The following is a 121,652-nucleotide window of genomic DNA, read 5'->3' as shown; positions in this document are numbered from 1 at the left end:
TAACTGTATAATACAGTAGCACTGACCCTGTAATCATTCATTTCTTTTTTATTTAAACATGCTGAGCTACTGAAAGCATTTGCAGTGTGTCACTTTACTGATGGTGGTTTGTACGCTGGTTTGCAGCATTTCCTCTCAGTCATGGTTATTCCACTGCAAAAAAAAAAAGCAAAAAAAAAAAACGCTTTTGTCTGTCACTGGATGTGTAATTCTTTGTACACTGTATTATGTATTTTGTTAATAAATATATCCTAAAGCCATGTTTTAGGTTATTATCATGGTCATAAGTGTTTTTTGGGTTTCGCATTCTACATTTAGTCCCAGTTTGCACTTCTCATTTCCTCAACTATTCTAGAAAGATGTTTCAATAGATTTGGGAGTGTAATTATGGAGATTTGTGTTAGTCACAAGGGTGTTAGTACATTTACATGTACGTCATTTGGCAGATGCCTTTATCCAGAGTGACTTACAACTGAGCAGGGGAGGGTTAAGGGCCTTGCTCAAGGGCCCAGCAGTGGCAGCACGGTGGTGGGATTTAAACCTCTGACTTTCCAAGCCAAAGTCCAATGACTTAACCACTGAGCTACAACCCCGCTGTAACTTCAAATACTCATGTAGGTGAGGTGAGGAGGCCTAGAATGCAGTCATTTATTCCAAATGTGTTCAATAGGTCAGAGCTCTATAGCAGATTAGAGCTCTATAGCAGGCTACTCATGATCTTGCAATGCTGGAACAGGTTTGGGTTTCCAAGTTCAAGTGAATGCAAAATTGTATTATAACCGCATCCAAAGACATCCTATACACTTGTGTCTCCATCTTTGTGAAAAAACCCAGGTATGACAGGAAAGGTCAGGTGTCTCAATACTTTTGTCCATATATATCCTGCATCTCATTTCACAATTAAATTTCAAATGGACCGTTTTTATACAACAAATGCATTTTGTAATATAGATCCAGAGTTTTCCTTATTTGGAAGGGCAGTTTTCCCAGCAGAACTCATTGTTTTACCATCTGGATTTCTCCTCTTTATTTGGCCTTTTGCAGAGAACATGAGGAAAGGAAGCGAAATGAATATCCTTTCAGGATGTAATTGCTATGGTATGCCTCTTCACATGCTTAATTACTGTGATTTCTAGAAGCCCCAAGGTACTAAAAGTGTTATTTGAAGGCAGCAGAATTGAATTTGGCGAATTAAAATGCTCACAAGGCGAATCCCAGGAGGTTGAGCATGTCGCGTCTGGAGGCTTTATACTGAGACGAAAACAATGGAGAGGCCGAGTGATAACAAAATAGGAGGAAATCTGCAGATTCGACACTCCTGCAGCTCATTTTAACACAGTTAGGATTACTGCAGAGAATAATGGAAGGCTTTAGTATTTGTGACGTTGTTCTTGAGTGCTAAGGTTGAATAAGGGGGTAGTTAAGTTAGTCTATGGCTTTTGTTTCAGCCATTATCTTTTTCAAATAGTTACTCAGTTGTCTGCTCTTTTTAAAAACTAAATATGGAACAGTAAGTAATTAGCTGTACCTCCAGTAGCTTCTTCTTCAGATTTTTTGGTACCTTTTTAAAAGTATTTCCTTTTCCTCAGTAGATTAAAGTGAGTTGTTTTTTTGTGATTTAGTAAATTTAATGGTGTAAATGTAATGTTTTGCACAGGGTGTGAATTGAATAAGCACATTCATCCGCACAAATATAAGTGTATAAAGGAGTGTGAAAAGTTTTGCAAAGGTCTCCAACACTTTTACCTGTTATAGTTAAAGGCTTAGATCTGTTTTTGTCTTGTGAGTTCTGCCTTTAATTTGGAAAACAATATAAAATAAACAATTAAAAGAAAAGATATTTAAAACAAACACAAAAAAAAACAACCTCTTATTGCATGGACGCAATCAAAGTTGTCAGTAATTTTAGAGCTGATCGTATATGCATCCAAGGAAGCAATATGAATATTGTGAAAATCGTGGTGAATCAAAGCAACTGGGTTAAAATTATAAAAGCTGTTTCACTCATCTGGGGGATTTCGATCAAATTGAATGGTGTTGAGTGATGGGGAATTCCTCAGTATTTATATCTGCTCTTAACTCCCATGAGGTCATGGAAAATATCACGTGACCCTTGTTTACTCAAAAAGATGTGAAGTCATTAGAATGTAACATGAATGTGTAGCTCGCAGATAATATAGTAACCTGGGTGTCTACATGCTTCAACGAAATACACTAAAGTTCAACTGTGTTTACGCAACTTACCACTTTTTTTTATTATGGTAAGGGTGTGGTCTGTCTGGAGCTTGTCCAGAGAACAAGAGTCTACACAGTGCACCAAACATATACAATCAAATGTAGGGGAAATGTTGAGCAGCCAGTCCATTGGCAGATTTTTGGGAGATGGGCAGAAACTGGAGAACCCAAAGGAACCTATGGAGAACATGCAAAGAAGTGACACATGGACAGTAACCTGAGCTCAGGATTGAACCAGGAGACCTGAAAGCAGTCAGACTACCCTCTCCAACACTGTGATACATTTCATTTATGTAAAGACATACAAATGACTTTGTCAGAATCAGAATGTTGGTGTTCAAATCCCCATACTGCCAAACGGACGCTGCTGAGCCCCTGAGCAATGACCTTTTAAAAACAAATGCTCAGTTAATGTATTAAAAATGAATTAATGTAAATTAGAAAGTGCACTGGTTAAAATTCTGTAAATGAAGAACTTGTTCTTTGAATAATCATCAGTCATTATACCTGGCTACACTAGATGGAAACAATGGGGAGAGGAACAGGTTCCTAGTTCCTTCCCAGAAGCACATAATCACAGACTAACGAGTCTAAAGACGTTTGAGATCGAGTCTAAAGTCTAAGTAAAGAATTCCTTCCCAAACCTTTATTTACACCACTGATGTAAAAGTGGACACCAGACCTTAAGACTCAGGTTTTTTTTTTTTTTACTATCCCATACTGTTTTATTAACCTTTACTCTTCTGGGAAGGTGGCTACCTGGTGGTCTAGTGGTTAGTTCTCACCGCTGCGGCCCAGGTTCGATCCCCGGTCAGGGAACCAACCCCAGCCACTCTTAGTGCTGGTCCCAAGCCCGGATAAATGGGGAGGGTTGCGTTAGGAGGGGCATCCATCTTAAAAACATGTGCCAAATCAAACATCCGGATGATCCGCTGTGGCGACCCCTAATGGGAGAAGCAGAAAGAAAGTTTTTACTCTTCTGGGAAGGTGTTCCACTAGATTATGGAGCGTGGTTGTAGCTCATTTAGCTACAAAGACTTTAGTAAAGTCAGGCACGGATGTAAGTTGAGGATTTCTGGGGTGCAGTCAGCGTTTCAATTTATCCCGAAGGTGTTCAATAGGGTTGAGGTCAGAGCTCTATAGCAGGCCTCCTTAGATCTTCCACTCCAATCCGTGTAAAGCACATCTTCATGTTCGCATTGTGTACAGGGGTGAAGTGATAAGAATATGTACTGCTACCGCATCCGAACTTCCAATACAATTGTGTGCCTCCAACTTTGTGGAAACAGTTGGGAAAGTACCACATATGACTGGAAAAGTCAGGTACGTATCTCAATATTTTTGTCCATACAGTCTATATTCGCCAGAGAAAGAAATGTACCTTATATCTTGATCTTATTTAACGAGACCAGTGGCCAAGACTGAGCCCAAATACAAATGCCAATAAGTACAGAAAATATCTTAAGCCTGAACTCCTACAGCTTTAACATTCACGTTCTTGACTCAGGAGGCTAAATTACTCGAGGACCGACTCAATAAAAATAATTATATGTGCTACACTATCACTTTAGGCGAATTGAAAGCACTAAGCATTGTCTGAATATTTATAGAAAAACAACAATTAAAGGGGGAGCTGTTCTGTGGATGACTCATAATGCGACAACATACTTCTCTGCTCGAATCATTACCCCGTGGTGTTAAACAGACAAAATCACCACCCTGAAAAATTCACACCTTAAATGCACCTCATATAAACGAACAATGAGTGTTTTTAGTGGGTGGTTTTTTTGTGTGTGTGTGTGTGTGTGTGTGTGTGTGTGTGTGTGTGTGTGTGTGTGTGTGTGTGTGTGTGTGTGTAAATGTGAAGAAATGAGTTTTCAGCTGAACTCATGATGCTAAAGGAATGGGTGGGCTGACTCTGGATGAAACTTCGTGCTCACTTTGTAAACACTTGCAGAGAGGAAACAACCCACTTAACCTCAAGAGAGCCTTTTGATGATGTTGCAGTTACTCCATGACACCTTGTCTGGCACCTTTTGTGTCAAATATTTAAAAAAACGTGTCAACAAGGAGTTTTAAAGGCATTTGCATGTAAATTTTTTAAGGTCTGGTTTTACCTAAAATGTATATATATAATTATTCTGATGTCCGTCAAATCAGACATCAGAATGATACAATGAAATTAATAAAAAGTAAAAAAAAATTAAATAAAAAATAAATTCAAATACTTGTAATAGATTATTATTATATATTATTATTATTATATATATTATTATTATAGATGATTTTGAATCTCATTCAAAGACTGTGTTTCTGTAAATAGTTTATTCAACTAGATGCTTCCCAGATAATCAAATCTCTTTTTACACTCAAGACATCCTGATACAATAAATATGCAAATTGGAAACTTCTCTGATCCATTCCATGTGTTTAAATCTCTGTTCCATGGGGTTTAATAATTTAAGTTTTAATAATTGATCAGTGAGCCTTATAACTCCTGATTTTTAATATTCAGGGAGTATATGTGCATTTGAACGAACATAATTGGAACTAATGCCATTATTCAGTCTTAAATTATTACTTCATTCATCATCTGTCATCTGAAGGATATTCAGCAGGATATTCTGCTTCCCTTTCCTATGATGAGAAAAAAAGGGTGAGAAAAAAAAGTAAAGATTTTACTTTGATTTAGCGACAAATGAAACGTTCGAAATGAAACACTGGCGCCCCGAAACATGGATTTCCAAATACAAGGAAATCGGTGTGTTGTGTAAAACCTCTTGCTCGGAAGACGGGAGCTTACAGGATGTAGCAGAGTTAAGGGAATAACAGAGATGCTTGCAGACATGTGTTTTATTATCTTGTTAGAATTTACATTCCGCTGAAGCGCACAAGTCAGTGCTGAAATACCGACATGGAGATAGCAACATGGCAGGAAGTGCTGTTCGGTTCCGCGTGGAAAAATCCGAAACTCTCGAGCAGTATTCAGTCCTAATTATTATTTAAGGTATAAGTCAAAAACATGCAGTATCGTGTCTGAGTGTGAGAGAATGTAGGCCCCTTGGTAAGTAGCCAGATAGAGGAGGAAACAGTCAGTGAGCCCCCCACCCCTTGACCCCAACATGAATGAAGGCCCTTCTGGAACAGGCTTCCTGTGCAGGGCTAAAAAAAACAAACACACAAAAAAAGAGCAAGCAAAGAATCCCTGGCAGTCTCAAATTTCCAAACTTTCAGCCAGGTAAAGCAGACACACTCACGTGCCACCTCACGTGAAAAAAAGCCACTGTTTCACTGTCTCAATCCATGTAACAGAGGCTATAAAATGTGCAAGAGGAAATGTGATCTGATTACAGTATTGGATTAGATATTGTTCTGTGTAAGCAGTTCATGATCTTTGAGTTCTGCAGTCTGGGTGGAACACATTTGGATTCACAAGAGAGTGGGCAGGTCTGGGTAATGGTGCATAACACACTGCTGGGACTACATCATGTGACAGAACTGTTTGCTTATGCTGTGCCTGCTCGAGTGCTGCAAAATCAACACTGCCATTAATGTAATGCTTTCAATGTTCCTTTCTGATTATTTTTGTGTGTGTGTGTGTGTGTGTGTGTGTGTGTGTGTGTGTGTGTGTGTGCATTTGTGTGCTTTTTAAATGTCCCAACCCAAATTTAGACTCCATGTACGCTTATAATAACCTCCATTCTTCTGGGAAGATGTTGTACTAGATTTTGTAGTGTATGGAGACACATTTGTCCAAATACTTTAATCGATAAACAGCCAAAATATCTAGATTCATATTATTAGTCATATATAGAGCAACAAATGATCTGTACTCAGATTGTATTGCTATGTAAATAAAAGTCAATACTAACTAAATATAGAGGCAGAAATAAAGGACAGATGCTCCGCCTCAGCTACATCAATTTGATAGAAAAAAAAGATAGAAAGATATTGTTCGAAAATAAGATAATACATTTGATGTTAATTTGAAATCAAATAAAAAACAAACAAACGGACAACTGATGAGTAAAAGTAATACTTATTTGGAAGCTGATGTGTACACAGGCCAGAAACACTAAATATAAATACACAGTAGGTTTGACCCTAAAAAAGTCGAAAATTTCACATAGAACTATCGTTTTGTTCTCAGAGAAATTGAATATATGGTCTATTATATATGGTAATAATATTATTATGGTAATGTAAATACAAATGTGAAAATACAGAAGCTTTTAATAAATCTTTTTAACACGTGTGAATAAATCCAACCATCCCTGAGACAGATTTAAGTTTTAATAACTGAACAGTGACTGGCACAGGAGCATCTTGGCAATGTTTAATTAAATATATAAATAAATTAAACATTTAACACTCAATTAGGTATTCTGTAAAGGTATATTTTGCTCTAATGCAATTCCGTCAAATAATTTGTGATCATTTTTCAGTGTATCGATATTGCGCTGTACTTAAAACAAGCTCAAGTTCACCCCCCCCCGCCCCCCGAAGCCCCCACAAACCTCCTCCCACACACGCACACACAAGATAACACTATCAGTAGACTATAGGCAAGATGTAAATTAATAGTCGAGAACACTCCTAATACTCAATTTATTAATAATAATTATAACAACAATAATAATAAAGCATGAGGTTTACAAAGAAGCATTGCATTGTGTACCTTTCTTGCCAGCCAAAAAAAAAAAAAAAAAAAAAGCTTACATCTATTTGTATCTGTTTAGAACATGTTATCTGCTTTCAATCCAAATAAAGTATTCGTCCGTTACATCACTCTGATCACATGACCGATGACCCTCGGTGCTCGCACTTGCTTGTGTTACTTGGCACTTTACTGTGACTGACTTGTCCTCGACTTGTACTTCTTCAATGTACTGCCTGGCTGTGTCACAACAGTCATCTGACACACAAACCTCCAGACCTAGGAGATTCAGGAAACAGGAAACTCCACATTTTAAGACAAAAGTGGAACCAAATGATTCAGAGTGTTAATGCATTAAGCTCACACAACCTCATGACCTTTTTTTTTTTATATATATATTTTTTTATTTGCTGCTCTTGTCCCTTAAATCTCTTTTTTTCCGCTCTTCATGTTTGCCTCAGGGAGTCATTTGCCACTGTGGCTTCTGATTAGCTAATTAAGGATCTAATTCTGGATCTTGAATCAGCTTTATGATGACGGCAGTGAATATGTAATGTGTACTTTGGTTTGACGACGTTTTTGAAGTGATTCAGTTACCCCTGCTTGAGGGCATTTCTGTAGCAAAAGTAGGACAAATGCAATAACTACAAATCAAGCTAATGTCAAAGACAGAACATCTGGGTTTTCACCATGAAGAAATGTGTTGACTCATCGTTTTAGGCTCAGCATCTGGTCTGACACACGTTCCACCCACCATCCACCTTAAAAAAAAAATAAAAATGCAGTAATGAAAAACAGAAGATCAGGTAACAAACTTTTAGATTGCCTTCAAACCTGGGAATAGTTTTTTTGTGCTTTAAAATAATAAATAATATTCACCTCACACAAAATTGTATTGACTATAATATATCCTGATGTCTGTTTCATAAAGAGGATATCGATCTGTAATCAGCAACACAAGAGCTGAGAGTTTTACAGTTTCACAGTACAAAGGCTAACAGTGACTCAGACCTGACGTGATGTGCTGACGTGACTCTCGGGAAGCGGCCACTGAAAGATTAAATTACGCCAGTCTGCAACCATATACTCATCCTAACCTTTACTATCTAAACATAAAGCCTAAATGACTCAGCTTAAACAGATTGAGACATTTCACATGGAAAATATTTCTTCTGACCCAAGTTTCACACTTGGAAATTCCATTACATATATACATACACAAAACAAAAGTATTGGACACTTGACTTTTCTGGCCATATGTGGTTCTTCACTTGAACAAGGAGACCCAAACCTGCTCACAGCATGACAATGCTCCTGTGCACAAAGTCAGCTCATCATACCAATCTTATTGTCAGGTGTATATCAGAAGGATTAGACCATTTTTATCCACACAGGCTGTTTTGGAGCTTGTTCAGTCTCATGTCATTTTGAGAGTGGACTACTGAAACTCTCTGCTGGCAGGTGATGATCCAAAAACGCTGGACTGAATGAACCAGTGTTGATTAATTCATTGATAAGAGACCCAAAGCACTTTTGAACATCGCTCTGCATGCGGAAGTCTGCTAAATGCCGTAAAAGTCAGGGTATAATCTGATTGGTCAGATGATGTTAATTCAGCTAAAGTAGCATGGCTGGTTCACCCTCAGATCATCCTGCTGTTGATCAGCATGTCTGGTCATGTGTTTATTTCTTACTTTATGACACGTCCCAGGAATTTTACATCATAATTTCATGAATCCAAGTCAAAATTGAACATGATGATCAGACCAGCAGTCAAAAAACTGGCTGAATTTATTTGTATATTTTAGAAGACACAATGTGACAGAGGAAGTCAGGAAGAAAGGAGAAGTTAATGTGCGACCACAAGCCTAAAATAATAGCTTTCCTATTAAAGCAAAGGCGAAAAGTATGGACGTCAATCAAACGCAGCACCGTTTCAATTAGAAACTTTAAACTTTGACTCTTAAAGTGACAAATTGAAATTTGTCTAAACCATCAGCAGGTCTTTAATGCTGATTTGTTAATCTGCATCGTCCCTACTAAAGAAGCAGATGTTTCAACTCATAGATCCAGATCACTCCAGATCAGTGTAATTAATATAATACACATAGTACATAATTCTGCGTTTTCTTTTCTCTCTTGCTGTCTCTGATGAGCCACACATGCTACTCCTGATATACCAGATCATGAATTTTGTCTCGCTCTTCAAACCTGCCTGATCATCACATGGAAAGCACTCATAGCTGTTGAGGTGATCCAAATAAACAGTCTAAAGATACACAAGATTATGGTTTTAAGTGTTACCATACATGTTAAAGTTCATCTCTCAAGTGATAACTACAGCAATGATGAAACTATAATGAATGGAAATCCGGTGTCACCCGGATGAGAATGAGTTTCCTCCAATTGTCTCAAGGAGTTTGTCCTTGCTATTATTGTGTCTGGCTCATTAGAGATAAACTTATAGGAATACACCTAAGGAATTTGAAATACGTTGTTAAATGCGCTATACAAAATGATCAATCGAATTTGATTGAAGTGGATGGAGCACACAGAGTAACCATGAAAATGACTATAGACTGCAGTTGATACAAACAGTCTCAATAAGGGGAGTTAATAACGTCAACACAAAAGACTTCAAGTTAAAACAAAAAGGTTTTCCTGTTTACGCAGTTACGTTTATTTGACCAGATGGTACACAATTAAAAAGGTGAATTATTTATAACTGCTCAGTCTGTTGGTTGATGAGAAATCTGCTTCATCTCAAGTTTTCTTTCTCAGAATGTCTCGGGGAGTTTTTTCTTTACCGCTGTCAATTCTGGCTTCCTCATTTGGGATAAATTTAGAAATTCTAAAAAATTCATATCCTGTATGTAAACATTTCTGTAAACCTGCTTTGTGACGTATGTGTGGTGCGACACAAATGAAACTGAATTGAATGATCTTTCGTATAGTTCCGAGTCAAAGAGTTTATATTTATATCTAATTGTAGGACATGGAGTTGCATTGTTAGTACAAAATTGTCTGCGAAGATACGTTTTTTTTTCTGCATTTATGGAAAGAATCTCCAATGTCAGCACTGGGTAACAGTCAGTTACAAGGGTTACAAGCAGAAAATAAGCAAATAAGGAGTTTTTTCCCTAAAAAAAAGATTCTTCCGGGAAAAAAAAACAATGTGGGTGAGAAAATAAATATTCATAGCTGTAATAGTAACGATAACCAGAACTACCTTGTTTGATTGCCAGTCCATAACATTCAGTGTAACCTCACTATATATGCTCCAGAACATCTGATCACATGGACATTATCAACTTGTGCTGTTAATATCATGAACAGCAGCTACGCTAATTTCTCTCCACTGCTTCTCTTTCTCTACCCATCCCGAGGCATCCTGAGGTTTGGCCAGCTCCAGTCACGTCTCACCTCATGAAGATTATGGACCTTTAAAGAAGTAGATGCCAAACTCCCAAACATCCCGAACCATCTAGAGACGTACCAGTGCCAATTGGATCCCACTGCATGTGTGGAGTTTTGACATTGGACCTCCTGGAGTGTTTAAAGGCTCTGGCATGGAGAAGCTGGTGTTGGGTCTGTGATGATCACAAATGCTGAGCTATTTTATGAGTTGCTCAGGAGCTCCTAGTTTTTTAACCATAAAGACTGTATCAGACTGTAGAGAGATCATTCCTTATAATCACACACTTCAGTGCTCATGTCAGTTTTCACTCTCCAGTGTTCTGTATTGTTGAAAGATTTATGATCAAACTCTTGATGTCACCCAAATGAGGATGGGTTCTCCTTTTGATTCTGGTTCCTCTCAACATCTAAGGGAGTTTTTCCTTGCCACAGTCACCACGGCTGCTCATCAGGGATAAATACACACTATTCACCTTAACTGTTGATTTCTGTAAAGCTGCTTTGAGACAATGTCTGTTGTGAAAAGCGCTATAGAAATAAACTTGACTACATAGACAAAAGTTTGTGGATACTTGACCATAAGATACATAAGTGCTTGTTGAATATCCCATTCCACATTAAATCCCCATTTGGTCTTAAAATAATCTCCGATCTTCTGGGAATATGTTCCACTGGAGTTTGGAATGCACTTGTGGAGATTTGTGCTCATTCAGTCACAAGGGGGTTATTAGAGATGTGAGGAGGCCTGGGGTGCAGTCAGCATTCTAATTCACCCCAAAGGTGTTCAGTAGGTTTAAGGTCAGAGATTTATTGCAGGCCACTCAAGATCTTCCACACCAACCCTTTTAAACCATATGTTCTTGTTGCTGGTTTTGTGCACAGGGACATTGCGATGCTGGAACCGGTTTATGTCTCCTAGTTCAAGTGAAGGGAAAATGTATTGCTGCCACTTCAAAAAGCATCCTATATAATTGCGTTCCACCAATTTGGTCCATGAAGATCATGAAGATGCAAACTCACCAAACTGAGATTGTACAGAAAATAATTTCACAGTACTCTATTCTCAGTCATTCTTTTCTTTTGAATATTCAAGATTTTTATTCAATATTTATGGGATAAGCGTGACTTAAAGCACAGTGCATGCACACTGAAGTCTAGTACAGATGTTAGGTGGAATTGGAATTGTGTTTTTTTTCCTATTATACCCTTTTTGCTCTGAGTCATGGCTGCAGTATTTAATACGAGGGTGGAACAGGAATCAGGCTTAATCTGAGCGAGAAATCTTGGCACTCCAGTTCGAAAAGCAAAAACAGAACGTCCTCACATGGGAAGTTCTGCAGTTTTACTGCATGCAGCATGAAAAAGCACGGTTACACCATATGTATATACAGTGTACAGTATGTGTGTCACATAATTGTTATTCCTTATATTAGATATACTACATGCACAAAAGTATTGGGACACCTGACTTTTTTCAGCCATATGTGGTTCTTCCCCAAACTCTTACCTGTTGGAGGCACACAAGTGTATAGGATGTCTGTGGAGACCCAATGAGACCCAAACCTGTTCCAGTATAACAATGTTCCTGTGAACAAAACCAGCTTCATAAAGATATGGTTTACATGGGCTTAAGTGACAGTTCTTGAGTGGGATGCTATAGAGCTTAACCCTGAATTGGAACACTGACTGTTCATCTGACTGAAGGCATCATCCTACATCAGTTCCTGACTTCACTAACACACATGCAGCTGAATGAGCACAAATCTCCACAAGCACACGCCAACATTTAGAGGAACATCTTCCCAGAAGAGTGGAGGTTATTATAGCAGCAAATGGGGACTAAGTTAAACATTGGCAAAAAAAAAAAAAAAAAAAAAAGAATGTAATGAAATGACAAATATATATTTTTAAATATACTGTGGTGTGAAAAAGTGTTTGCCCCCATCCTCATTTCTTATTTTTTTGCATGTTTGTCACACATTAATGTTTCAAATCATCAAACTAATTTAAATATCAGTAAAAGATAACACAAGTGAACACAACATGCAGTTGTTTAAATGAACGTTTTTATTATTGAGGAAAAAAACAAAATCCAAAACTACATGGCCCTGTGTGAAAAAGTGTTTGCCCCCTATTAAAACTGTGGTTTATCGCACCAGAGTTAAATTTCTCTCGCCACACCCAGGCTTGATTACTGCCACACCTGTTCATGATCAATAAAATCTCTTAAATAGGACCTGCCTGACAAAATGAAGTAAACCAAAAGATCCTCAAAAGCTATAATGCCAAGATCCAAATAAATCCAGAAACAAATGAGAGAGAAAGTAATTGAGATCTATCAGTGTCAACAATCGGGAAGGGTGCAAACACTTTTTCACACCACTGTATACCAAACAAATTCCACTATGTTTTTTTTTACTCTTTAACGACAATTTTTGGTGGTAGAATTTGAACATAATCCAGACGGAACTATAATCTGCCACATGACCTTTTTTCTTTTTTCGTTTAAATGACACCTATACAAGTAATATGTAACTGACAATAATAATAATATTAAACTCAACAGTTATAAAACTGAAATGAGAACGCGAATTAATATTTGATTGTATAATAAGCAGGCAGATGCACTCATTATTACAAAATAAATAAATCATTTTGATCATTTATTAACATCTCATTGCTGGTTTCTGTTGCGTTGTGTTTAAGCCTGTAGCTGTCACAGATGGTCTTTGATCAGCTGGAAATGAAACTGGTCCTGTCTGTATTTCCATGTTCCTGAAAATGTGTTGCTTAAAAAAAAAAAAAAAAAAAAGGCTTTTCATTATCTAGACCAGCAAAAAAAAAAAAAAAAAAAAAGCAAGACCCTCAAGTAGCAGCAGGTTCGCTTGGCATGGAGCCCTGATGTCCATCGTGCTGAAAGCAGAGTGTGTTTCTGTGTTTACAGGGAGAGCTGAGGACTGCAGAAACCCTGGCAGGGCCAAAAGAGACAAAGAGCCAAGCCTGGCACACAGGCCATATTCCCACGCCATGGCCCTCAGGCAGCAAGTACTCTCAGTACCGTAACACTCGCAACACGAGCTCACAGCTTTCTCTCTAGTCTACTGGAGTGCAACTTACAGACTTTACACTGATAAGTGGAAACACTATTTCCATCTTGGAGGCAACACTTTCAGGCATTAAGGTGTTAAGGAAAAAAAACACCTCAGCTGGTTTTCACTGCAGCCGTTCGACATTGTTTCATATAATCCGTTTATCATTAACTAGAAAACCATGTGCTCCTTAAAACAAAGGACAAAAACAGTGGAATACACACACACACACACACACACACACACACACACACACACACACACACACACGCACACACACACACACACACGCACACGCACACGCACACGCACACACACACACTGCAATAAAACTAAGGCTACCAAAGATCACAATCATCCAATACAGATTCGCATCCTCCTCCCTTGAGCACAGAGATTTCTCCGGCTAATTCAAATCCTTTAATTGTATTGCAGATTATGAGAGTTTAAAAAATCTGACGAGGAACATTATTCTAAAATTCTCACAATTTGTAGATGAAGTCTTTCACAGATTGGTAAACCTCTGCTCATCTTTTCTTCCGAGAGACTCTGCATCTCTAAGATACGCCATTTATATCCAAATCATGTTACTGTTGCCAATTAACCTCCAGCTGTTTCTTTTTAGTAACACTTACTTTCCAGTCTTTTTTGAGACGTGCTACAGCCAACAAACGTAAACATTTGATGTTTTCTGTGTTCTACTGTGAATAAAATATGGGTTTATGAGAATTGCAAATCATTGCATTTTGTTTTTATTGACAATTACATTTTTTTTTGCCCCAGCTTTTATTTTTGGTTGTAAAAATGACAATCTGGGTGTTTTGAGAGAGCGCGAGAGAGAGAGCGCGAGCGAGAGAGAGAGAGAGAGAGAGAGAGAGAGAGAGAGAGAGAGAGAGAGAGAGAGAGAGAGCGCGAGAGAGAAGGTCATTGGAAAGAGAAGTGCTTTGTAGTGATATAAGGCAAGTGATAATGGGATCTGCCTCGTGGCACATTTTAATCATCACTCATCATTCATTAAGAAAGAAATGACACATCGCTGTAGTACAAGCAGGAGAACACACTCCTGCCATGCTGCTTTATACAAATAATCCACATGACACCATAACTGCATCCAAAGACGTCCTATACAAATGTGTGCCTCCAACGATTTGAGTAAGAATCACATACGACTGCAAAAGTCAGGTGTCCTGATACATTTGTCCATATAATGTATATATCTGTTTACATTTTAATATAAAAAATATATCCATTTATAAAAGAGATTAGAGTTTATTACATCTGTACTACTAATAATAAAGGCATATATTTCTTGGAGTTTTTTTTCAACAGTTTTATTTTCCCCACATATCCACCAGTCTCTATAACGGAGGATGAAGTACATCCCATGCATCATAAATAGCGTTTTAGTCTTCTGATATAAACACACACGTGCTGTTTACTTAGGTGTCCTCTATGGAAAGCAGGAAGTCACTAAAGCTGATGTTAAAAACACGGAAAACTGGAAAGGCATGCTTTTGGATTGTTATTAATAAATGCAACTTCCCAAAACACTGACTTGTTTTCCCAAACCTCGACTTGACTCAACCCTCAGTGTATCTGAGAGCTTCGAAAATGTCTGGGCTAAAAACAACAATAGGCATGTGACCACATATGTATCAATGAGAATGTAGTCAACAAGTAACGGTGCTCTGGAACAAGCTGGGATTTTCAATAAGATATTCAGAGAAATGAGGCAGGTTTCGAGTGAATGTGCAGTGGAGTCAACAAAACCCATCTGCAGTTCCTTCAGAGACAGGAAAAAACAATCGAGGAGAAGTCTCGCTCAGCATCTGAGAGAGAAATCTGGCGTGACAAACGCCGTTGTTTTGTGTAGCAAAAAGGCAAACGTTATTAGGTGTCCAGGGGATGTGAAAAAGGCAGGAGAAAATGTGTATCATATTTAGAAAAGGAAGTGCACTTGTATTGTGTTTCTCCTCGCTATAATGACACCAAATAAATGTCTGTATAAACGTGTAGGCAAAAATGTTTGTAGTACGCTGTGGGTGTCATCATCCCAGATGACTACTAAAGCCAAATCTGATGAGTCTTTTGAGAACACAGCAGTTAAAAACAGCAGTGAACTCATTTCCTGGAGTAATCAGTTCAACCTACTGAAAAACAAACACATTTCAGAAAGAAGAGACTTTATAGTTGCGACTGAGTCACGGTGCGGGGTTTTATTTTTGGGTAAAAAGGAAATATTTCTGAACAAACACAGTGATTTCTCAACTGCAATGTTAAATTAAAACATTTATTATGAAATAAATGAAATTGTCAGTCCTCTCTGGATGTTGATGTCCGGTTTATTTGATGCATCCAAGATGAAATGGAAGAGAAGTGGAGCTGGATGTTTTAGTCTGTTATCTCGTGGTTTATTTCGATCCCTGCACGCCGTCTCTGATCCGTGTGTCAGGGGAATATTTTTATATAGTGATTGGATAATCAACCCAGGGCCCTGGGTTTTGTGTTTAATCCTGTTTCCGGAACTGATACTGAAAATATCGTGGGAAAAAATCAGTCCGAGAGCCGAATAAGGGCAGAATTTCCTTTTAAGTTCCCATGTCTTGATGGAAAACTCACAGGAACTTTAGCAGCCAGGGTCCAAAAAAAAGCCTATAAAACATCTTAGTAAAATAAAGTAAAATATATCCTGTATATTTAACAATAATTAAACCAAATAATACAAAATATCAGTATAGGCAGGGTTGAAAGGCACGGCAATGTGAAGACAGCTATTCATCAGATCTCTGTAAACATGTCTAATGAGATCGTCTAGCATGGAAGCGCTCGAGCGTTCTGAAGGTTGGCACCGAACAGAGCTGGAGGTCCTGGCGTGATTAATGATCAGATGTCTGTAAGTGAACTACGTTAGTAAAGCGGAAATTGTGCTTTCCGATGGAATGCTTGTCATCCTGAGCGCTATTAGTTCCACAGATCTGTAAAGCAACATTCTCCTAGCTGTCACAAGCGTCTGCCCTCGCCCTTTTACCTGGAAATGACTCTCTCATAGAGAGGGTCAATGCTATCTTGTCACATACTCCCCCCACCCCCCCATGTTTTTTTTAGCCCCACTTAGCAGTGCCAAGACGTTTATCTTGTTGCTAAGGAACTTGCAGAATAATCAGAGAGGAAGGTTCTTTCGAGTTTAGCGTATTGCCAAAATAGAGTCTGGCTAAAGTTCACCTTGCTCCTGGATAAAGAATGAAGGGCGTGTGGTAGGTCTAGGCATTGTCGTACTGCCTGAGCGTCTCCTCCAGCTTGCCTGTGACTTTCTGAAAGAAGCTGATCTGCTGCTGCAGGTAGTGCTGCATCTGGGCCTTGAAGTCACGCACGCGGATCTGGTGAAAGTGCTGGATCTCGGCTTGCGTGGCGAATGAGATGATGCTGCAGCGCTCGGCGATGCCTTCCGCCTGCTGCCGCTCCATCTTGCCCTCCTCCACGTGTTTCTGGCTCTCCTTTACCTTGGTCAGAGCACCTGCAGGAACACAGTGGCGTTAGATGTTAGAACAATACGAACATGTTTAGAGCAAAGAGAGGAGCGTGAGACGGCTTTCCGATTTTTTTCATTCACGCCCACTGTAATAAGACTGGCACCATCTGATTATATGTTTGGATTTTATACCCTCTGGTGAATAATAACTGCTGCCGTATGTTCCACATATAAAGTTAGTAAACTCGCAGGAGTTTAAACAACATGATAAACACAAAAGATTTTGAATAAATACACAAAATAAACTCAAGCATTCGTTTGGTTGGATGTTTCATTACACGTATTCCCAGAAACAAATCAAGTCTATTAATTCATTTATGTACATGTATAACCTGCATATATATAAAAATACAGTAATCCCCCGCTTTACCGCGGTTTGAATTATCGCGGAATTGCATTTGCCACATAACAAATTTGTTTGGCTGATTTTCCCCGTCTCTCTCGGATAGCACGATAGACCAAAAACTTGAAAAATTAATTGTTTTTATGGAGTTTAATGTTGAATTATAAAAATTTATGAATAAACATGATTCTTAATTATAAAATACAGTAAAATACAGTACAGTACTGTATACATAACATTTTGGAACGTAAACACCAATATAAACAGGGGATTACTATGTGTGTGTGTGTGTGTGTGTGTGTGTGTGTGTGTGTGTGTGTGTGTGTGTGACAGAAAAGCCTGAGATCCAATAAAAATGGTATAAAATCCTACACTGAGAAGCATTTGTGAAGTCAGCACAGTGATGTTTGGTTTTTCACAACTGCTTACACACACTGTTACTTTACACCGGCACATTTCTTAATAACCGACACGTTTGGAAATGACAACAGCCCTTAGAAAACATTAAAGCACAAGCTCTATACGTCAGTATAAATTACTTAAGTAAAAATGTCGAAGACAAAATTATGGGGAAAAAGGCTCTTATGTAATAACTCACAGTAACTGATTTTTGCTTGGAAATTTTTTTGTTTTTTTTAAATGTCTACTATAATACTACATTGATAATGATTATAATATGGACTCTACATGTTTTTAGGCTGCTACAAAAGCTTGTAATGAATCTGGAAGTCAACACACACACACACGATGCTGCACAACGTATTTTAGTAAACACTATTTAATCAAAGGTTTGCAGACGCCTGACTATAAGATATGGATGTGTTTTTTTTTTTTTTATGAGCATCCCATTCCACAGTAAGTCCTCATTTGCTGTTCTAAGAAGATGTTGCACTACATTTTGGAGATTTGTGCTCATTCAGGATATGGTTTACTTGGGTTGGAGTGGAAGATCTTGAGTGGCCTTCTAAAAAGCTCTTACCTCAACACTAATGAACATCTTAGGAATACATTGGAATGCTGATTAGACCCCAGACCACTTAATTCTTATTAAAGCTCTTTTGCCCTCTGTGACCACACAGCAAAATGGAGAGGAAATTTTTCCCAGAAAAATGGAGGTTATTCTTACAGACTAAATGTGGATTGAGATGATATGGTCAGGTGTCCATAAATCTTTGTCCATACAGTGTATTTTATTTATTTTGTATTATCGAAGAAGTGACTGTTAAATGTTAACACACCGCTGCCTTATTTTTTATGAAATAAATGAACAAACTTTAGACACCCAACCTAGTCAGTACATAGCAACACATCCACTGGAAGATATTACCCCTTGTAACCCCCCCCCCATGTTTAACATCTATTTATGTACCAACTGAAAGTATGATGTATTCATGCATGACCATTTTACACAAAAGTTACATACTATTGGAGAGTTAAAAAGCTGGTGTTGTTTTTGCATTTTTTTAAAAATATGTTGTGTGGTTCATTTGAGAACAAAAAGCAACTAAACGCAAACCAAACGTTTTTGTTCGACGGTGCAGAGCAGCCTTGACCTGAGCATTTTTACTGTTCAGCTATTAACCCCTCGCAGAATTTTAAATGCAAGTGAGAAGTGCAACTGAGAAGCATTAGAAGGTGAAGAGCCACAGGAAGAATAAACCCTGTTCAGGATGCCTTAATGGTTCTTACAACTAAAGACTATATCTTCAGGTCTATTAATAGCTTTGATAAAGCTGTGTGTGAATTAAATGTGATAAAGAACAACAACATTGCACGCAGAATAACTGCATGTCAGACATCGAAACTGTTCACATAAGAACATGAGCAAGATTTTACTAATCCATGGGCAGCTGGCAAACACTGAAATATTAACATATGCCCTCGAGTTCAGAATCGCAATCACACATGATTTACGCATACAGTACATGATCTTATTAGAACAAAAAAAACGTCCTGGTGAAAAAACAAAACAAAACAATGTAAACAACTAAACACACATACTAACATGTAAAGGCTGGACAGTCACTTAAAAACTGAATTTAATGGCAGATCTTTTGTGTCTCAGAGGTTTAACCTTGCGTTAGTGTTTTCGAGTTCCTGGCAGGAACAGAAAGTGAAGCAATGCGATATTCTCAGCTCTTACGGTGTAGATAAGTTCTAACTAAAACGTCACAATCGAACTTGTCAACAATGTAGTAAACCTCTAAATTCTTCCCATTGAACAGCACCACCATAACAGCGTCAGTGTGTATAAACATCTAGTGTGCGCAATTAACTCATTCAGACTTTACATTTACAGCGCTTGGAAGAAGAACTTATCCAGAGCGACTTACAATTATCTCCTCATACAACTGAGTAGTTGGGGGTTAAGGGCCTTGCTCAAGGGCCCAGCAGTTGCAACTTAGTGCTGCTGGGACTTGAACACACAACTTTCTGAACAGATGTCCAACATCCTAAACACAGAGCCATCACTTTCCTTCCACATGTGAAATGTACTGTTTATAAAAAGGATTTTGCAGCATCGGAAACAATATCTATCCAGAAAAAATTTACTTCTTTAAGGTTTAAATTTTTTGATCATGTGCAGTAAACCACCAGTGAGTGATACGAGTACTGCATGTTGCACACGCAGGCACTGGTCAAATAATAAGACGGCATGACGTGTGTTCAAAAGATGCAAAACAGGGAACAGGAAAAGGAAACACAAATTACAAGGTACAGCACACGTTCATTTGACTTTAAGCTGCAGACCCTGTTTTTTCTGACAGTCCTATGCAACAACTAAAGCGATAGATGGACTCCATCTGCAATTCGTGATATTGTCATCAATTATCTCAGGCCTAGCTTGCATATACAAGTTGCACAACTTGTCTTTGGTTATGAATTGCTCTGTCTGGTTCAAATCTTTGCTATTGCTGGTCCGTATGTTTACATGTGAGCTTAGAGCATGCTTTAGTACCGCTAGTATTTAACCTGTAACAGTGCTAGATGCATGTGCTCCTGTGTTATGGGATTTTTGCATGGGAGGTGACGTTGAAATTAGCAAGAGAGCTCGACACGAGAGACGAGTACACACCTGCCTTTCTCTAAGCTGAGGTCATGACGCAAAATACTGCGTCAGCTCTGGAAAACAAATTGGTTAACAAATTTGCTATGGAAGCAAGAATATAAGTATAAGAAGTATATAATATGTGTAATGATATAATAATATATTCTCAGAGAAAAATCACTATTTAATAAGTAAAATAATTTGTATTTATTTAGTATAGTCTTCCTTCGGCTTCTCCCATCAGGGGTTGCCACAGCAGCTCATCCGTCACCCCCCCCCCCCTTCTTCTTTAATTCTGCCTCCATCAACCCAACTACCAGCATGTCTTCCCTCACCACATCCATAAATAAACCTTTTCCTTGGCCTTCCTCTTTTCCTCCTTTCTGGTGGCTCCATCCTCAGCATTCTCCTACCGATATACCCCATTTACCTCCTCTGCACATGTCCAAACCATCTCAATCTCGCCTCCCTCACCTTGTCTCCAAAACGTCCTACATGCACTGTCCCTCTAATAAACTCATTTCCAAATATAAACTTAGTATAGTAATAATCCTAAAACCGGATTCTTCTTTAAAACTAAACTAAAAAAGATATTAAGAGTTATTTTGAGTGTAACACATTTACTGAAAACCCTGTGGCAGGATCAGGCACATCTCCTACCCATCAACACCATCTCTGCAAATCATACAGAAAAAACGCCAGCACTGAGAAGCTAATAATAGTTATACCAGGTTCATTTTAGCCACCTGCCAGTGTCTGAGAACTCCAGACCAGGCCTGAATCACTAAAATAAAATCCTACAAGAATGGATTAGATAGAGTGAGCAAATCAAGTGTGCACTGACTTTATCCAGCTGCGTAACTCTGTCTCAGGAGCTCCTGGCCGTGAGGTTAGAGCACAGTGGTCAGACAGAGACTGAGCTTCGTGGACTAAGTTCAACTTAAGCAGCACACAGAGTCCTCATGACACACTGACAGGCAGTAAACAAAGCAGCGATTTAGCACACAAAAAGTCCGAACCAAGTGACATATCCTCTTGCAGCAACACTCGAACAGAATCTCCAGCAGCTGTGCGTCAACAGCTAATGGACACTTTTACATAACCACTTGGGGGTGAATACAAAATGAGTGAATTCTTGAAATCATAGGAGCTGATCATGACTTTATTAATTATGTTAACAGCCTGGAAGTCAGTGAGTAGCACCGCTTTCATAAACACTTTAAACCAGATGTGTGGAAAGAGCTATTGCAATTCATGTGTCGTCCATTCAGTTCAATCCCAGTTCGAAATCAACACGCAGGAAACAGGTTTCTGTTTCCTTTCGCAATACAAGGATGGGTGGTTTCATGTTAGGCTTGAATAAGAAATTCTGAATTCTCAGTTTGTTTTTCTGCATGTTCCCAGTACGAGTTAACAAAAAAAACAGACATCAAAATGAATTCAGGAGAAATGGCTAAATAACTACTACAAACACATGCAAAGTGATTATAAATAAACGTATAGTTTACAAAATAGATGAACACTTTCTAAAAGGATCCATTTTTGTTGTTAATATTATAAGGCATATATGTAAATATATATGGCAAGTACAATATACATACATTATATATATACCAACAAGGCATTCAATACATTTTTAAAAAGTTCCATCATTGATCTCTCACTACAGTGGAATTGTAGAATATTTGCATCACATATCCACACAAATATGTCTGTTGCATTGTGTGTAAGCAATAAAAGGTCTGGAGTTGTATGGTATGGCATTTGCATTAATAATCCATATAAAGTCTAGTTAAAACAAGCAATCGTTAGGCTGAAATAATGCTAAAAAATTAACCCAAACCAACAGCAAAACCATAAGGTATGACTTAATTAAATATCTGCTACATCCTTAAAAGAAATGAGGCCCTGATGACCTCAAAAACGACAAAAGGCTTAGAAAATCTACTGTAGTGAATGAGAGAGAAAAAAGGAAAACAAGAAACCTTTACAACTCTTGATCAAGATCTGTGTCAAAGTAAACAATCATGAGAGGATTTCACCATTAAATACAGATGCCAAAAGATGTATAAAATTGAAAGGCTTTAGACAGACTGGAATGAAGGGACGAGCAGAGCATGGAAAGGGGAAGGAACTGTTTATGATCCAAAGCATAAAACATCATTTTATGATGTGGGCACATGTGGCTGCTAATAAAACTGGTAATTCTTGTATTTATTGATGATATGACTGTTGAAAAAAGGAAGAATTGTGACAAAAGAATGAATTCTACAGCATATAGAAGCTTATACTAATACTAATGGATTGTTCTACAATAGGAAATGAGACACATATAATCAGAATATGAGTTTAAGATCAGAATACTGCTTAAGACCAAGTTTTGTTACATCAGCCATGGATGAAAATGCAATAAAACTAAAACTAACTGGCTCCGTGAGTCAATCAGGTCAGCACGAGCGCAGAAGCAGACCTTTGTGAGTAAAATAATACACTGATTTTAACAAATCACACAGCATTGATAAAAATGTGTCATCATGCGTTCTCTTTCACTCGTTATCGCAAAAGGTCGTAACTGATAACATGTTTCAGGCTTGTAGCTTGGATAGAGTTATCTATGTCCACTCTACACAGAGCTCCAACGCAAATACCATCATAGTACTAGAGATTCTGGATATTTTAAAGCTGGAATTTTATCCCTACAAGTTGAACACTGTGCATCATGAGACCCTGCAAATGTCACATTAATAACCTAAGTAACATCAATTATTATACACAGTAGATTTGTTAATGTTAAGCATATGCATGCCACTGGGGCAATTTAAATCCAATAGTGAGATTTTTGTTTCAGAAAAATTCTTCTTACATCAAATCCAATGGCACATTACTGTAAATCTTTATTCAGAAGTTGTACTTTTTAATCGTTTATAGTCATGTTATGGTTCGAGTTACAGACGTCACCATATCAAATGTCTGAAATGTTAATATATTAGCACAAACTCATGAATATTAACTTCTGACCGATCAAAGAGTAAAGTATAACAGTTATTTTACCACGGTATATTTAAATCTGTCTTATAGACATACGTTTTATTTTGTGCAGCGTCACGTAGCACCAAAAGAATTCAGCGACCCAGATGTTTGACTTCCTTTCTCACTGAAGGGAAACATGCAGGACATTCCTAAATCACCCATCCCCCCTAAAAAAAACACTGCACATACAGACGTCTGGCAACAGCAGTCTGTTCATTAGAGACACACGACGTAAATAACCAACATCTGGAAGTCAGATTTTATTTTTCTGTTTTAATTTGGTTCATTCAGTGTAAATGCTTCTAAATCTGCACTTAGATAAAGCCTTCTCATAAAAAAAAAATAAAAAGAAAAAAAAACGAGAAAGAAAAAAGTTTTAAAGAGCAGGTGACAGACGCCTCTCATCACTACTTTTGACCATCGTCACGGCAACATTTTAAATTCCAATTTTATTTGTCACATACACATTCATACAGAGTACGACATACAGTGAAATGCTTTTATAACTGTCCAACTTGTAAACATGAAAGAAATACAATATAAGATAAAAAGAATAAAAGACTAAAGTAACGTAAAAATAAATAAAATATAAACGTATATTAAAAAATTAATCTGACTATAAGTATGAAAAAACAAAAACACACACACAAAAAAACACACACACACACACATATATATATATACATACATATATACATACATATATACATATACATACACATGCAGTGGAACCTCGATACTTGTGGCCTTGACACACGCAACCTCGACAGTTTGTGACTTTTCATTTGAAACCAGACTAAGAGTAACTCAAAAGCTTAAAAGTTTGGAGTAACATTTCAAAACAAAGTTTGTACTAATAAATTAGAACATTTTGGGGAAAAAAACACAAATTTAAATAATTGAAATTAAAATTTTGAAAACCTATTTTATTATTGTATTATTAATTTAAAATATGAAATAAAACATTTATGACAAGTAATTCATTATTGAAAAAGTTAATTCACAATTCTTGTTGAGTTTACAGTAAATGTACAATTCCCCTTAAAGAAGGAACCAGCAAAGGAGTCAAAACCTCGCAATCTTTTGTTACTTGCAAAAGATAATAGAACATATCCCTTGCGAGGATCGAAGTTGCACACTGTATATTTTATATATATATATATATATATATATATATATATATATATATATATATATATATATACACACACACACACACACACACACACACACACACACACACACACACACACACACACACATAGCAGAAGTACAGATTAAAGTGATGTGATTGTCATTAAATCCTCTACTTAGAAAGAGAGCCGTGAATCTGAGCGAGCAAAATCTACCACATCCTGCCGAAGGTATAGAAAATTGAAATAACAAGTTTGATGCCACGTGTTCAATTAAAATAAAAGCAACAGCTGCTTTTCATACTGAATCTGATACCCTACTGATATAAGCAACTCGACTATAGACTCATTACATGGGGGGAAAAAACATTCTACAATGAAAAGAAGCCTAAAGACAAATGTTGCAGATTGTGTTCACTATTGTAGGTTTTACACTACAGTTCACTCTAAAGGCCAAAAATCAAGATAAGAAATTAATCTCAAGTGTACATTAGTGCACATAAGAAACTAAAGATAAACTAAGGTAGGATTAGGTAAAAGAATTGGAGAACATTTTAACTCAAGGGTAAAAGATACTAAAATGTTTGCCCAACACAGACAAACAAAATATCATATAGCCTTCAATTCTCTAAAGCTGTAATAGTTAATTATTATAATATCTTTCAACAAAATTGACTTACAGTACAGACCAAAAGTTTGGACACACCTTCTCATTCAAAGAGTTTTCTTTATTTTCATGACTATGAAAATTGTAGAGTCACATTGAAGGCATCAAGGGCTATATGACCAAGAAGGAGAGTGATGGGGTGCTGCACCAGATGACCTGGCCTCCACAGTCACCGGACCTGAACCCAATCGAGATGGTTTAGGGGTGAGCTGGACCGCAGAGTGAAGGCAAAAGGGCCAACAAGTGCCAAGCATCTCTTGGGGAACTCCTTCAAGACTGTTGGAAGACCATTTCAGGTGACTACCTCTTGAAGCTCATCAAGAGAATGCCAAGAGTGTGCAAAGCAGTAATCAAAGCAAAAGGTGGCTACTTTGAAGAACCTAGAATATGACATTTTTCAGTTGTTTCACACTTTTTTGTTATGTATATAATTCCATATATAATTCCACGTGTTAATTTATAGTTTTGATGCCTTCAGTGTGAATCTACAATTTTCATAGTCATGAAAATAAAGAAAACTCTTTGAATGAGAAGGTGTGTCCAAACTTTTGGTCTGTACTGTACATCAATGTAAATGTGGCATTCTATAATAAAACACTGCTCCTAGGGGGACTTCTATCACTGTGCAAATGACTCCACAACCAAACACACATCAACCAAGGCTACGGTGATTACAATCGAGGCATGCTCAAGCCGCGTCATTCCAAAGTTTTGTATTGATTTCACTATACAGTGTATTCAGATCTCTTCATTTTTAACATTCTGTTATGGCCACACTGGTTAAGCTCCACTGATCATGTGTGGAAATGGAAGAAACTTGCAGAAGGTCGACCATCTCTGCATTATTCCATTGAAGACGGTTACACTGCTCTTAAGCCGAGGTTGGTGAAGTGTTGCAGTGAGGTTGACCTTCAGCAAGTTTCTCCCAGCTCCTGCACATGGTCTCTAGAGCTCAACCAGACTGACAATTGGCTTTGTTGGTCAAAATCTGCTTTTTGCTCTGCCAGTATGTGATATGGAGTTATGACTGCTGTGGATTGAAGCCTTTTAGTTTAAGCCTGCAACTTAACAAAACGTGGAAAAAAGAAATATATAAATAAAATCAAGGCGCCTGAATTCTTTCTGAATGCACTGCACTTATCTTCCGTTTTTCTTGCACTTCTAATGTGTGTTCGTGTCCTTCAAAAGTTCATGCTGCTGGCACTGTGCACTTCCTGCAGTTGTGCAAACTGTAAGATGTAAAATCACCACCTGCAGCTGTGCACTTGAAAGGGGCAGCTGATCTAAAACCGCAGAGAGGATGCAAGATTGTGAAGGTGGTTTTGTCTTCACGAAGATATTGTCCCCGATGTCTTTAGTCTGCGCCTATTGAACTTCTTCCGCCTACTCGTTTAACTTAGCGGGGTGCGAGAGCAAATGTGTCTGCTCTTGGGCATTGTTTCCTGAGGCTGATAAATGCTGTTACAATTCAGACTATTAATACCTTGCGATGATGAAGGTTGTTCATGGGCCGGCTACACAAACTTTTGCATGTGTGCGGATACAGATTTATTTCGTTTTAGACAGAAAAAAAATTTCCGTTGTATGTGATGTTTTCATTACATTTTTCCTTAAAAAAATATACCGAGAATTGAAATGAAACAAATAATCAAAACAAAGAGTCTCTACACTGTAAAATACAGTTCTATCCAAAACTGGTAATGGATTTAATTACTGTCCCAGAGTCTAAATACAATTTTGAAGTCACCTATATAGAACATAACCACTTGTGCACTGAGTCAATACCAAACTAAAGAGAAGGTTAAAGCCACCATATGAAAGAGTTTAATAGAGACCTTTAACAGACTAGTGGATCAGAGTAGAGAGGAAACACGTGTTCCCCACTCAGCACATTCGTCCACAGCTGGAAAATCTGTTGATGTAGACAGTTTTCCTGAAAATGTAGAATGAACTGTGGTCCCATGCTGGACCATTTCCTTATATCGACATAAGTTTTAAGCAGAACATAATTTTCTTTAGAATTTTGAACCTCTCGTTAATGGGAACAGAGGAAATTGCATTCCTGAAAGTTGAGGATGTGCACTAAAGGCCAGTAATGATTTATAGTGACAAAGATCAATATGTTATATGCATACACACGCACAGTTCATGTTTTAATTACCCTTTGTTCTTATGCAAGTTTATTGCCATACCAGCTTCAATAGCTGTTCCATGCAATATAATTAAAATAATTAAAAAAATCTAACAATTCTGTATGACATGGCAACTATATAAAGGATTCTTATTCTTATTACCGTATTTTCCGGACTATAAGTCGCTACTTTTTCCCCACGCTTTGAACCCCGCGGCTTAAACAATGAAGCGGCTAATTTATGGATTTTTCCTGTTTTTTTTCCCGATTTCACAAACTTCATGCCAAAAAACTGAGCCCTATAACATTAGACCAATGAAATTGCGGAACGGGTTCAGGTGAACCAATGAAACTCTTTATATTAAATCAGATGCGCTCCCACTGAATCGGGCCGCACCACATCATAAATATGGATGATGTTCCTCTGACGTTTGACCTGCCGCTCACTCGGACTGTCTACAGGAAATGTGAATCATTCGTCACGCTGAAAACAACCGGGCATGAAAAAACACTTCACCTGTGTTCTGAGCTGCACGGCATCGGGAGAAAAGATTCACCGATGGTGATTTTTAAACGCACGACGATGCCAAAAGATAAACTCCCGATAGAAATAGTTGTGAAAGGAAGGAGGAAGACAGTGAACAATGACTTTCTTGGTAGGCTTATAGACAGGTGCGGCGTATTTATGTTCAAAATAAAAATCTTTGTAAAGCTTAGTGGGTGCGGCTTATATTTGGGTGCGTTTAATAGTCCGGAAATTACAATAATAACTAATATAAAAATAAAAATAGCAAAACCCCTAATCTAAGCAATCCAAAAAAATTAAACAAATGACACAATCCACCAAAAAGGGCATCTGTATGTAGGCTAATGAAGACTGATATAGTGATCAAAAATTTAATTTTGATCTAAAGACGTTTAAATATTTAGTCTATGGCCTCAAATTAATTTGTAGTGGTAGACACAGAAAATCTATAACTGCGCATCATGGAAACGTGCGATAACTCTGCACCTAATGCATTTGCACCGTTTGAACCGCTAAGGTACCAGTCTGCATTACTTATAGAGTTCACATATACAGAGCAGAATCTGGTCGCATGGTCACACTGATCCCTTCTGCACCTTAACCTGCAATCATCGGGACTTGTGAATTTATCGACTCGCATTATACGGTACATTTACGCTCACACTGCCCCTGTATAAGGGTTCAAGCGAGATCTTCAGGACCTTTCAAATGACATCAGCCCTGGACCACTGTGATCTATAATGCAGAAGAAAGGGATTGCAAAGTTCCAAAGAATCATGAGTCAAATCAAACTGTGTTTGTAACTACACTTCAATAATTTGTGATTGTGTCGAAACGTTGCTCAGAATCAGTTACTTCCCGAAAGCAAAAGAAATGACTGAGCTTCTTCATCTCATACAAAATGACATGACCCAAATCCCAACCCAGGTTCTTCCTATTCTTTTGAAAAGATGGCTTCAATTGAAGAAAAAAAAAAAGCAAATCTTCAGAACAACACTGGTCTGCTTTTACTAGCTCGCCTCGTTACTGTTAATAGACACGCTGTGGTTTCCTTTGGGTGTTGTGTTCAATGTCACTGGTGCTAAATGTGAAATTGTGGGTGGGGCACAGAATGATTTACAACTCGAATTGTTCATCAGCAAAAGCAGAATACAAAATACAGAACAGGCTCAAAACATTATACAATAGGGCACTTGTGCAAAAGTTTAAACACACACAAACAAACTCTGCTGTTCAATTAGGATTTTTTTTCCATACACAGTAATTACCAGGTAGTTAGAAACAATTATACTATTTTTACATGAACATTAATGGCATTTGGCCGACATGTTTAATTTACACACTGAGCAGTTGAGGGTTAAAAACCTTGCTCAAGAGCCCAGGAATGGCAGCTTGGTGTACTGGGATTTGCACTAATGACCAACGTCTTAGCCACTGAGCTACCACCACCCAGTACTAGATAATATTTCTATGTTACATAATATACCCCTTGAAATATTGGCTTTCTAACCAGCCACAAAATCACACTGAAGGCTGTTCTAAAGTTGTTGTCATCCTCTTTCAGCTGCTCCCAGTAGGGGTCGCCACAGCAGATCATCCTTCTCCACACACACCCCCGTCCTCTACATCTGCCTCCTTCAACCCATTCTGATTCGTGATCCGCGTATTTGATTGCACATGTTTTACGCTCGATGCCCTTCCTAACGCAACCCTCCCCATTTATCCGGGATTGGGACCGGCACTAAGAGTGCACTGGATTGTGGGACCTTAATGTGACTCGAGATATGTGGATTCTCTGTGCTACGCGTGATGTCGAAATAAATGTTCTTGTAGGATTACTATGTAGAGAAACAGGCTGAGTTGTTTAGCTCATTATCCTCTTGAAAAGCTAAAACCTAATGAGCGGCTGTGAGTAAACAAATGTCACATGTGAGAGGAGAACTGATTACAGGGAACCACTCCTGTATTGTTAAACTGAAACAATCATATGCCAAAAAACTAAACAAAAAAAAAAAGTCGGAAAATTGAAATTCTGGCATTTTGCTACAAACTGGCAGGATTTTTAGCCTAGAAGATTTTTAGCCTAGAAGTCTTTTAGACTTAAAGAGTAAACAATCGAAGTGACAAACTCAAGAGTCAGCACGGTGTCTTGCCACCAGACCACCTCTCAGAAGTTATGTCTCTGTACTTCCGTTTAATCAAAACATCCGATTGTGTTTATAGGAGTTTGTCTACGAACCATCCCTTGCCCGTCATAGCGGAAGCACCATGATCTGATATTTTGTTATTCAAAACAACCAAAATCCAAATCGCCACCTAAATTTCCTCAAAAACAAACACAGAACCAGACAGGGGCTCTGTGACCTTACACACAATTAAACCCTTTATTCAGATTGAACAAATACAGATACGTACACAAAGCATGGTACTCTAGACCCTTTTTTTTTTCCCCCTAGTAAAAAATGAGACTGGGATCCCAAAGAAGAAAAGGTGAGCAATCACATATCAGTCTGTGACACATTCCTCGATATCAACATGAGTCACTGAATGGTGCATTTATAGTGTCCGTGGTGCACTGATCTTTAGAAACTCCCTTCAGGAAGCTCAGGGATGAAGTGGTTTAAAGCAGACCACGAGATATTTTACATCTGGGAAATAGTACTAACTACGTTGGCTTAAAAATATCATGGGCAAATCCTATGCATAGCTGTTTGAGACCAAGTTATGAGCTGAAGTGATGAGGATAAGTTTCCAGAATAATATGCAAGTTCATATGAGAGTTCAGTTCAAGTTTAGGTCAGGATTACTTCGGCTGACACGAACAGTTGAAGCACTAATCAGGAGCATTGTGTTCACCCCTGTTCTCTAGTAACAGAGTATGGGGTGAGTCAGTCGGTGGATCCGAGTCAGGTTTTTAATCAGCTTTTATGCTACTAGACAAAGCATAAGAGTCCATACGGGCTACAGTTTTTCAAGTCAGTATAAGGAAAATGTTATTTCACTGTGATGTAATGATCCAACAAACTGTTGACACGGTCGTGATATAGATATACAGTTTGCCGTTTTGCTTATTATACTGAGCAACAATCGATAAATCGATTAGTACAATAATCGTTAGCCCTACAGTCGGCATATCAAAATCTTATTAGGCTCTTCTTACACGTCTTGAACAAACAGCTCTTGTGAATTTGTTCTATAGTTTGAAATGACTGAACATATGACTTACTCTGAATCTGGCACACTGTTAATTACCCAGACTCCGAAGCCTGCTGCTACAGTGGTTCTATCAGCAACACTATGTAAACAGTGGATTATGTTCCACAAAGAAACCTCCCTGTCAGTAGGTCCCCAATGGAAAAACACACGTCACGTCAGCAGAGACACAGTCCATGTGACCTGGCAGTGAAACGAAACCAGGAGCAGGACTTGTGGGTTTCAAGCAAACAAATGGGTTCATGCAAACACCCGCTGTGGCTTAGACGAGCGCAACTAACTGAGTCCCTCTGGTTACAAAAAATATGAGCATGTGCTACATACCTTTCTGGACATGAATGATGTCTGGATAGTTGGTGAGGTGTCCTTGGTACAGTGCGAGGAGATCCAACACCGGGTCCACGTCTTGTCTCGGTTGCTCTGCAAAGTAGTCTCCGATGGCTTCGTAAGCCTCACCAGTGTATGCGATCGCGTGGTTTAGACCGGCCGAGTACGCCTGCTGATCAAGTTCGAAAGCTTGGCTCAAACACTTAAACGCCTGGCCGACTTTCTGATATTCCTTCTTGAATCCAGTGATCTGTTTCCTTGCAAACTCATTAAGCGTGGCATTCACCTGGATCACGCTATCGTCCATTTTTTTGGTGAAGCCCTTAAACCCGTCTATTTTGCTCTCCACTTCTTGGAAGTCGAGCGACGTGGCCGGCGTGCTGATGGTCAGGAAGAAATTCGCTCCGACCATCTCGTCCTTTTCCGCCTTCCTCTTTCCCTGCTTCCAGCTCTTCTCGTCGGTGCTGCTGCAGGTGAGAAAGTGTTGGAAAACATCACACCTGGCCAGCACCGGGTGACTCGTCATGTGGTTCATCCACCATAACAGACCTTTCCTCCTCTTCGAAATGAAATCCTCCTCAAACCGGCCTGTCGCCTGCTTCTCTGGGATGTGAGGAACTGAGATGACGGGGAACTTCTCAACCAACCGAGCGTACAGCCAGTCGAAATGCTTATATCTTCGATTCACCGGGTTCTGCGTGTGCGTCGGGGTTAGTTTATACGAGATGTAGCTTTTCATGCCCTTAAATTTCGTCTGCTTGGTCGGATCGTCTATGGTACACTGGAAAGGGTATGGGTTTTCCTGCCACTCTGGACCATACTGACTCATCACCACGCAGATCTTGTCGCCGTCCTTCACAAAGCCGGATGCTTCCCCGAGCACGAACGCCTCACCGCCTGATTTCACAAAAGTCGAGAACCTGTTGAGGTTCCTGCCGACCGTAGCTGAACTCTTGGCTTGCTGAGCGTTGCCGCCCCGCGCCATGGACGCCGTGGACACCCTGTAGGTGTTGACTCCGTTGTTTTCCAAATCGTGGAAACCCGCACACGTAACACCAGGTTCATCAGCCACTGTGGAGCTATCGTCCCAGTCATCATCCCAGTCATCATCACTCCCCTGGCTGGCTGGGTAACTCTGCTGGGGCTGCTGTAGTGGTGGTGGTGCTGGGAAACCACTTGTTAAAGTTGATGGATAGTTTCCCATGGAGATGTTGTTGGGCCTTTGAGTGAGCTGGTGTGCATCCACAGCGGTGTTGTTGTTATAAGAAGAGGATTTCTCGCCCTTCACGATCTCTACATAGGACGCAGGGATGAGTCCTCTCTGGCCGCTCGCGTTCAGCGCCTCCAGCCAGCCCTCAATGTCCTGCTCACTGTACAGACTCACCACCTCATTCTCCTTCACCGATATCTCTCCAGGGTTCTCCGAAGCAAAGTCGTACAACACTCTCGCCCGTAGGTCCGCCATTGCAAAACTCAATATAATACGCTCACCTATAGAATGTCCACTCTTTAGCTAGCTGTGCTAACCGTGCCAAAGGAACCCAACGCGAACACACTCGCGCGCGCCGCTCAACTTTTATTTTTCTGCCTCGCCGCAATCCGAATCGTCCGCTTTCTCCGTCTATCCAAAGAGAGAAAACTGCCACCTCTTATTCCGAGCCTGTGAACAACGGACGGCTTTCTAATACTTATTATGACGCTACACGAGGAAGAGGAGGAGAAAAACACATCCAACGCGCGACTTTCCGCTCACAGTGAGACGGGAGGTTTACACGCGCGGTCGTCTCTTCACCACGGCGCCTGACGTCATAGTGGGTGGAAACCCACCACCAATCAGACCGCTGAGCACCATTGAGTGGGCGGGGCTAACACTGAACTCAGCAGGACCCCAGTTTCATGGCAACTTTCTTAGTAATAAGAATAGAATAGAATAGAATAGAATAGAATAGAATAGAATAGAATAGAATAGAATAGAATATGATAGAATAGAATGTGAATTCTTGCCTTCTTCATGTGCTTTAGACGGTCAGGTGTCTTGTGCAGTGAAGTCAAAAGCCCTGTTAGCGTTCCTAATGCAACTACTGAACAAATCCATAATAGGGCAAGAAAACACTTAGTTGAGTATAGAGGAAAGACAGACCATCATTACTATAAGAAATGAAGATCAGTCAGTCTGAAAAATCACAAGAACTTTAAAAGTATCCTCTAAGTGCAGTCACCAAAACCATCAAACACTATGATGAACAGGCTCTCATAAGGAGCGTCCCAGAAAAAGAAAAACAAGAGCTACATCTGCTACAGAAGATACGTTTATTAAAATGATCAACCTCAGAAACCGCTGGTTTACATAAATGCTTCTCAGAGTTCAAGTGACACATATTTCAACATCAACTGTATGTGTGTGTGTGTGTGTGTGTGTGTGTGTGTGTGTGTGTGTGTGTGTGTGTGTGTGTGTGTGTGTGTGTGTGTGTGTGTGTGTGTGTGTGAGTGAAGTTATGCCTCCTGAATGAACAAATGAAAAATACTTTTGCCTCTATTTTATAATTGAGGCCAAAATCAACATAATAATAAACATAATAATAAAAAAATAAATAAAATAAAATAAAAAACAAGAAGTCATGTTATTTTCTCAAGTCTCTCTGTCTCCAGATGTGATCGGAACAAGGCAGAGCGTGAAGTTCATGACCTAGAAAAACATGGAGGAAAAATGGAAGCATGCTTATAGTATATCAGGTTATAAAGGCAAAATGTTTGGCATACCACAAGTTATTAGAGAGTATTTTTATGTTTTTTTTAACATTTCACTGTGTGCAGAAATGACATTATTTTTTGGTAATCGCAATACATATTAAATAATGTTAAACATGTTAAAAAACACATACATTTACATACAAAACGAGAATATTGACCGCTATGCTACAGGCAAACTTTCTGTTGCCATTCAGAAAAACCTGCACAATCATAAAATTACATCAAAAATCATTACACAATTGCACATGTGGTGAAAACCCAGAAAGCTTTGCCAAATGCTAATCAGATGCTGCCCACCATCTTTCTTTGGTTTCCACCACCAATATTCCATCATGACTCAGCATGGCTGTCAGATCACCTGATTGCATCTGATGATCAGGTAGCTGATACTGTCTGGTGAAGCTTCGTGACACAAAGCCATGCTCATCCATGCGTGTACCGTGTTGCCCTCGGACCAACAGCCACCCCTCAAACACCTGGATAAGAATGTCTTCAGGTTTAAACTGAGTCACATCCAGGAGGATTCGGAACAGGGGATCTTCTAAATCCTTGTCACTGCCTGCAATTCCAGTACTGCTTTTAGAGTCCAATTTAAGTTTCCCGATTCCAGGTCCTGGCAAGGCAAACAAGTGATGGGTTTCTTTACACTTTTCGGGGTCCGTTTTATCAAAATGCACCTTGTGTCGTACTGGGCATGAGATTCCATGAGAAATGGTCACTCCTTGTCCTGCCATGGCACCCGAAGGTGAAAATCTGATGTGTTAGAATCAGACCAAGTCACTTAGGTTGAAGTAGATCTATTAAAAGACCAGCTTGATGTTTCTGGACCACGTGGGCAGTGTGTTGGTGCTGACGCAGTTCTTTATTTAGAGTGAGAGAGAATGTGGTCACATGTTGAAACCTGGTCTAAGATTTTATGGCAGTGGGATGAGAAAATCAACCTGCAACCAAATGGTATTCATGTTTACAAGTCATGCATCAAATGTCCCAAAATAAATAAATGCAGATCCCCTACTTTCCATATACAAACAACTTCTTTCATTTTATTATCAGTAAAGGGAGCAAAACGGGGAACATGTGTGTGAAGAAATTGAGGATTACTGTGTCCCAATCAATCAATCAAGGAACTAATTGGTGTAGTGTATGTACACATTGTTACAGGTGTGTAAATTATCTGGAAATAGATCATATAATATATGGACTGAACACACACTAGTAGATTTGTGTTACATGCTTTGTTTTAGTTTAGCAACTCAATCAAATTTAAATGCAACGTTTTGGCACGTCTCTATTGCCACCTTGTGGTTTTATTTAATACTACAGACCAGAAAAATCAAGATAATCACAATTTGTGCTTTTTATTTATTTATTTAGTTGTATGTATGTGTATGTACCTGTATTCTAATACAGTCACCGTTGCTACCATCAAGTGGAAGAAATTAAACAAAACAAATGAAAAAAAAAACCCAATCTGTTTCACATTTTCACACCTTGTTATTTTCTTAAGAATTATACAACCAAAACAATGTGGTTGTATGCAGTGGCTTCATATGTTGGACAAGTCACTCTATTTGTTTATAATAGCTTTGTTTAGGGGTTTTCAGAAAACAGAAAATAGCCTAGATTTACATATTTCTTATCAGTAATTCCCAACTATTTGCCTCGAGACTTGTTCGGCTAACATTGGATGTCAACTTTTGGCAAAATTAGCAAAAAAAACAAATAGCCAGACTTTGATAGGCAGTAGACTTTGAATCCACCTTATCAAATTTAGGCCAACATTAAGTCAAAGTCAGTCAACATTGATCCTGTATCAGCCAAAGTTGGATGAATGTTGAACCAAATAGTAAACCATTGTCTTTTTTCACTGTTGGTCCATGTAACTATTAGACGCCTGTAAAGACACTTCGCCAGCCTTAAGCCAACGTTTGAACTCATTTGTCCAGCAACCAAGTGTGTTTTCAATCCTGTATTGTCAAAGACATGTAATTGGAATGACTGATTCTCTTTATTGTTTTTAATAGCAGCCAGAAGTTATAACTGCACCTTCTCGGACATAAAAATATCGTTCAGCATGACTCAGGTGGATGTTAAGTGGCCCTGAGACAGTGTCATTAGATCATGTTTTCATTCATCGTATGTGTAAAAGACTTCATAATCCAATTAGCAAGGCTTATTTTGGAGGATGGCTGTTGCTCAGTTGATAATCTCTGGAGGGAAGCTGTACACTAATCTAATGCTCTTCTCTGTGTTGTGCTTCTCTCTCTCTCTCTCTCTCTCTCTCTCTCTCTCTCTCTCTCTCGCTCTCTCTCCCTTACTCTCTCTCTCTCTCTCTCTCTCTCTCTCTCTCTCTCTCTCTCTCTCTCTCTCTCTCTCTCTCTCTTTCTCTCTCTCCATCTCTCTCCCTCGCTGTTTGTTTTTAGAGTCGAAAAATAAAGTAAATGGTCTCCACCTATTCTGCATGTAGATACAAGCAAAGCACGGACCACCTCTCCTGCATGTTGACTTGCAGCTCTTCAGGGCTTGGTCTCATAACGACACAGAGGTCTTCATTCACTTCCCCCAGCTCCAGAGTGTTTGGTTTTCGTCGGTGACGCTGTTGCTAGGCACCGTAGATGGCTGAACACATTCAGCTCTCCATAGCGCTGTGCAGGATTGCTGTTTACACGGTAAGAGCTGTCCAAATGTGATTAATGTCAGCTTGGTGTTCGTCGTTTCCATTTCCTTTCATTTAATCACTATGAAAAATTGGCCCACTGGGACATAATGAGATTCAGATTGATAGGATTGAACGGCACCTGAAACTGCACCTCGTACAATCATTTACTTTTCAATGGCTCCATTTAACCTCCTTTTAATGGTGCTTTAAATGGAACTTCCATGCAACTATAACTTGCCTAATTATATCAGTTCAGTGTAGATTATTGCAGAACAGTAATCGAATCTGTTCTACTTTGTATTTATTTTTTCGATTTACACCGAAGTGAACTCCACAAACAGTTTAGAAGTGAAAAGAAGGAAAAAACCCATATATGCTGCACTCAGTGTTTGCAGAAATTCATCTTATATTTACATTGCACCTAAAAAGCACATTTTTAGCTCATGACTTTCACCACATCATTGTACACGGTTCATGTTAAGCTCAGTTTATCATCCTGTTCTTTTTCTTAAAGTATGGAAAAAATATAATCCTATAAGAATGTAAAATTTCCAACATGCCCTAGTAGTTTAAAGGAATAATAAACATGGTTGTCTGACTGTGGCAAATATTATTTCAGTCAATTAGTAGACAAGGCCGTTTAGTTTCCTTTAGAAAACAATAATCATTACACCATAGTGGGTGAACATTAGCTCATCTCGTGGTCAATGGGAATCTTTAAAAGTCTAGCTGGTGTACATGAACGTTTAAACTTCAAGCTAGATATTTCACCAGCTGTGATTTTTTTTTTCCAATACTAAAAAATGAAATGCAAATAAATACATGAAATAAATATCCTGAAGGGTTTTTATAGATCCCCTTTTTCCCCTTATATCACATGATCTGCTAAGTATTTTCATCCCTGAAGGTCTTCTTTAGAATGGAATGAATTCTGGATCACTTGACTGTTACTGTAAACTAATCAAGTTAATGATCTAGTCACTAAAACGAAAAAAAAAAAAAAAGAAGCTGGACTGTTGTCTTTATAACACTGAAGCAACACAACAACCCATGTGAGTACAGATCTAGAGAGAACATCTGGCGTGCGCTGCATTGTATCGTGATTCGAAGCAGCTGTCGGAATGATCTTCGTTGCAACATTACATTAAATTCCACTGGTCGATTATCATTCTGGTCAGGCACAAAACAGAAAATCATGTTACCCTCTGACAATATGCAGCCCTGCGCTAAGTAGTTTCAAGTGCTGTGACACGTGTAAGATGTCCAAAGTACTCATGCAAAACTGCGTACAATGTGGAAAAAGTGTGGCCTGGCTAAACAATGACTATGGTGTGTCCAGGCAACTGCTGCGACTCTGAGGCTGGATTCCTTAAAGCTCCTCATTAAGACCCTGAAGTGGTTTCATTAAGACACAATCGGTTTGCTGAACCGCAGGAGTTGTAGTCATGGTCTTAGAGTCTAGACACATGCTTACAGCCATACCACTCTGAGAACGACCGATCTCGTCTGATCTCAGAAGCTTTAACATACGTAAACAGTGCCAAGAGTTACCTTTTTATTCACAATGCATTGCCCCCATTCTTAAACATGGTTATTGCAGCAACACATGATGATCTTTTTCAGTTTTGGGTCCATTATATTTTTTAGTGTTTTAACACTCCCAGTAACTCATATAGGTTTAGGATTGGTGGGGCTCAATGGAGGGTGAACTCAAGGGTTGTTCTTCACTAATGCAGGACCAGGTTAGAAAATAGAAAGTGACACATTGCAAAGTAGCTGAATAGAAAGCAAGGAGCACTTTTTATTAATTCTGTCTCTTTTTTTTTAAATGTGATCTTTTATCATTGTATGGATTGATTGATTTTTTTCAATACACCTACAAAATCCAGATAAAACGGTTTTGTATTTCACCACTGTGTGGCACTGTTTCCTCAGACATAATCCTAACTCACGCATATGTACCTATTTGTAGGGCAGCGTGCCATGAACATGGTCCTGTCTAATAAAGAAAAAAAAATATATTTTTAAATAATACACTACCACCAAAAAACCCCTCAATACTGCCTTTTTTGTTGTAGAAAATGTTATTATATCATCTAGTGCGTAAGGCTGTACTGCTCTTTAAATACATTATCTGAATAATCAACCAGTAAACAAATCTTGAAGAATGTTTGAAAAAGATTATTATAGAAAACAAATAGCTCAAAGACTTTTCTGTGGTGGGAAATTACTGACTATAAAACTGTTAAATAAACCCCTTACAGAGAACCTTAACAATTCAATGATTCTAAGTTCATATTCATTAAAATGCATTTTTTAATCCATTGTCTCTGCCATACGAGTCACAATGAATAAGCTGTTACAAACTCTAGAGTATTCAAAAGGTTTCATGAATACAACCTGTTTTTTTGCCTTGCGGTCAATTTTACTTACTTTTATATCAAATTAATCAACGCATTTTGACCACTTACATTTAAGAATTTGTCAGTACTATGATACTGAACCACTGTGATAATAAAAACAGCCTACATCTACATGAAGAACCGCAACAAAACAACTTTTCCAGCCCATACATTTGACAAAAAAGATTTATGCTATGCACGTGGCGTGTAATTATGTATTTGGGAATTTTTGGCACAACTAAAGTAAGTCATGGCTCCTCTTTGTATGCTGCCAAACTAATAACATTACCAGTAGCCACATTACCACTCAGGCTGAAAGTGATTAAACCCATAATACAGTCTGTACCTCTGAATGACGTACTAATGAATTGGCCTTTGTCTTCTGGATTCATGTCTCCTACGACAGTTTGTGTTTGGTCTGGTTTGAATGTACTATTTCGTAAGCAATGAGATTGTTTTTTTAAGCTTTTGGATATGAAAGGAATACAAGAAATATGAAAAACAAATAATGCAAATTCAAATCTGGTGTTTAAACACCTGAGAGACCAGCAATTATATTTTTCTGAGAAAGACACAAGATTCCAGGGTCATTTATTGATAAAGTCTTGGATGTAGACAGCCGGTGTCCTGCCAGAGGAACAGAACATTGGAACAGAACAATATTTGTTAGATAGAACTGAACGTTTCGGCTAGCGCTAGTTTTTTAGTGCTAGCTAATAAACAGAAGTACCACTTAAACTCAACTAGAAATGAAAAGTCACCTTTAAACATTGTCAATTTTAAATGAAAGATGTGAAATAAAAAAAAAATCTCAACTTTAATTAACGAAAACATATACAACATTAAAAAGACATTGAAAAAAAGAAACGCCTTGACCCCCCCCCCCCAAAAAAAACCCCAATAATAATAATAATAATAATTAATTAATGTTAATGCTTAATGTTATTAACCTTTAATGTGAGGTTATAAGTCTTATTATTAGAATTATTGTTGGATGATGGATGGTCTTAACAGTAGAGAGATCAGTTTGGTTTGAATTCTATTACACAATGTTAATGTTAAACAGTATTTTCCGGCTTGGTCCTCTCAACTCTCCTCCATACATGGTCCAGATTTTGTAGTTTACTTGTTCACACCTGAACTAGGTGTTTTAAACAAGCGGAAATACCAACGGATTTACGTGCGAGTGGGTGAAGAGCATGTTTCCACTGAGAATTTCAGTCCAACATTAACAGTTTATTCAGAACATTTCAACCAAAACTGCTCTTAAAGAGAAGCACAGTAGCGAGTAGGCTTTGGGGAAGCAGGTGTCAATTTCAGCTACATTTTATGAACAAAAGTATTGGGACACCTGACTTTTCCAGCCATATGTATTTCTGCCACAAACTTTCACCACAAAATTGTAGTCACACAACTGTAGAGGATGTTTTTGGATTAAACTTAAATTAAACTAGGAGACCCAAACATGTTCCATCATGAAATTAACATGGGTTGAAGTGGATAACGTTAAGTGGACTGCTATAGAGCTCTGACTACAACCTTATTATACACTTTTGGGATAAATTGGAATGCTGACTGCACCCCAGGTGCACCTCATATGAGCACAAATCTCCACAATCGCACTTCTTCTAGTCAAGTCAAGTCAAGTCAAGTCAAGTCACGAGGCTTTTATTGTCATTCCTATTATACACAGTGGTACACAGTACACAGTAAAAACGAGACAACATTCCTGGTCCTACACTAAACAATAACATAAAGCTACAACACAACACAAGCTACATAAAGTGCATCGAGTGCAACCTGGTGCAAACAGTGCAGACAAAAAAAACGGTACAGACAGACAACACAAGACAAGACACAAAACCAAGATAGTGGAACATCATCCCAGATTTGCTGTTTACTGTTATCATAACAGTAAATGGGAATTAAATGCAGAAAGGGATGTTCAAAAAGCATCTTCTGATCAGGTGTCCAGAAAACTTTTGCCCATATAGTGTATATTTTACCAGATTAAACCCACAAACCATAAGTAATCGATTGATGGCTTATTAGCTTACTCATTACTTATTTACAAATATTAGCTGATTTCATTGTTTTTGGGACAATAACTGTTTTTATATTTGTCTATTTAAACTGATTCCAGGATTTAGATGCCATTAAGCCATTTAACTCTATTTCACCCTGTGTTAATGTTCTACTAGTATAAATGTAAACATTGAAGAAAAAGTGATTGAAATTATTTGAATGTTTTTTTAAATGAACACTGTCTGAGATTAAGTTTGTATAGGTTTAGCAAATACAGAAAAAATTGTTTATAATATCTTTAATATCTCATTCATATATATACAGTAGATCATCTTTTTTTTTTTAATCATCAGTCAGCATCAGTGTCAAATGAGAATAAAGAAGAACAATAAAGGTTAACATTCTTTTTTATTCCGGTGATCTTGTCAGATATTAGGATGCAACTTCCTCTCTAACTGAACTCTATATTTATAATGGATTTCTACAAAGTGTCTAATAAAATAAATCATAAGTTTCTAAATCCATTTGATGCTTGATACCCACTAATGGTTAAATATAGCAGATGTCAAGTGATCCTACTGCAGTTTATAGTACAGTGGTTCTGTGATCAAAGCCAATTGCGGACAGTATATTTATTCTTTGTCATATATAGTTCATACTGTTGCTCACAGTTTTTTAATATAATTTTTTAATTATATATATATATATATATATATATATATATTTTTTTTTTATTATTTTTTTTTTTTCTACTTGTGTACCAGTACATTTCTGTTTTATGTAAATTATATGTTTTGACACAAACATTAGTAAAAATGCATGTAGTACTGTGTATGATTGTGTGTGAGAGACCAATCGTGTGAATATTAACTTGTTGCCACCTTATACATGGACACTAATGAAGAGCTTAGTAGTGAAGAATGAGGATGATGATACTGAACATCAACTGACAGCAGGCATTCACTAGGCAGCAATTCTTTAGTGTGTATGACCACTGAAATGCATACTTAATTATGTGGTTGAGTGTAGACTTTATTACAGGTTTGAACAGGCTGTATTTGAGGGTAAGGAGAAGAAGAGAGTAAAATGTCATGTCATTGATAATGACTGATCTGTTACACTGGCAATCACTATTACTCTGGTCACATAAAAAAGATCACGTCCTTCTAATCTGCAAGAAGAGCCTGTCTATTTGAAGAAATTTGTAAGCCATCTTTATAATTGTTGTTATGGTTACACACACATCTTTACTAAATCACTCTTTAATATCTGTAGAGAAATAAATGAGACAACACTGCCATATATATTATGCCATATGTATGGCATAATTTGTAATTACTTTTAAAATGTTTGGGAAATGCATTAAAAAAACATTAACAGGTGCAAAGAGTGTCAGATCTTTTGGTAGCATTGAGAACGGTGGCAATGAGTTCTCATTAGCCTTGTGGTCTTTGAAACTACACAGACGTTTCAGATGTTTCATAGGGAGGTGAAAGGCTCTCATTACCATTACTGAAACAATGCGGAAATTCATTGTCATGCATTTTTGCCTAATTGACTATTTTGGTGTGAGGTCCCTTGGATGGGTTCAACCTTTACCCTACCACGGGGGTTGGGACGAGGACTAAGTGGGCATTCAGCTGCACCCAGCAAGAATCTTCCGGAGGTTCTTTGATGGAAAGAGACCGTTTGGAGCTTAGAGACCACAATGGCTGCCATTATGGATCTTTCCCTCCTGAAGGTGATTTTGTATTCGGATTGAAAATAGCCACAGTGAAAGCGATGCATAAAGGATGTTTGTTAAATATTCCAACAGTATAGTGTGTGGGGTGTGTTTTTTTGTGGTGTGGCAATGAAGGGTGAAGGGGGACGGCTTGAACCTGCCAGCAAATGAAGGGGCTATGGTTATTTGCATAATAAACTGTTGACACAAACTCCCTCTAATGAAGGCCCATTCAAGTTGCCAAACTCTGTACAATGAAGTCCATGGGAAATAAGCATGGTCTTGTACTGCAAAGGTTAACATGTTGGGTATATTGGCTTCCTTTGAAATTTGATGAAGAAGCAAGCTGTATGGTTGGCTAACAACTAATTCGAGTTTACACTTTGTTTATCAGTTAGTGCTGAGAAATGTTGTATCTTCCATTCTTGTTGACTGATGATTTACATTAGGAATTAAAATGTTTATGACCTGCCATCGTTGATGGGAAGGAAAAAACAAACCTTTTATGCTTTGCTCCTAGAAAATAGTTTTGTTCCAAATAGTTTTTGGCCTCAAAACCACAGAATTGATGGCCTGTAAAAAAATTGTGATGGATGATACATACCCTCTGCCATATCTTGATTTTTGAGTACCCTGCACCCTGTTGGCCTTCTAACATTCATTCTTTCAAAAGGAGGCCCTCGGGCTTTGATCCTCTATGTTGGTGTGCAAAATATCTTTCCTTTACTTTGTGCGTTGAAAACCAACATTTTGGCTGCCTTGTGCTAATATCCTCAAACCAATCAGATTTATATTCCCATATTCCATGCCAATGCTCTACTCTTTCTCGCTGTAGGGTAGCTTTTGTGTATAAATGTTGCCCTGAGAAGAAAGAGAACGAATCATATAAAAACACCATTCAACCCTTATTCCTGGTTCATGTATATTGTTAACACAGGGATGAAGTTAAATTTGTTCCGGGATAATCTTCAGATGGATAAATGTTTACTCTTTATTTCACCAGGGAAGACAATGTAGGTCCTGATATTCTCTCAGAGCCTCTGGAGGACGTGCTGTTCAGATCATATGTCTCATGCCGCCATTTCTTTCTTTCCTGACCAATTATGCAGAAGGACAGGATTACCCAACATTTGTGTGAGAATGAGTGCCAACAAAAACATTTCACAGTAGGTTAACCAGCCTTTGTTTTGCTGTCAGATTGGAAAAAGAGTCAAAGTAGTAAAGACTTTCTTGGTGCTATTTTAGTAAACATGTGGGTACTTATTAATCCATGGTTTCTTGCTTCCAATAATAAGTTTAATAATTACTGAAAATGCTTAATGTGGCTGGAGATTTTAACTTTTCGACAGTAATCTGTTTTGGAGATGGTATGAAGCTGACCCAGAGGGCCATGTGGTAAATAGTGGAGCTGCCAATATTCTTGGACCCATCACTGACATGCCTCACTTAAACCCTTCTGGATAGACTCACTGTGCTCTTTGAATGACATTTTCCAGCCCCTTTTAACATCAGTTTTAATATAAATTTTAAAAGTAGTTTTACATCCGGCTCATCCTTAGTACATTACTAGTGCTAATATATATAAATGACCTCTTTCCACTGTACAAAAAATAAAACCTATTTTAAAACCTATTTAATATCAGAAATAGAAAGAAGTTTAGGTATTCAGTCCTGGAATGTGCAGTGTAAAGTATATTGTATAGGAGAGTCAAGGGAACTTACCCTTCACAATGGCAATGGCAATGGCCCACTTTGTTCAGTCTGTGAACTGTGCAGCTTACTGCTTACTGCTATATCCAGATGGTCATGGTGAGGGAACAAACAGTTCCCCCTGCTGTAGGATCTCTCAATAGGCCGTCTAGACCAGCTAGTCCAGACAGATACAGCCTCCCATCAAATTAGCGTTTGTCAGATTTATGATAATGGTTTGCAACTCCCTACCCATTGGTGACATCAAGATTTACAGCTATCCCCCCTTCCTCCTCGCTATATGGGGTTCTGATCACCTCCCCACACCCTTCAGTGGCCCCGGGGGCTACAGCCAAACCAAACAACCCTGGAAAAAAAACATTTCTGGTAGACAATGCTTACCAAGGCATCTCATAAATAGGGTTTGACAATCCTCCATGACAAGGCTAAAATTTGTGGAACATAGGCTGTGTCTGGTACTGCTCCTGTTTTTGGAGAATGGGGTGAGGAAGCTATGACGAGGGGCTCGGGGGTAGTTGCAGACGCATGTGTATGTGGATTACTGGGGCTCTTTCATGTGGCTAGCCAGTGGTAACCTGATCTAGGCATGGGGACTCGGTGGGAATCACCTTTTGACTGATACTCCAGTCCATTCTTAGTCCAAATGTTTTTCCAAGGCTGCTCTTAAGCTCTGATCTTACTCCTGACAGATGAGCAGCTATTACTATGATTTTAGGAAAAGGGTCACAGCAATTTCGGTTGTTGGAAAGGTCATTATAATAAACAATAATGTCTCAGGGCCACTCTAGATTTAGTCATTTTGTTGCTATTGCATTTCGCCTAAAGTATTAGATATCATGGCAATTTTTTGAATAATTAGCATAATTACTAGGTCTGTGGTGTATATATATATATATATATATATATATATATATATATATATATATATATATATATATATATATATATATATACATATATATATATATATATATATATATATATATATATATATATATATATATATATATATATATATATATATTAACACAGGGAGAGCATGCACCACCCACATTTACACACACACACACACACACACACACACACACACACACACACACACACACACACACACACACACACACACACATATATATATATGTGTGTGTGTGTGTGTGTGTGTGTGTGTGTAAATGTGGGTGGTGCATGCTCTCCCTGTGTTAATATATATATATGTGTGTGTGTGTGTGTGTGTGTGTGTGTAAATGTGGGTGGTGCATGCTCTCCCTGTGTTCATATGGGTTTCCTCTGGGTTCTCTGGTTTTCCTCACGTTCCATAAAAAAAAAACATACCAAACTTTACTAAACCGCCTCTAGGTGTGAATTAGTGTGGTGTAATGTTGGTGTAAGTTGCCCTGACATGGATTGTGCCTGGTGTTCCCTATATATGAAGGTATGAGATAGATAAAAAAAATTATACCAAATTGCTTAATACTTATTTTTAAACAATACAATTATTTTGTAATGTCTTACCAGCCCAATTAAGCACACTATATCTAACTATTCATAAACCCTTATGAGTTATAGTGTAGTTATGATGCATACTAGATTTAAATACGCTTTCGTATACACACCAATCGAGCTGATTTGTGATCAGATCAATTCTCTAGGAAAGGAAAATAAAGGGTGTGTTGTATTGTTAAAATATTTGGCTGGTGCAGCGTGTTCAATTCATGTCATGTAAGTTGTACACAAGTTCTATCAGTTTATTAATTAGTTTGTCCATAAGACTACTTCCTCGTGTCTGTAGTGTACAGTCAGTTCTGATTTTTCGTGTTGCTGGCATTTTTATTATTGGAAAACTGTTGAGAATTTCACTTATTGTGATTTGAGGGAAAGTTGTTTTCAAATTGTCTTTTCATTGTGCTCTTTTTTGGCTGTTCCTTATGAATAACCATAACTCTCAATTTATATTAATACAAGTTGTTGAATTTGGATTTGCCAACTTTTGAACATTTCTGTTCACATTCAAAGAACAGCACTACACACTTCACGTCAATAAGAAAGACCTGGAAGCTGTCGGTAACACATACCCACAGAAATCTTTTAGAAAATCTATACTGTTAACTGGACACTGGAAAGATTTTAGTGGCATCCAGTCTTTTAGCAATCCATGCGCTTTAAACTATTTTTTACATTGAGCAAATATTTCATAACAGAAATGCAGACTATACCATGTCTAAAATATCGTTGAGGATTCATGACTGATTTCTATACAATTTCTACACAATGCTGCATTGATATTATCCTACAACAGCTGGTGATTTTGATCAGGTTAGTCCTACCTTGATACAAATTTACCACTGGTACACACCATAACTGTATAACAATGTATACCAATTTGTGGACATCTACACCAAATAAAAAAAAGTCTAGCAATGATAAATCAGAAAATTATATATGCATATAACATAGTATATTTACACAATTTCATATCGTTTTATCTGGGAGCATATTTGAAAAAAAAAATAATCCCATATGCTATTTTAACAGATACTGTTAATGCAGCTGAGATTTTATTAAAGTACATAATCATTTATGAAGGTATCCTATCTGATATCTTATAGATGGTGTGGCATTTTATAAATGAATGTTCGATACTCTCAACAAGTGAAATGCAGACACCTGGGGGTGTTGTTTAAAAAAGTATGTGTGAAACTTCCTTGTCCCAAGTTAATTTATTGCCATGTGGATGCAAGAGTTTGATCATGACATGCAAATATTTTATCGCCTCGAAAAACATATGCATTATGAACCACCTCAAGGGTCAAGTGGCAACTTTTTTCAAATTGGAGACTGTTGTTCTGTAAGTTAATATATATACTTTTTGAAAGATGTCAAAATAATGAGAAGCTTTGAAGTATCTCTTGCTGATGCATTTTCCTTATTGATGCATAATTCACCGTGGAAATTATTTGGGTTTACTGGTTAACTGGATAAAGTTTCCAGTACCAAATCATGCTTGATATATTGAAAGATAGCTAGGGGGTGCTGTGGCCTAACGTAGTAGCGCATACTGTTGCTGTGGCTGTCTGGACCTACAGCATGGCCTCACACACACAAACACATGGGTCTGAAGCCTGAAAACAGACGCATGGAATTGGCTGTGGTGCAGGGATTCCCGCAGAGACGATGGCAAGCACGACTGTAAGTTCACAACATCTGACAAGGATCAAAATTTTGTAATCCTTTAACAATACTTTTCGAATTGGATACTTCTTCAATTCTTATATTTTTTATTTGAAACACAGAAAAGATCTGTGTTGGAGATTGATACAGTGTGAGAAAGGGAACGGCTAACAGTTCTGTGTGTAAAAAAAATAAAATAAATAAATAAAATAATTGCACCCTTTCACATATCAGCGGACGGCATTGGATTCTGTTAGGGTACGATTTGCACAACATGCTTGTCAGTTGACGAACCAGTCTGTTGGTATGGAGACAACAAAGGGTGGACATGACAGTGTCGCCAGCATTTATTTCTCATCCTCTCTAAACCTGCCATGCCACCACCCTGGCACAAACTTTACTATACCAGGCCATATCTTCCCCTGTAAGGCTGTAAGTCCTCTGTCTAAGTCACGGACATCAACATGAAGGGCGGAAAAAAGATGAATGAAGGTCTCCCCACCACCATTACCCCCCTTTTCTCGAACGAGACGGCAGCAGCTTTTCACTATGGACTGCTGTGCAGTCGGGGGCTGTGTTATGACTGGTGTGTGTTACACACGTATCAGTTAGCACTATTGCTGCCCTGCTCCATCTGGACACCCATATAAAGGACTGTCATTTCAAAGGTCACTGGAGAGCCATGCAGACAAGTGTTGCTAGTGGTTGTCTGGGCAGGGAAGGGTCATGGCTGGAACGAGTGTGCTCAGTGAGGGAATGCCAGGTCTAGGCTGGCTCGCCTGGGTCCTCCCTGCTGTCTGTGTTGCTGTGTCTGCGACTATTCTCTGCTCCCCTCCCCCCCGACCGCCCTTCTTCAATCCTGCTGGCTTGTCCTTTTAATCGTCCAGAAAAACAACCTAAAACAAAACAAAACAAAACAAAAAAATCATTTAATGATTACTGTGCAGAAACAGATGATGAGATGATTATTTAGCTATCGATTATGCCCTCATATTCATTCTCATTCTTCTGCACTAAAGCAGCAAGTAGTCTCATTGTACACTTTTCCAGACACATTAAATCTGGTCCAAGTCAAATATCTAATGGCACTTCAGTGTAATTAGTTTAATTCATGTTTGCGAAAGTACAGCCAGTGCATTACGTCATAGACAAGTAGATTTCCCTGAAGCAGAATTAATTAAATACAAACACACAGCCTGAAGGAGAACCCCTTGAGGAAGTGAAAATCCCTGATTAGCCACTCTCACATTATTCTAGAAAATAATTATAGCTATTTTCCACAACAAAGATTATTTCACATAGTGGTAACATTTCTTGGGGGAGATTTTCATAGCTGTTTCTAACACCTTCTTTAAAGAATGTCTAGCATATTTATTTTTGAGTGTATGTATATACAGGGTTATTCAAAAAGAATGAACCGATATCATGATGCATTGCTTCAGTTCTCAAGCATCATCATGGAACGAGTCAGTAACCATTTGAAAGAGGAGTTATCTAAGTTGATTGTGAGTATAATACTTGTGACTTGGCTGGAGTCTTGTATTACTTTTCCTTAATAAAATATTGTGTAAATGAATCGGGTCATTCTTTTTTAATAGACCTGTATATATGTGTATATGTATAAAACAAGTATATATTATGCTATGAATTAATTGGCTTTTTCATGCATGCACAAAACAAATCTTATTTCCAGTACGGAGTGAGTAGCCACAGTGACTATTCGCTAACTCTAATTTCTTTTTAATACCCCTTGCATTGTTGTGTAGGTTTAATAAACGGTCCGGCACTTAATACATTCCTAAGGGAATTTAGATTTTAACTATATTCTGCACAAAAAAAGGAATGCATTTGGTACCGATTGGTGTGCTAATACACCATACCATACACACTGTAACAAGGGAGTTGGTAGCTCAGTGGTTATGCTGCTAAACTTCTGATTGGATGGTTATGAGTTTAAATCGCAGCAAAATCAAGCTGCCACTGCTGGGCCCTTGTGAAAAGCCCTCAACTCTCAACTGCTCTGTTGAACAAAAGTTGCTCTGGATTAGGGTGTTAACCTAATTCTGTAAATACTGTAATTGCTGTTCTATTACCTCATTGTTTTTATAGGAACATCTAATTTACACTGACTTGTACAGCACAAACATGACATAATTGTAACCTAATTATTAAAAGATTAAAAATGTGTTATTAAAAAAAAAAACATACTTTGGCCAATATGGTGACGCTTTCTAAAAAGATTTGTTTTTAAAGTAAAAAATTATGTATTTCAAAGGTTTTGCTTATTATACTAAATTCTGTATACTGAATGCTGAATATTCATCACACTGCTTACTGATATACAAGATTTCATTAAAATGGTAATTCATAGTGTTTTAATATGCACCATACTTACAACTTTGACATGGCATATTATGCAGCACATATGGTGTTGTACAATTTGTATTGTTCTGTTTGCAACCAGAACAATCGAAATGAGAATCCCAATGCTCTCATCACAACAAAGCTATCTTGTATCTTGCATTTATGGAAGGAGTCTCCAGATTTATCATTCTTTAACAGCCAGAGGAAAAGCTGATCCTCATTAAGTTTAAGGGAAAGTGAGGGGTTACTGCATTGCCCATCATGTGTAATCCTTTACTTATGCTACTGTGGGATTTAAGTTTCAAATCTGACAGAGAGAAAGAGTAAGCAGCGGCTAGTTCCAGCTTCTGTATGGCGTGGGTTATGGCCAGAACAATAACCCTGAGAGTTCAATAAATAAAGGACAGCACGAATGCGAACATGGTTTATGTTTGTCAGAACGCTACAATATGTTTCCCGAATGTTTAATAACATTACATTTAAATGCACATAAATCAAGAAGAAGTGTCATTAAGTATTAATATAATTGTCGGCAAATGTCAGTGCTTTGTCAACAAGTTTTCTGCCATGAAAGTCTAGAATGGGGTGCAGATTGTGCTTTGTAGTGGTCTGGCAACATGACAAGCTGTGTTTATCATTTAAATGGTAACACAAATTATCATGGATGTTCCCCAGCATTAAATGTATATATTGTGTGATTAATCTCTCATGTTAACACAGGTATCGTACAATATTATTATTTGTGTAGTGTTTTTTATCTTTATTTCATATATATATATATATATATATTATTTTTGACTGTTGATATATAAATAACGTTTGAATATAATAAAAACAAGTAATCAGAATGATTTAAATTTCTGTTATGAGATTTCAAGGCACCTTCATAATTATTGGGTGTTATGTAAGTCCCAGATCGTTCTTATTAAAAGAGCATTCTCAGGCATCTCCCCAATTTTTTTGCAGGGGCTCCCGACTCTCAGTTAGGGCTTTGATTTTTGATATACTCATGTCTCCAGATCTGTGAAAGATGAGCCCAGTTAATGTGGGCTGATTTAAGCGATGGTTGTATGTTGCCAAGGCTTGTGTTGCCTACCAAATGGCATTCTTTCCTCACATCTGTCTTTACGAAAAGCAAATTTATAAGCCATGCTGCTCCGATTAGCTAACTGTTGTTGATTTTCGTGTTATTATTCATTGTTTGCATGAGACATTAGGACTAATAATGACGAAAATGCTTTTCACCACGTCTCATAAGTGGATTTCATTTTCAGCCTTGCACAAGGATCAGGAATCACATTTAAACAAGGTTGTTTTTCTAATATTTTCTCATATTTCCCAGTAGATTATTGAGGCATCAAGAAATGAGATGATGGAAACATCACTGGCTCCCTTCGTGAGAGCAGGGGCCCAAGAATGCAACTGTCAAAGCACAGACAAAGCCCCAGCGTAGGGTTAGTGAGATATTTGGGGGATGGCGACACTGCCTCCACGCAAACACTTAGCTTGGCTTCTGCAGTCTCTGAGGGCAAACGAGTGAAACGTGAGCCATGTTCGTCTGCGTGGTGCGTCGCTCTCATTTGCTCCCATGTTTACTGGCTCTAAAAATATAAGACTGTTCTCTAAAATAGAGCTCCTTATTGACAGAGAGCTCAGCAGAATGAGCAGTTAGGCCGTCTATCCTCAGGATAGCCCACTCATTGGAGTATGCTCCCCAGTCTCTTCCTCTTCCTTACACCATGCCAACAGTTTTCCCAAAGTGGTCACCCTGAACGGTGATGACCACTCATCTCCAGAGTGCGAACACATTTCTTTTCTCCTGAGAAAAGTTTTGTTTCCACATTGTGAAGGGCAGACATGGTTCCCCACTCTTCACTGAGGGCTCCATTCAGCAGAAGTTGGCAAGTAAATTAGTTGTTTTTGCAGCGGGGCATTTTTCTGTGTTGGTTCGATCAAGTTTAAAGATTCAGTATTGCGGCATTGCTGAGTGGATTGGGCCGGCTATATTTCCTCATCTACCATGGCAAGGTCTAGTGCCTTTAGATCATTGTTTTCCTGCCAGAACCTGGACCTCAGCCAGATCTCTTAATTACATCAGCTGCTGATGTCTGACGTCTTTTTTTTTCTTTATTGAGATGTAGCACATTTTGTTAACATTTTCCTTCCTAAAAACTTATCAGAGCACCATTATTGCTGATATTAGCATTAAAATATTTATTTACACAAACCTTCCAATTTAATTAAGTTTAACTACTTAGCTTTTGCTTCTGCTCCAGCAACAGTGAGGTAATGCCTTGGTGTCCTTTTAGACAACCTATTGCAGCCAAGACACGTTCATTTAGAGGAAAAAAAGGGCACCAGTAAACCTCTGTTAACTACAATACTTTTTGACTTTCAGACTGAAATTAGTGCATGAATACCTTTCAATCTTGCATATATCCCATATCACTGCACCGATATAAAAAAGGAATCGTTCCACCTTCTTGTTTCTATGGTTTTATGTGAAAGCATGGAACAGTGGTTTTACAAATGGCTCCAATTAGGACTGCATTAAAAACCCTTTACTATCCAATTACACTTTCAGTTTGGGAATATACACAATTACACACAATATCATGTGTATATTATATCTCATTTCACAACAATTTCGAAATGTTTCATAAATAAACAATCATCTTTTTTTTTTATTATTTATTTCGATTTACAAGCAGATATGTTCAGGACAATCTGTTATTACTTACATTATAAAACTACAGGGTGTCCCAAAAGTCGTCATGTGTAGGGGAAATTAACACGTTTTTTATACTTAGTTGTTGTTTTCAGTTACCCATTAAGAATATTAATTTTAAAAGAATTGTAATCATTCAATCCCCTAGGTGAGCACATGACACTGGTGCCAAACAGAGAGCATGGGTTGAGAACGATGACTTGTGTGTTTTCATATAAAATGACAGAAATCATGATCATCAAATAAAATTAAAAGGTATTTATTTTACCATTGATATGGAGACATTTGGGACACACTTTATATGTGAGCGTTCTTTCACCAGCATTTTCTTTTATTCTTCTTGATTAAGACATACAGTATAAGCACAGTTGGTTACAATAATAATAATAATAATAATAATAATAATAATAACAATAATAACATTCCTTTACCTACTTGCTCATTTTAGAAAACTTACAGCTTTACTGTAACGAAGCTCTGTAACTGGATGCTGCTTAGAAAAATGCTAAATAAACACCTTACGGAAAACTTTACATGTGTGAAGATTACTGCAATCTACAGTGGGATGGGGCGATTATTTAAACAGTTCTGTGCAGCAAAAGTATTGTGCAACTTTTTTTGATGTGATATGTCTTTACTCTTAATGGTCTTTAAATCTTATATCACTAAAATGCCCCATTTCGAATATTGAGAACTTTTTCAAAGCAAAATGTTTGAAACTTTCCTTTAGAATATTTCTGTAACTGTGTACTCAGCTAGCATGTGGTTGTTGTCTGATGACCTGATGGCCAAAAGGTCAGAGTTCCAGGACTCAGTTAAAGCGACTGCTGTGAATTTATCATCTCCTTTTGTGCACTGTAAGTGAAGGGACGTTTGTGGGGGTGTGAATGGGGTGAATTCAATGTTAGTATCTCTGGTCACAGGACCTCCCAGCACTTACAGAACCAGATGTCCAGGTTGCTGTGTGACAAAGCGGAAGCATGTGCTCCTTACTGACTGATCACGTGTGATGTATTTGCTGTGTGAGCCTGTGAAAGTGATTAGTGTTGTTTCAGGAGAAAGAATACCAAAAGACAATCACATGCTGTTTGTATTGATGTATTTATTGTTGTTGGCGAATTGTTTACGAGTTACAGTTCTTGATATAAAACTATACAGAGTACTTAGTATTATATAACTAATGTTTCATTAAATGCCTAACTCAAACCAATCTTTTAGATATCTCTCTTTCATTGTGAATCTTCACATGATGATCTCATTCATGGTTCACACTATGTTTGCCTCTTAATGTCTCCCAGCAGGCCTCAAGTCAGAGACAGTGATTCATAAACTGACAGGACTATCAACAGCCACCAGGACACCTCTCTCTCTCTCTCTCTCTCTCTCTCTCTCTCTCTCTCTCTCTCTGTGTGTGTGTGTGTGTGTGTGTGTGTGTCAAACAAATAGACTTTAACACATTTCAGCTCCTAAACAATCCATTAGCTTGTTTAGTTAAGTTAAGTACTAATTGACCGGATTTTCAGTCAAACAATGACACACAAATGAAAATCTACCACAATATCACAACTGACTACAGAACCTCAATACCCTTAGTTACACTAATTATGCTATATTTCGCTGATATTCTTTAGCACACAAAAATGAAAAATTACACAAAGATGAAAAATCTAATGGTCTCCTAATCACACTGAGAATAAAAGTTTTTCTCTTTTTTGCAGTTTAAATATTGGGTGACATGATTTCAAACAGAGTATTCCACAATATAGGGGAGGGAAAATTTTATTGACTTTGCTAGAAATAATGTACAACATGATGTCACCACCACCATGCTTTAGTTTAGTTTAGGGAGTGTGTTTCCAGAGTGATGAGCAGTGTTAGGATTCCTCTATAGAGTATGAAGAGATCTCTTCCAAAGCTACAAATATTTTTTGATTTTTAAGATTTTAATCTAATTAGAAAAAAGGATTCTTTGTACATGTTTTCTGAATCTCCAACATCGCCTTTGGCAAACTCCAAATCAAATTTCATACATCCGTGGAACCCTGCTTTGAGGTATGTTTTGGCTGTAGCTGGTGGCTTGGATTGTTAGTTGCTTATGTAACCGCTTTCTCAGGTTAGTGTAACTAATACCTTATTTAAGCATTAAGAAAATAAAGCTGGGCTAGTTTCAGAAGCTCTAGATACGACTGTGGAGCCTGAAATGGTAAACGGTCATCAGAGAACAGACAACACAAAACAGGTAAATTTGAACAAATGTATTACACAAAATAAATGGCAGTTATTTACATTCCCTGCCTACCTAAGAAGGCTTCCTGAGTGCACAGCGCACAATAAACTCAAAATAAAAACTCAAATGAAGAAAGGGTCCATGGAAGTTGTTGATGTGTGTGTGTGTTTTATAGAATATGTTCTTTTCACTACCCGGGTAGGTTTACGTATGTTCTTATCTGTATCACAAATGAAGGCACAGGATGATGCTGGTTCCGAAGATGCCACGGCTGGCCACACCGGGCTCTTGATCCGTTCACTTCTGCGGTTGGCTCGCCACTGACCGCAAGGGTCAGATTCAGATGGTCTATCCCTTTCTAAAAACCAATCTATACATACAGTACAGAATGCATTAATTACAATTGCCTCATTTCTGTTCAAATCTAATCAAATTTTCTCCATTCAAATGTCAAATCAAATATAACCAGTTGTAAAGGTTATTAATACTCTAATCATTGTGCAAATGAATAGGAACATCACACCACATAACATAAGTCAGTCCCAATGAACAACAATCATCACGTATTTCCATCTTACAATACAAAAATAAACCATAGGATTTCAGAAACCTATTTCTGAAACCAGATATTTAGGTTTTTTTTTTACTTTTTAAACCTGTTTTTTGCATCTTAATAACATTTTAACTATCACATTTTAACATATTTATTCTTTTTAATGGCTAAGACAACTTCTGCTCCTCATATACATATCAAACATGTATCTTCACAATTAAATTAACTTAATCACCCTTATTTTAAATATATGTATATTAACTTTTAAGTCAAGTCAACAAAACAGTATGATGGCACCTTTAGCGGTGTAAACACTATTAAAGATCTGCTACAGTGGTGTCTAGCTTAGCTGAGCTAGCATAACAAACGAAATAGAACTTGCATTTAATATTTACAATTAGCATGCAGCTAGCGCGATTAGCGATCTTTTATGTTGTTTAAGATGGTCATAAAACAATCTGAATCTGTGTATATATGGTATCAAACAGCAAGAATCAGGTTCATAACTCCGATTGGTTTTAAAAGAACAGTATTTTACACCTTAATTAAGCTTGCACAATCAGCATAACACTCATTAGCATTACCATCCTTACCGGAGGTATCTTGAGAAGCTCACTCTCATGCGGCTTAACTCTCTCTTACACAGCTTTTAACCTAATGGACACACAATATTTTAATATATGGTACAAGATTTTTCTTTTAATTTCTGTCCTTTAAAGAATATTTTTCATACCAGTCCTCGTTTGCTTTTTAGCAACTTCTTCACCGGAAGAAAAGCGTGCTTGTTATTTAAATGAATTACCTGGGGTGTATGGGCCACCCACAGGCAGAATAGAGAGTTGCACTCCAGTAACCTTAGGTGGGTTACACTCTCCCCTCCTAACTTATGCACGTCCCTGTGCATGTCAATGTTCAAATAGTTATCACCGGAGGGGACAAAACAGGGGGACAAGCTGATGCATCATTTTCACTTATGAGGTCGTTCCACACAGTGGTCAGCCCTTGAAAGAAAGACTTCACCACTGTGACTAAGGGGGTTCCCAGTTCAGTGTAGTCCAGCCGCCTAGGTGGCTGATGATTCCTCATGGATCTCCTGACTAGGTCATCAGTATCAGCCTGTTCCTCTGTCTCATTTATCTCCTCTTCTCCTTCATTTTCAAGAACATTTGTCTCATCACATTCTGGCATGTCAGAGGGGACTGGAAGTTGTTCAGGGCAGTCCTCATCCAAGCCTTCTACAAGGTTACCATTGTCAGCAAAGTTTGTCTCTCGTTTCACAGATTCAATTTCAGATAGGTCTTCTATAGCCACAAGTTCATGTCCAGGTGTGTTCGGGTTCTGTGTTACTCTGTTGACTGGAGCAACATCAGATAGGCTACTCTCATTAGCTGGAACATCATCAGTCACCTTGTTGAGGTTCATCGTCAGATTCTCTTTAGAATGGCTTGGACCATGGTGTCTTGGAACATCTCGGGAGACAATATATCTGGTTACTTCTGGAACTGGTTCCTTTTGGGACCAGGTAACAGGCATGATATCATCCTCATCAGAGGACTGATCAACTTCTCTTGGGTCACTGTGAATGTTCTGGCGTGTCTTGCGGTTTTGGTTGTTCTTCTGGTGTTACATGGAGGAACCCACATGGGAGCAAGAGGTCTCGATGCAGGGTGCGCCAGGGGCCTTCTCCGGTCTCTGGTTTTACTGTATAAACGGGGAGGTCTCCAGCTTTCCTCACTACCACATGGACGGTGGACTCCCATTTATCAGCAAGCTTGTGCTTTCCATGCGCACATTCCTGACAAGTACTCTGTCTCCAATGTCCAGAGCAGAAGGAGTCACACGCTTATCAAACCTTGTTTTGTTTTTTTCAGCTACCTTGGCAGCACAAAACGTTCCACCGGGTTACCCCTTGGGTGGTACGGAGTTGTCCGAATTTTCTGTATGCCCGCAACTTCACACAGTTGTTTGATTAACCGTGACTCAAAATCAGGACCTTGGTCGCTGTGCAGTTTCTCTGGAATACCATAATGGATGATGAAATTGTCCCATAAGCACTTTGCAACCGTTTGAGCCTTTTGGTTTAGTGTTGGGATAGCCACTGCGTATTTTGTAAAGTGATCTGTGATCACAAGAATGTCCTTTGTGTTACTTCTGTCCGGTTCTATAGACAAGAAGTCCATGCAGACTAGTTCAAGCGGTCTTGTTGTTATAATGTTTACTAAAGGTGCTGCCCTCTCAGGTAGGGTTTTCCTGAGCACACACCTGTTACACATCTTGACTTTCTTCTCAATGTCAGAGGCCATCCTCGGCCAGTAGAATCTGGCTCTGACCAAGTCCAGCGTGCGGTCTTTTCCCATTTGACCCATGTTATCATGCAGACTCATTAAGGCCGTCTCACGGAGTTCTTCAGGTAAGACTAGCTGGTACTATGTTTGGCCTTCTTCTTGGCGTGTTCTATAGAGGATGCCGTTCCGCAGTTCAAGCCTGGTCAACTCTCTCAACAACAGAGGTAGGTCTGGAAGCAAGGTTCTCACAGCGGGCGGTGGTTTCTCACCATGCTCAATCTGGGAGATGACATGTTTAATGCATTGGTCAGCCCTCTGTTTGTCTCTGAGCTCTGCCTCTGATAGGTGTGGGACGATGGGAAGCCCTCCGAGCTCATCTTCCTGCTCAAAACTGTCAGGTACAGCATCTCCAGAGATGGCTAGGCTCTCGACAAGGGAAATACTTCCATCTCTGCCCATCCCATCATTGGAGCAATAAATCAGTTGTCTCTCACAAATGGCACGAATAACCCCCTGATCCACAGCCTCGATGTTATCTGGATCAGATAGATGGTGTTGTGTGAACTGGCGGATCCTGTCCCACTCTTTTTGAGATGCGGGGTCATCATGCAGGTTGCCATGGGGACGTCGTGATAGTGCATCAGCATCTCCATTCTGCTTTCCCGGCCGGTACTGGAGCTTAAAGGAGAAGGTAGAGAGAGCAGCTAACCACCTGTAGCTGGTTGCATCAAGTTTGCCTGAGGTAAGTATGTAGGTAAGAGGATTGCTGTCAGTGACTACTGCGAACTGATTGCCATAGAGGTAGTCACTGAACTTCTCCGTTACAGACCATTTCAGCGCTAAAAACTCAAGCTTGTAAACTGGATAACGGGACTCACTTCGTGATAACCCTCTGCTTGCATAGGCGATGACACGCAGCTGTCCCTCCTGCTCCTGATATAAAGCTGCTCCGAGGCCGGTGGAACTTGCATCCGTGTGAAGGATGTAAGGGAGTGCAGGATTTGCGAAGGCCAGAACTGGGGACGTTGTCAACTTGCCGATGATCATTTCAAATGCCTCTTGGCAGGCGGGAGTCCAACGGTTCAAAAATGGTTCTTTGGGGTGGTAGTATTGGCCACTCCTTTCCTTGGACTTTGGATGCTTCCTTAGAGGTGGGTAGCCAGATGTTAGGTCGTTCAGGGGTTTCATTATACTTGAATAGTCTTTAATGAACTTTCTATAATACCCACAGAACCCAAGGAAGGCTTTCAACTTTTTTAGATGCTGAGGGACTGGCCAGGTCTTTAGCGCTGCAATCTTTTCTGGGTCGGTCTCCACGCCATGCTCTGAGACCACATGCCCTAGGTACCGGACTGAGGACTGGAAGAACCTACATTTTTCCGGAGACAACTTGAGCCCATACTCTTTCAAGCGGTTGAGAACCTTGGTGAGTCTGGCTTCATGATCTTCTAAAGTTTTCGAGAAGACTATCAAGTCATCCAGGAAAACGACAACTTCCTTTAAGTTCATGTCTCCCATGCATTTTTCCATCAGTCTCTGGAAGGTACTTGGAGCATTTGTCACTCCCTGAGGCATGCGATTGAACTCCCAGAAACCAAGTGGGCATACGAAGGCGGTCTTTGGCCGGTCAACCTCGTCGACTTCAATCTGATAGTAGCCAGACTTTAGGTCAAGGACACTGAACCACTTGGAACCGGAGAGTGCTGTGAAGGTGTCATCCATCCTCGGAAGTGCATAGGCGTCTTTCACCGTCTGCAGGTTCAGTTTCCTGTAGTCAATACAAAGGCGTACCTGGCCATTCTTCTTCCTGACTACCACGATTGGAGAGGAGAATGGGGATTCACTTTCACGAATCACCCCAGCATCAAGAAGCTCTTGAATATGTTGACGAACAGCTTCTACGTCGTGTGGGTGTATCGGCCGAGCTCTTAGTTTAAATGGTGTTTCATTAAACAGTTTGATGCGATGCTTGACTTTATCTGTCCTTCCAAAGTCAGTGTCATTCTGGGCGAAGACCTCAGGCATGCTATTCAATTTTCTAATAATTCTGTCTTTCCATTCTGGAGGGACCGAGGACTCACCAAAGTCAAAGGCTAGGTCAGCTGCCGTGAAGGGTTCTGGTTCAGCTGGATTGATCACGCTCTGTTTATGAGACAGAATAGCCTGGATTGCACTGAGCTCAGCAATCACACTCTCAGCTGGGATAATAATGTCATGTTCTGACTCATTTGAGACCACAACTGGTAGTTTGCCTGGTAGATCTATGAGACATGGCTTTACTAGCAGCCCTCCCGGCAAAGAAGAGGCTGAAGGGTACTCCATGATAGCAGACCTCTCAGTATGGAACTCTTTAACTGATGCCACTCCCTCCAAAACAACTGTTTCCCCCGCTGGAATAAGTTTTCGGTCCTTGCCTTGCATCCTTACCAGTCCGATGTTACTGTCATGGTTTTGCTCTTGTCTCAGTTGAAGTATTTTCAGCACCGTTCTGTAGCCGTTTGGGACAGAGTGGTAGCTTGCTGGACTTTTCTCTCTGCACATACCATATGCTACATCAAGTGTGTTTGTACCCACAAGTATCTGGTACGCTGAAGTGCCACTGTCTGGAACAACCAAGGCCAACGTTGGGACTTCATATTCAACTCCAAGGAATTGTTTTGGGAAGGTGATCGTGACCGCAACATATCCAAGGTAGGGCACAGATTGACCATTGGCCCCTTCAACTTCCAGTAGGTTATAGAGTGGTTCGATCTGTTGCTCATGTAGGTATTCATCATAGAAGGACTTGGTGACTGTGGTTACTTGTGAACCCGTGTCAAGGAGACAGGTGAACTGTTTGCCTTGGATGGTAACTTCGCCTGTGCTTTTCGTGCCTATAAGTTTTTTCGGAACTCTGAAGGGATGTTTTCTAACATTAGATCGGTTTAGGGCAGCACTGAACTTGGGTTTGGTATCACTGTTATCCTTAGCAGGGCGTTGGTGAACTGCTTCAGCCTCAGTTTGCCCTGCAACTGAGGCTCCATCTAAAAATCCCTATTGTCTGATGAGTGTTCTTTAGCCTCCCAGAGGCGGCGCTTTTCTTTCAATTTATCTCTTTTTTCATTGACGAGAGTGGGGTTTGGATTGTTACTGCAAGCTGAGGAAATGTGACCGTCTTCGCCGCAGCTGAAACAATACCAAGGTCTCGGCTGGGTGCTTGCCTTTGAGCTGGTAGGTTTCCAGCTTGGTGCTCTGGGGTCAAGTTTAGATGCTGGCCCACCTGATTGATGCTCAGGGTTTCCCTTGGTCTTTGGGGATTTCTTGGCTTTCTTAGACATCAGTGTGGTAAGTTGGCTCTGCAGAGACACCACCTGCTGTTTAAGCTCTGTCAATAGGTCAGGCTCAGGCTGGAATGCTGCTTGTTGACTGCAGACACATGCATTTTGAGAATTTGCCATAGCCCGCTGCCGGTGTGTGCCAAGGTGCTTCTTCATACGTGTGGCTTTAGCTGCCTGCCTATCCTCCTCAGTGCGAAATAAATAACAAGAGCTCTGAAAATGTTGGTGGGTGACATTTCTTTTCTTCGAGGTTGAGGTCAGAGAGCAAAGGGTTGTCCCAACACCCGCGACAAAACTGTTTGAGAATGTGTCTATCTGCTTCTCCAGCAGCAGCTCCTCCTCTCTTAACAGCAAGGTTCAGGGCAGCTTGAAGGCGGCAGAGGTAAGTAGAGGCCTTTTCACCAGGATCCTGAAGAGTATTCATAAACTGGGCAAAAAGCTCCTCGCCGTCCTCAACAGTTCCGAAGGCTGCGTCCAGCAGTTGAAGGTAGGTTTCAGGAGTAGCTTCAGGGTTTAGTCTTTTGACAATGTCCGCTGCAGGGGAGAGCAAACTTTCAAAGATTTTCCGTGATTTCTGAAGGTTAGACAGGGTGGGGTCTTTCCTGAGAAGCTCAACATGTGAACGCCATGTATCATAATCTGTCTCGCTATTGGGTCTGGGGAGCTTGCCTGAGAATGAACGAAGCTTGATGGGAAAGTGTGAATGTGCGTTTAATTCATCTTTCCTCACAATGTGCTCAACAATGACCTTTTGAATTTCAGGTGGATTCAGGTCGCTCTCCACAATGGACAGTCTTTGCTTCGCATCAGATGGTGGGCATGGCTTAGCACCACTATGAACGAACGTTTCCCTAGAAGACTCTGGGAGCAGCTGGGGGTGTGAGGGTTCAAATGTGTCAAGAGACGTGTTGAGCTGTCTAGCTCCAAACTCATTGTCACCACTACCATCAGTCTCGATTGTCTCACTGATCTCTGACATCATGTCTTTTAGCACCTCTTTAAAGTCTCGCCCACTCAGTTTTGCTAACTTCTTTATTTTATCAAGGCAGGCTTTGGTAGCACTGCTGCCAATTTTAGTTGTGTACACACTTGCCAGAGCTTGAACATAGTACTTTACATCTGGATTTTCCTTAAGCTCATGTGTGTAGGGCAGAAGAGGGGCTAAGGTTTCAAAAGCAGCACCATCTTGATACTCAATAATCAGGTTTTTATAAAACTCTGAGTTAATGTCAGTAACTGGGATAAGTCTCATGGAGCCATACTTCTTAAGGAAGTCTATGATCTCCTCATCTTCTGGTGATTCAAGCAAACCACTCACCACTACTGCATTGGGGATTTTAATACCTGAGCTCATTATGAACTCCATGTTTGGTAAAGGGTGATCTATAAACGTGACAATTACTTACACACTTAAAAATGTTTCACACACGTGTAATGTGGTTCACTGATGACACATATCCAGGCTCCTGGCTGGCCCGCCACTTGTAACCGCTTTCTCAGGTTAGTGTAACTAATACCTTATTTAAGCATTAAGAAAATAAAGCTGGGCTAGTTTCAGAAGCTCTAGATACGACTGTGGAGCCTGAAATGGTAAACGGTCATCAGAGAACAGACAACACAAAACAGGTAAATTTGAACAAATGTATTACACAAAATAAATGGCAGTTATTTACATTCCCTGCCTACCTAAGAAGGCTTCCTGAGTGCACAGCGCACAATAAACTCAAAATAAAAACTCAAATTAAGAAAGGGTCCATGGAAGTTGTTGATGTGTGTGTGTGTTTTATAGAATATGTTCTTTTCACTACCCGGGTAGGTTTACGTATGTTCTTATCTGTATCACAAATGAAGGCACAGGATGATGCTGGTTCCGAAGATGCCACGGCTGGCCACACCGGGCTCTTGATCCGTTCACTTCTGCGGTTGGCTCGCCACTGACCGCAAGGGTCAGATTCAGATGGTCTATCCCTTTCTAAAAACCAATCTATACATACAGTACAGAATGCATTAATTACAATTGCCTCATTTCTGTTCAAATCTAATCAAATTTTCTCCATTCAAATGTCAAATCAAATATAACCAGTTGTAAAGGTTATTAATACTCTAATCATTGTGCAAATGAATAGGAACATCACACCACATAACATAAGTCAGTCCCAATGAACAACAATCATCACGTATTTCCATCTTACAATACAAAAATAAACCATAGGATTTCAGAAACCTATTTCTGAAACCAGATATTTAGGTTTTTTTTTTACTTTTTAAACCTGTTTTTTGCATCTTAATAACATTTTAACTATCACATTTTAACATATTTATTCTTTTTAATGGCTAAGACAACTTCTGCTCCTCATATACATATCAAACATGTATCTTCACAATTAAATTAACTAAATCACCCTTATTTTAAATATATGTATATTAACTTTTAAGTCAAGTCAACAAAACAGTATGATGGCACCTTTAGCGGTGTAAACACTATTAAAGATCTGCTACAGTGGTGTCTAGCTTAGCTGAGCTAGCATAACAAACGAAATAGAACTTGCATTTAATATTTACAATTAGCATGCAGCTAGCGCGATTAGCGATCTTTTATGACCATCTTAAACAACATAAAACAATCTGAATCTGTGTATATATATGGTATCAAACAGCAAGAATCAGGTTCATAACTCCGATTGGTTTTAAAAGAACAGTATTTTACACCTTAATTAAGCTTGCACAATCAGCATAACACTCATTAGCATTACCATCCTTACCGGAGGTATCTTGAGAAGCTCACTCTCATGCGGCTTAACTCTCTCTTACACAGCTTTTAACCTAATGGACACACAATATTTTAATATATGGTACAAGATTTTTCTTTTAATTTCTGTCCTTTAAAGAATATTTTTCATACCAGTCCTCGTTTGCTTTTTAGCAACTTCTTCACCGGAAGAAAAGCGTGCTTGTTATTTAAATGAATTACCTGGGGTGTATGGGCCACCCACAGGCAGAATAGAGAGTTGCACTCCAGTAACCTTAGGTGGGTTACACTTATATATATATACTGTATATATGAATAAAAGGAAGGATTTTACGTTGATGAAATTTAAGCAGGAAACCAAACAATACAAACTTATCAATGCAGAAACGATTTTTGTATTGGTCAAATTATAGCTAATCTGAAGAAAAGTTTAGGTAGATTACCATTAACAATGTAAATGATCAATAGCCAAAGTTTTGTTCAGGCTGTAAAAACAACTTAAACTTGTTTTGGAAAAAAACTGGCATTGAGATGAAAGCTATTGTTTTTATTGGGTGTTTCAGCAGTTGGGAATAAACGTGTTAATGAAACAATAAAACTATTTCAAAACAATTCAAGTGTTGGCCAAGTGTGAGTTCAAATGTTTGCTTGTGTTTAGTGTGTGCATCCAATAATCTTCTCTAGGATAAAATATCCCAAAAATTGATAAGCAGAACAGTAAAAATGATAAGCTTATCATTGTTTTATTGTTCCTATGTTTTGTTAGTCTAGTAAATATAGAGCACTCCAACTTCTAGGACAGTGGTCAGAAATGTTTTTGCATCAATCACTGGAAGACTGACAGCAATGTGGTTATCTGTGAGTTCACAACAAACATCAGAATGAAGAACAAGCGTCATTGCTATGACTTATATCATGGTATGGATGTAGGCCCCAGAAGGTCTAATTGAATTATTTCAAAAACAGCCACTAGAGTTTATAAAGATTTATAAAAAAAAAGAAGTTAGTGAGAGTTCTGTAAGTGGAAATGCCTTGTGAATAACAGAAATCAGAGGAAAATGAATTGAGTCTAATCGAGACTATGATGTTTGTGGATGATATTGTGATTAGTGGTGAGAGTAGGGAGCAGGTTAAGAAGAGCCTGGAGAGGTGAAGATACGTGATTGGGAGAAGGGGAATGAAAGTCCGTAGGAGTAAGACAGAGTACATGTGTGTAAATGAGAGGGAGAGCAGTGGAGTGGTGCAGTTGCAGGGAAAAGAGGTGGAGAAGGTGGAGGAGTTCAGGTACCTGGGGTCAACAGTGAAAAATAATGGAGAGTGTGTTAAAGAAGTGAAGAAAAGATTGAGACAGTTTGGACGTGTGCAGAGGAAGGACATGGAGTATAACCGTAGGAGAATGCTGAGGATGGAGCCACCAGGAAGAATAAAAAGAGGAAGACCAAGGAGGAGGTTTGTGGATGTGGTGAGGGAAGACATGCAGGTAGCAGATGTAGAGGACAGGGGGGTAAGGAGACGGATGATCCGCTGTGGCGACTCCTAATGGGAGAAGCATCGAAACATTAAGGTGGATAGGCTACAACATCAGAAGATCACATTAGACTGCGGTCACTCATGAAGAGGAATCTGGTGCTATCATGGGCATAGACTCACCCAAACTGGACAGTTAAAAAAATAAAATAAAATCACCTGGTGATTTTTTCCAGTCTTCTGATCCCTCTCATTACTGAGCTGTTTCAGGCAGCAGACCCTTCGCATAAACAGGATGTTTTTTGTTTTTTAAACAAATACTCTATGTCTACAGACTGTGTAAAACTCCCAGGAGATGAGAACCTTTTAAAATACTCAAACTAGCCCAATGTGGCACCACCAACCATGCCATGATTTAAGTCAACAAGATCACATTTTTCCATATACTGAACTTTGACGTAAATATTAATTGAAACCTGTATTTGGATTATTTCTTGAATTGTGCTGCTGTCACATTATTGACTGATTAGACAACTAAATGAATATACAGTTGTATAGGTGTTTCTAGTGGATGGTGAGTGTATTATAACATCCACTCACAACATACCACATTAACTATTATGTTATTGCATGTTATGCACACACAGGTTTCATACTTCCACCAGAGAGATCTTAAATGTTAATCATAATTTTATACTGACATACAATATGGATTATCATTTGTCATTTACCATTTGTTTCTTTCTGTCTTTGTTTTCATTAGTGTTTTCGAAGGCTGTGCTGTAAAGGTCCCCCCTCTCCTCGACCTGAGTATGATGTGGTGTGTATTGGACTCAGTGGTGCTGGCAAAACTAGTCTCATTTCACGGCTCTGCAGCGAAGGTCTTGATGGAATCGTACCTACTGCAGGTTTATATCCATCACCATACAATTCACACTATTAGAAATGGTTTTGCTATTTAGGGGTTATAGCCCATCGGACTGAAACCGTATTGTTTTTGTAAGGATTATTATTATTATTATTATTATTATTATTATTGTTATTATTATTATTATTATTGTTATTATTATTCTGCTGTAAAACTGATCATATAGACCAAACCATAAGTCTTAGACACTTGAAACTTGGCCAGATGGTAGCGCTCAATTTGGGGAGAAGTTGACAAAGTATCAACCCAATTGGACAAAGGGAGGGGGGCTCGTACACCGTCACTTGTAGACTCAAACATTTTATATCCTTGCAACACTTCGGTCAAAACAAAGAAAATTTCTTTTTGACGGATTCACTTAACAAAGTTCGTTTTTTCCGCAAATGTAAGTTATTTCCAAAACCTACTTTTGCAAACTAGTTCTAGGTTTTTTGCCCGATCGGAACCAAAACAATTGCAGATATGTTCCATGGGCAGTGTTATCATTAAAAAAACAAGTTGAATTTTTTACTCATAGTTGCAAAGGGTCGCCAACATGTTCGAAATTGACAGGGTGTTTTTATTAAAATGGCTATAACTCTTCACAAAACTTGGTACACCTGTGTATGAGCTCAATCTTTGGTAAAAAAAAATAAATAATGTGGAGCTTGACCACTTGGTGGCGCTATAAAAATGGCTTTAACTACACAACAGTTGGTCCAATGATCCTAACAATTGACATGCAGTGTCTCTGTCCAATGGGACACAAGAGTCTACAGAAAACATTTACGTATCTCAAAAAACAAGGTTAAGGGAGCCCAGTCAGTGCGAAACTCAGTGGGCATGTTCCTAATGTCTTTTTCCTTATGAATTTCAATGCCTTAGTTGCTTGAACTCTGGTGATCGCTGCTTGCAGCTATATTTTAATATTGTATTTATTGATTGATTCTACTCATGCATCAGTAATGTTAGACACACATGTCCCAAAAGGTTCTAAACAGTAAATCAGTACTCTACTTTGCCAAGCGTGTACACTCTTAGGGTAGCACCTCAGTGAAACCCCATCAATTTTTTGAACCATTGCACTTTAATACACACTAAATTAAACACACATACCCTTTCCCATGTGTCAGCTTTGTAACATTAACCAAACTCTATATCTTTCAGTTACATATTTTGAACTGGTGCCCCGAAGTCTCTCAATTAAATTACGAAACACCCTGTGGATATAATGTATTGAACCAGACGTCCAAACTTGACTTCTATAACACTTTTAAGCTCTCAAAATCTTAATATTAGTTCAGTCACCTCCAAATCATGTTAAATAGCATTGCATTGCTTTACTTGGCAGATCTGAGTGTCTCCTGACATGCCGAGAGTTCATCTGTTTGCGTTTGCACATGAGTTGTGGCACGTCTGCTTTTTTACCACATGTACTTTCTCTCTCATGACAAGGAATGGTGTTATGTTACCGACAGGATGGTGTTTTCCAGCTTCATAGTCCCATCAAAGCCTGTCATTCGAAGACAGACATCATGACTTTTTCCTGCATTTTCATTATGTTCATGTGCAGCCATGTATTATATATACGTACATACTGCATATGCCATATGTTGCAGTGTATTGCATTACACTTCATACATGATGAAAAATGTGTTATTTATTATATTGTATTTTTACCAGTACTGACTTTTTTACTAACTGTAACTGCTTTACATGTATCAGGTAGACTCTATACAGAGTCTATTCTGGTATAGGCTGGGTGTTTGACAGGAATAAACCCTGGATGGAACATCAAGCCATCACACATATTTATATCAAGAGTCACTTTTGTACAGACAATCCATCTACTGTGATTTGGAGAGATGGGAGGAAACCTGAGAACCCAGAAGACCCAAAGTGTTAGAGATGATATGACTCACTGTCACACTGTGACTTGGTTCAGAATCTGTTTTACCATATATGCTGCTCTTTACTGAAAAATCTTAACCTTGCTTGACACATTTGCTGAAATTGATAAAACCTCTCTTATAAAATCCGATGTGATGTCAAAGTGGAGGTTTAAGATGCTCAGTGTGTTTTGAGCTGCGTTAATCATTCCTGAATGCTCCCGCCTCTCTTCTCTGCATGCATTGTTTTGAAATGAACATGAGGCTAGTGGTGTGACTGAGTAAATCTTCAGCTCCTTCAGTTGATATGTGACAGTGTAAAACTGCTTTTCTTTTTCCGATTTCTGTAGTCATTTGTTGCTCGATGCCAGCAATGGCGACCATCCAAAGAAACATTGACTTTCATTAATTTTGCAATGCAAAACTAAACCTGTCATCTCCTTTCAGGTTTCAGCATCAAGGCAGTGGCTTTGCCGAATGCAGTGCTTAATATCAAGGAACTTGGAGGTAATATGAATATGTATATTACAGTATTAATAACTTTTCTGAATGCTCCAATAATCTCTATATTCTCCCTTCTTACTCTATAGTTTAGAATACATTTACAAAGTTGAACTCAGCTCTCATTAGCAGATTAAGGCAACGATTTTATGGACATAGATAAATGCTACTCTTATGTTCAGTAGGAAAATCAAAGCTAGACCGATACTAAGGACTAATACAGCTTGAGTAGCTGTTTATCCAGCGCATAAATATTGTCCCACTTGTTTGCACTTTTGGCAGAAGCGCCTGCTAAGCAGCAGAGAAGAACACACCATTTCTTAATTTTTTTGCGATTTCAGCAGTTTATTTTCTCATCAGAATTAAATATCAGGTTTAAATAAATGAATGTAAAAGTGTATATATGTACATACATATATATATATATATATATATATATATATATATATATATATATATATATATATATATATATATATATATATATACACACACACACACACACACACACACACACACACACACACACACACACACACACACACACACACTTCCTTTTTAAAGACCCACCTAGAGCTCTTTTCATGGTCTAGACATCTTCCTAGAAGATGCTTATTTTTGGTGTCTTGGAGAGAAAAAAAATCTAATGTTAGAAGTGACCGCAGTCAAGGTGATTTATGTGTTTTGTGGGATACAGGGGGACAGAACAGGTGTGCTGTGTATGTTGACTTGAGGCCGAACTAAAGCACAACAGAAACATCAGCACCCTTAAAACAACCGAAAATGAGAGCATGAAGACCACCAAGGGGAAGCCTGACCAAATTTGGTCAGAGGCTGAAATGTATGTTCAACATGATATAAAGATCTTCCAGTAGGTGAGGTCAAAGCCTGCTACAGATGTTTTTATACACACCGGTCCCTCCTGTGGTTACTGTGATGACGTTTATTTATTGTCTGGAGCTTGTCACTGCTGCTCTGGATTCTCAGGCCCCAGAGGGGAGGAAAAATGTTTGTACAGAAATTATATATTTATGCCTGCATTTCTTTTTTTGCTGTTAGTCTAAACACGCAACATAATGTACTACTGAATGGGTCTCAAGTTGAAATGTATGGAATAATTTGTGCTTTGAAAAAGTGTGAAATGTGAATGGTGGATTGATTAAATAAATTGATTTCCACACATGGTTTAAAGGTTTAAAAGAAACAATCCAATATTTGCCCCATTTGTATCATTCCATATTTGGTATCTGCTTCCTGTCCTCTTATACTACTCAGCTCATTGGTTTCACACCTTCCTTGCTCACTGCTATGTAAGCTTGTTGCTTTTCTCTGGGTTGTAATTTAAGCTCTTTGCTTTGCCTGTGTTGATGCAAACTCTTTCCAATCCATGCAGTCATTCACAAAATCGCAACTTGATTTTGTTTGTCTCATATCTGTTTACAGTGTTCTGTGTTTTCTGAATTTGATCTCCATCTGTATTTTTGTGTTTATTGACTATGGATTTGTCAACAATAACTGTGTATGCCTCTCTGACCTTTCACTATAAAAATGAATACATACAGATGTCCAGTCTTCTTCTTTTTACACCTTGACTAACTAACAGTAATCCCTGGTTGTTTTCCAATTATTTTCTGTCCAGTTTTGGTGAGTCTGTGCCTAGTGTAGCCACAGATTCCTGTTCTCGGCTGACTGGAGTGAAGCAGGATGTGGTGTTCTGCTGTAGTAGTTCACCCAGCCTCAAAGTTCACATATATTCTGTGATGCTTTTCTTTTCTGTTAGCCTGAACCGGTTTCACATATGTAACTGCTGCTCACAGGATGTTTTTTGCACTATGCTGCAAAAAGTTTAGAGACTCTTGTGTGTGAAACTCCCATGAGATTAAGAATACTTGAACCAAATTCGTGAATGGTGAAGCTGGCAATATTACCATGGTGAAGAGGACTGGGATACAAATAAATAAATAAATAAATAAATAAATAAGTGTGTGTGTGTGTGTGTGTGTGTGTGTGTGTGTGTGTGTGTGTGTGTAGGTATGCAAGAAAATAATAGAAAAAAAAGTATGTATTCATATTCATTTGACACATTGTAACTTTCTGGGCAAATGAAGTGACAAATTAAGGCTCTCTAAGGGAATCCAAAGATGTTAGAGGAAAATTATTGAAAATCCATTATCAGACAATTTTCACATTCCCATACCAACATTTGAATCATTGGTATTTTAAAAAGTAATATTACTTTTTCCTTTTTAATTAGATTAGGTTAGAATTTTATAAAAAAAAAAAAAAAAGTTTTCTCACACTCTCATCCTCACCTACAACCTCCTGGGCTTTGCTAGTCTTTATCATCTCTCCCTGGCATGATCTCTCATTATCACCTTCACGTGTTCTTCAATTATAAACTCATTTCTGTATATTCACAGATTTCTCTCCCTGTCTAGCTGTTTCTCTGTACTCTTGGCTCTTTTTCTACTTGCCAGTCTTTTTTCTGTTTCATCACAGGCTGCAGGTTTGTACCAGATTTTGCTTGACATATATAATTCCACCCTGAGAAATGTTGTTATAATAAAAGCAGAAAATAATGTTAACACCTTTTTGGACACCTGTACTACTGCCCACTTGCTCTCTAGATACTTTAGAGTTTAGGACTATTGCTACCTCTAGTGGGTGAAATCATCTGTTTTTAGCACCTTGTTTGTAGAGCAATTGTTTTTTTTTTTTTTACTTGGATAAATGATCAGAGAGAAGGCATGAGTACAAGAAGCGGCAGATCAAGGTGAAATGCACACAGTGGGAATCCAGAACTGCAAAGAAAAAAGAAGGAATTACTGAGATTTGCCAAATAATTTAACTTATTTCTGCGGTTTATTTCAGTTCCATTTCTTTTTTTAGAGTTGGACCTCACAGCATATGGTGATGGATGGTAATCTTACTTTACTGTTCCATTTGGTTTCTGTTTTCCAGGGAAATTTCTATTTTTATTCTTATTTATTCATGTAAAACTTTGACCTGATTAAGGGTTGTTAAAGACTGTTGAAAAGTTTTCACTGACTTGTTCAGTGCTGTTTTTTGGGCTCGTGTGCAACAAATTGAATGGCATTTTAGCAACATGGGACTGAAACAATCAACAGCTGCTGCAGTGTAAATATCGAGGAGTGGAATATTAGATAATGCCTTGCTAATATTTAAATTTGATGAAATGCTGAGGAAAGACATGATATAAAATCTGATATAAAATGGCATTTGTGCTTGTGTACAAATTTTTCCTGTTACTGAAACTATTCAGAAATATTCCCCAAAATTATACACAAGAAAATTAAACAAATGTATTTTGTTATCCTGTAGACTACTGCATAGTAGATGTATTTGTGTGGAATGTTTTACCTATTAGGTATAAATCTACTTAAATAATATAGGTTACTTTATTTAATATTATAACTTAGTATGGGTGTCCATTAATGTCTAAAGTGAAACTGGCTGCCTGTGTTAAATACCTGTAAGAACAAACCCAGCTCAGGACTCTTGATGCTCACTCCAGCCTCTTTCATATTGCTCTCTGCTCTTGACCAATTGTTCTTGGCCTTCCAATGGCCTCATGAGGAACTTTTAACATCCTGATCATTTGTTTGTAAGGGCCCTTGTTCTCAGCACACTTCCTAATATCCTTTTTAATATTAAAATTATTTAAACTATCTAAGGTTTTATCCTTTTGCAAATTTTCCAACTTTGCCTAACACACCTGTTACACAGCTGTGTTTCACACAACTTGTCTGCAGTCTAGCACAAATTAGGCTTTCCTAGAATTGTTCACCTCATAAGCCAGTCAAATCAATTATACATTTCTTTAAATGGTTGTATGCTATGCTTGTCTGTGTTAAAACCATCTTCTTAGTAAAGAGGTCTACGTATTATAACAATTACCATGTACTTGTTAATCTCATGCTCAGAGCCACTAATCACAGGTTTCTAATTTACAGATTAGAGAGTGAGAGTGGAGTGGTCATTAATGATAAATGATATTTTCTTGAACTCTCCCCCACTAATTTAGACATAAACTAAAAACACACTGTTTTTTTTTTGTTTTCTGTTTTTTTTTTTTATATAGGGGCAGATAACATCAAGAAATACTGGAGCCGCTACTACCAAGGTTCCCAAGGGGTAATATTTGTTCTTGACAGCACTGTTTCTGATGAGGAGATGAAGGCTTGCCGATCTGAGCTCCATTTGGCCCTGCAGCACCCTCAGCTCTGCACACTCCCCTTCCTCATCCTTGCCAACCACCAAGATTCACCAGCTGCCCGTTCTGTCCCAGAGGTACGGTAACTTTCCATACCAAATATAGCACTCAGGGACCTTCCTGGGCCTTAGCACCATTTTCCTCTCTGAACCTCCTCCACCATAGGTCGCTGGCTTCCACATGTACACACACTCTGAAGTGTTTGGACTGAGCAATGGGAACTGTGCATTTCTCAGGCTGTGGTGTGTTGTTGCCACGCAATAAGAGCTGATGTTGACAGTGTAAGAGGCACCCCCCCACCCCCATCAGTCCTTTCCAGAGCGAGAGCTGATTGCGTAAACACAGAATGACGTGGGCTGTCTGAGTAATGGTCTGTGTATACGCCGAGGAAACCTTAGGAAGAGGTGGATCGCTTAAGGCAGAGAGAACTCCAAGTAACAATTGAGGATGGATGTGATAGTCTGAGTCTGGGCTCTTCTAACATCAGTAAACATCCAACTGTTAACCATTTAGGATTTTGAAATAGCTACAGTTCTTAATAAAACTAATAAGCTCTAGTAGTTGCTAAGGTAATACGACATTTATTTATTTATTTATACCATCTATGTATGAGCTGCATGCTGCATGCATGTGCTGGTAACTCACTAATAATCACAACTACTACCACCACTGCCACTACTTATACTACTCTTATTACTACTACTGCTAATAATGCTACATTTATAACAGAAGCTGTGTATATAGTGCAAGTCACAAAGGATTACACAAATCACATTAAACATCAGCGCTCTATATGCAAATGTTCTTTCTAAAATAACAGCTTAGTAATGGATGCACATTTACAAACCTCAAAGCAGAAAAAAAAGAGGATCATAAAAGAATGACTGTTTATAGCTCCTATAATGCATGTGATAGCGTAACTGGCAAGCTGACATTATGTTCGCTCTAAGGCCAATGTCTGTGCTGTGGATGTGGACTGCAATAAAGGCAGATTCTAACCCTAACCCTAACCAGAACCAGAACCAGAACCAGAACCCTCCCTTCTCCCAACCGCCTAGAATTTTTATTTATATGTTATATCTTTGTAACTCTCCGACAGCTTGTTCTGCAGTGTATATTTGTCACAACAAAAACCCAAATAGAATGTTTACATCCTTTATTTATGTTGAGCAGTATAATGGGAACAGAGTGTGAGCCAACAACATGGCAGACCAATCTCACGATGCAATGCATCATCACAGTGATGGCGAAATGAATGATCTTGTGCTATGGAAAAAACCTTTACTGTAAGAATTCAAAATTTAGATGTTAAAAAGGGATATATCAAATATCATTGATTGTTGCTATATTGATTGTTTAGCTTTTAATATGAGTTAATGGTTGAGCTTCTAGTAGGGAGCAATGCTTGATTTTTCCACAGTACTTATCCTCCTTTAATGTGTTTCATGCTCAGTTAAAACTATGTTCCTCACAATCTTCTCATGATAAAATGTGACCTGTGGATTGAAAAACTCCTTACTGCTTTTCAGTCTGCAGAATAGGTCTCTTATTGTTGGGCTCAACATAATATTATGAAATGTGGCTTTTCATCATTGAGTCGACTCACAGAGTTCACACAAAACATTTTCCACCAACCTTGTGCCTGACCACTTTTATGCCACAAACAGGAGCTGTCATCCCAGGGTGCCATACAGGAAGCCGGAGCTGACGTTCACTGGTGATACCGGTTATGTCACTGGCTAACAAACATGAGTCACTGGAAAGAAAGTAAGAAAAGTGATATCAGCTATTGTGGCTACATTTGAAAGTCACACCAAACCTCCTCAATTGTGGTTTTGATCAGAGGCTTTATGTAAAAAATATTTAGCTTGCTGAGATCTTGCTCATTTTCACTTCGTTATGGATATCTTATTCAGGTTGTACAGGTAATGTGTTCTGAACTGATACAAATGCAGATACAGGAAAAATACAGGAAAAAAAATATCACATCCATTACTTATTTAAAATTACGTCTTTATACAACACATTCATTCCTTCATTTATTCATTCACTTTTTTCTTCATTCATTCTGTCTTCATGGATTCTTAGTAACTACCTGGTCTTTGTGGTTTGAATGAGGTTAGTAGTTTCTTTATATTTTGGGAAATAGATTTAAATTCATAGGGAATATTAACACAGTATGAACTCAAGTACATCATCGATTCTCATCACTGGTATGACAAAACTGATGTTAAGGAACGATCAGAAACAGAATTCTAACACCATGATGACATTTCCAGCTCTTGGTGTTTTCCAGTGTTTCCAGAGGCATAAAGGTAGGGCTCATATTTAATAAATTCATAAATAATAACCTTCTAGGATATATCATGGTTAAGTTCAGGCTTAAATCCAAATACATTTAACAGATACAGATGCAGTCACATTGCTTTACACCACTAATATGGAGGTAATATACTGCAGTTGTGTTTCAGACAAACCTCTTGTGGCATTTTACTCAAGCTAAACAGTTTTCCCTATTTCAGTCTCAGAGACAATTCAAATTCCTTCAGCCATTATCTTTTTACAGATACACTGGATTATTATTTCACCATGTTGATCTTCACAGTCTGTAAGCCCAAAACATTGTGTATCAGCCGCATGACAAATTCTGACAAATATATTTTCTTTAGGATTATCAGGTCTGACCTGTTGAAAGCCATCCTGATTAGGATATGCTTTTTTGCTTTGATATTTTAGTGAAGGAAGTAGCAGTGTGACTGACCGCACTTATCTGTTTGCAAACATTGAAATACTACGACGTTGACTAAGTCAGAGGTTGTTTTTGCTTCCAGTGCCAAATTAGTTCCCATTCTGTCAGCCTACGGCAAGGGGTGAACCGACCTTCCTGTTAACTGACCTTCTTAGCTTAATCCTATGGATGAACTGTGTGTGTCTGAGTCTTCCAGGTGAATAGTCACAGCTTTCAGTTTTTTAGCCTCTTGTTAGTGTTCTTATTAGTAATGGAGTAAGAAGGGCAAGTCTGAGGTCAGCTCATCAAAGTTGAAGGGGGGGTGAATTGATAAACTTGAGTCAATTCAGGCAGACAGGATTTCTATCTGCCTTTGTTCTCATGTCCACCTCTTTCAGGCTTTTATACCCATCAATTCTCTTTTATATAACCAGTTTTCAAGTGATTGGCATTCCTAGCAGCTGTTTGTGGAGTTTGTCAAGTTTTATTAACAGTTACATGCAGCGGTGGACAAAGTACACAAACCATGTACTTGAGTCAAAGAAGGGATACAGTGGGTAAAATATTCCACCACTAAAAGTAAAAGCGCTCCCAATAAACTTTCTCTTAAGTAAAAGTATTTATTTTTTACTCGTTTATTTAAGTATTTATATCTGCCTTATATACTTAAGTATCCAAAGTACTATGATTTATTATGGCTATAATGTTCTATTATCATTTTTGTCACATGACTCTTTGCTTAATCAACACAAGTTTATGTGAAAAAGTATACTGTTACTCTTAGCACACCGATCTATTAATAGAAGGATATTAATCAGTCAAACACTGATTGATATCAGTTAAAAGTATTATGAGCCCAAAACCTTCTTTTTAGCTACTTCCCTCATTTATTACTCTCAAAATGTTATGCTTGCTGTTGAACTGACACTAAACTGTATTTTGCTAAGTAGATACAACCAAGTGACATTCAAATCAAGTCTGATTAGTGGCTTGCTGTGCGCTTGACTTGTAAATTTTTTATCCACTTAAAAATAAAAAGGGAACGGCCGACTTCAAAAACCTTAGTTGAGTAAAAATGAAGATATTTGACTTTGTAATGTAGTGAAGTTAAAGTAAAAGTCTCCCCAAATGAAAATTCTTCTTTAAAGTACAGTAATAAATTACATATACTTCGTTACTGTCTACCACTGATTACATGCCACCACTTGGAAAAGTTTTGGAAAGAAGGCCTTTGACAACAATATAAATACTCCAAATAATAATAATCCAAATCATTACAACTGGTTGTGGGACACAATATTAATGTTTTTTTTTTTTTTTCATTGATTACCCATGGAACCATTAGCTGTTTTTTTTTGCTGATAATACTCAGAAGCAAAGTCCTCGCCTTATGACTGTGACCCCAGTCTTTCTCATTCTTCTCTAGTGTTTGGGTCAGCATATAATATTGTGGGTGCAGTGTAACTAATCTTAGACTTTTTACATGTCCATAAACTCATAACTTTGGCAACTTTCCCAGCCTTTTGTTTTCCATTGTACATTGCCAATCTGGTTGTTCTGCCAAACTCTTATGAAGTGATGGACATGATCAATGCCCAAATTGTTTAGACATTTGCAACAGACATTTCCAGGGACCTTGATCCAAGTGCAACATAATCCTGTTATCAAAAGGCAATGCATGCCTAAGGCTAGGCAAATACCACTTGTTATTCATTGTTTTGCCACCACACGGAGAGTTAAAAAAAGTAGAAAAGAAAAGAGACATAGGAAGAAATAGAAAGAAAACAAGCACAATTGGTTTGTAACCAAAGCCAAGGGGGAAAAAAGCATACAATATTTCCGCATTCCATTTGCTGTGAAGCAAAGGCCATTCCTCTGCTGGACTGACGGTTTAAGTTATTAACTTTGGATAAGTGTTATCACTCTGGTTCTGCCTAATAATATAGTTTACTTTTTCCTTTACCCTTACCATGCTTTACCTGGATGACTGAGTGAAGGATGAACTTTCAGAATTATGAATGAAGTCAGTAAACTTACTTTGGCCAAACACTGCCCATATGCAGACTTTTTAACTGTGGCAGTGATATTGATATCAGGTGGTGAAGTGCATGCCCTGTCAGTCAAAAGTTTCTATGTTGGAAATCAAATATAAGCAGGACATCACGCTAAAGCTAAAACAATTCTGTCACAACAAATATTAATGCCACTGTATATTAGCAAAGCCATTTGCTTTTGCAATTATGCCCATGCCAACCCAGGGTCCATTTTGTACTTTCAAGCTCTCTTGTGAGGTCACTGGCAGAGGGCAGATAACTGAACAGTTGTTTGTGTGCATTGGGGAGAACCATAAAGTGTAAAGATTGTGCAAGCATACTTAAATACAACTCAAGGGGTGCCTTCTTCCATTAATTGTGAATAGGTGTGACAGCACTAAGAGAAATGACCCATTGGACTGGATTGCATCTTCTATCCTCACCTTAATGTTTTTACTATCCGAGTGCTGTTTCAATATAGCCCATGTGGTCCAAGGTGATATGATTGATCCTTAACCCCTATAGAGTAGAGTATCATCAGCAATTCATCTCCTCAACAGAGTACAACACCTTGAGTGAATTCTCACCCTTAACATAAATCATATCAAGACAATCAAAATGACATGTAATTCTTATTCTTAATAAAGAACACTACCTGTACTCAAGTATGGTTCATCTTTGATGGCCTAAAGAACGGTATACTTTGAGCAATTCAGATGTTGTTGTGGAGACTAAGGATGTTACCAACAATCAATCACAATAAGAAAGTACAAAATATCATTTCAGAAAGGTCAGTCAATCATGCAAACAGATTAATAAAACAAAACAGGAGTACAGGAAAAAGGACTGAAAGACAAACAGGAAATATGCTCTGAAATGCAAATCAGAATAAAATAACAAAACCTTAAACCAAACCAGCAGGAAATGTGTTCTTAAATACACAGAATTAATGAATGAAAATGATGTGTGTGAGAAGGAAATAAGGTTCAGAGCCAGAATCAGGAATTGGAACAGAATGTAAAATAAAAGCACATTTAACATTAATACTGAACAAGCTGTGCTGTTTGCACTGGGAAATGCGCCATGTGCCAAAAGGGATTTGTTACCGTGACAATTTTGATATACGGACTTCACTAATTCTGAATAAATTGCTCTGGAAGTTTTCATTTTGTATTTTATGTTGTTCTACAACTAAGTTTAAGCCTGCCAAGGTGCCTGGCTCACTCAAGGTGGTAAGAATGGCCAGGGAAAGAGCATGATGTAATGGTGACCTGGTGGCTACCAATGTGGGGTCATGGTCATGATTGCTATTGGTACTTGCCAAGGAAATAGTTACAATGCATTAGTTTATAAGAAAACCCTCCTCATTGATGGTTCCAACGTTTCCCTATTAAAAACCCTTTGTCAGAATTGGAAGTCTAAACGAAGTCTAAAAGTACAAATGCATCACTTTTAAATATTACAAGACTTAATTTGGTGCTGTTATTCTCTTCAGGAGAGACTTCAGCAAATATTCATTATTTAAATGAATAATTGTGGTATTTAAAACATTATATTTATAAACTGCTACTTATGTGATAGCTCTCTGTATTGTGAAAAAGGTTTCAGTAGTAGTGAAAGTAAAGTAAACTAAATATTTGTACCAAAATGCAAGTTTAGTCACTTGACAAAACAGAACCAGCCTACGCCTCCCGGAACCTGTTGTGTCATCATGCATAATCAGCCAGGTCATCACTGCCCACTACTAACACACAATGCTTCCTCAAATTTCTGTCACCATGTGTAAGAACTGACATCGTCTTTAACTTTTCCCATGGAGAGAAATCTGATCTGAAATTGGGCAAACTTTAAATGGAAAAAAAAATATCTTTACTGATAACTGAACTAGAAGATATTAAGTTATATAGGTTTAGTAATAGAGTTGCATTCACAATCCCTGAACATGTAGTAGAATCGCTGAATAGCAGCTAATAGCTGAATAGCAGTTTGTAAAGTCCTGCCAAAATTTGCACAAGCTTGAGAACAGCTAAAGCACATGTGTAGCACACATTGTAATAAAGCAAAACAGGCTTAGGGACATAACATGCTGTTGAATGCAAACTAGTTACCACTAGCATATGGTGATATGTTAGTACTTTTTTCGTGTTAGTGCTGAATCACTGGATTGAAGTTTATAAGGCTCGATGGGACTGTAAATGCCTTGCTGGTCCACTGTGTGTAACTTGTTTTTACGACTGAAACATATGTAAGGCAGAATTCCTTGTTGACACCAATCTCCTGTTGTTGGGGCCCAAAGAGGAAGCGAGTTGAGAGAGGGGAGTCATGTGTTGATACAACACCTTAACAAAGCAGGCTGTGTGGATGCTTTGGACTGATTGGGCTGTTGCTTGCGTTATAAATGTTTCCTGAACATAGGTTGGCTAAGTTTGAGGCTACATTACTGGACTGCTGTTTAAGATTATCAGTGATGCATCAGGCATTTAAAGTACTGTTTGTCCACTCAACAGGTTATACTGAATTATTTTGACCATTTAGCTCAAAGATTCTGATTGGCAATAAAGAAGTTGATCAGTTTTATATTGCAGCAGATTTGACAGGGGTTCTGATTGCAAGACATACAGTATATTAATACACTTTTTCTAAAAGGATATGTATGCCATATACTCCAGATCAAATGCTGATATAGTTTTCTGTATAGTGACATTTATTTAACACTTTTGGAAGGAGCCTCCAGTGCCAGGGTTTTAATAACAATCGAAGTTAAAGCTTTAATTGTATTTTTTCACTAAAGGAAAGTCTTCAGGACAGAGAGACCAACTCAGTTTTTGTCATTTTACCTGTAGGAAAGAAAGAAAAAATATGCTGGTAAGGAAAATACCTTTTTTCTTTTTTATCTTTTAGTTAACAGGAAAAAACTTGTTTTGCAAACATTCCACAACATGAAATATTTCTATAAAAAATGCTTAGTTGCAGAATCAAAAGGGTGTTTTTAACATGTGTACAGCACAATGTAGAATCAGTTTATTCATTGAGGGTTTAATTAATTACATTTGCATTTTTAATACACTGGAATATGAAAGCATGCGTGCCAGTGTAGTTTTAATTATATAAATCCGTATGTTCCCCTTAAGTGAAAATGGCAGAGCCAGAGTGCTGATCAGTCCATCACTTGTTCCCTGACTGCAGACATTTTCAGCAGCTTTCCTTTGCTTCAGGTTTCTTTGAAGAAAACAATGCCTGCAATGAGTTAATTCACATCTGGTTCCAGTGCTGCAAAGTTAAAGCTGATGTTGCTTATACTTTGTGACAAAGCAATCCCACCCGTGTGAGCAAGCTTTCAAACTTTGTTCAGGGCATCGGCAGATTGCCTCAGAGCAAAATACATCTGTTTGTTCATCATCTACTTATGCCATAATTCATTAAGTTCAAACCAAACACACAGCTGTTTGATGCACCCGATACTCTTCCACCTTGTATATCCAGCATTTCAAACACATAATCAGTTGTGCAAATTAGCTGTTTGATACTCCATTGGTTCCCATATGAACCATGGTTAGTTTGTGTCATTTGTTTGTTGAATCCCTAAAACAATTATTTGTGCATGCCTGCATTTCTCATTCTAAATTTCCCCCTTAATCTGTACAAATGTCTTGGAAAATTCAGGTCAAAAATGATGTTTGAATTTTTTGCATTGAGTGTTGTTGATTGTTTTCATTTGAACGTACTCCAAACTGGGAACATCCCTTAATTTGTCAGCTGAACATAAATAAACACCCTACTTTGGCACAAGAAAATTAACTTGCAAGGCCTTTATTTTTTCTTAATTGCCAGACACTTGCTTAAAGATCTGCTGTGGTCGTCAAGAAAAAAGGCAGCTGGATATGTGCGTGCTCATGTGAGTGTATTATTATTTTGGCTTTGACTGTTTTTATTAAGGTAAATGTTCTGTACTGTAAAGATAATTAAAAGAACTACCCAACTAACTAGTATAATAATTAATAAAAACAATTATACAAATTATAATAATGAAAAAATTATAATAATAACAGGTTACACACAAAAAAACACACACAGACATTATACTTCCATACCTGCAGAGGGCTCCCTACCCTGAATACTAAGGTTTTCTTCTTCCCATGTAACTCTATATGTCTGCAAAAGTTCATAGAAAACAAAGCTTTGCCTTTTTGTCTTACTATTCTTTGCATTTTCCTTATTGTCAGGTTGCATTAGGATTTGAATCTGGCTTTAAGAATCCTGCACATGGATTCTCACACATCTATTACAGGAATATACTGTATGTAACTAGGCAGGGGTGCCTCGAGTGGTGTATAGGACACGGGGAGGTATTTTTGTTGTGAGGCCTGGGTTAAGGGAATGTGCTCGTGTAGAGTGTGTGCACATAAACCAGTGTGTGAATGACAGCATGACAAATTAAGAGCTATGTACCATTCAAAAGTTATATCTGTCAGCTAGTGAGTCTGATCTTTCAGTCAGATTTAGCACTGTAAACAGTAGAGACTTCACAAATTCAAGACACATAGCATAATCATCTATGTTTATCTTCAACACTTTTTTTAATAGTAAATCAAATTGAAGTATCTGCTATTGATATTGAAATGTGCGTACTCACCAAAATGTGGGATAAAAAAAAAAAAAAAAAAGAAATTTGTATAGGACAATGCTATTAATGGAGAATGAATGGAATACAGAGCCTTTGTATTCTGCATTTGGGTATAGAAACACCCATACTATACCCTCTAATCGATTCCACTGCACAGCAGTTAGGCCATAAAAGATATACTGTAGGCTATAGATTCAACCATATGAAAGATGTCTGCGATGAGCACAGTGTTGTTTCTCATCCCAAAGACACACTCATTTTATATATTTGATATATTTGATAGACACACAAGCAAGCTTTGCCTATGAGGCCCATTGAAGGCATTTTCACTTAAGCAAAGCTACAGATACCGTACACACAAATTCCGATTAGTCTTTTAATTGATATTTATGACCAAGCCCAACTACAACTTCTTTAAGGTACAATATAATAATATTTAAAATAAAACAATTTTAAGCCAAAATTAAGTGGGCACGCTGTCATTTTTGGAATTCAGGAAAATAATTAAGTTGATTTGGATGTCTTAGATTTTTAGTACTCTTTTCTTGCGAGGCTTACACGTCTCTGCCCCATGATGATCACCTTCACCATTGTCTTCTTAGCTTCTGGATGCTTTTAGAAAAGCTTGACTCTTAGTTGGATGCATCAGTAATTTGTTATAGTTACTGTCCCCTTTTCTCATCTTGCATTTTGTGTTTTTATGCACTAAATGTTACACAAAGTAAACATGTGTACACACACACATATATATATATATATATATATATATATATATATATATATATATATATATATATGTGTTTAATTAAACTAGTTTAATTGGTCATAATGCTGTTTGTTAATACCATTGTAAGTAAGATTAAAACAATTTTTTATGACAATATATACAGTATTTTTATTTTAACTAACAATAGTATTAACAAACAGCATTATGACCAATTAAACTAGTGGAACAATTATCCATATATGCAGCATGCAGGACAAAGAGTCAAATGCTATTTGTTGACAAGGGTTCAATTGCAGATTGCAGGATTTATCAGATCTATCAATAAGGAATAATCAAATCTACTGAAACACAGATGTAACCCAGAAACAGAGGCATGGTGTAGCGCAAGCAACTGCCAGGCAATCAACAAGCAGAAAAACTTGGCTGAACTTGAGAGGATGAACATTTCCTTCCCTTGTGTATACTTTGCAAAGTGAAAGTGCAGTACAGTGCTTATAAAGTGGGGATGTGAAAATATCTAGGAGGGGTAGCCAGAGGGCAGCCATGTTTGTAGGACCTGCTATATTTTGGGAGCTGTAGTTTAACACCAGTGCTGGTGAAGATATGGCACTGTGCAGTGTAATTGTGATCTGTTTTTGTTGTGTCCCACCTCATAAACATTATGGACCTTCAAATAGTAGATGCCCACCCCGCAAACATCCCTAACCATCTAGAGATATACCAGCACCCTTTGGATCCCACTTCATGTTTCTTCATGTTTACTTCTTTGGACATTTTAAACGTTCTGCCATGGAGGAGTTGGTGTTGGATCTATGATGATGATGGATCTTTTCAAACACAATTCCTGTCAGTATTACTTTAGCTGGTCACTCTCTGAGATCACCCTGTAGCTAGGACTTCTGATATACTTTTATTCATTTATCTTGAGCAACTGACCAGTATTTATTAATTTAGTAAAGTCACAGTATATCTGGTGACCTTTCCTGGGACCTGGGTGTGAAGCAGGAATACACCTGAACGAGACACCATTTCATCACATGCCACCATACATATATTATTTAACACACTTATTTACACCTCTGAGCTATTTAGAGACAATATCCCACCTACCTGGATATTTTTAGCAGGTTTAGAAGAATTCAGAGGAACGCTGAGGAAAATCACGTCAAAATAGACAGAACGTGTACAGAGACTCCACCCAGACAATAATCTGAAATGAGGAGTGAACTGGTGACCCTGTACAGTGAACTGTGAAGTGTCAATGCTTTAATGTCCTAATCAACCCATGGGTCATTGCTAGAAGACAGGTTGCAAATCCTTAATATGTGATAAGTAGAATAAATTATAGTCTTATGGAGTCTGTCTGTCTGTCTGTCTGTCTGTCTGTCTGTCTGTCTGTCTGTCTGTCTGTCTGTCTGTCTGTCTGTCTGTCTGTCTGTGTATCCATCTATCTAGCAGTAGGTTTGAGTGTCTATCTGTTTGTAGCATTTTGAATATGTGTTTTTTAAACTTTTACCAATATAACTTAACTTGAATATTAACCTGCTGTTTCATTACTACCAAAAAACATTTTAAAATCAATCCTGCACAACAAAGGTTCATGATGGTGGTTCTATTAAACAAATGCTCCTACTTTATCACCCAGTCATTCTTTGTATGCTTTTCTTTTAAACACCATTTTTCCGTTACATAAACGCTAATATTTCACTGTTTTTCTACGGAAGTCTTTCATGTAGAGACTGTAACATCCTTCAATACCATCCCATATTCACAACATAGTAGGAAAGCACCACAGGAAGGGAGGAACAATTGAAAGCTTCCTTTAAGTGGCATTCTTATTATGCATTAATAGTTAAATCTCTCCTCGGTCTGTCTGCACTTTCCACAAGCCGTGCAGATACAAGGCACAAGGTGTGTCGCTTGAACATGCCCAGCCCAAGCCAGCTGTGTCTAGACGTAGAAACCAAACAAACGCATGTCTAGCACGAACAAACCTGAGCCGTTTTTCCGCACACAGGGTCTGTTTGTAACAAAAGCCGTACCCACTTGTGTGGTATGAAACAACACTGATTCTACTCACTTATCCAAACACAAACACTCACAATATCACTGAGCCTTTTGAGGAAGTGGAGTTAATTACCACAAGCAAACATTCTTCTTTATGTAAAGGAAATCCACAAGTAGGTACATTGTGCGATTCATTCACTTGGTGCCAAACATGCCAAAAAGGCTAGAGTTTCTATCATATTGACACTTTTAATAAGTTTCAATTAGAGCAGTCAGGAATAAAAAGGAGCTTTAAAGGAAAGGAAACTGCAATACGACCACTGTGTGAATAGGAAAACCACAGCATGCCAAGTGGGAAAGTGTGATAATGATAATGTGAACACTTACGGATGTCTATTCAGAGGCTTATGCCTTTAAGAGATTCTGAAGATTGGCATCTCTTCAGAATAGTCCTCATAGATCCTGTTACAGCAAGATAAATAATAAAGGGCAAAACATTGGCACATCACAGCACAATGCAAATCCTCAGACTTCCTTATTACGCTATCTTTTATTTTGGAGAGCTTATCATATGATATGCAGCTATCTCATCTGTGCTGTACGGATGATTTTACTATCAACAACTTTGTGCATTTCATATTTATATATTTATTTTCATCAGTGTGAGTATGAGCCTTAAATTTGGGATCTATGGTTACAGATGTAATCACACACCTGCTTTATAATTCTACAATCCCTCCCTCATCCACAGGGCATAAGGACTTATTGAATGGTTTGTTGACGTTGGAATTGATTTAAATTACATGCTGTGGCATTTACAGTTGCCAGATCTCAAACAAATTTAATATGTGTAGGGATTTCAGAGTGAAATGCTACACAATGCTACCACCACTGTCATCAAAACACCCACTGAGGTGAATAGCTTTTGGAAGAAGTGTGCAATTCATCCCAAAAGTGTTTAATAGAATTGTGTGAATTTTCTCCAGTACAGTATAGTGTATCTTACTAATTATATAAAAAAAAGTATATAGCAATAATGCAGGAAAATGTTCTACATTAACCTTTGTATGATCAAATACAGTACCAGACAAAAGTTTGGACACACCTTCTGCTTTTGTGTTTTTTCTTTATTATTTTTTTTTTATTATTTACAAATTGTATGATGTTAAAATCATGGAAAAACATGTATGGAATGTGTATAAACATGCAGATCTCCATCACTCTCCTTCTTGAACAAATAGAGTTATACAGTGGGGATATACACATTTAGGACGCGTTCATTCACCCTCTGTACGTCTAACTAAGACACAGAGGTTAGAACCAAAAATCTCAAATTGGGACACATTAGACCAAAGGACAGGTCTCCACTGATCTAATGTCCACTTCTTTTTTCTTTGCCCCAGCAACTCTCTTCTGCTTGTTGTTCTTCTGCTTGTTGTTCTTCCGAGGTAATTGTTTCTTTGCTGTAGATGTTGAAATATGTCTGACGCTTGAACTCTGAGAAGCATTTTTGTACATTAGTGGTTTCTGAGGTTGGTAATTTTAATAATCTTATCCTCTGTAGCTAAGGTAGCTCTTGGTCTTCCTTTCCTGGGAGAGTCCTCAGAAGAGTCTGTTTTATCAAAGTGTTTGATGGTTTGGGAGACTGCACTTGGGGATACATTAAATTTTTACATTAAATACATTTAATTACTGACTGACTAAATGAACTCTTGACAAGGCACACATGTAAACTAAAAACCATTCCAGTTGACTATCTTGGTGAATCTGAGGAGAGAATGGCATTAATTTTGCCAAGCTGTCATCAAAGCTAAATGTAGCTGCTGTGGACAATTTAAAATATAGTCAAGTCAAGTTTATTTTTATAGTGCTTTTTACAATTGGCATTGTCTAAAAGCAGCTTTACAGAATTTAAGAATTTAAGTGAATTATGTGTATTTATCTGTGATGAACAGCCTGGGTGACTGTGATGTTATGAGGAAGAAACCTTGAGAGGAACCAGACTCCAAAGGGGAACTTATCCTTATTTGGGTGATATCAAGAGTGAGATTATAAATCTAAAAACAATACAAAACACCAGAGAGTGAGAACTTACTTTAGCACCGGAGTGTAAGAATGTGAGTAGGGCCCTTTCTACAGTCTTATACACTCAGTTGACGTTATGGAACCAGGAGCTACTGAGAACTCAAAAAATAGCTCAACATTTGAGATCATCATAGATCCAGCTTCTATATGCCAGAGCCTTTAAACATTCAAAGAGGTCCAATGTCCAAACTGTACATGAAGTGAAATCCAAATTAATTTGATCAGATGTACTGGAGCACAAGGTTATGATATGTGATATGTGTTATGTTAGGCTTTGTTAAAAATATACGTCTTCCATCTGGACTTAAACTGGAGAGTGTGTTTAAACCCCGAACACTGTCAGGAAGACTATTCCAAAGTTTAGGAGCTGAATATGAGAATGCTCTACCACCTTTAGTCGACTTTGGTATTCTAGGAACTACTAGAAGTTCAGAGTTTTGGGATCTCAAAGGGCGTGGTGGATTGTAGCGTGTTAGAAGATTGGATTCTGGAGACATGGGAGCCGAACCATTAAGGGCTTTGTAGTAAACTAGCAATAGTTTGTAGTCGATTAAAAACTTAGCAGGTAGCCAGTGTAGGTATTATAGGATTGGGGTTATATGGTCATATTTTCTCGACCTTGTGAGAACTTTGGCTGCTGCATTCTGGACTAACTGTAACTTGTTTATTAATGATGCAGAACAACCACCTAGTAATGCATTACAATAGTCCAGTCTGGAGGTCATTAATGAAGGGACTAGCTTCGCTGCATCAGATATAGACAACATGTTTCTTAGCTTAGCAATATTTCTAAGGTGGAAGAAGTCTGTTTGTAATATGGGTGATATGATTCTTCAAAAGACAAGTTGCTTTCTAAAATAACTCGCAAGTCTTTTACTGTTGAACTAGTAGTTACAGTACATCCTTCTAAATGCAAGTTGAAGTGCTGAAGCTTCTGTGTATATGTTTTTAAACCGATGAGCAAAATCTCTGTCTTATCAGAATTTATTAATAGAAAATTATGGATCATACAATCTTTTAATTCTTTAACACACTTAGTTAACCGAGCCAAATGAGATTTTTTGTTTGGTTTTGATGAGGTATACAGCTGGGTATTAACAGCATAACAGTGGAAGCAAATCCCATGTCTTTTATTAATATTTCCCAAGGGAAGCATGTATATTGTGAAAAGCAGGGGTGCTAGAACTGAACCTTGTGGCACCCCATAATTTACTTGCATTAACCTGAATAGTTCTTCGTAAAAATCTACAAAATGGTAATGATCAGACAGGTAGGATTTAAACCAACCTGTCCCTGAATGGCGATGTAAGTCAATAAACGATACAGGAGAAAGTCATGATCTATAGTGTCGAATGCAGCACTTAGGTCTTGCAAAACTAACAGAGAGATGTAGCCTTCGTCTGAAGCTAAAAACAGGTAATTTGTGATTTTAACTAGCCTAGTTTCCGTTTTAGTTTCTGGGCCTGAAACCTGACTGAAACACTTCAAAGATATTGTTTTCTTGTAAGAAGGAACATAACTCCTCAGACACAATCTTTTCTATAATCTTTGACATAAACGGAAGGTTTGAAATTGGTCTTTATTGTATTTGATAGTTCATTCGGATCCAAATTAGGTTTCTTAATGAGAGGCTTAATAACTGCCAACTTGAGGGGTTTAGGGACATAACCTTAAGATAGTGAGGAGTTAATAATATTATATATAAATATATAATATATAATAATTATATAAATAATTATATTTATTTTATAAAATATAAACCGTATTCTGGGTTGTTTAAAACTTTTTTGTTTATAAATCCATGCATGTTCTTTCATATTTTGGCTCTTCAGTATTATTGTTGAAAATTGAAAGTATTGGAAATAAAGAAAAAACTATGAAGAAGAAGGTGTGTCCAAACATTTGACTGGTAGTGTATGTACATAATTAAATACATGGTTATGAGTACTTAGGGATACTTGATATAAAAAATTGACTCTAATATTTGCTTTAAGAAAAGTGATAAAAATGTTGTTTTAATACTTCTTTATACAGAAAGATTTCTTATTATGAATTATGAATAGTTAACATAGTTAAACAGTGTTTATGACACATTCTATAATAATCAATCTTAGCTTAGAATAGTGCAGTATAGTATGTTTCATAACTCTTTATCGATTATTATTATTCATTTAACGAATGAATTCCAGTACAGAGATTTTTTGAATGAACTGAAAATGATGAATTATGAACTTAAACATAAGAGAGAGAGAGAGAAGTGGGGTGACAGGGAGAGAAGTATATGGATTATTAAGTATCCTAATTGTTGTAGGACACTGTGCAGTTGGGGACACTGGCAAGACTCTCTATGGCGGCATAACTAAAAGAGAGAGCCAGAAGGTAACACAGATATGAGGGATCTATGGGATAAGAGACGGCCCACCACACCACCGTCAACAAACCTGAGTGAACGTGTGAGAGTGAGGGAACGACATCATACAAATATCCCAGTTCACCAAACACTCTATATCCAGGATCCCTCCAGATCTGCTTCTTTACCTCAGAACTACCCACTGATAAAAGGCTTGACTAAATAAACATGTTTTCAGCCTCAACTTGAACACTAAAACTGTGTTTGAATCCCGAACCCTAATTGGAAGGCTGTTCCATAACTGTGGGGCTTTATAAGAGAAAGATCTGCCCCCTGCTGTAGTCTTCATTAATCGAGGTACCAACAAATAGCCTGCACCTTTTGATCTAAGTAGACGTGAGGGATCATAATGGTACAGAATTTCACTTAGATACTGGGGCAAGAGAACATTTAATGCTTTATACGTCAGTAGCAGTATTTCGTAATCAATGCGAGATTTAATTGGGAGCCAGTGTAGACTGATTACAACAGGGGTGATGTGGTCATATTTTCTAAATCTAGTAAGGACCCTTGCTGCTGCATTCTGAACTAATTTAATGAATAATTTGAATGAATAATCTTATGAATTATATGCATTATAATATGTATATATTCATTACCTGGTATAATACATATAATTTATAGGCCATATATGGTATAGCCTCATATAGACTTTGAATTAATTCTGTCGTCTTTTTCTCCAGCTGCAATTACTTTTTTGATCCATGATAATCGGGAGCGTCAGTGTACACTGCTGACAGTAATGAACACTGAACAGTTCTCTGTGGGACCTGTTTTTTTTTTTTTTATGTAGTGCTCTGGAAGACAGTAACAAATATTTGTTACTTAATGCCTAAACCTCATGAGCTTTTTTAAAATGTTGTGTTGACCCGTATATATTGCTTTTAAATATAGTTGCAAAATTTGCTACAATCACTTTAAAATTACTCATATATTACTCACATGTAATTAATTTGCACTACAGGAATATAAAAAAAAGGATTTATGAGCCATGCCATTCCTATCTATTACAGGAATCTTTCAGTCTCTTAAAGGGCAAGATATTTCAGAAGATAGTCAAGTCCTTGAGAACATCATTGAACATTTTCACAAATGGCACCAGCATTGTGTATGGCCACTTATAACCATTCCCAATTGTGTTAATAGCTCTCTACTCCAGGAAGACCCATAAACACCTTACAACCCCCAATATCCCATTTGAACTAAAATAACCTGAACACAATGCCCAACACTAATCCAGCATGGTGCTTCTATTTATTTATTTATTTATTTATTTATTTATTTATTTATTTTTTATTACAGCTGTAGAGAAACAGCTTTATATTTATTTAGGTGTTAGCTTGTGCTACAGATGCAAACAATTTTTTTTGAATTGATAGTATCACAGTCAAAAATCTATATGTAATGAAAGGGTTAACTGTTATATGTAATATCACACTGAATACGCAAACTCTTGGCAACTCCCTATTCCCTCACTGGGGCATAGCTACACGAGCATGTAAACTGTCTGAGTTTTGCAGACATGGCCGCAGGGTAAAGGGAATTACACTGTCATGTGGAGGATATGGAGGTGCCGAGATATCCCTTCTGTCACATATTTGAAACGCTTCCAAGTGAAAATTGGTATGCTAGGTGAGGAACAGAGAAAGTCATTACCAATAAAACATCAGACTGTAACATTAATAGTATCTTTGGAATAACTGTCAAAAATTGCCTCTAACAGACTTTTTTTTGTATTTTGATATAGTCGGATGATGGAGCTGTTTACTGTATATATTTTAAAATACATTTTATTAATGCACAATTAATGCAGTGCACATTTCTGTTTGACCTTTTTATATTCAAAATATAAATAAATAAATATAAAAGAAGCTAAATTAAATCCTTCGATGCAACACACATTTATTCATGACATCCTTTCTTTACTCAAATATATAAAAAAACCAACTCCACAGAAAAATTATTGTAATTACTAAACATTTGTTTTACTAATGCATCAAGTCTTAATCAAGCACCAAAATCCGCCGTGATGAACACATCCGGCAATTGAAACCGTTCGTGTAGAACCATAGCAAAAGTTCCATTGAAAGGCGCAACTATAGCCATTTTGTTTATCATTAAATTTGATTCCTAAAAGTTACTACGATCTTTTCCTAAAATCACTGCAATTTAAGATAAATGATATCTTTATATGCTTATAATATCAAGGATTAATTTAAAGATTGTCCATCCAATATACTGCGTGGAAGGTAATACAGGGCAATATGTTACGGGGAGTTGAGTGAGCCAATATGAGGCGATGAAGACACAAAGTGAAGGCTGTCAGGACCTCAACAGAAATTGAGGGCTTGTAATGGTTCAGCAAATTCTTTTAGGTTTTTTTGGGTTCACTGAGCATGCATTTTTTTTATGGTTTTCTAGGTCAGTAGTTTCAGATGCCTTTGCTTTTCCTTCTTTGCTTTACCTCAGGGAGCAACACACACTTCACCTAAATGAAGTGAAATTGAGATTTCTTGCTCCTTTGGAAATTTGCGAGTCATATAGATGACCTCAACCAAGATGTGGGAGTCAGTTCTGCTGGCCAGCTCACCTGCAAGATTTATGGTGACTGCATAAAGCTAGGGTGTAGATGAACAATCATCTGCTGGCCTTGTTCCCTACAAGAGTGCAACAGTTCACATGAATCTCTCCCCACTCTAAAATGATTAAATACACTTTTGAACAGTATGCTCAATCATATGTTTTCTGTTCTTGCTGTGTTCTTACTACAATGCCCAACTAATGCAAATAATGCAAATGATACATGTGGTAATTTATTAGAAATTAAAACACAGGAAAAAACATTTTTGCTATATTGGTATACATGTCGCTAAAAAGTAACAAACACTTATAGGCAAATTATGAAAGACCCTCTGTAATATGTCTGTAAAGAAATTAACGAACGGTTGATCACTATGCCAGCAAGATGGAGCTGTACGAACAGGTGCAGCAGAGTTGGGTGTTGCTGAAACAAATGCAGCAGAAAGACGTGCAGAGATGTGCAGTAGCTGGGTTGATTCTTACGAAAAAGTCTTACAAACCAAATCAGAAAAAGATTAGCAAATTTCATAAAAACATATTTGATTCACAATGATACAAATATAAATAAAATGTTTAAACTGAGAATATATACCGTTTTAAGAAAGCAATTAAGTCATTTTTAATCTGATGGCTGCAACACATCTCAAAAATTTAAACAAGGCTATGTTTACCACCGCATCGCATCACGTCTTCAATCCGTATACATCTAGGAACTGAGGAAACCAGTTGCTAATGTTTTGAGAGAGGAATGTTGTACTATTTGTATATCTGATACAGGATTCTAACCACTCAACAGTTCTGGGTGTCCTTTGTTGTATTTTTCATTTCATGATGTGCCAATTCATGACTAGACTGCAGGCAGGCCAGTTTAGCACCCAGAATGTTCTACTACAAAGTCATGTTGTTGTAATAGTATGCAGTTAGTGTTGTCTTGCTCAAATATGCAAGGCCTAAAAAGCCTTTTTCTGGATGGGAGCGTTTATTGCTCTAAAATCTGTATATACCGTTAAAAATTGATGGAGCCTTTCCAAATGTGAAGCTGCCCACTTTACAGGCACTAATGCACTCCCGTACCATCAGAGGTGCAACTTTTTTAACTGAGTGCTGATTACAAGCCAGATGGTATGTCTCTTCTTTAGACCGGAGGACGTGGTGTCCATGGTTTCCAAAAAGAAATTTCAATTTTGTCTGATTGAAGAACACAGAAAAGTTTTCCACTTTGCCTCAGTACATTTTAAATGAGCTTTGGCCCAGAGTGGATGGCGGCATTTATGGATCATGTTCACACAAGCCTCCTTCTTTGAATGATAGAGATTTAACCTGCATTTGTGGATGACATGGCAAACTGTGTTCACGTACAATGATTTCTGGAGGTGAAGTGATTTCATTACAGAATCATGACTTTGAAATGCAATGCTGCCTCAGGGCCCAAAGATTACGGGTATCCAATTTTGATTTCACCCTTAAGAGATTTCTCCAGATTCTTTGAAACTTTGGATGATATTATGTACTGTAAATGATGAGATATTAATCTTTTTTTGCAATTTAATATTGAGGAACATTATACAGAAATTGTTCCACAATTTGTAGACACAGTCATACACAGTCATCTTCTCTTATTGACCTGCTGTCAATTAACCTTATAATTGCAAAATCTTTTTCCAGCTGTTTCATTTTGAAAACACTTGCTATTTCCAGACCTTTGTTGCCCCAGTTCCGAATGTTTTTTAAAACGTTGCAGCCATCAAATAAAAAAATATACTTTCTTTTTGCTTTAAAATTGTACATTTCCCTATTTTAAATATTTGATTTATTTGCTATGTTTGATATTTTCTTCTGTGAATAAAATATGTGTTGAGATTTGCAAATCATTGCATTTTGTTTTATTTACATTTTACACAGTGTCCAAACTTTTTTGAATTGGGGTTGTATTAACAAATATTAACTTATTTTACTACTTTACTATTTTACTCCACAGCAATGCTAAATTTTTGAATCTGTGAGTGCTCAGAGGGTGTTTATTAATTGTTTTGTAACAGTATAGCTCTGTATATAGTGCTGGCTGTAATGCGACACAGAGACTAAAATAAAGATTAAATGCAACTAAAAACATTTAATATTTTAGTGGAAAATAATAAATGTTGGGGTAGTGACAGTCTGTTTTGTTGGTTAAGTACATCTTGCACTATCTGCACACTGTATTGTACCTAGACACTTCTCTCATGCATCACTGGCTGTTTAAAATCTTTCTGTAATAAATCATGTTCAGCATGTCAGTTCCTCCCAGCCAGGCAGTTCAGACACTGTTTTCTCTGCCTGTTTGTCTAGTCTGGTTTTAACTATTTTCAAACTTCTGATTGACATTTTTCCTGCTGGCCCTGTTCCAAATCTGACATTGCTGGAAGTTTCATATAAACATGCCAAGTTTTATATAAATTATGATTGTACAGTGGTATCTGCCACTGAAAATGTTATGAACACACTGGAAACAGTCTCGTTACATTAAACTACTCATTCTTTTACATTTTTTCAAATTTCTTGTGAACTCAACAATGGTAATGCTTAAGTCATACCTCAAAAACAACACAAATGAATAAATGTTTAAAAATTTTTTTTTTTTTTTTTTCTTTTGTCAATTAGTCAACATTTTATTCATTCAACAATTTTTCATGCTCAAGCTTCATCACAGTACAACATAGCACAATTAAAAGAATGGTGCCTGAGATTGACAGGGAAGAGAGAGTACCCCCAATTTTGCTCTCCAATCTCCTGGCCATAAATGACTGGTGCATCATCAGAATCTCCAGATTCTAAGGTGAAATCTTTTCTGTTCACTACTTTTTTTAATTGGAAGCAAACAGCCCAAGTTATCACCAGTTTGTTTCTGAGATCAAGTATCAGTGATCCACATCCTTCTTATTTTCTCAGCTGCTTTTGACCTCAAGGCTCTTCTGTCAGTTCTCATGAGATTATGAATCAATGTTTTGTTAAGGCATTGGTTTGCATCCTACATGGATGTACATTCATATCAGGTGACATGGAGGGATTTTATGCCAACATGCAGATTTTCCACTGATGTCCCATAAAGATCGATTAATCTTTACGATTGTCCCTTTTTCCTTACCCACTCATTCAGCAATGCAATTCTCACATGGCTTTTCAGACCACTGCTATGATGATGACACACAACTCATCCTCCATATTTCTCCTTTACACACTCAGGTTTCATCTCATCATGGATAGCAGCTCATCACCTGAAACTAAATCCAAACAAGAAGTTGCTAAATATCCCTGGAGATGCAGACTCATATCAAATTCTTGTCATCTCCTTAGAAAGCTCTATGATCACAGTGAGTGATTAATATACAAAGTCTTGATGGAGTTTTTGACAACCATCTGTTAATATTTGCTCGTACTGCAAAACTGACTTGGTCACTCAAGTTTTTTTTTTCTACCCGGAGGCCACTCAGGTGCTTGTTCTGGATGATAGGATTTCAAGCCTGGACTCCTGCAACTCACATCTAATCTCCTTTACGTGCATTATAATGCGGGAATTAAGGCCCTATTCACAGGTAAACGGATATTTTTAAAATGTCATTTTAATCACCATATTCAAAAAATTCATCCCCAGCCCTGAAACCAAAAAATGCAAAACATACAGTAATAATTCATGTGTGCACTCACCATGAACTAGAACTGCTGCTTAATGTTACACTTGAACACAAAATATACAAAACTCATGTCATGAAATCCAAAGCAGGAGCATTCATAACACATACTGCAACAACATGCACACATCGATCATTTGACTACAGTTTCTAAAACAATTTCTTTTCTTTTCATAGCGTAGTTATCAGGTGGACACAAAGTGATATTTCCCAAAATATCTGTGAGAAACTGAAAGACTGAGGTTGGTACTAAACATACTTTGAAGGAAAACAACCCCTGACTTGACTCTTCTTACATGTACTAATGTCTTTCTAATATGATGGTATTCTTAGACCCTGGCCTATTTGTACAAGCTTGAGGGTATTTTTATTTAAATTTTTTTACATTTATTTTCCAACAGAGACAATAAAGCATTTCTGCAGCTCTAGATAAAGACACCTGATATAAATAAAATGAGTAAAATTGATCATTCTGTGTTTAGATGTGTTATGTGTTGTCGTGGTTATATTAGTCTGTGTCTTGGAATATCATACCCATGTGCAATATGCTTCTTTATCCAACTGGACAATCACAGCACTATTATGTTACTTTCAGTAATGTGTACAGCCCTCTTTGCTTGGTCACTTAGTTTTGTTAGTTGTAATCATGTTTCTACTAGTCTATCTGCAGTTCCTGTATGTTAACTCTGCACTATTGGTTTACTATAAACTGGAAAAAATTCATATGCTCAGGCATACTTGGCCAATAAAGCTGATTCTGATTCTGAAATAAATATTAAGCAGAAAGAGTAAAAAGAAGTAGTAAGAGTTAAATAGAATGCACAGAATTTCTGAGCGTACAGCTGTCAGAGGAGATGTCTATGATGGTGTGATGTTTCAACACTTAAAAGTTTAAAGACATCATTCATACATCTATCCCAGAATGATAATAAATAAACAGTGACATGCATAGCTCTTAAAGGGCCCCGTAGCAAATCTTCTATGGCCTGGTATTGGGTCACGACCCAGTGACTGGGGACCTTTGAGTTACAGGAACCAGTACCAGTATTAGATTACAGGATTACTATTGTATTGTCCTTGACAAATGAGAAATAGTCTCAGTAACCACATTCACTACAAAAATTAATTAGATTAAAATATATAGTGGTGGCAACGTTTTTTAATTGTTGTTGCTGAATAACAGAGTTATCTGCTACACATCAGTGTGTTCCAGATTGTTATTACTACATACCTTTCCTGAATCATTTAAATCTACTGAATAATATGGTTTAAGATGAATAATTCAATAATGTTAAGTGCTTAAGGGGTTATTTTTGTCATTAGTAGTAAAAACATCACCAATGATGAAGTAATTAGTTGGTGTGTCATTAAAATAAACAACAAGACTTGTTTCTAGTGCAAATTTTTTATGCTTAATGATTTTTTATTTTTTTTTATCTTTAGTAACTTGAACTATCACTGATATCACAAGAATATTCCTGTATAGCTTAAAGCCTGAATAGCTGTATTAGATATGGAACTCTATTGCACTATAAATGGGATTTCTCTGTTTATATTGATCTAGTTCTTTGAATTAGAAACTTTGAAATCAAAACTGCATTAGTTCATAAGTTTACAGATTAATGTTTTCTATTTATTTCTAAATATTATGAAATCAGAAATGAGGAATATTGTGGCAACTTTAATTTTAATATAATGCAGTTTGGCATCAGGCAACATTTAATTTTAGCCCATGGCTCTCGATTTGATTTTTTGGCCCTTTAAAGGAAACAGTTTGGGCATCTCTGCTCTATACTGTGCTATTTTATGCATTTCTACTTTTTCCTTAGCTGTAATGTTTGTAAATGTTTCTTGGAGCCAATATTCTTCGTAAAAATTTGTTGCAGGATTTCGTGGCTAATGTTGAATATTGGATTAAAAATATATGTAACGCATTCACAAATCAGCTGTAGTTAACTCACGATGCTCGCACTTTGAATTATCCAGCGGGTGGTCATGCATAAACAGAGATATAGTGATGCTTATTAGTTCTCACTCAGCCACCCAGAGTGCCACTTTCACCCTTTTCTTTACTTTATTTGACGGATGCCGCAGAAGGCCTCAGAAGCCTTGGCCCTTAGCTCTGATGGAATTCTTTAGGCAAGTGGAGAGCCTTAAAAGTAAGTAATCTGTGCTGTCTGGTACATTAACTCTGAATGAGGCCCATGGGAGTCTGGGGGCACACAGAGGATGCACTCTGCCCCCTGGGGACACAAAAGGCCGACACGGTCAGTCACTCCTTCACTTAAAACACCTAGCACCTTCCTGCTCTTTCCACACATTATTTTTTTTTTTTAGGTTGCTCTTTTTCTCACCAAAGGAGGGAGCAAGCTGTACTTGTTCACAGGATTTAAAATGGCTGCCTTCTGTTTTGGGATTTCTGCAAAAAATATATTGTTCTGAATTGAACTGGTTAAAGAAAATTAAATTTAATTTATTTTATATATTTATATTATTTGTTTAAATAATAATAATAACTATGTTACTACTACTGCTACTACAACAACTACTTTCATAAAAATGTGTCAAAAAAAAAAGAAAGACATTTTCGTAAATAATATTTTTTTAAAAAAATCAGTTTGAATATAGCAAAAATCTTTTGAATGCTTTAACTTGGATTAACCTTCTTTATTTTCTTCTGTCATTCTGCCATATAAAGATTAAATGGTGTTTGAAGCTCAGTTTCAATCTGTTTATATAATAATATTTAGAGCTTTAATGCATTCTGCTGTTTTGCTTTTGAATCTTTTACAGTGATTTTTTATATAGTTCTAATTTCACAAGCTCACCTTGTACTCTTTACCACAGTTCTTCTAAAAACAGACCACATTTATAGCATCCTTCTCTCTCAAAGAGTTCCTTAAAGTCGTCATCTGTACAGCAATGTAATACATCCTAGTAATGGCTTGGCGCCCGTCTATTAGTGGTGTCTGAAGAAAATCTTAGTAACTGCTCTTAGTAACCCCTTAAGTTCCTGTTCATGTCATTGGGTAAACACCACAAATAACAGCACAACTGTGTAACGTGAGCGCCTTCTCCACTTTTAGAGTTCAGCTGCACTGCTCTAGAATGGCATTGCCCATGGGATGTGTTTGGACTTGTTTTGACAACAAGAATCTTTTTTGTCCCTGCAAGATGTTCTAGAAAGGCACCACCTACTGTATCGTCCAAAACATATTTTAGATTTTACCTTCACAGCAACAGTCTTGATGCCTACTTACAGAGATGCTTGTCGTTTTAGGTCTGTGCTGAAGCTGATGCCTTCTGTTGAAATTATGTTATGTGTGTTAGGATTAAGTGTAAATTGTTTCTCAAGTGCTTCTTGTTACATGATTCGAAATGAAAATAATGTCACATTAACTTTAGCGATGCAGCAATAGAAGATGTGGTCATTTTTTTTTCCAATAATCTCATCATAACATTCTTGGCAAGTCACACCATCAATAACTATCCAGCATAATATTATTTATAGAATTCCATAATAACAACTACAATTTAATTAAATTTAATTACTGTGCAGGTCTATATAAAACGATCAGGGATTCTATATAACAATAACCCTCTTCTCTAATATCTTTTCTGGCTTCTATTAAGAACATATTCATTTTCATATGACCCTCCAGGTATACAACTTATATTTAAACGCTCCCACAATAAATATTTGGCCCTGGAGAGCATGGATTCTCTTCCTGTAATGTCTAGCATGTTTAGAGACACTTATAGAGGATCTTTCAGCACTCTCACATGCTGAACATTTGAAGCTGTTGTGTATTCTTTGGTGTGGATTTTCCTCTGCAGTCCAGGTTTTTATTAGAGCACTAATTAATTTTTGTTTGAAAAAAAAAAATGATTATTTCAAGTATTTTATGAGATTGTATATTTATGAGAATTTGCGGCAATTTTTGATGAAGCTGATTAAATTGGAAAGACATTATAATAAAATGCATTATATTAAAATGCATTATAATAAAATGCTATGTCACATAATAAAATCATATCATCAAGTCCTCAGTGATCCAACATGGGGACAGTGATCAATTTCAAGCATGTTTTACTTGTGATGATTAGGCGATATTTTGTCTATTCAAAGTATGCAATTGATGTTGTCTAAACCCTACATTTCAGTAGTTTCAGTGACCCGTTTTGTTGTTTCAGAGCTGCATATTGATTGGGCAGCACTCACACTTTAATTGCAATCACCTTTTTATCTTTGCATTCTTTTTGCCCAAAATGCTAATAAATCTGGATGATTGTGTGTAATTTTCTGTACTTGATACTCAGACATCTGTAGAGCTAATTTGTTTTAAGCATCATAAGTATCGTAAGGAAGTTTATTCTACTTAACCATGATAATATAATACTAAATATATGGTAAATGTAATTTGGCAGATGTATACAAGTATAACAATGTAAAACCACCTTTCTGGTGCTCTATACAGTTTCCAGTACAAATTAACTGAGTGAGGGAATTTCAATCAAGACTGGAAAAACCCCAAAAACAATAAAAATCTGTATTTTCAGTAGTTAATATTTAGAGGCCTATTTTTGTCATTGATCATGTTTTGAAACTCCCCTTGTGTACTAATAAACCTCAATGTAGGCGTGCCACCTTGCCATGTTTACTATTTGACCCCAAGCTTCACCCAAGAGCATCAGCATGATAACCATTGCAGTCCATTGACTTTTAAAGCCTGTGAACCATAAATACCTGTAATCTGTCTGCGACAGAGTCTGAGCCTGAGTCCATTTTTATTATTGTTTTTTTAAATCTGACTGACAGATTTACATTAACTCACACTGCCCAACCTCTGATATACAAAGCTACACTCTATCAGTGCCCGGTTTCCAAAGCAGACATCTGTAAACAGGCAGCATTAGTAAGCCTGGCTCATGGCAGATACCAGATTATATGCGAAAGGCCTCTTAGCAGGATAAGTAAGTGCCTGAGGGCCCGCACCTGAATCACCACACATTGCATTACACAAATACAACCTCACTTTGGACAAAAGGTGATATTTAGATTCATTTTTTAAAGCTGTTTCACTAAACCCATTCCGTGTGTCTACCAAAGTAACTATTTTATTCTCCAGATTATTCAAGGACATGTGCATTCCTGTTGGAGATGTTCTTGCATAATATACCAGAAAGCTCTCTTGGTGGTGCGGTGAAAAGTCCAGACCTTTGGGGTCCTAGAGGGACCACCCTTTTTGCTCGAGTAAATTGTACTTGCTAGGTGCTTAGTACTGTTCAAACACTATTCTCTTCCTTTCATCGTTTTGGTTTTTAACAACAAAGGAGTAAGTGTGCTGCTGTACAGTAAGGATGTTGAGACAGATGTTCTTGTGAGTTGAGAAACAATGTTGATCCTTTTGGAAAGTGAAGGGTTTTTTCTTTATCATGAGGGCTTTAGTGTGCTGTGTTTGCACAAACTTGTAATCTTTTGTGCATCGGTATAAATGAGATATGTGTCTGTTCCTCGTATATATATATATATATATATATATATATATATATATATATATATATATATATATATATATATATATATATATATATATAGAGAGAGAGAGAGAGAGAGAGAGAGAGAGAGAGAGAGAGAGACATCTCTCGGTTTTGATTTGAGTTTTCAGTTTTTTGATTTCCACTTTATTCCCCAGTTGCCAGATAGATGTTGGAAAAACGACTGTTTTTTGGTCATTCTGAGTAAGGCCCTTACATGTAAGTGAAAATTCTTTAGTTCCTTAACTGATCAGTGCAATCTCCACACCCTTTGAGGATTTTCCAAATTACTGTTTACTGTCAGTAACATCAGCAGGTTTTATGAGTTGTTTCCATATCACAGGCATTCATTGTTACGCCTTAAATCCATAAAAGCTCCATTTTGGTTTTGTAAAGAAGAGGCTTATGACTGGATTTAAATGTACATAGGATTTAATGAAGCACACAAGGGTCAGGTGGAAACCTGAGTCACAACACAGCAGACGGGAACCAGCAGAAGGAGTAAATACGTTTAGTGTCAAACAAAAGAGGTCATGAGTAAGCTAAGTGAAATGAGAGGGAGTGATTTGGGCTTAGGTGAAATGTGTGTAAAGAATGATAGGTCAGGGCCTCACATCGAACACTGCCATTCCTACAACCTATTACCATTAAAATGCTATCCAATTAACTTTAACAGCAAATGTGATTACTAGAACACATCCTCAATTCAGGGGGAATATGCTGTTATCTGAGTATAAAGTAGATCATTAAATTCATGCATAGTAAAAAGAAAAATTAGCATTTTTGCATTTAGCATTTTTGTGTCAGCACTGTGTAACAGTGGTTTCTTGGCAACTTGACAAGCTTTTTTCATGTATATTACACATCATTAATGGTAACTGTAACAAATAATAAAATGAAATTATGATTAACATACTTTCATAATACATTCAAAATTGTTACAGTTGCCAAATTGTTGTGATTATAAGAGGAACATAAAGATAATATACTCATATAAATAAATATAACAATATATTCAATGCATAATCATGAGGTCATGAGATTCCATGAGATCATATATAACTTAATAAAATAAAATAAAATAATAATAATAATAATAATAATTACTTCAATTTTAATGGTCATGGATGCAACTTTAATATTTAAAGCTATCCTTAAGTATCTAAAAAAAAACATTCAGAAAAATGTGATAATCCTTCTTGAGCTGGAGGATAAAAATTATTTTTGTTATGTTAAAAATTTTTTATTAACCTTAACACATAGCCACAAAAATCCCCAAGCTGTGTTGCATACTGTTTAAATCTAGTGTGAGGAATAAAACTTAATAAGCATTTTAAGTCAAAGTCAAACCAGGTTACCATGGTTGGTGCTGCTTTGCTGATACCCCTCAATCCCTCAAAAGAAAAGAAATCCTTATAAAAATATATATCATTGGACCAACAGCAACAAATTCTTCATAGAGTAGTGACCCTAACACAATATGATCACTATTCCCTTTCTAAAACCAACATTCTGATTTTGATACTTTGATAACACTTTTCCTTAATCTGAACAAAAAGCTTTGTTAAATCTTCAAAAAAAATGTGTGTTTCTTTATCATGACATCGAGTGAAACTTTATATATCCTGTTATTTTTATTTGGATGTTATGATCGTTTGTAATTTAGGCCCCGTGGAACATAAGAGCGATCAAATCTGAGCTGAAAATTTATTGGCCTGAAGCGACTATAGTTCGAGTCTAAAAAACATATCAGATAGCTATTCCCACAAACATCTTCCAATGGCATTGTATTAGAGTGGGCTACTGCAACCGACTGCAGTTAGCTAGAGTATCAGATCTGTCAGTTTGTGCCCCTTTCTCACATTCATATATATTATAGCCAAGACTCTTTCAATCCGATCCTGCAATTAAATCAGCCTCAACATGTCTGAAGAGAGCGGAAGGGCTGTGAAAATGTTTGGAGGAAAAACATCTTGTTTGTGGCTCATATTGGAAAAGCATTGCAGCCTTTATTCTAATTATACTCAGGGTAAAAATACTATGTTTTGGATTTCCTTCAATAACAATGCATTTTCTATCAAATGAAATTACAATTATGTTCAAAAATACAATCGATAGTGTCTCACAGCTTCTATAGCAGTAGCATATACAACATTTGAAACCCTATTTTAGCATCTTCTATAAGTCTAAACAATTCTAGATTTTTATAGATGCATTTGGTTAAAATATGAACATTAAGAATGAGCCCTTCATTGAAATTGTCTCCCCCAGTTTTTTTTGCATTTAGGTAATTTTTTCGCTTTGCCTGTTTAAATATTTATCTAAAACAGAGAGACAGTTCTATTTTATTTCTTGCACAAAAAGTGTTAATCCTGCCACATATGAATATGCAGCCCGTGCTAAATGGAGCCTTCAGGAAGGGAATAATCCTTTTTTGAAGCTGAATGTAGCTCAAGCTTATGCATTTTGGGAATCACAAGTTATCATTTCCACATAACACGTAAGTGTAAAACAAGACCTTTCTTGCTCATTTTAAACAGGATTGTGGCAGGCGGCTCTATTAACCCTCATATGAATTGTACCCTCATATTTTTTGTCCTTCCATGAAATTGTCTGTCCATTTTTAGACTCATACTTTTATCTTAAATGACTTGGGTCCATCAGTGGCAGTCAAGAAAGTGCTGGGATTTGCTAGCTTGTGTTCATTATTCCAGGGCCTTAACCACAGAGTTACCATTTGTTGCAGCTGTTCCCCAACACATCATTATTTAGTCTATTATACATAATGCATTCATTTAAATAAGTAATTCTATTTTATTATAATAAATGATAATTTGAGGCAGTGATGTTTAAGACCCAAATTTCTAATCACAAACCCAGCAGACAGCCACTGTTGGGATTTTGAGCAAGGCTCCTTTCTCTCAGCTATATGCTGGGATTGTGAATGTACAGTAAATGTGATTACAGTTTAAAAAAAGACAATGAGCCTCTTTTATTATTATTGGAAACATGTGGAATTTCATTGTAAATCATTGTAGGGGGAAGTTTATTTTCCTTAGTTATTTACATTTAAAGCATTTAGAGGGTACTCCAAAAGATATAAAAGCATACACACACACACACACACACACACACACACACACACACACACACACACACACACACACACACACACACACACACACACACGTGGTAGCCACCCAATGTTCTGTATCAGTTAATAGTATGCAACATGACCTTTCTCAGTGTACGGTGTTTCCACCTCACAATCTCACTACATCTTCAAGGCGGACAGCTGATATGCATAATTGCTCAATTTACTCCAAAGACGGCTTGTTGATTCATATGCTGATTGTTAATGAATGTCCTTTTTCAGCTTGGCACATTCTGAACTTCCGAGCATGAGGTGGCAATAGCAATTACTCATCCTGTACCACAATTAAAAAAAGTGTTAAAAGTTCTGGCAGCCGTCTGGCACATTGCGTGTCATTGTCAGCTGTGACGCTAGTTCACCTCATTGATTTTAACACGTCCCTCCCACCTGTAGGAACGGGCCAGCCCAAAGCATGGCGTGTGTAAAAAAGCTTTTTTCTTCTTGCATTGATGATTAAATTAAAGGAAATAATGGGGCAAAACCTATAAATGTTACTTTATATAATTCACTGTAATATATGATGTGTATTTGATTAGGCTTTGCCCACTGTAGCCTCTGATTCCTATTCATGGCTAGTAGAATTGGAACCTTATGTGGTTTTCTGCTCTTGTAGCCCATCTGCCTCAAGGTTTGATGGGTTGTACAATCTGGGATGCTTTACTGCTCACCAAGCTTTAATAAGTATTTTTATGTTACTATTGACTTCCTGTCACCTCAGACACGTCTGGCCATTCCTCTGGGCTCTTTCACTAACTTTGGCATTTGTGACTGCAAAACTGCTGATCACTGGATGTTTTTTGTCTTTTGCCCAACTTTGTATAAACTCCACAGATGTGAAAATCTCTGATCAGCAGTTTCGGCACATCTGGCGCCAACAACCATACCATGGTCAGTCAGTGAGATCACATTTTTCCTTATACTGATGCTTGACGTAAACATTTACTGAAGGTCTTAACCTGTACCTGTATTGATTTAATGCACTGATGCCACATGATTGGCTGTTGGAAGTGCATGCATATGGTGGGGGCAGAAGTTATTAATAAAGTGGCCGGCGATGGAAATATAAATATGATTCTGAAAACAAACAAATCAATCAATTAATTGACTGATTGATCGATTGATGGATTAAAGGTCTGGACATGTCTGAATTGAACAATACATTTGAATCTGATTGTGCAAGACATTTTTGATGTGTTTATCATGACATCATGTAAAAAAATTTAAGTAAATCATCACTTATGATGATAATCTACAAAATAGCTTTTTTTCTTAAGCCAAACTTAAGCCACTTACTTTAAAGTTTAAAGTAAATCACTTATCTAAAGTAAAGTAAATCACCTAAAGTACTTTATGTACTTTACTAGAGCAGCTCTCCAAAGGGAAATATGGACAAAATCCATGTTTTCTGTTCTGATTAATAACTGACATGGCACCAATAAATTTGTCAAGTAACGTATTGGGTATTGCTCAGAGCGAATGTTTGCCTGCAACTGGGGCCCATGTGTGTGGAGCTGACTGATGACTGTTCTTCTGTGCTCTGACAGATGGAGTCCCTCACATTCAAACAATACCCAAACTTAGATGCAGACTGTGTCTGTACGTGCACATGTTTGTTGCTATCATTTCAGAGTTTTTTCTATAATAAATGTATGTTCAAAGTACTACAGTACTCTAATGACTGGAAGATTGAACTGAATTTTGTACATGCATAACATAAATGTTTTTGTTTTAGTTTTTCTATGTTGTCATGGAGGTAATGTGCAGTGTTTTTGGGGTGCTTTGGGACTAGCACTTGGACAGCATTGGTGTGTCATAAATACTATGCTCAGGATTTATGCTTTTACACTTTATCTGACAATCCGTTTTGTTTTATGTGCACCTCCTTGCCTTGAAAACGGTGAATAACATGAAGGTTATTATGAAGCCTGAATTGACATTATTTAACCAGTGTTATCCAGTCAGTATTTCAGAGTGCTCAAGCATGCTGCCAATTTCCATCAAGTAATTCAACAGATGTCAGTGTGCTGTAGAGGAGTACCATACAATGTGAGGTTACACTGAGCCATGCACAAGATGAGCCCATGGCCAAGTGAGTCCTTTTCTGTAATTAAGATATTTTACAAAAAGGTCTTTTGGCAGCCATTTTAAAATGAGGTCATTGCTGAATAACGAAATACTCCTTCATGCGGAACTTAACAGCCAATGGGAATTCTGGAAATAAAGAAGGATTTAATCCAGTCAATCATGTTGTACATGCTATTAGTTAGTCAATAAAAAAGGTTGTGCAATTGGACTGAATTGTAGATAAGACTCAGGGAATTTCCAAATCTGGATTTCATTTATAAATTTTGTTACATAATTTTTGTTTTATATATTTAGCAGCGCTAGCTGTACGACAAGTTTAATCCAGGGACTCTGAGCTTGGGTTATGTTTCTACTGAAATATGCTTTAATCTTTGATAAAGGGAATACTATTTTCATCAGCTGTGATATGTTGCGGTTATACATTACCAAACTTTTTCCAAACCTTTTCAAAAATCTTGCTTCTGTGTATGTGTTTATATTATTTTGGACATAAATAAATTCATCAGCAATAAAAAGCACTTGCACTGGTTTTGAGTCAAGTATTTGTACTTAAATATGCTTCCAATAGCTACTTTTTTGGAAATAGATTGTCGAGAGGTTGCTCTGTGTCTAACGAAGACTCAAGAGTAAATTGTCTTTTGAATAACACTGACATTTGGTTTATCCAAGTACTTTATAACCAAATGTTTTCATACTCAGTGCAATTCAGAATATCATATTGTGCATTTTCTTCATTCGTACCGTTATAACAATCAAAACCGTTTATGAAAGTTTAATTTTTGGACACAGTTTTTGGCTTTAAATGAAAGCACTAAGCATTGTATGAGCAGAACTCCAGGGAAAATTCTCCAATAAAAAGTATTGCTCACTTTTTTCATGCTGGTCATAATTTGCTATCTGCACTGCAGAGTACTACTGAATTCTTTAATCTCTTTGGTCACAAGGTGTATAATTTCCTAAGACAGTCTGTAGTTACAGTGCAGAAACATTATGGCAGAAACTTCAAATAAAGAATACTTTTTTTTATTGTTTATACGGTGAAGCTTTTCTGTGACTGCTCTTAATTTTTTTTGAAGGAGTGACACTGAAGTCTTCATTGTTGGTGCTGTGCGATAAAGCTGGTCATTTAGGTTTTCTGCTGGAGTTTGATGTTATTAACTTTTTCACTTTCAAAACACAAAAGTAAGATGATTTTTCCTTCCTTCTGAACAAATTTGAACAAATCTGAGAAAAAACTAGTTTGGCTAGTTCACATAACTTTAAATGTGCGTATAAAGGTGCAATAATTATTTTTTTTATTGGTAAAAAAAGTATAGGAATTGACCAATTTATAATTTTCCTATAACAGCAATACAAAATAGCACTATTTATTTACAATTTTTTTCAAGATGTGGTGAACACTGTACACTATCATATATAGAAATTACAGCATATGATCATATTTATTATAAAATTGACTTTGAGCAAGAATTGCTGGTTATTGCCAATTTGCACATCTTCCTAAGCATGTAAAAACAGATGCAAAATGCATCATAGATTAGAAACGTTTCATAAATAAAACCTGTAATATGCGAATGTCTATGTTGTAGGCATCACCTCTACACTCCTGGAGGACAGGCAGACCTTGCTTGAGTATGCCATGATCCCTAGCCTATCTGGTTGAGAGAACATGCATTTTGCATGTGGTTTGATGGATCTGGGCTTTGTCTAGCTATCACATTCCTCTTTGGAAGGACTTCAAAAGGGAAGTGGCGGGAGAAGTTCCATTGTAAGACGGGTGAACCCGGAAAGCCCTTGGCTCTTCTGTTTTTCAGTTATCACATAAGGAGACTGGGAAGCAAGGTCACAGGTTTAGGGCTTTCCTTCACTGCCACATGGCCATACACCTAGTGTTACATTATTATGTTATCAATTATAGCTATAATTTCTGTCCCATGACATGCTGCATAGTTTATTAGGCAGGTTTATAATGATACGCCAGACAACCTGGGAGTGAAGAGCGAAAGAGATCCCCCCCACCACTTCAGTCACCACTTCAGATCGAATAAGAAACCAAATGAGAAATACGTTTGCCCTAAACTGAACCTCTTTTGCCCTTTCAGGAGTTGTAGCACATTCAGCCAGTATGTATTGATTGCCCATTTGACAACTGAAAGCATGATATGTGAAGTTACTCCAATGTCTTTGTCATAGTTTTTTTTTTGCTAGGTCTTCCCCTTTGCAAACAATGTCCCCACCCTTTGTAACACAGAACCACTTGTTAGCTGGACTAAGGATTAGATCTACTTGGGTGAGGGGCAGTGGGCAAGATGTGTGGGCATCCTGCCTGGCTTTTCCCACACGTCTCTGTCAGATGTAGGTGAACCTTGACCCCTATGAGTCCTCACCATCACAGGATGAGACACCATTCAGTCGGCAGTTTCTTTTCAGTGCCTTGCCTCCATTTAAAAACCGGGCTCACATTGTGTCCATCCTCCCTATTGTCTAGCCAGCAGGCAAGGTCAGAAGACAGGGCCGCTACAGGCCAAGATGAGACTTCTTAAAGCTCATTCACATCTGACCTGACCTCCCAATTCCACTGCTGAGTCATAAGAATCAAATGCTGGGAAGCCGGTCTGTCTCCTCTCTTTAGTTATTCTTTCAATTAAAAGGGACCTATGGTGTAGTCAAGGCCATATGCACGTATAAGCCACAGTCTATTTTTGCCAGGCTATTCCTGTCTACTCTGACTGTCCAGTTTACTCAGTAAATGCACAGTATAACCACTAAAAGAGAAGATAACACAATTAAAAAGGACCACCAATATGTACAAGATCAATTGTTTTCATGTTGGGTCGTTTTTTGCTAACGATTTCTATAAGGACAAAATCATCATAATATAGGAGAAATGGTATTTTGGACTTCTTTTACTGTACAAGTATTGTTCCTAATTGTGAAATAAGACATACAGTATCTTCCAACACCCACAACTTTCAAAAAGCATCTTTAAAAAAAGACCTTAATTCAAAACACAAAGAAGAAGTATTTTCCTGGTTTATCAAACATAGACAATTTTGCAAAAGACAGCAACCTCTAGAAAAGACAAAAAAAGGAAATGTTTCTTTAGAATCAATATTTTTGTATTCACATCTAGTATTGAATAACAGTGCACTCATTTCATTATGACTGGAACAAGTGGCTCATCCACAGTGACCACAAGACAGTTGTTGTACATCTTAGGCAAGTGCACCCATTTGTCCAAGACATATCTGATCCCTGACACACAGGTCCAAACCCAGTTAACGGTTGTCAAATCCAATTGTTTCTGATAAATTGCTGAATATCTTTAGGGACACGGTGGACGTCCAGATTCAGCTTGCTAAAGAGTCTGGAATCAGACTAGCCATTGGATCCGTCCTGGAATGCAATGAAATTTCCCTCTGCATCCTTTCCATCTTTGTTGTTTTAGTACAATCCCTTTAACGACTGGTGGAATATAAAGCTGAAAAGTTAATGAAGTGTCAGACAAATGAGAAAATCTTGTTGTGCCAATGACATTGCATATCATCACTGCCCTTAGAAATGCTATTTGTTCTTCAACATAAATGTCTTCCTTTTCTCTCTGATCATGCTTCTCAATCATCTATTTCTCTGATCAGTTTTCCTCCAAAGTTTTCCTGTGCTCCGACACCTCATTGTCCATCTGATTTCCTGTTTTCATCCATCTTGATCATGGCCTTTAACAAGAATGCTGGGAACAACTATTTCAATTTTGCATTTATTCTGTAATTGAGCACAAACTAGAAGTGTTTCTGGTTTACCCATTACCCATTTCTACCAAGTAGAAGGAATCAGGGGTGATCAGTGTCTGATTCCCCATGGAAACAGTTTTGGATCTCAAAACTGTATCGAAGCACAAATTGTTCAACTCAAACAACATAGGAATATAATATGTCCACACTGGTCTGCTGTTGCTCTGTTTCAGGAGCCTTTGTAATTTATTTAATGCATGTTATTTGACATGTGAGCCTCTGAATTACTTGATTTTCATACCTTTTAAAGTTTGAGAGCTCAATGTGCCTAATTGCCAAAAAAAAAAAAAAAAAAAGCCAACTTTTAACATTTCATTAGACTTCATAACACTTGATTAAATTAGTCTGCTTTATTGGAACTGATGCTTAGGTTCTTTGATCTTTGCAAAGGACCTAAAGCATTCTAGCACATGACAGGAGCCTGCAACAAACATCAAGCGATTTAGTGCTTTAAAGAAAAAGTTACTTTGATGGCATGCAATAAAAATGTGCAATCAATATCATTTATGACAAATAAAAGACCTTCAAAGATATTATAAGCTTTTGACATTTGAAATATGAAAATTCTAATTACAAACTGAACACGGATGTAGCATTAGCTAGCATAGGTTTAATACACTAAGGATTATTTTGGTGTAAAACATAGACATTTTGGTTCACATCATGTCTGCCAAATTTTTCTTTTTCAGCAAAAATAAAACAGAATTAAAAAAAAAAAGAATCATGGAATTAACAGTAAAAGTGCACTAACTATCAAAATTGGCAGCTGTATCCAGTTGTTTAGGTAAGTCCTTGATTGGTTCTAAATTCTCCTAGCTGCATAGCTCTGCTAATTTGAGAGGAAAAAACAATACAATGTAATGTAATAAAATGGCCACAAAACTTTTAATATTTAGAAAATGTACAGTATTTTGTGATTATAAATCTTAGAGAATCAACTTGTTTTAATAAAAGAGATGCATATTTTGAAGTATAAATATACTTCTGAAACCAGGTGCCAGCTGTCACACACCCAGACACTCAAGTTACACTTGAATGCAAAAATATTCTATAGAAAAGCTTTACAAACTAAAAACTGCACTTTTTATAGTGTACACTTAATAATTACCATTTGTTCTTTTGCTTCCAAAGGAAACCAATCCAAATGGCTGTTTAAAAAGGTGTAAAAAGATTTTGAAATGAGTCTCATATGGACCATGTGCACACAAATTAATGACAGTGTATGAAAAGATGGCTGGTGAGGCCTTTGTATGAATATAAGAATTTCAGTTGTTCCAACACATGTATGGGTCTATTTTGTAACCCTGCACTAAAATAAAATAGTACCATTTAATTTGTGTGTTTTAAAGATAATGAGTTATCTGTTTCTCACAAATGCCTAAATGAAAGAATTAAGACTTTAAGTTAATGCTATAACGTTTTCGGAGAAACTTGACCCAAGTTGTACAGACTCGTTTAGTATGAAATTTTCTAATAGAGGCAGCTGATTTTTCTCCTGCTCTAATTCTCTGCTCCATCAACATTCATGCACTTGAACCTCTGTTTTTAATTTACTGAAAACCGTCTCCATTCTCCCTCTCCTTCCTTCCTTCCTTCCTGTCTCTTTCTTCCAATTTTTGGTGTCCAAAATGTTGTCACGTAAAGCACAAGAACAGAACTAACACAGTCAACGAGGCACAACACGCTGTTCAAATGAACCTTGAATTGAAGTCATTGTACCCGAACTTGAAGGTAAAAGAACTTCATCTGTAGACTGTGTTGAGGTACACAATTTATTTTGGAGGCTCACATTTCAATAGATAATCTGTTAGTTCTGGAAGAGTAAAAATGTAGTGCTTGGGATTGCCAAATTAGAGAATTCCTTTCTTGACATACTGAGACTACTGGGCCTTACTGTATGGCTTGCTTCACTGTGAGAAGGCACCATGACACAAGCTTTGCCTTTTGAAAGGAGCAGGCAGCCAATCCAAAGAAGGTGCTTCTGCATAGGTTCCTGGACGGTGTCGAAGCAGGGATGGTCTAAAACCACTGCATGGTCACTGTTATGCTAGAAGTGTGAACGAGTCAATGCCCAAGTGGTTTATTTATGGATTGACAGAGATGAGCATCACTGACTTAGCTTTGGTTATTTTCACCAAATGCAGACATCTGCATGATTCATATCTGGAAATATATTTACCTTTGCATTTCGTAAAGCTGCTTCCACGCATGTGGTCACCACATAGTGGTTTTTGCCATTTTGTTTCAAGGACTTAGACAGAATGTTCTCGTGCGCTCATCTTTTCCTGGCAGGTTCACACTACCTGACACACTCCTCATTTTTTTGCTCAATTCTTTTTTTTCATCCTTGCTCATGGTGTGACCTCAGTTGTATTTAAAGAGGCAGCAAAAACCTGTAAGCAGTCAGTGGCTTTGCAAGTCATTTGATCTTGTCAAAAGAAAGAGAGAAAAAATAAATGAAATCCTTAGGGGTTGTAAAAAATAAAGAAAGAGAGGTCAAAATCCTCACTGTCCAAATGGGAATATCTTTAGGACATCTTTTATGCACATTTAAAGCCCCTGCCAATATGGAAAGTACATTATCACGGTCCTCAGACCTTAAGTGCAATAGCATTGTTCTGAAGACTTGGAAGGGCCTCTATGAGCATCCCTGTGCCTGCTGAATTAGATTTATGGTGCCCTGGAGGTTGGTTCTGATCTGGCACTGGTCAGCCAGCTTTGAGCTGAGAGTGAGTGTTGAGACAGAGCTCTTTGAACCATTTCTTACTCTACCATCAGAGCAATGACGACAGTAAATCTTCAGCCAGAATAAATCTTCAGCCTAAAGTCTTCATTTACTGCCCACTGAGACTTTGGCAAGCCTCCAGCACAACACAGGGGTTTATTGATCTTGGCTATGACTGCTTGTTCTCCTCATAGGAATATTAGGAACCTACCTGAGGATGCAGGAATTTTTAGATCCTTTCTTCACTTGATGTTTTTTCTTCCTATCTTTCACTAGCTCAATGCTTCCTGTGCTCGTATTAACTTTGGGCTTGAAATGAATGTCACATGCTGCTTATGCTTAATAAGCAGGTACAAAAGTATGTTAACATCAGTTATCAAGAAACCCTATGAAACTTTATGTGACTGCAGCTCAAATTAAACCACTCTCCATCTCTCCATCTTGGTGCTATTTAGGCTGAATTTTCAGAAAGCATTTTCTGTTTCTTTAAGGTATGTGATTTCAAATTAAGACTACTGCTAAGCACATGAAAACGGGTACTTTAAGCATAGAGGAAATGACCAAGACAGCTCAGTTTCATGGTAAGTGCGTCTGGTGTTATTGATTCACATTCTTTTACAGTGCATGCCATTTCACAGGTCACTGATATCTTTGGGGTGTAGCTTGTCAGCATTAGTAATGGATTGTCTCTGATATTTGATCATGGTCTCCTTTAAAGCAAATTGCTTTTCAGCAGCAAACTTGCATGTGTACAGTAACAAGTGCAGAGTCTGGTACGTGGATGAAAGCACATTTAATAATAGAACATCTTGCATTTATTTATAAGACCTCTCATTTCTAAGGTCCACAAGGAAGAATCAATACCCATGAAGCATTGATGTAAATGATTCCTCTGATCAAATATTATTAAGTGGTTACCCCAAGATCACTAAGTAAAAAATAATGGTTTGGCTTGAATATTAAGCAGAAATCTATTTTTGCTTTTATCTGATAATAGTGTTAGCTTAGTGTGGTCACGCAAAGTTTTGTAATATTCACAAACAGTAACATGATCCCAGTTTTGCTCATTTAAGTCTGACTTGTTCTACAACATGAACTCCTGACTGTTAGTCTGGGCAGGTAACCAGGTCTGCAAACCTGTATGAAGTTTCACTGTTGCACCCAGGAGATTATCTTTCTCAATACTGGAGTTTTCAACACAATATGTATGCCTGCAGTTAAGTATTCAGTGGTTAACATGTTGTAATGGTGTGGATAAAATTTGCAGTTAGCGTGAGTTCAGGATTAGTAGGTCAAGTAGGATTTAGTGTAGTTCTCTTGGCCAGATGACTGTGGAGATATTAGAGCTGTTGCTGGCAACTGGCCCACTGGTGCAGTCCTCCTCATTCAACTCATGCAATGAAGGACCATCTCTTACAGGCCTGATGGACTACACCACAGATAAGGCACGGATAAGCATTTTTGCAAAAAATGAGTATTTTTAAACATTTAACACTGTGGCTTTGTACATATACTTTAATAATTATTTGTATTCACCCCATTTAGGAACCCTTTAGCAAGTTATGCAGTCAGGAACAACTCTGTGAGATCAAACATTTATTCTATTGACCTTCACTGATCCTGCAGACCACACTTTGTAAATCAGAAGCAATAGTAGTCTATACAGGTCAAAGAGCTGCGAAGTATATGTTGTAATCTTGCAATATTTTTGGGGGAATTGGGAATACCTCAAAATATGCCTTAAGTGAATAGGATTTATCCAACTTTCCTTTATTATTGAGAATTCTTAGCATCTCCTCCTATACACTTGCCTCGTCCTTGACTGTTGCTATTAGTTTCTTATACTGGTTCCACCTATAGCTGGAACATGCTAACCATAGCATTTTGTATAATTTGATGGAAGACTATTTAAAATCTATAATAGATGGTGCTATTTAGGTGCAGAAGCCTTCCTCAAGGGTTCTTAGGTCAGCCAAACTAAATGGTTCCTCAAGGATATCTTAAGGTTCCTCAAGGGTTGCTTAAGGATTCTTTTGACAATTCTTTGTGTTCTTCACTTTCTAAAGCGGTTATACTTGAAACCCATTCTGAATGGGAAATCCCCTGTTCTGGGATTGCCATAGATCTTTTAAAGGGGACACACTGGAGAATCCTTAATAGTTTTAGATATAATATTGTCTATATTGTCTGAATTTTATGCGGTTCTTATACATTTATTCATTTTCATTTATAACTTAATCCTGAGATAGCTTTCACTGGAGCAAGAATATTTAAATCTGTTGCATATTTATACAGGGAAGTGCTATTTTAGATGTGTTTTGCTTTGACTGGTGTATATGTATATGTATATGAATAAGTGCAAATGTGTTGAAATTTAAACACAGAAAACAGTTATGTAAAAAAAAAAAAAAAAACATCTCTGGGTTGTATATAAAACCATTCATGCAAAGGTTTAATTTTTTTTTTTTAATTCATTGAGCCCTTCAGCCTAGGATTTTATTTAGATAACTTTTTGACTTGTTTGCATTGTGTAAGGGTGGTACAGAGTGGATAGCATTATTTACTCACAGCTAGCCCTAGAGCCCCTGATTCAAATTTTAACTCTGGTTACTCACAATACAGTTTAAATATGTTTCTTCTGGGTTCTTCACAGTGTCAAGAAATATGCAGGTAGGCAGACTGGCTAAACTAAATTGCACCTATGTGTGAATGAGTGTATTATCATTGGACTGCAGTCCTGCTTTATACTGCCCTTGCATCTGGGATACATTCACCCACCTTGCACTCAGTGTTCCCAGAAATGGCTCTGCATCCTCTGTGACCCTAATAAAGGGGTCACTGAAGATTGATGAATGAACTGTAAGGATTGTAATGTAAGTTTCAATATCTATACTGCTTTTGTTGATACACTGATAATGAGAAAACCTCACAGATGTAATCTGCTTTTTCTGCTCAGAACGGTCATGCACTGATATCAAAGGAAGCTAGACTGGGTAATCCATGGACATGCCAGAAGACATCTGTTATTATTGTGCAAACGTTTAATTGTGCATGCGTATAAGTTTATCATGACTTTTTCTTATAAGATGGTGTTTACAAATTTTATTTAGATCAAATGTGTTTCTTCTTATACTTTTAGAATGCCTGAGAATAAATAGGAAAAAGGGAATGTACTTTTATCTTTCAGCTGTGTAACATGTCTTTCTTCTTTTAATCTAGACAAATACACAATTTGTAATGTAAGAAATACACTGTGTCCGTCTGACATTCATTCTACAATGTCTACATCAGTGCAGGGAGTGAACGTTGGTTTGAAAATGATATATCTTACACAGGTCACCCTGCCACAGACACACAGACTGTCAGGAAAAGCAGATGAACTGCTTCATGTTGGTCTGTTGATCTGAGGCGGCTCCTGTTACCAGGATGGATTTGTTAACACTGTTTGGGTCAGCCAGGCCCCAGGGCTCACGCTTGCTGAAGTGACTTAATCTGTCATTAAACTCCTATTACACTACGACTGAGCCACAGCTCAATACGCCCTAAAGACTCTCCAGGAAGAAAGACGAGACGCAATCTTCTGACTTGTTGCAATGGGCCATCATGGAAGAGGCAGACAAATTCCCAGTGTGGCACTGACACAAAGCCCTCTTAAGTGGAAAATGCAGACGAAAGGAATATATACAACACATGGAGCTACAATTAAATTTTGTAATTTTCATATACACTACCATACTGTTTATGATCACTTTTGTTATTTAATATTAATGTCATATATAAACTAACAAATAGTTGCCATAGATTAATTGTTACAATTTAGAATGCTTAAAGAATGAGTTGATTTTTATCAATTTATTTTCAGTCATACAGCTATTTCATTTTTAAAATAAACAGTAATAGTGGCTCTTACAATATGATAAACAATCTGATCCATGGGTTCAACTTCCTTCTTCTTGGCTTTGAACATTCAAAAGGCAACATTGTTTTAGCAAGTTATCTAATTTACGTGAGGAAATCAGATGCTAACCATCAGGGGTTTTTAAAGTGACTAACTGATAAGCTTTCATCAGCCTTCATCAGCTTTTATCAGTATGTTTTAAAAAGAATTTGGTTTTTACCTCATGTCACATCATCTAATCATCCATTCATATGTTTATTTATAGTTTAGTTGGTCAGAGAATCAGTCATTCTTCATCAGTAAGTGTTTTATCCTGGTCAGGGTCATGGTGGATCCACATCCCAGAGATCATGTCATATCAAATAATGTTAAATTGATGTTATTGGAAATGGTTTGGAAATGTTATTCATTGTCATAATTCATTTAGTGCCCTTTATAATATTTATAATCTGTAAAGTGAGTGAAGACTCCCAGTAGATTATTATTGTTAAATAACTAAATGGCTCTTGCACATTCTTTGGGGCAGTGAACCAAAATATCCTTCCTTCTCTGTTGAAAATGTTCCGTATAACAGATGGTTTTGGTTTATTCTCAGTGTAATAAAGTGTTGACATATGAAGGTAAATTATGGATAAAGTACAGTCCTAACACAGGATCCTTATAATCAAATGTTACCATATTAATCAAAAAGGTCAATTCATTGCATGCATGAGGTCTATAGCCTTGGCATTACAGCTGTCAGCATTTACATTTCTATTGCTGCTACTGAGGTTTTCTTAATAGTTTCCCGACAGCATATTTTCCACTTTCTCTTTAGAAGTGAAGATTATCTATAGAACATGGAAAACTAATTAAAGGCATCTAACAGAGTCACCACTTCCCCAGTTAGAACATTTAAGGCTCTGTCATTTCCATTTCAATTCTCCTGGAAAAGATTTTCTTCCTTAGGCTGCCAGACATGGCATACTGAGCAAGACCAAACATGTCCCCAAATAAATTGTCATAGAGATAATGCTTTGGTTGATGCTATTTTTGATGGACCAGCCTAAAGCTACATGCCATTATTAAAACACAGCCATGACTGAATGAGTGTATCTCATTTCTTCCAGATAAAGAAGTATTTTGAATTGGAGCCACTGGCAAGAGAAAAGAGATGGATCCTTGAAGGCAGCTCAATAAACAGCATGGAGGCTGTGAGGGAGAGCTTCATTCGTCTTATCAGCCTTTTGGAAGAGAAGGAGCTGCAAAGTGTCAGGATATAATTCAGGACACAAGTTCAAAGAAGAAAACTAAAAACATAAAAAACAAAACAATTGTCCAGATAGACAAAACAATGAATTTGTGCATCTGGGGAGTGTTTTATCTTAACTCTTCTTCAGAAGATGTTTAAATCATTGAACAGAAAAGACAGACACTGACCCTGAAACTCCAGCCACATGAGTTATCACAAACTTTAGGTCTGGAATCAGGTATATATATTTTTTGTAATACACAATTCTAAAATATTTCAATAATCTTTTTGTCAGTAGTCAAATTATATGTAATCAGTATGCAGTGAAGCATCTGTAATGTGAATCATCATGTAATGTAAAGTTTAATGTACCACAAGATGCAAGTGCTTATTTTTGTCACCTGTTTCATGCATATTAGAAAGTGTATTAAAGTAGTTACTGTTGTGTTCACCATTAGTATATATGTATATAGGTGTAATAAGTTCTAAGTTACACAAACACAGATGCCTTGGTTATACTGTTAATTTTGTTGTTTCCAAAGACGACACACCCCTTTACTAGAGAAAAGCCTCGGCTGTTTCAGGTTTGGTCTGGAATACAAACTCTATCAATCAGTGGCTACAACAGCTGCATTTGACAAGTCCCTGTCCACTTGTCTAATGCCTTCCAACTGTCTATGTGGACCCCTCCCCGTCTGCCACCTCGTTTCCTGAGCACCCTAACCCGATGCTTCCCAACAGTATTATACTAATGACTCTCTGTAAATTTAGATTACTGACTTTCCGATGTGTGCTGTTTTATTTACTCACAGGTGTCTCATAAGACCTCTTTAAAGATCTGCATCAGAGTTTTTTAGACCTGTGAGTCTTCATTTCAGCACAGACATTCTGCATACTGGGCTATTTATAGCTCTAACTATGTGATTAATGCAAGACATTTCGATTTTGATACTTACTTTAACCAATCATGTTGAATAAAGACGGCTTAATGACAAACAGTTATGGCCACATAGCTTTGTTTTAATGAATACATTTTGGGTGTATTTAAGGTTGATTTGTTTGTCATGATTTCAGAAAAAAATATCTTTCTTGAAAATCTGTCTTGCACATGCTTTGCTTTTCTAACAGGTTTTCTTTATTTAATCTACAACATTCACTACTGCGTTCCTTCATAGTGTGGATCCTTTAATCACCAATAATAGTTTTAAATTCAATAGGAACTTCATAAAAGTAAACCGCTACGCTATTTACTCTTTGGAAATCCTTTCCTCCAATCACCTTCCCATCCTGATTGAACCAAAATTTCATGGACCTGGACAGATAAGAAACTACTGATCTACACTACCTCCACTGCATTTTTCTTTTTTCTTCCTTTTCCCTCCCTTTTCAAATTGCCCATGTTGCTTTAATACAATGTGTGTCACACAGGTTGCCCTAGCGACTCTTTGATCCAGTTTTTCGCCCTCCCCTACGTCTGTGGCTGATGTGCCTCTCCAGTCTGCTGCCTGAGAAAGACCTGTGCCCCTTTCCCTCTTTCGCTCTCTCTTTCGGTCTGCTTCCCTTTGGTCACGCCGAAAAGCCCACCCTCAAAACGGAGGAGGTGCGACAGCCTCAACCTGCTAGAGAGAACACACGAGGGCTCTTTTCTTCCCCAGTGAGGCACAGTGTGACCATGTAAACAGGATCGTGAGACCCTTACACCACTACACCATCATTTTTGGTTCCCCACAACTGACAGGAATGCTTACTTTCTTTAAAAATACAAAATACGACTATAATTACAGGTTTGAAAAAACTAAACTAGACAATGGGAAAATCATCAGAATGTAGAAAAGATCGTAGCAAAATCACTGGCTTAAAAAACATTAAAATGATCATTTTACACCAGTGTCACACCGAGTCATTTGCATTTTAACCAATATATCTACAACTTCAGCTTGAAGAATTCACACACTGTAATATGTAAAATGTCTATACAAATTTCATAATTTGTATATAATAATAAATAATTACACCAATATAATTTTAGAGCAAAATAATTTGTAAAATATTTATTTAATATCATTATTTACACTAAAGAGTAGCATTAAAACGCCTTTCACGATGAGCATGACTTGCTTTAATTGTATTTGCATTTCATTTTATCGCTGGCACCAGCTTGGTCTAGACAGAACTTATTTTTAGCAGTCACTTTGCATCTGAATTCAGCAGCACCAGCGCAGTGATTTTTCTCTCATTAGGACCTGTGGAAATAAGGGATAGGCATTTCGCTTTGATGCCAATTTAAAGACTTAGGCTCTTTTCCCAGTTGTGTTTACCCAAAGGCAAGGTTATCCCCCTTTCCACCGCCTCCTCTTCCCAAATGTGGCTATCTGAAATGGTAATGTATGACTCTTGAGGGAATCTTTCTTTGTTTACAAGAAAAACAAAAATGGCCTTTTTGAAGAAATGGTGGATGTTTTTGCTCTCCCTTCTTCCATCAGTGCTGTAATCCCCAGCTTTCACAACCTGTTGATGGGACTCACCCCGGTGGAAATGCAACAGATGTTCCCCTGACATCCATCTGGTCCTTGTGATCCTTTTTCTTCCTTTTTTTTGTGTGAGATCCTGTTCTTTTCCATCTTTGTTTTTTGTTTGTTTACAGTTTCCTAAGATGCTTGGCCGTGTTGAGTTTTTGATTCTTTATACAGTGAGTGTCCTTTGAATCACAGGATTAAAAATAAGCAACCAAGACCTTCTCACCCAAGATGATCGTGACAAGATGTTTTAGAACAAAAGCCAGCCAGTAAGCTCTTGTTTGTGTTCACATATTTTTGTTGTGATGCATAGGGGTGTATTTACATGTGACCGGGGTTCATTTAAAACCGTTTTCCTAAGCATGCCAGGGTTCCTCAGCATGGCATCCCCCCCTCTGGGGAAACCAAACAACATTTGGGAGGTATCTGCTGCAGGGGGAAGCACTGATAAGGAAAAATGTAAACTTTAGGCACCAATGGATTAAATTGTATATGATACAATAATAACATTAGTTGTTTACAGGGTCTTATGCTGCAACACCTTATGCCCTTTGTTAATCATGATGGTAAAATAGTAAGATACAGGAGTTTAATGAAATGAGACTGTGCATCACACTGGCATTCAATACTGTAACTTGCATAAATTAATTTATGAAATGTATTTGCTTCGCAGTGCATTAACACAACATCAAAGCTAATTTAAGTGTTAATTCATTGTGACTGGTTAAGTTTGTATAAGCAAAGCAATACGCAAAGGCATGAAATGTGTCATGTATATTAAAAACTTTCAGTAAATTTACTATGGCACCACATTGCGAAGCTTGCTACATACAACCAGTTACAGAAG

At 37.6% G+C, this 121,652-nt stretch overlaps 3 protein-coding genes across 8 annotated transcripts; 1 reads left to right on the top strand and 2 right to left on the bottom strand.

Moving 5' to 3' along the window:
* Positions 1–15,599: 15,599 nt before the first annotated feature.
* On the bottom strand, positions 15,600–33,152 carry snx18a (sorting nexin 18a). Its single transcript, XM_083526976.1, has 2 exons — positions 31,344–33,152; positions 15,600–16,912 (listed from the first exon to the last, which is right to left on the bottom strand). Exons 1-2 carry the CDS (start codon positions 32,809–32,811, stop codon positions 16,659–16,661), a joined length of 1,722 nt encoding a protein of 573 aa, XP_083383102.1. The 5' UTR covers positions 32,812–33,152; the 3' UTR covers positions 15,600–16,658.
* Positions 33,153–34,287: 1,135 nt separating this feature from the next.
* hspb3 (heat shock protein, alpha-crystallin-related, b3) lies at positions 34,288–34,831 on the bottom strand (the record flags this gene model as incomplete). The annotated part of the gene is made up of 2 exons (XM_083527549.1): positions 34,288–34,297; positions 34,395–34,831. The coding sequence occupies 2 exons, from the start codon at positions 34,829–34,831 to the stop codon at positions 34,288–34,290; spliced, it is 447 nt and encodes a 148-aa protein (XP_083383675.1).
* Positions 34,832–36,493: 1,662 nt separating this feature from the next.
* Positions 36,494–119,285, top strand: arl15a (ADP-ribosylation factor-like 15a). Of its 6 annotated transcripts, XM_083527071.1 has the most exons (6): positions 36,500–36,766; positions 66,238–66,382; positions 68,718–68,777; positions 72,874–73,082; positions 115,959–116,033; positions 116,117–116,173. In XM_083527071.1, the coding sequence occupies exons 1-5, from the start codon at positions 36,713–36,715 to the stop codon at positions 116,007–116,009; spliced, it is 519 nt and encodes a 172-aa protein (XP_083383197.1). In that variant the 5' UTR covers positions 36,500–36,712; the 3' UTR covers positions 116,010–116,033; positions 116,117–116,173. The 6 variants fall into 6 exon arrangements, with proteins under 6 accessions (XP_083383192.1, XP_083383197.1, XP_083383194.1 ...); XM_083527066.1 differs by lacking the exons at positions 115,959–116,033; positions 116,117–116,173 and adding an exon at positions 118,168–119,285 and having other exon boundaries at positions 36,494–36,766; XM_083527068.1 differs by lacking the exons at positions 115,959–116,033; positions 116,117–116,173 and adding an exon at positions 118,168–119,285 and having other exon boundaries at positions 66,238–66,355.
* Positions 119,286–121,652: the final 2,367 nt, after the last annotated feature.

Source organism: Silurus aristotelis, assembly GCF_946808225.1.
Source record: "Silurus aristotelis genome assembly, chromosome: 23".
Taxonomy (NCBI): domain Eukaryota; kingdom Metazoa; phylum Chordata; class Actinopteri; order Siluriformes; family Siluridae; genus Silurus; species Silurus aristotelis.
This window is presented reverse-complemented; position numbering and strand designations above follow the sequence as displayed.

Excerpts from the sequence above, each read along its gene's own strand:
- arl15a (XM_083527066.1), top strand. The coding sequence starts at position 36,713 with ATGGCTGAACACATTCAGCTCTCCATAGCGCTGTGCAGGATTGCTGTT. Across the intron at positions 66,383-68,717 it reads TGGAATCGTACCTACTGCAG|GTTTCAGCATCAAGGCAGTG; the intron begins GTTTATATCCAT and ends ATCTCCTTTCAG. Across the intron at positions 73,083-118,167 it reads CTGCCCGTTCTGTCCCAGAG|ATAAAGAAGTATTTTGAATT; the intron begins GTACGGTAACTT and ends CATTTCTTCCAG.
- snx18a (XM_083526976.1), bottom strand. The coding sequence starts at position 32,811 with ATGGCGGACCTACGGGCGAGAGTGTTGTACGACTTTGCTTCGGAGAAC. Across the intron at positions 16,913-31,343 it reads CATCATTCATGTCCAGAAAG|GTGCTCTGACCAAGGTAAAG; the intron begins GTATGTAGCACA and ends GTGTTCCTGCAG.